At 43.9% G+C, this 144,179-nt stretch overlaps 1 protein-coding gene across 1 annotated transcript; it reads left to right on the top strand.

Moving 5' to 3' along the window:
- The first annotated feature begins 24,721 nt into the window (after window positions 1-24,721).
- Window positions 24,722-131,311, top strand: RHOF (ras homolog family member F, filopodia associated). Its single transcript, XM_073626732.1, has 5 exons — window positions 24,722-25,031; window positions 64,361-64,448; window positions 106,535-106,644; window positions 111,807-111,941; window positions 128,249-131,311. Exons 1-5 carry the CDS (start codon window positions 24,873-24,875, stop codon window positions 128,414-128,416), a joined length of 660 nt encoding a protein of 219 aa, XP_073482833.1. The 5' UTR covers window positions 24,722-24,872; the 3' UTR covers window positions 128,417-131,311.
- Window positions 131,312-144,179: the final 12,868 nt, after the last annotated feature.

Here is a 144,179-nt window from a genome sequence, read left to right as displayed (position 1 = left end):
AAAGATGTCTTTGCTCCTCTTCTCCAGAGCCAGCGCCCCAGCAGGAGTCCTGCAGGGCCTGTGGCGCAGTGCCTATGCCAAGGAGGCTGGTGAGTAAACACTGCCTGGAGGAGTATGCAGCTAACAGGTAATGCCAAATGTCTTTATTATTGGTAAGAGTGGCACAAGATTCTGCTTTGAACTCATCTTAATTACCCTGACCAAGAAGCCCCTCCTAGTTGCTAGTCTAACCACTGGAAGAGCACCCTGGCACCTTGGCGGCTAGGGGGGCCATATGGTTGAGACCCTGGGCTGCATATTGCTTCCTAGAAACAAAATTGGGGTAAGTCACTTTATGGCTCAGGATCTCTGGTGGGGAACTGGAGACAGCCATATAGGAAGTGACAGGAGGTAGGTCCAATCTGCTCCCATAACAAAAGCATGAAAGGGGCCACAAGCTTTAAAGATTGCCCAATAGTGCCTTTTTGCAAGGGCAGTTAAGGACGCAATTGCCTGGGGTAAAGTGGAGGAAACTCTCCACAAGGTTGGAAAGTACTCATTCCCTTCTCTGAACAACTGGAGGAGTTAATCCAGGAAGAATGGAAGGGGTTAGAGAAAAATTCCCGTATAAACAGGCTTTCAAAACTGTATACCCTAAAGAAGCTAAAGGTCAACCTGCTGCAGTCTCCTCCGATAGTAGATGCATTATTAAAGTAACTGGCAAGACATGTCACCTTGCTATCACATTCGAGGAGGCTCTAGTCTGAAAATTAGATCTAGATTTGAAGCTCCTACATACTGTAGCATCTGCAGGTGCCGGCAGACCAGCAATAACCAGCCCACGTACTGGGTGAGTCTAATGGGAGTGGTTTTATAATTATCAACCAGCTGCTGCATCTGCAGGACTCTGAGAAAAGTGGCAGGGTCTGCATCCCTTTGGACGTGAGTTCCTATTGGGACTATCTTACCAAAAATGAAATTTTTGTCGCAGTGGATGCCAAAAATCTGATTTGTATCTTAGTGCAGACTTCTGGGAAAATCAGTGAGCCTGTCACACAAGTGCATGTCCAGACTCTTAAAGTAAGAGCTAGAGGGCACGCTTCACGGGTTTCTGGACAGCATGTTGTACAGATCCTTGGATGAAAGTATCAGGCACTCATGGTCACTTCGGGAGATTCCTCACTGCTCCTCCTCCAGACCATTTCTCTCCCCCAGAGCTGCCAAGTCCACCACAACAGCGGGTGGGCTGCTACAATGCTTACAGACACTTCAGACTCAAGAGAGATTGCAGGTTTTCTACCCAATCCTGTTTGGAGTTCGCAGGGGATGGTGGCTAGTGTCCAGTTGCAGATCGGAAGAGGTCGAGCCCTTTTGGGCCCTCTTTGAGATCTTTAAGATGGAGTCCATTCAAACAGTAGAACTCCATGGCTGGGTGCTGTTGCTGGATTGTCGGGATGCCTATCCTCACATCTCAAAAAAAAAAAAAAAAGAGGGAAAGCGAAGCCAACTTTCTCCAACCCAACGGTTAGTGTACCCGAGGTGCTCTGCTAGTTCCTCTCTTTTGCTTCCATCAGAGAAAGCGGTGACAGTCAGTAACAGAATTCTGAGGATGGCTACTTCTGCTTGTTTGATGGCTTCTCAGTGCCTCAGTCATCTGGGCACAACATCGTCATGCATACAGATGATTCCTGGGGCGCATGGGCACCTGCGCAAATTTCAACTAGGATTCTTAGTGCAAGGGAGGAAACAGGATCGAGCACAGTTAATAACAGTGTTACTCAGTATGAGTAGCGGTCTGTGGTGATGGAAAGACCTTGAGGAAGTCATGGTCCGTTAGGACCCTCTGACTGGAAAATTGCTACGAATCATGTCTGCAAGACAGCCAGGAAACTTGAGCTATTTTGCAAAGAAGAATGGGCAAAATGTCACTCTCTAGATGTGCAAAGCTGATAGAGACATACCCAAAAAGACTTGCAGCTGTAATTGCAGCGAAAAGTGGTTCTACAAAGTATTGACTCAGGGGGGCTGAATACAAATGCACACCACACTTTTCAAAAATATATTTGCAAAAAATTTTGAAAAGCATTTATAATTTTTTTTCCAGTTTACAATTATGTGCCACTTTATGTTGGTCTATCACATAAAATCCCAATAAAAATACATTTATGTTTTTGGTTGTAACATGACAAAATGTGGAAAATTTCAAGGGGTGTGAATACTTTTTCAAGGCACTCTATGAAGGTATTGCAATCATAGAGATAGGATGCATTGCATTGCTGTTTATTTTCTCTTTCAGGTGTTCCTGCACCATTGCGTCTTCCTTGGACAAGGAGAGACATTGACCCGACATGGATAATAATGCTAACTATTCATACCCTTTACTACTGTATATATTAGATAGATAGTTAGGATATAAGGCTACTGTTTATATTTTTTTCCCTTAACCATGTGGGTGGTATGCCACAAGTAAATTGTATACAATGTCTAATATTTATCTGCCCTATGTGAACTGCCATTCGCTCATGTATATGTTATGCATGTTTACTCCATGTGGTACGCCACGTGTATTGTTTGCTATTATTATTCCTTTCCTGATTCCTCACCCATCACAGTTTTTGTCAGGACATTTGATCTCAGGCTTGGGAGCTCAAATTATTTTTCTGCAAACTCAGAGACTTAGTTTCGCAGGCAGGGGAAGGATGTAGCACCTTGATGTTTAGGCAGGGTGGCTAATAAATGTATCTGCCAACTGATAGTTGTCTTGGCCAATTAATAGGAGGTCAATTGAGGTCACCCCAATTCTGGAATTGCTACACTTCTCTCTCCTATCACTAGATGGCTGGGTATCTGGTGGCATTAGATAAGACAAGGGCATTGCAAGGACAGATTAGGAATGAATGGGGTGTCTTAGACAATGGTCATGGATTTTCTTGGATCCCTTGGCCTGCTGGGAGAGCCTATTTATTTGGGTGGAGTCAGGTGATCGGGGTTCTGTGCCAATTGGACGACTGTCTGGGTGGTCGTGTGTTGTAATGCCCCGGGTTGCTAGGCAATAAGCCTTGGGCCTGTCCCAGGGACATCTGGCTGCCAGGCTGATGGCCTATCTAGAAGCATGAGAGAGCAGTGTAGGGTTGGGACTGCGGCTTGTGAGTAGCTGAAGCAAGTACCTGAGCGGTATTCTTACCAGCAGTGATGGTGAACAATTGGGAAACTTCAGCAAGTGCAAAGTCAGGGACCCAGCGGGACAGCAGAGGTGACGCTTGTGGAGCGCCAAGCCAGGGACCTAATGTGTCAGCAAGGGTGAAGCTTGAAGAGTAGAAGAGTATCTGTGAGTGGCAAGCCAGGGACCCAGTGGTGAAGCGGGGGTGACGCTTGAGGAAGATACTGAGTGCTAGATTGGAAGAGCTCAGGGGAATCCAGTGGCAGTGGATCAGTAAGTCTAGTGAAAGACTGAGAGCTCAGTGGAAGTGAAGTTCTACAATGGGAGATTGTAGAAGAAGTAAAAGAGTTCATTGCAACCTTTGTTAGAAATTGTTACAAGACTGTTGCCATAGGACACAGCATTCCTACTCATGCAGGTGTGGTTTCTGGCTATATACCTTTCCCTGCATGGCTGCCTATAGAAGTCTCGGAGTCTGCCAATTAACATTGCATCTACTTAAGGGTGTCCTGGCCCCAGCCCTCTCTCCCACAGTTCTGTTTAAGAGACAATAAATCTCTTTGCATTCAAGAAGTGTTTGGCACCCATCAATCTACCTTACATTACAACCACCATGCCTTGTAACCCACTCTACACAGAAGGATGTCAGCTGTCCCTAACTCTGGAGGTCACCATTAGGCTTCAGGGGCCCCAGGACTTTGCTACACTTATGATGTTTGATGTGAATATTTTCTGAAGCATCCAACTTGTATCTGCAAGATTGTATGCATTGTGTTGCTGACACATGATTGGCCAATTAGATAATTGCATGATTAAACTGGTGTACAGATGTTCCTTGGTGAGTTTATACAAAAATATGGACAGTATGGAAGAAAACTATGCCTGTATGAGTATTTAATCTACTGTATATACATACATTTTATAACCAATAAAATGCTTAATAGGAATGCTTAATAGGTGGGATCACTTTGTGGGGGTCTCAATCAGCCTCAAAAAGGCTGCTTGATACTCAATTCCAAAGCCATCTATGTATTATGAGGTATGAAGAGATACAGTGGCCCTTTACACACGTCTGTATTTACGAAATAGTGCATTGTGCCCATTGATCCATCCACTTTGAAGCCTGGGTCTGTTTGGAGGAGCACTGACAGAAAACCAGCTTTTACAGACTGCTGAAGGTGAGTAAAACTGCCAATTATTCTCCTTAGTGTTATGGCTTCCTTCTGGAAAACATGCAAAGTTGCAATAAAATGCATTGCATTTTAAAATGAACATTTTAGGTCTGAAAACACACAAATGCAAAATAATTATTTTGTACAATCTAAAAGACGCAACTGTATTGACTAAATAGATACTATAGATTTGCCAAGTCATAAAATTGAATGTGTCTGTGAAATCATAAAAATTACAATACTAAAAATCGTCCATAGGAGACACTTCAAAAAAACCTTTAGAGCTCATCAGTTTAAAGTGAACCATAAATGACAGCCCTAGATATAGTCCTCTTACTCTGGTGTGCGCAATGACTATGTGTTACTTGATCTCTGTTTACCTATGACCGTCCTAGGAATGTGCATAGACACACGCATATGGGTGGGGTCCTTAAAAAAGAAAAAAGATTTTGTTTTTTTTCATTTTTTTCATTTTTTTATGTTTTTCTTTATTACTATTCGACAGCGCTGAACTTGAAGATGCAGGATTGACAAACAGATGTTCACTGATCCTCCCTCTGTTCTGCCATCCTGAAATCTGGCCTTCTTAGTGTTTACCCCGATCGTCATCGCAGTGAAAGGGTCTCTGCGTAGTCCCGAAAACCTTGCTTTTCTAGGTGAACATACAAGAATAAATACCTTTTTGCTATAAAACAAGCTTGTCAGTGTGCTGATGACATGTTTCATCCATGTTGTACACCACGACTAACTGGGAGCTGTTGCAGCACTTTTTTTAATCACATGGTCCGTTCCACTATGGTGTGTGAGAAGAATATACCACACAACTACCGATCATTACTCAGGGTACGGTGCAAAAAGGGTTAACTGTTACTTATAAAGAATTCCTAGCCCAAGTAAAAGTCATTGCTAACGAGGTTATTGAAACCTTTGCTTTTCTATACTATAATCCTGATTGCATATTTGTACTATGACAGTTAAATCAGAATCTGTTATAAATGCTGAGCTAAGGCCAAGGCAGGAGATAAACAGGCTCTGTAGGGGCTTCCAGTCAACACTGAGCTGACACTTACCGGCCATTCACAGATCATTTTCTCGCATTCTAACCAGCTTTTGGCAAAAAGAAGCAAGCTACTACCATCCCTACCAGCACATCCAGCTGAAAGCTACTGTATATCACACACCTCATCTAAGTATTGCCCTGTGCGCCAACTACAACCCTACTAGCATTAACAAACAAACAAACAAGTCTAAAATACTGTACTAAACTAGCAAAAAAAAAAAAAAAAATTAATTCACTTGGCTATGTTGCAAAGTTTCTAGGTACCGGAAGGGTCTGATGCTGGTCTGAAATGTATAGTGTAGTGTATTGTAATTTATTCTGCTGCAGACATTTATGCATTAAAGCAGGGGCGTCACTAGAGGGTGGCTTTTGGGGCTATAGCCCCGAATCTGGGGCCAATAGCCCCGAGTCTCTGCAGGGGTCCCCAAGGGGAGGGGAGGCTCTCTGGGGACCCTGATGCAAGGGAGAGGCTCTCTGAGGACTCTGATGTAAGGAGGAGGCTCTCTGGGGAACCTGATATAAGGGGGGCTCTCTGGGGACCCTGATGTAAGGGGGCTCTCTGGGGACCCTGATGTAAGTGAGGGGCTCTCTGGGGATATATATACACACACACACATATATTACTGTATATACATGTGTATGCTCGCCCAAGCGTATGACTTTCTTTACTATGCTGCTATGGGCTCTAGCCCAAGATCTTTTGTAGACCTAGCAATGCCCCTGCATTAAAGTGATTATAAACGATCACCTTGTAAAACAACCCATTCAGTTTAAAATAGAAATGAAAGGCAAAACATTTGTGTATAGCTATAAAAATATAAATACCTTTTTTTGCTTTTTAATAAGTGATCACATACCCTCTCGTCTCAGCTGCATAAGAGCTGGGGTGAGGAGAAGCAGCAGTACACTGGTCTTCCCAGTGAAAGGCTGTGTAGAGAGGGTGTGTCAGGACAAGTCTAATCATTGGAGGAGATCAGCTTGAGTTCCCAGCACAGCTAGAGAACTGACCACACTGTGCTCTCCTGCTTAGTGTGGTCAGTCTTTAGAAAAGCAGAGGGACTGGCAGGAACACTGGACATTTCACACAAATGAAGCAATACAAAATGAACAGGATACTTTCTCACACAAGTATATGTTACAGCAGGCACACATCAGGAATATAAAATGTTGGGTTTACATATTTTTTAAAACCACTATTTCATACTTTAAATTTGAAGTCTCATGGGGCAGGTTAATTGTGAAAATTGAAGACCCATCCTTACCATACAGATATAATTATATCACTGCATAAGCGGATAGGGCAATATTGCCTGTATGGCCAGTACTTTGCTCTGAGAAACAAATTAATAACAAGGCAAACGTATCTTTGAGATAAAAAGCTGTATTATGATAACATTTTAACAGTGGAGATTTAGATTTTTTTTTAAGAATATGTAAACCCAACATTTCATATTTATGGTATGTGCCTGCTGTACCATATACTTTTATTAAAAAGGTATTTGTTCTGTTTGTATTGCTGCCTTTGTGTGAAATCCCTGGTGTTCCTGCCAATCTCTCTGCTTTCCTGTTAAAAACTGACTACACTAGGTATGAGAGCACAGCATTGTCAGCTCTATAGTTTGTCGTGCACTCCACAAATCTGGCCTTTATGTAAGAGTGGCAGGAAGAAAGCCATTGTTGAAAAAAAGCCATATGAAGTCCTATTTGCAGTTTGCAAGAAGCCATGGAGGACACAGCAAACATGTGGAAGAAGGTGCTCTGGTCAGATGAGACCAAAATTGAACTTTTTGGCTTAAAAGCAATACGCTATGTGTGAAAACTAACACTGCACATCACCCTGAACACACCATCCCCACCGTGAATTATGGTGGTGGCAGCATCATGTTGTGGGGATGCTTTTCTCCAGCAGGTACAAGGAAGCTGGTCAGAGTTGATGGGAAGATGAATGGAGCCAAATACAGGGCAATCTTAGAAGAAAACCTGTTAAAGTCTGCAAAAGACTTGAGACGGGGCAGTTTCACCTTCCAACAGGACAATGTCCCTAAACATACAGCCAGAGCTACAATGGAATGGTTTTCATGTGTTAGAATGGCCCAGTCAAAGTCCAGACCTAAATCCAATAAAGAATCTGTGGCAAGACTTGAAAATTGCTGTTCTCATACGCTCTCCATCCAATCTGACAGAGCTTGAGCTATTTTGCAAAGAAGAATGGGCAAAAATTGTCACTCTCTAAATGTGCAAAGCTGGTAGAGACATCCCCAAAAAGACTTGCAGCTGTAATTGCAGTGAAAGGTGGTTCTACAAAGTATTGACTCAGGGGGGCTGAATACAAATGCATGCCATACTTTTCACATATTTGTAAAAAAAATGTTGAAAACCATTTATCATTTTCCTTCCACTTCACAGTTATGTGCCACTTTGTGTTGGCCTATCACATAAAATCCCAATAAAATACATTTACGTTTTTGGTTGTAACATGACAAAATGTGAAAAATTGCAAGGGGTATGAATACTTTTTCAAGGCACTTTATTTTTAGGATCATATGGTCATAAATAATTTCACATTCTATGTAAATGTAGAAAAGTGAGGTGGGTGATTATAAAGGTGGTGACCATTTTCAGCTTCAATTTTCTTCAATTATCATTTAAAAACAACATTTATTTTAGAAAGTACATTCTTACTTAAAGTGTTACTTAACCCAGGACCCTGCATTCACTATATCTGGTCTCCCACAGTAGACAGAACATGGAAATGCAACTACTTTAGTAAATATAAGCTGGTAAATACCTTTTCTCATCAGCAGTATATAGCAATCTTGTGACTTCTATCAGTTCCTGGTAAAGCTTGTAGGAGGAGTTTTTTATACTGCACTGAGCTGTCCTATCAGGATCCAGGACCCCTGACCCTCTGTCTGGACAGTGCTAATTGGCCCTGTGCTGATCACATGAACCCTCCCAAGAAAAAAAAACTCTCAAGCATTACACACCAAACTGAGCATCTGCAGTCTAACCAAAGACGCTGCAGCCTTTTCACACAATGCAGAAAATTAACTCCTTAGGTTCCACAGTGAGTATAACAAGCATGCATTACTGCATATACAGACTGATTTTACTTTTTTAGGTTTAGTAACACCCAAGTTTAATGAATCCCTGTATATGTCTGGGCTTACGCAGCTATGTAGCAAAAATCACTGTATCATGAAGTGTCACATAACTAACATAGTTTTCTTTGTATTATTCACTTGGCTAGAAAAACAATAGACCTACTGTATATATTCAGAAATTCCACATTTTTTTTTTTTTTTACAATAATCATTTTTTACAAAAAGGTAATTTATAGATTCTATCTGATGAGCATCAGTAACAAACTATACTTATTGCATGCAGCCCTCAAAAATTCCACTTGCCTGCTCGCATTTTGCGAGTGGAATTTGAGGGCTGGTGAGCTATGGCTGCCTGGGAGCAGGGGGGGGGGGGGGCTGGGGGGGCGAGCACCGCCAGCAGGCGGGGTCGTATGGGAGCCGTTCTCCCAGCAATCATGGGGGGGGCGAGGGGGTAGAGCAGGCAGCCGGATGATCAGAGCACTGAGGAACATCACAGCTTTCATTTCAATTGCCGTGTGTTCCCCACACTCGCTGTCACATACAGCTCCTCCTAGTCCCTGGACGTGTGACGTATATCAAAGTTCCCCGGCCAGGAGGAGGAACTGTATGTGACGGTGAGTGGCGGGAACACACACTGCAATTGAAATTAAAGCTGTAATGTTCCTCAGTGCTCTGATTATCCGGCCGGCAATTCTTCTCTTATCTTCCCCTGCACAGGTAGGCTGCATTGTTAGGCACAGGCTGCATTGGTGGACACAGGCTGCATTGGTGGACACAGGCTGCATTGGTGGGCCTGGGCTGCATTGGTGGGCACAGGCTGCATTGGTGGACACAGGCTGCATTGGTGGGCACAGTCTGCATTGGTGGGCACAGGCTGCATTGGTGGACACAGGCTGCATTGGTGGGCCCCGGCTGCATTGGTGGACATGGGCTGCATTGGTGGGCCCGGTCTGCATTGGTGGACACGGGCAGGCTGCATTGATGGACACGGGCAGGCTGCATTGATGGACACGGGTGAGGCTGCACTGATGGACACGGGTGAGGCTGCATTGATGGACATGGGTGAGGCTGCACTGATTGTCACGGATAAAGTTGTTGTTAATATTTATTTTTATAACTTAATTCTGCATAAAACATTTAAGTGTAATTTCATGAATAATTTTTGAGAGCGTGTTTAGGGGCAGGGCAGCGTAGGGGTTGCGTGGGGCAACTGGTGGCGAGTAACCCTTGAGGCTGGCTAGTAGCTCAGCACTTGAAATTTTGAGCCCTGCTTATTGGATGTAAATTTACGTTTAAATAACAAGCATAATTTCAATATCAAGCAAGTAATATGTCTACTATGCAACACATTGCAGTAGGAGATGATTATTAATTAGTAAAACATTATCACACAAAAAAGTATTATGCATAGACATATATCACTAGCAGTCTTCAAAAGGGTATGCAGAGACCAAGTCTTGTTAATAACAGGTTGTCGGCTGTCAGTAGTTGTGTGCAGGTATGCTGCCTTTTCAGAGTGTGTGGCAGCTTGTGTCTTCAGGGCTGGGCGGGTATGCAGCTACATTTGTCATAAGTCTGAAGTGTCAGAGGTTCTGCAAAATAGAAGAGCTTCATTATTAAAATCAGAAGGACTTCACAGGGGGAAGGCTGCTTTAGGACCTGCTCAGCGCCTACAGTAACTAGACTTTTTTTTAACCTGCTCAGTACATAGCAGTGACAGTGTTACTTCACCCTAGGTTCACACCTATGCGTTTTTCAGTGTGTTTTGCAGTTTTCAGAAACGCACTACAGTCCATTTAACATGGTTTCCTATAGTACATGTTCACATCTATGCGTTTTGTGGCCGGGGCGTTTTTGAAAAGAGATGGGGACTTTTTTTCCACGTTTTGCATGTAATAGACTTCAATGGAATCGCACCAGAAATGCAAGTGTTGTGTTTCTGATGCGATTTTTGTTTTGCGTTTTTTTATTTTTCTGTTTAAAACACTGTATATAGCTGGTTGCTAAGGAAGAGGCCGAGAAGCCAGCCGCCACATCCTTGACAACCGATGAATCATCAGCTGTCAGCGGGATTCCCCGCTGATAGTTGAATGTAAAAAAGAAATTGCGAAAAAAATGGCATAGGGTCCCCCCCAGGCCCTTCGGGTCTAGTATGGATTCGGAGGGGAGGCCAATTTTTTTTTTTTTTAACCTTAGTTTTTTATTGGTTTTCACAATGTACAGTATACGGTAGGGTACAGTGAATACATCATGGTAGGTATACAAAGTAGAAACATAAGATAGAAGCTCATGGGTTAAACAGTGCTACAAACATGCAGGCTACTCATGTGATGGTAATAAGTGGCCTCAATAGGAGACAGAACCCGTCACCCCATCTGGGTTCTCACTGTGAGCAGGTTCTTGGTGGAGCGTTAGCAAACGGCCTGCTCTGGACCCAGTATATGGTCTCTGGAGCTCTATCTCAAAAGTATATATGTATAAGAGTATTAACTAGGAAACAAAAAGAAAGTGAGAAATAAACTTTTGCTATTGGTGTAGCGTAACATATAAAATATAGCTATATGTTGTAGCAATTGATAAGAATATTAAACATCGTAGTTATTGAGAGGATCAAGACAGGTAAACAGGGTGGTTCATTCAGAAGTATATGGGATAGGGATGTCAGTTGTGGGGGAGTTCAGTCATGGGGGTTTGCATTTAGGATGTTTGAGCCAAAGGAGCCAGTTGGTTTGGAAGCTACGAAGTTGGAGGTGGGCTTTGGCGTGCATGAATTCCATCAGGCAGCCAATTTTTTTTTTTTTAAAAAGGGCGTGGGGTCCCCCAAAATTCATACCAGACCCTTATCCAAGCATGCCGCCTGCCAGGTGAGGAAAGGGAGGGGACGAGTGAGCACCCCCCCAAACCATACCAGGCCGCATGCCCTCAACATAGGGGGGTGATGGGTGCTTTAGGGGGGCATGTTGATGGGGACAAGGGCCTCTACTTGACAACCCTGGCCACTGGTTGTCCGGGTCGGCGGGCAGGGGGCCTATATAGGAATCTGGAAGCCCCCTTTAACAAGGGGTCCCTGAGATCCTGAAAGGGTGAAAGGGTATCGAGTACATCGTACCCCTACCCATTCACCCCAAAAAGCAGTGAAATAAAAAAAAACAAGAGCTGGTTTTTGACAAGTCCTTTATTAAAAAAATAGCTCTCCCGGTGCCCTCTTCTCCCGCTGCTGTCTTCTTTCTCGCCGCTGGTTACCTGCTTTAAAAAAAAAAAAAAAAAAAAAGATAAAAGGGGATTTTGCGAGCCACAATGGTATATTGCCTCAAGTGTGGAAATCACCTAGCTGCCCGCGCAGAACACGTTTCATATGCCGCTGAATCCCCCTGATGAAGACACGTGACCCTGTGTTGAACACGCGTAGGGGAAGGGCCAGGACGGAGCACGGAGCCATTCACTCCACTGAGATGCGATGCACAGCTTATCCCTCCTGACAGGCAAACTTTGAGGCAAACTTTGGAGACTGTTATCAGATTGGTGCACTCACACACCTTGCAAATGTGAGTACCCTAATGTGGGGAGCTTTTATCCTAATAAATATTTAAAAACGATATCACACTATCCAGTTTTTCTTTTCCTTTATTCCTAACTGTGGAGTTGCTGCTGAAAACTGTGTATCTGGATTCCATCACTGAGCTGTGGGATGGCTCATAAGCGTGTTTAGACTCAGTTTCACAGCTGAGTCGCACGCTCTGAGGTGAGCGGCTGTCCCCGGGGGGTCACAAGATGGCACTTGAGCATGGGATTCTGAGCACTAAGCACTAAGATAAATGCACGCACGTTGGATTTTTTATGGACTGTTTTTATGGACTTTATGTACATTTCTTTCATATATTGGACTTTAATAATCACGTACCACATCTTGGATTTGATATTCACACTCATTGTGTGGCACTTGGCACCTTGTTGTATTTTGCACTTATCACTGTGATATATTTATTTATAATTTTATTTTTTTTTCTTCACGGTAAATTTCAGACTATATAAATTATTTTTTCATCCATTATAGTTACAGGTAGTAGTTCAGTAGTCACTACTCTCACTCACTAAAATCACTTGTTTTATATATATATATATATATACCTCATATGCATTACTAATCTCCAGATTGATATTTTCACCTTAGCGCAGCGTATCTTTTGTATACATTAAAAAAAAAGCCATGCTTCCCAAAGCACCCACCCCACCATGTTTAGGGCATGCAGCCTGGTATGGATCAGGGAAGGGGGGGGGCGCTCGCTCATCCTCTCCCTTTCCTGACCTGCCGGGTTGCTTGTTCGGATAAGGTTCTGGTATGGATTTTTTTTTTGAAAATTATTTTTATTTTGTTTTATACCTGGTATGGATTTTAGCAGGGGACCCCACGCCATTTTGAAAAAAAAATTGGGCGTGGGGGGGGTCCCCTCCAAATCCATACTAGACCCGCGATCGCGATTTTTTTGCAATTTGTTTTTGCCAGCAATTTTTTTTTTACATTCAGCTTTCAGCGGGAAACCCCGCTGACAGCTGATGACTCATCGGTTGTTAAGGATGCGGCGGCTGGCTTCCTGGCCCCCTCCTTAGCAACCAAAATGCATGAAAACCGCATGCAAAAACACATAAAAAACAAGGGTTTAACCACTCGCTGACCAGCCGCCGTCATTCTACAGCGGCAGGTCGGCTCTCCTGTGCAAATTGCCGTAGCTGCACGTCGGCCCTTTTAACAGCTATAGCAGGCGGCGCACGCGTGGCCGGCGGGCGCGATCTCAGGCATGAGACCCAGAACGGGGATGTGTGTGTAAATACATACAGTCTCATTCTGTCAGGAGAGGAGAGACAGATCATCTGTTTCTAGTAGTTAGGAAGAGCGATCTAGCTCCTCCTCTAGTCAGTCACATCCCCCACAGTTAGAAACACACACGAGGGAACACATTTAACCCCTTGAACCCCCTTCCTACCAGTGACATTTACACAATAATCAGTTCCTTTTTTTTAACACTGATCGCTGTATAAATGTCAATGGTCCTAAAAATGTGTCAAAAGTGTCCGATCTGTCCGCCCCAATGTCGCAGTCCCACTAAAAATCGCAGATCGCCACCATTATTAGTAAAAAAAATAATAATAAAAATGCCATAAATATAGCCCCTATTTTGTAGACGCTATAACTTTTGCGCAAACCAATCAATATACGCTTATTACATTTTTTTTTTTACCAAAACTATGTAGGAGAATATATATTGGCCTGAACTGAGGAAGACATTTTTTTAATATATTTTTGGAGGGGATATTTATTATAGAAAATATTGCTTTTTTTTCAAAATTGACGCTCTGTTTTTGTTTACAGTGCAAAAAATTTTAACCGCAGAGGTGATCAAATACCACCAAAAGAAAGCTCTATTTGTGGGGAAAAAATTTGGTTTAGGTACAACGTCGCACCACCGCGCAATTGTCAGTTAAATTGACGCAGTGCCGTATCGTAAAAAATGGCCTGGTCATTAAGTGGGCAAATCCTTCTGGGGCTGAAGTGGTTAAAACTGCAAATTGCACTGCTAAACGTGCCTGAAAAATGCATGAAGCGCAGCCTAAAATCCTAAAAAAGGAAATTAATACAGTCACCACATATAATGAAATATAATCTGCAATGCATTACATTTTTGGTTCACTAAGACACCACAATTCTAATGCCCCGTACACACGGTCGGACATTGATCGGACATTCCGACAACAAAATCCTAGGATTTTTTCCGACGGATGTTGGCTCAAACTTGTCTTGCATACACACGGTCACACAAAGTTGTCGGAAAATCCGATCATTCTGAACGCGGTGACGTAAAACACGTATGTTGGGACTATAAACGGGGCAGTAGCCAATAGCTTTCATCTCTTTATTTATTCTGAGCATGCGTGGCACTTTGTGCGTCGGATTTGTGTACACACGATCGGAAATTCCGACAACGGATTTTTTTGTCGGAAAATTTTATAGCCTGCTCTCAAACTTTGTGTGTCGGAAAATCCGATGGAAAATGTGTGATGGAGCCCACACACGGTCAGAATTTCCGACAACAAGGTCCTATCACACATTTTCCGTCGGAAAATCCGACCGTGTGTACAGGGCATTAGATTGATTGTCTAATGTTCCAGAAACCTGATCTAGTATAATTTCAGTCCCACCCAGCAAGACGTGAAAAATTGCACAATTAAGGGCCCTTTCACACGGACGTGTCTGTGTACAGCACCGCTTTGCTCAGCGGGGGATCGCTCTGTCGATCCCCGCTGAGCAGGCAGATGATAGGTTCGTCTCTGCACACTGTGCAGGGACCGACCTGTCAGAGCGCCGCTCTCCTCTATGGGGGATCAGATGAAGATGGACCGTAGTGTCTGTTTTCATCAGATCCAAAGACGGATGGAAAAGTAGGGTTTTCCGCCGTCACACTTTAGCGGATCGGAGCGGGTCGGATGTCAGCGGACATGTCATCGCTGACATCTGTCGCTCCATAGACCTGTATGGAACGTCCGTTCAGGTCCGCTTAAAAAACTGACAGGCGGACCTATACGGTCCGCCCGTGTGAAAGGGGCCTGATGCTACAAAAAAGATGACAAAATCCAGGTTATGGAAACTTAGTAGACTGTTTCAGCATTGCTGCAATGCTTCATGAATTTTAATATGTTCACTGGCTGATTTCAATTCACGGCACCCACTGTATGGTCTCATGCACACAGAGCTTAAAAAACACAACAGGTCTATGTAAGCCTGTGTCCAAGAACACAAAGGCATTTGTAGGCAAAGTTGAAGAGTAGTGTTTACAATGTAAAAAAAAAAACACCAAAGGCGCATTCTTGAGAGGAAAAAACACGTGAACACTTAAAGTGGTTCTAAAGGCAAAAGGTTTAAATACCTTTCCATTGTATGCATTAAGGTAAAAAACCTTCCAGGTGCAGCTTCCCCCACCCCCAGCCTCCCTTTATACCACACACCAAAACATATCAGCAATGTGCATGAGAGCAGTGAGTCTCCTGGGTTTCTCTCTTCTCATTGGCTCACACAGCAGTGGGGTCCAATGGCTCCTGCTGTTGTCAATCACAGCCAGTGAGCCACTGAGGAGATGAGGAGAAAGCAGGGGGGGGCTTTGTGTGAATGAACAGTGTCCATTCACAGGTGCGCAGCTCAGGAGCAAGCCTGCTCGAGTGCCCCCCATAGCAAGAGGCTAAATATTGGGGGCACTTGGCAGAGGGGGAGGAGCCAGGACCACCGGCGGGGGATCCAAAAAGAAGAGGATCCAGGCTGCTCTGTGCAAAGAAAGTGCACAGAGCAGGTGAGTAGGACATGTTTGTTTATTTTTTTTTAAATTACAATTTAGCCTAGGTTCACATTGGATTAATTTGTCATGCGATTTGAGAGATCAAATCGCATGACAAGTCGCAGTCTATTGGAGGCAATGGCACTGTTCCAATTTGTGCGATACCGATTTTGCGGCTCCGCGCCAATTTGCAAAAGTAGTTCCTGCACTACTTTTGTAGATTTCTGGGGCGACTTCAATAGACATCTGTGCATGAAGTCACACAGATGTCTATCAAGTAGCACTTGAAATTGCACTGACCTTGCTACTTTGAAATTGCACTACTTCAAGTGAAGTAGCGCGATTTCAAAGTAGCATCAAAGTGAACCAGGGCTCTACACAATAATGAGCCACAAATGTATTGATTAAGTACCACAAGGCTGGCTTGATTTATGTTGGGAACCACATGCTGCAAAGCTGCCCCAGATATAGATCTACTCCTGGTCTAGGGAGTAGTCACTACCTCCAAAGGAGCCAACCCCTTGGCTCTGTGAGCCTGTTGGATGGACTACATAATCCATGCCACAATAGTCCTAGATGAGGCACGTTTTCTCTGTCCTTTCTGGCAGAAGAATGAACAGTCGTTCTGAAGCCTGAAGGAAGCTGTAGCTTGTAGATCTGACTTCACAATATCTGAGGGATTCCTAAAACTGAAGGAAGGTCCTGCTGGGAGTCAACTCAAGATTTGCTGTTTACTAGACATACGCTTTGACCAACTAAGCCACAGTCCACCCTCTCCCACGTCTAAAGGATGCAAGTTAAAACTCTAAAGGTTTGCAGAACAATTTCTTCGCTTCCATGAAAGACTGATACTCCCTTGGGAATTGGGTCAAGCATAGGTAACAGCACCGCTCGACTGGAAAGAATGTAAGAAAAGTTCTCCATGACCAGTGAATCAATCTCTGATGCTTTTTATGCTGACGTGATAGCCAGGAAAAAGGCGAGCTTGACAGAGAGGCCTTTAACGGAGACAGCCCTAGAACACTCCGCTCCAATTCCCAAGAGGTAGTTGAGAGCAAGAGGGAGACTCCTTTTGGGAAACCTCCGCTTACTCCGAGGTCTGAGCCTAACTGCTCCCTTGAAGAATTGTTAGACAGGAAAGGGTGCATAGACTGGAATACACCTGTGAAGGCCGATAAGCTGACACTTGAACTCCGAGGGAGCTGACCGATAGAGCCATATGTAAATCTGACCTGAGGAAACCTAGAGTATTTAGAATTTCTAGATCACTACATGATCTGTCAGCAGCAGACATGTATTGAACAAAATTTGACCAAATTCTCCCATAAACTTTGTTTACGTTCATTCATCTAGTATTCAAGAGAGCAGAGATGACTCTGGAGGAGCAGCCGAGGACCTCCAATCTCGAGAACCAGACCTTCAGGCGCAACCGTGCTGGACATGGATGTAGAATTGCACCCAGTGACAGAAGGTCTGGCCTGAGGAGTAGGGGCGCTGGGTTCCGGAAGCGGAACTGTGCTAGCAAGAGGAAACCATGGCCTAATTGTCCAATAAGGCATCACTGCCACTACATCCACAACCTCTGTTCGGAGTCTTTGTAGAAAACCCGAGGTTGACCAGGACTGGAAGAAATGCACAGGTCCTACTGCATTTCCAATGATCCATCAGGACATCTGCGCCTGAAACCCTCCACATGTAGAGACCATTCGTTGTTGTCCAATTGGACAGTGCTGCATGACTGCACAATTGTCTTTCAAAGTGCGACAGCGCTGAAAGCTGGCCTGGGCAGGAAGAGGGTGAAAGTGCCCAGCAGGCAACTGGTTAAGTCTAGGGGAACAATACCAGGAGGTTTACTAAAGCCGCCCATACATGGATCGAAATTCGTCTGGTTCAATAGAAACTGGCTCAATTTCGATCTATGTATGGACAGGTTGGTTGTACACAAGTTGATCTATGATTGACTTGTGTACAACCAGCCTGTTGGAAAATTTTCTCTTGATCAGTGCTGCCTCAGATGATCTGCGCATGTGCAGGACCTAACGTCACTCCAGCTGATATGTTGATCAGCTAGCGTGACGTAAACACTGAGCATGCGCAGATTGTCAGAGGCATTATCTGACAATCTGCAAAGCGTAGAGGGAGATATAATTGTCAGATTCTGCCTTGGTCTCTGTGCGCATGCGCGAAACTTGAGCGATGTCATAGGCGGAGTCACAGGCGGAAAACAATTGTTTTTGGGCAGATTTGTGTGTGTTGCAGGGTGAATCTGGCACAACGGATTTGGGGGCAGATTTTGGTGTGTTGCAGGACAGTGTTAAGTCTTGCGCATGCGCAGACAGTGAGGCAGAATCTGAGAATCTGACAATTAGATTCTCCCTCCGCGCTTTGCAGATCATCAGATAATGCCTCTGACGATCTGCGCATGCGCAATGTTGACATCACGCCAGCTGAGCAACATATCAGCTGGAGTGACGTTACGTCCTGCGCATGTGCAGATTGTCAGAGGCATTATCCGATGAGCTACACTATTTGATAGAACACAGGCGCTGCTGATCAGTGTATTCTGATTGAGGGGGGGGAAATCTTCCTGCTATCAGAATACAATGACACAGCGGGAGGGAGTCCCCCATCCACCTTGAGTGTGTGGATGGGGGAATCCACCTGCTGACTGAATGAAAAAAAAAATGACCCATGTATGGCCAGCCTTACTCTATCCTCCTCGCCCCTGTGCTGCTAGATCTGTGGCTGCAGTGTCTGCATAGAGTCCTGATGTCATCAAGACCAGAGCATCAGAGTCCATACCCCTGCAATAATTGAGAAGATACCTAGGAACAGTCGGAGCGGGGTGCGGGCAGTGAATGAATGAATGAATGAATGATTTATAAAGCGCTGCAAATGCGAACTGAATCGCCTCAAGGCGCTGGATGCATTTTCTGATGTCAGCTTCTCAGAAAAGGAAGGTCTTTAGTTTTTTTCTGAAGGCCTGGTGGTTTTCTTCCATGCGGATGTTGGTAGGAAGAGCGTTCCATAGTTGAGGTCCTTGGACTGCGAATCTTCGTTCTCCCTTTGCTTTGTAGCGGTATTTGGGAATGGTAAGGAGGTTTTGGTTAGCTGATCGAAGACTGCGATTCGGTGTGTAGTGTTTTATTTTCTCGCGGAGATATGGTGGGGCGTTTCCTTGTACGCATTTGTGGGTGATGCAGAGGGTCTTGAATGTGATCCGTTTCTTCACGGTTAGCCAGTGTAGGCTCTTTAGGGAGGGGGAGATGGATTCCCAGGGTTTTTTTCCTGTTAACAGTCTTGCCGCCGTGTTTTGGATGAGTTGTAAGCGCGCAAGCTGATATTGGGGTAGTCCTACGTAGAGCGAATTTGCATAGTCGAGTCGGGAATTGATGATTGTTCCCACAACTGCCGCTTTGTCCTCTTCTGGGATGAAGGGGATTAGTCTGCGTAGTTGGCGGAGGAGATGGTGGGATCCGCTCACCACTGATCCTATTTGTGCATCCATTGTCATTCCTGAGTCAAAAATGACTCCAAGACTCTTGACTTTGGTGCTTGGGGAGATGGTCTGTCCAAGGATGGTGGGAGGTGTCCATGTAGTCTTTATTTTGGAATTTTTGTTAGCTTGTAGGAGAAGTAGTTCTGTTTTTGATCCGTTGAGTTTGAGGGAGCTAGTGGTCATCCAGTCGTCTATTAAGGAGAGGCATTTCTGTAATTGCTGATGAAGGTCTTTTTGTCCGTTGATACGAAGGTAGAGTTGGGTGTCGTCAGCGTATGAATGGAAACAAAGATCGGTTTTCCTGATGATATTGAGAAGTGGGCGGATGTATATATTGAATAGTACTGGTGACAAGGGTGATCCTTGAGGGACTCCGCAGGAGACTGCCCGGGTTTCCGAGGTGAATGTACCTAGTTTCACTGTCTGGGAGCGATTCTCTAGGAAGGATGTAAACCATTTTAGAGCAGAACCTGTAGCTCCTACTACTTCAGCGAGGCGGACGAGTAAAGTATTGTGGTCTACTGTATCGAATGCTGCGCTGAGGTCTAACAGTACCAGGAGACTCTGTTCTCCGTCGTCTGCTGCTTCAAGGGCATCATCCCATATCTTCAGAAGTGCTGTTTCTGTGCCATGGCCTGGGCGGAAGCCTGATTGCAGAGGGTCCAGGAGTTGGTGTGTGTCCAGGTGGCGTTGTAGCTGTTGTACTACTGCTTTCTCCATAATCTTGGAGATGGTGTTGAGGCTTGTTATTGGTCTGCGGCAGTTAGGGTCCTTAGGGTCGAGATTGGCTTTCTTTAGGAGAGGTTTGACGATGCCTTGCTTGAGGGAGGTTGGCACAGTCCCTTCTTTGAATGATTGATTTATGAGCTGTGTTAGGATAGGAGCCAAGATGTCGGAACATTCTTTAAGCAGTTTAGTGGGGATGATGTCGTTCGGTGATGTGCTGTCTCGAAGGCTTCTGATGATGTTTTTGGTTGTGTCTATGGTGATTGGGGACAAAATGAAATTCGGTGGTTGAGTGATGTTCGTGTCGATATCCTCTTTTTGGTTTGGTTCAGTGAGGATGATCGTTGTTTTCTGATGGATTGATTTCCGAATGTTGTCGATTTTGTCGATGAAGAAATCTGATAGCTCATTGCAGAACTCTTGAGTATCGTTTCCTGGGGGCTCTAAGCAGGTCGGGTTCATAGACTGAGCCACTATTTTGAACAGTTCCCGCGGACGGTTTAAGGCGGATGAGATGGTGTCTGAGAAATGTTCTTTTTTGGCTTTGAAGATTGCCTTGTGGTATTTCCCCGTGAGTGCTTTGTAGTTAGCATGGTTTTCCTTGGTAGGATTTCTTCTCCATGCTCTTTCAGCTCTTCTACGTTCTTGCTTGAGTAGGGTGAGAGTACCATTGAACCAGCTTGAGTTTTTTTTGCGGATGAGTGTTCTGCGTTTTGGTGCCACGAAGTCTGCTGTTTGTAGTAATACATTGTTTAGGGAGTTGAGCGTTTGTTCTGTTGAGAGGTTTGAGTTTAGCAAAAGAATTTTGCTCGATAATGTAGTTTTGAAGAGATCAGAGTGAAGTTTCTTCTGAGATCTATTCCAGTGTGTTGCTGTTACGTGTTTCTGTTTTTGGAGGATGGTGTTAGTGGTGATTTTAAATTTGATAGCATGGTGGTCCGTCCATGGTAGTGGAGTGTTGTCAAAAACGTTGATGTCCATATTCTGTTTGAAGATGAGATCTAGGGTGTGTCCTGAACCATGCGTGGGAGAGTTTATCAGTTGTTGAAGGCCAAGTTCTTCCATTTGGTTGACGCAGGCGGTTGCGGTGGGGTCTTGGGCAGAGTTTGCCCACAGGTTAAAATCCCCAAGTACCAGCAGGTTTTTGGTTTTCAAGGTGTGCATCGAGAAGAATTCAGTGAGCGGCGTGAGGAGATTGGTCTTTGGTCCTGGTGGTCTGTAGCATAGTAGTATGTGAACGGTGTCTTGAGGTGTTGTTCGGAGGTGCAGTGAGAGTGTTTCCATGAAAGGCACTGAGTTCTGTACGTTTGGTTTGGTGAACCCAAGATGAGATTTGAAGATCACTGCTAGGCCTCCTCCTTTTTTTCCGATTCTATGCTCGGTTAGGATACTGTAGTTCTCGGGCACCAGGTCAGTTAGGATGGTGTTGCAGTCAGGTGTTAGCCAGCTTTCTGTAATGAAGAGGCAATCTAAGTTGTTTTCGATGACGAAATCGTGGATTTCAAGCCTATGCTTGACTGCAGATCTGGTGTTGATCAGGGCGCATGCTAGTTGTTGCAGTTGGATCGGTGTCTCCTTGCATTTCCTGGTTGATAGTGGGTTGGTTCTTAATAATTGTTCTTTTTTTAGTCTTTTTTGAGTGGCGATCGGTAAAGTTGCGGCGGTGTTTCTTAGCCTGTGGATGGTGTCTGCTGTGTATTTAAAGTTGCACATGATGAGGAGGATGGTGTTGCTAGTAGGGAAGGTATTCTGATGGTGGTAGTGATGTGGTGACGATCCACTTCCGGGGAGATGGAGGGGTCTGATGGCTACCCGCTGCTAATGGAGTGGAGTGGCGATGGGCTGGTGTGGGTGCGGAGGTACTTGAGGAGGTACGGCTGCCTACCCCCTAGTCGTTGATCCAGAGGAAGGCGAAAAACCCCTAGCTGCGAGGCCAATAATGCAGCAGAGGAAAAAATTCCTTCCTGACCCCCCGAGGGGCGATCGGACTGGCCCCTGGATCAACTGATGAAGTACCCCTGGTGGCTTACCTGTAGGATGGTCCGGCGGACGAGGGGGGATCAGAACTACTTACTGGTAGGTGGTGCGGTGGCTGCGTCTAGGATGATTGATTTGGAGTAGCCTCTGGTGAGATCCCGGAGCCCTTGCAATGATGTTCAGTGAAGGCGGGAGGGGTGATTCGGGTGTGGAGGGGTGCGGGCTCTGTTGGACAAAAAAAAGGGGGAGGGGGGATGAGTGGCTGGCTGCAGGAACCAAGCCGCAGCCGTGGTCTGTCCCACAGAATCTAGCGCTAGCCTATGGTGATTAGACTGCGGCTGCGGTGGTGACCCGGAGGGGTGCCAGAAGGGGGGGACAGGATGTGGGTCTAACTGGGGGGGTCCTGGTGGGCGCTGGTGGCCTCAGATGTTGCACCGGGGATCTTCAGTAGCTGCACTGACAGCCTGGGTGTGCCAATATGGCCGTCGGTTAGGCCTGAGCAGCGGCTGGGCGGCGGTGGGTGTACCAAGATGGCCGCCGGCCAGGCCCGAGCCGCGGACTTTCCTACGGTGGTCCCGGCCGTCCAGCGAAGGTGTGCGGGTAAGCCGGTGGTAGGTAAGCAAGGAGGTGGGGGAGCGCCCGCGGGCGGGCAGAACGGTCGATGAAGGGGGCAGTGGATTGCTGCCTGTTAGCAGCCGAGCTGGGCCGGAGCCGCGGAGTATCCTGTGCGGCCGGCCGGCTGGCTGAGGGCGGCGTCAGGGAGGGAGGAGTGGGAGGGGGGTCCGATGATAGTGCGGGGGGGGCGAGCCGGACCACGGAGCTGCCTGGCGGCCGGCCGGTAGGCTGGACGGGCGGGGGAACGAATGGAGGACCGACAAGAGCGGGGAGGGGGGTCCCGGATGCCGCTACAAGGGGGGCCGCTCGGGCCCGCAAAGAGCCCCGAGCGGCCGGCCTGCAGCTGTGGCGTGGGGGTGAAGGTGACAGATGGAGAGGAGAGGAGAGGAGCAGGTGAGCTACCGCGGGGGGGTCAGGAAGAGTCAGGACCCAAGGATGGGAGGATGGGAGGCCGAGTGGCCGGGCTGCTTACGAGCCGCTGCAGCAGAGGTCTGCTCTCCACAGTGTCAGCACTCAGACTGACAATGTTTGCGAGACTGTTCTACAGTCGGGCAGTGTCTCTGGTGTCTGCTCCTCCAGGTGCTTCCTCTGCCGTGTGTCTCCTTTCTCTTCTGCTTAAGCGCTAGGCATCCAAAAGGATCGCCTGACACTTTGGCGAATTGGGTAACGGGTCGCACGACCTGCCTCCTGATTGGCGGGGAGGAACTTTAGGGTGAAAATGCGAAAATTCATTTGCTATCGTCACACAACTGAGTGAGCTTGGAGCGCAGTGCTCTGCACCCCGAGCCCACCCTTTTTTGAAGCATATTAGAGCCTCTGCCTGTGTGCCCTCTATGGACTACACTTGCCCCACCCTATTAGGTTGTAAGCTCCTATGAGCAGGGTCTACCTTTTATATTGTAAAGTGCTGCGTAAACTGTTGGTGCTATATAAATCCTGTATAATAATAACAGTCCACCTCTGGATGGAGGAAGAAGTAGCACAAGGATCCAATCAGTACAGTGTTGACAAGAAGCATGCTGATAGGAGGAGAAAGCAGAGTGACAGAAAGAGGAGCTCACTCTTGTGCTGCTTCTCCTTTCACTGTCCATTCACAGGCTGGGGTGGGTCCAGGCAGTGCTGGGACACGCTCATCCAGTGCCAAATCGCCCCCCCCCCTTCATTATTATTTAAGGTACTTGTATAGCACTATCAATTTACGCAGCACTTTACATAGACATTGTACATTCACATCAGTCCCAACCTCAAGGAGCTTACAATCTATGGTCCCCAACTCACATTCATATACAGGAGCCAATTTAGACAGGATCCAATTAACCTACCAGCATGTCTTTGGAGTGTGAGAGGAAACCGGAGTACCCGGAGGAAACCCACACAGGCACAGGGAGAACATGCAAACTGCAGGCAGGTAGTGTCGTGGTTGGTATTTGAACCAGCGACCCTTTTTACTGAGAGTGCTACCCACTACACCACTGTGCTGCCCAATTATGTGTGAGGTTATGAGGAAGAGGAGGAGAGAGAGCAGAGCCTGCAGCTCCTCCCAGCTCTCTCCTAGCCTCTTCCAGTGATGGGCTGACAGAAGTAGTGATACCGCTGTAACTACTCCTGTCAGTCTTATATGGTAGTAGAAGGAACCCCATCCCCCATCCCTACAATACATGCTGAGCCCAGAGCAGCTGGCCCTTCTGCCCACCCCTTGTCCTGACCGTGTCCCGGGCTCAGAAGAAGTGGGTGATGAGGACATCTATAGGCAGTAAAAAGGTACTGCGATGTGGGGGAATCTCTGGAATGAAGGTGAATATTACATGAAAAGCGGGTTTGGTTATCTTGTATCCTGTTTTTCTTAGGAGTTTTGCTCTACCACACAAAAAAAGGTCTGTCTTCGAATAAATTGACCAAATAGCTGAGCAAGTAATTGTGGTGCTTCACCATTGTTCAGCTAGAAGAAGTGGGTGAGCGCTCCTTATCACCTGTGTGATTCATGACGTAGCAGTCGTCCCTCTTCTCTCTGATTGGCTGCTCTAATCTGTGACATGATCGGGACTCCGTCCGACTTCCACCAAAACTTTCGCGTTTCAAAAGGGGAGGGTGTGGGAGCCGCTCCTCACGTGACCCGCCTCAGCCAATCACTGGCAGCAGTAGCCGGGTTTCGCCTGCATCTCCCTTGCACTTGACAGAGCTGGCAGTGTGCGGGTAACCGGCGGAGCGTGTGCACTGTCTTGTCCGTTGTCACCCTCTCATGGACTGACTGCGACACCATGACCCAACAACCCAACGGGACTGTCAGCAATGGCACCGGGGAGGCGAGGCAGAGAGGAGACAAGGGCAGGAAAGAGGTGAAGATGGTCATAGTTGGAGATGGAGGCTGCGGGAAGACTTCGCTGCTCATGGTCTATGCCAAGGGCTCCTTCCCTGAGGTGGGTATGAAGGGTAGGTGGGCACACTACACATGGCAGCACCCAGTCTGCTCCAATTCTCCCATCATTCTCCCAGATTAGAATATATAATAAGATGAGGTCTGTCTCCTCCACTGGGCACAGAGAATTCCTCTTCTAGTGAACTGTCTGCAATGCCCCCATCAGCCAATCATATCCTATTTCTCAGGAGAAGCCTGTCTGTACTTGGTGGAAGGTAGGTCAGTCAGTTTTTATGGGAGGTAGATGATCCAGTTCCTAAGACTATGACTCAGATAGTTCTCTGCTTTGTACTGAAAATAGTGCACGTTAATGTTCTTCCCCACACCTCTCACTGTACATAGACATGGCTTGAGTCACACCACAGGAACACAGAGTCAATCTTTACACCAGGGGGCATTTTTCCTACTTGGTACTATTGTAAGAAGTATTCTTCCCCCCCCCCCCAGCTGCCACTGTATGGGGGGGGTTCCCCCCCCCGACCGCCAATGTAAGGAAGGTGTTCTCCCCTCCCCGTCCGCCAATGTAAGGAAGGTGTTCTTCTCCCCCGGCCGCCAATGTAAGGAAGGTGTTCTCCCTCCCCCGGCCGCCAATGTAAGGAAGGTGTTCTCCCCTCCCCGGCCGCCAATGTAAGGAAGGTGTTCTTCTCCCCCGGCCGCCAATGTAAGGAAGGTGTTCTCCCCCCCCCCCCCCCCCGGCCGCCAATGTAAGGAGGGCGTCCCCCCCTGACCGCCAGTGTAAGGAAGGTGTTCTTCCCTCTTCCCCCCCCCCCCCCCCGGCCGCCAATGTAAGGAGGGCGTTCCCCCCCCCCCCCGACCGCCAGTGTAAGGAAGGTGCTCCCCCCCCCCCCCCGGCCGCCAATGTAAGGAGGGTGTTCTCCCCTCTCCGGCCGCCAATGTGAGGAGGGCATTCCCCCCCCCCGGGCGCAAATGTAAGGAGGGCGTTCCCCGGCCGCCAATGTGAGGAGGGCGTCGCCCCCCCCGGCTGCAAATGTAAGGAGGGCGTTCTCCAACCCCCCGGGCGCCAATGTGAGGAGGGCGTTCTCCCCCAGCCACCAATATAAGGAGGGCGTTCTCCCCCCCCCGGCCACCAATTTCAGGAGGGCACTCTCCCCCTCCGCCCCCGGGTCGCCAATGTAAAGAGGGCATTCTTCTCCCCCGGCCACCAATGTAAGGAGGGCGTTCCCCCCCCCCCCGGCCACCAATGTAAGGAGAGTGCTCTCCCCCTCCGCCATCTGGCCGCCAATGTAAGGAGGGCGTTCTCGCCCGGCCACCAATGTAAGGAGGGCGTTCTTCCCCCCCCCCCAGCCACCAATGTAAGGAGGGCGCTCTCCCCCTCCACCCCCCGGCCGCCAATGTAAGGAGGGCGTTCTTCTCCCCCGGCCACCAATGCAAGGAGGGCGTTCTCTCCCCTGGATGCCAATGTAAGGAGGGCGTTCTCCCCCACGGCCGCAAATGTAAGGAGGGCGTTATCCCCCCCCCGGCCGCAAATGTAAGGAGGGCGTTATCCCCCCTCAGCCGCCAATGTAAGGAGGGCGTTCTCCCCCCCGGCCGCCAATGTAAGGAGGGCATTCTCCCCCCCCCGGCCGCCAATGTAAGGAGGGCGTTCTCCCCCCTCTCCTGGCCGCCACTGTAAGCAGGGCTTCCCCCCCCCCCCCGGCTGCCACTGTAAGGAGGGCGTTCTTCCCCCCCCCGGCTGCCACTGTAAGGAGGGTGTTCTCCTGCCCCCACTAACATTGCCAGACAATGCAACATTCTTCGCATTGACTGGCAATGTAAGTGGCATTTTTCTCTTGGATAAATGGCTGAGAAAGGAGACTTGTGATGATTGTGGTTTGGCTGTGCATGTTTGTTAGGAAGATTTTTTGATCTGTTGGATCAGTCAGCCTGAGAGTGACTACAGTGATCCAATCCTTTTCCAGACTGACTCTAATAAGCCAGGTCAGGCGACAGTCATTTCATTTCTGCTAGTATATTTACAGCCAATGCTCCCCTATAAGGGCCATCTTACAGTAGACAAGTGATGCTGTCACTGGCAGCAACTTGGCAGTGATAGTCTGTAAGAGTTCACTTCCCTTATAGAGTCGCTCCCTTGCTGTTTAGACCATGGAGATGTTGATTTCTTCATAGTGAGGGAGGTTCTGCAGTATTTTGGGCGAGTTTGAGTGCAAAACCTATTCGGGCATGTGGTTCTTCTTGGTGATCCCACCACTGGAGATGTGTTTTTACTGGTGTAATTGCTCATCTAACATTGAAATTGTTTAAGCCAGACTCCTGCTGCACTAAAAAACATTCTGGTTCCTGCTACTATAATGTCTGTGGTTGCCTCTGGTACAACCATCCATTTATTATCCCAGAAATCAATTGGATCCAACACCTTGTTGGTTCTCACAGATTTCCCAGAGCTCTACAATGCTACAGTGAAATAACCTTAACTTTACAAGTCTACATTTGGTATAATACCCGCTATGTCATTTTTGAATGGGTGTACATATTTGCTGCACAACATTAGGTGTTTTTCCCAAGGCATTTTCTTATTGTTACAAACAAATAACAAAACGGTAATATTGGTTTTAAATATTTTATCTCTAAAGTAAAAAAAAAATATTGCCCTTCGTAGACAATCCATTTTTTTCTGGGAAAAGGAACCATTGAAGTTGATTTACTAAAACTGGAGTGTGCAGAATCTGGTGCAGCTCCGCATAGAAACCAATCGGCTTCCAAATTATTTTGTCACAGTTTAACTGAAGAAGCTGATTGGTTTCTATGCACAGCTGCACCATACGTTGCACTCTGTAAGCCCCGTTCACATTGGTGCGATTTGTCATGCAATTTGACAGTTCCAAATCGCATGACAAGTTGCGCCCCATTGTTGGCAATGGGAACCGTTTAAATTGCTGCAACTGTAAAAAATGGTTCCTGCACTTATTTTTGCTGCTTTTGTTGCGACTTGCATAGACATCTGTTGTATGAAGTCGCAGGCTGCAATGAAGTTAGCAGTGCAAATCCCATTGAATCTGAGCTCTGTGAGTTCTATATCTGGAATATGAAATGTTAGTCGAACTGCAAAATCCATGTTCAATGTTCAGGATAATAATTTATATATGTAACAATTTCAAATGTATTGACATGTTTCTATGTTAAATATCTAATTTAGGTGAACTGTGTGCTACATTGTTATTGGGATTGATTAGGATCAAATGCTTTACACTTGTTGAAGCGGAGTTCCACCCCCCCTCCCCCCCGTTTTAGATGCGTTTAAATCACGTTGTCCTAAGTTTTTTCTCTTCTTTTCTTTTTTTTTTAGCCTGGGTTCACACTTGTGTTGTGTACCGCATGTGATTCGGATAGGAATCGCACTATGTTCCTATTCAAATCACATTTTTTGCAGTGTGATTTGAGACCATTTACTCTGTATGCTCAATTCTCACCGCACCGCACAAAAAGGTGCAGGCATCCTTCTTCTTTTTTTTTTTTTTTGCCGCACTGGAATTCTTGCAATTGCACTGCATTTTGCGACCGGCTTTGGGTGTCATTAAAGAGTAACTCCACTTTTGTTGAGAGAAAAAAACATTCCCCTCTGGGTGATCTATGTACATTACAAGGGTTTTAACAAACTTTGTTGCAGAGTCCTACCTTTTTGTTATTCTGAAGAAATCCACGTGTGTCCATGTGGTAAGGTAATCTAATAGGAGTGGTTTCTTAATTATCAGCCAGCTGCTTCACCTGCAGGGTACTAATGAGGAAAATTGCAGGGTCTGCATCCCTTTAGACATGATTTTCTATTGGAGTATCTGTCCAAAAATAACTTCTGGGAAAATCAGTGAGCCAATCACACAATCAGGAAATGATGCTCCTGGGGGCTTTCTATACACATTCTGTGAACAGGACACCTCCAGGTAGCCATATTGCATTTCACATAAAATTACAGAGCTGCAGATTCAAAAGGAAAGTTTTAATAACATTCAATTACAATATGACTTCAGTTGCAATTGTATGATATATATATATATATATATATATATAATTTTTTTTTTTCTCTATCAATATAGATAGAGATATTTTTTTTCTTCTCTCTATCAATCCCCCCCCCCCCCCCCCATTAAAGTGGAGTCACCCTTTAATTTACCATTGACATTGGTGGCAGTTCGCATGAACTTAGTGCGGTGCGGGTAATGCTCAGGATTCACTGTGTTTCCTGCACCGCATATACAGTATATTAACTGGGGCTAAATGCAGCTAAAATGACCATGGCTAAACACAAAAAAGTGCAAATAGTATCATTAAAAAAAATAATGGCATGTATGTGTGTTTAGAAACATCCTAAATTACATGAACGTTCTGAAAATGACATTTTGAATGAAATTCTTCTAGAGCATGGCCAGTTTACAGATCTAAGAGCTTGCTGGCAGTTATTCTAATTTGCAGTACAGTAAAATCGAAGTGCTGATGAGGAAACAAGTAGTTACATTTCTCTGTAGCAAAAATGTATTCCCTTATATTGCCCTGTGTTCATCACTTACAGGTCTTGCTTTAGGCAACTAAATTCAGGTTGCTATCAGTTACTGTACTTTTTGTTATTATTATTATTATTATTTTTTACATGCTTTCCACTTGTTGCTGTGCTGATCATACAAGCGTTTCACACAAATAGCAGTAACTCCAGAATTCATTGTAATGTGCTAATACGACCTTGTACTAAGGTACAAGGTGTTTCTCCTTCATGAGAAAGGACTACACCCTCAGTGACAATAGAGAAGTGCAGAGTACTGTATAGCAGCAGATGTTGGCTAAGGCTAGTTATCTGGCTGTGTGTATTTACCATGTAGATTGAACAGTTTTGTCCACACTAGGCACGTGCAGGGGTTAATGACCCATAGACTCACAGAAATGTTTGCACTCATGCTGTATAAAGAAAGTAGACTTGCCTTTCATGGGTTTGTTTTACATACATATTTTTTTCTCTGCACTGCATGAAAAGTGCTTAATCACATTAGAAAAATTTCCTTTAATAGAAGAGGATTCTGTTCGCTACAATTCATTTAACACAAGCCAGACGTGGCTGATCTGAATCACAAGATGCATGTTGTATGTATGAGAACAGCATAACCTGCACAGTATAGCTTTACTGCAATTCTAGCATAGCACAGTAAAGCCTTCTTGGAACAGAAGGTGTTCACATGTCTCGTTTTGTCACATGTCCCAAAAATAGGAGGATAATTCCTTGGTTCAGGACAGTAGGCGGAGCCATGGAAAGCATTCCTGTGTCTCCCATCAGCCAGATGCACATCCAGAAGCACTGGTGTATAGTGAAAATAGAGCCTAATATTGTAGAGTCATTTTTTTTTTTCTAAACTGAATACAGATCTTTCTGTATTTTTACCCATAGTGCAGCTTATGGAAATCATAGTGACCATAGAGGGGAAAATATGTTACCGCATTTTATGTTGGGTGTGTTAGGATTAAAAGGGAAGTAAGGGTGTTTTTTTCCCCCCTTTTATACTTGCCTGGATGAATGCAGAATGAGACAGATGCTACATCTGTCCCCCGGTGTTCGTACACTGACGCGGTGCCTGGACTGATTCCTGTGACGTCCGCAAACAAGCTCTGGCTGGACTTCTCCTTTAAGTGCTAGTATAGTGTAAAACGCGTTAACAGCTTTTACCCCCTATGCTCGCTGCGATCGACATGCTTTTAAAGGCTTTTGTACAATAAGCCTCTGTTCACACTACCCCACCAGTTTCAAACCTTCTTTCCCTTTCACGTTCTTTTCTCTCACTACCTTCACCCTCATTTTTAATTTTTTTTTTTTTGGGAAGGGTGTTCATGCTGTGGTTACTCTGTACTTTCTCCAACTCTATCGAAGACATGTTTGTTATGTTACCTGTCTTCAGTAAAATGATGTTGATTTATGATCATTCTTTCAACTTAACAATGACTTTGGAAATGTTGCATCTCTGTACCTGTGTGTGTTTTTTTTTTTTTGCTGCGATTATGTATACGCAGTGTTTTCCACTTAACTTTTTTTCAATAAAAAATTTATTATAGAAGAAAAAACAAACATGGGACCCGGTTGCAGTGCATTCCCAGAATTGCTGCACACGTGGCTTTGGTGTGATGAGGTACGATTTGAGCCCATCAAAATGATTGCGCTCAAATTGCACCGCATTGATCACATGTGAATTGTACAGAAATGCGGCGTGGCTCCTGTACGAATCACAGTGTGAACCTAGACTAGAGGTGTTCAACTGGAGTGCGGCTGCCCTGAGTTTCTATTGCTTTATGCTTATAGGTGCAAGCTGAACCGACTCCCAGGGAGTGCGAGTGACCAAGGTTTATGGACTGACCTGGAGCAGTAAATAGAAAGAAAAAAACTGCACTATTAGTGGACAATATACTGAGCTGCGACTAAAAGCGTTATACAACACTAAACAGGAATAAATACAAAAAGAATGGTTACAAGAAAATCTGATGAGTACTCACAAAAATGTGTATCAATAGACTACACTAATGCCCTGTACACACGATCGGACATTCGGACAACAAAATCCTAGGATTTTTTCCGACGGATGTTGGCTCAAACTTGTCTTGCATACACACGGTCACACAAAGTTGTCGGAAAATCCGATCGTTCTGAACGCAGTGACGTAAAACACGTATGTCTGGACTATAAACGGGGCAGTAGCCAATAGCTTTCATCTCTTAATTCATTCTGAGCATGCGTGGCACTTTGTGCGTCGGATTTGTGTACACACGATCGGAATTTCCGACAACAGATTTTGTTGTCGGAAAATTTTATAGCAAGCTCTCAAACTTTGTGTGTCAGAATTTCCTATGGAAAATGTGTGATGGAGCCTACACACGGTCGGAATTTCCGACAACAAGGTCCTATCACACATTTTCCATCGGAAAATCCTATTGTGTGTACAGGGCATAAGTAGTTCTAAAAATAAACAAATCCATTCAGTGCAAAAGACGAATTAAATGAATAGCCACACTCGGTAATGTTACTCAGTGGCCAGTTTGATACCTCAAATATGCTGCAATGTGGAGGTAAATATTTCTAGTGTGATAAACAGGTGAGTTTTATAAGTACAAACATCAAATGATATACTGTACTTAAATTTATGTAACAAAACCCGTGACTAAATAAAAAAGTCCATTTGTGCTAATATAATAACAATGGTGATTAGTCCATTGGAAAAATTGATGATTCTTGAAAGGTGATGTGCTGCAGATTTTTCCAGAAAAAGTGACAAGTGAAAAGATGCCTCCACCACAAAGAAAACACTGCCGCTTACCAGAAATCGGTGGTCCCTTATTATAGGGGACCACACAAAGCGGATGGCTGTAACCGCAGCCCGGGATCTCTCTGGCATATACTGGACACCTCAACCTCCATAGGAACGGTCCGTTGATGGATCGATTCAGGTAAATTGTAATGTCCCCATAAAACAACAAAGGCTTCACATTCTTTATATTTATTCCATATTAGAAAAGACAAGTGAACACTTACAGAGTGGTAGACAATATAAGCATTAAAATGAGCCGGCCTGCTTCTAAAACAGCCCGTAGCTTCCGGGACAGGACGTGTAGCGGTGACGTCAGTGCGTCGCTCCTCCTCCCAATGACCTGGAGCAGTGCTTGTTCTTATTGCTACTGGAAGCTGTCGCCCAGCTCAGTCAGTGTTCTGGGAACACGCAGTAAGCACAATCCTGTCATGGATTCATATGTGCAGTGGCTGGATGTTAAAACCCACCTTTTTGCCACCACATATACAGACAGGTGCATATGGCTTACAGCTAGTGATAATTCAGTATCTCAGAAAATTTGAATATTACATAAGACTAATAGAAAAAAATATTTTTAATACAGAAATGTTGGCTTGCTGAAAAGTATGTCTAGTATAGTATGCGCTCAATACTTGGTCCAGGTTCTTTTTGCAGAAATTGCTACATCAATGCAGCGTGGCATGGAGGCGATCAGCCTGTGGCACTGCTAAGGTGTTATGGAAGCCCAGATTGCTTTGATAGTGACCTTCAGCTCGTCTGCATTGTTGGGTCTGGTGTCTCATCTTGCTCTTCACAATACCCCACAGATAGGGTTTAGGTCAGGTGAGTTTGCTGGGCAATCGAGCACAGGGATACCATGGTCATTAAACCAGGTATTGGTACTTTTGGCAGTGTGGACAGGTGCTAAGTCCTGCTGGAAAATGAAATCAGTATCTCCATAAAGCTGGTCAGCAGAGGGAAGCATAAAGTGCTCTAGAATTTCCTGCTAGAGGGCTGCACTGACTTTGGACTTGATAAAACACAGTGGACCAACACCAGCAGATGTCATGGCTTCCCAAATTATCACTGACTGTGGAAACTTCACACTGGACCTCATGCAACTTGGATTATGTGCCTCCCCACTCTTCCTCCTGACGTCATATGAAAAGCAAAATTGACTTTCATCTGAAAAGAGGACTTTGGACTACTCAGCAGTAGTCCAGTCCTTTTTCTCCTTAGTCCTGGTAAGACGCCTCGGACGTGTCTCTGGTTCAGGAGTGGCTTGACACAAGGAATGGGAAAGTTGTAGCCCATGTCCTAGATATGTCTGTGTGTGGTGGATCTTGAAGCACTGACACCAGCTGTAGAGTCCACTCCTTGTGAGGCCCCCCCCCCCAAATTCTCGAATAGCCTTTGCGTCAAAATCCTCTCAAGGCTGCGGTAATCCTTGTTGCTTGTGCGCCTTTTTCTACCACACTTTTTTTTTTTTTTTTCTTCCACTCAACTTTCTGTTAATATGCTTGGATACAGCACTCTGTGAACAGCCACCTTCTTTAGCAATTACCTTTTGTAACTTGCCCTTCTTGTGGAGGGTGTCAATGACTGTCTTCTGGACAACTGTCAAGTTAGCAGTTTTCCCTATGATTGTGTAACCTACCGAACCAGACTGAGAGACCATTTAAAGGCTCAGGAAACCTTTACAGGTGTTTTGCATTAATTAGCTGATTAGAGTGTGATACCATGAGCCTACAATATTGAACTTTTTCACAATATTCTGATTTTCTGAGATACTGAATTTGGGGTTTTTACTAGCTGTAAGCCATAATCATCAAAATTAAAAGAAAGAAATGCTTGGAAAATATCACTCTGCGTGTAATGAATCTATATAATATGTGATTTTCACTTATTAAATTGAATTACTGAAATTTAACTTTTTGATGATACAATTTTTTGAGATGCAAATGTATACAATTTGTACTCGACAAAAGGTTAAAACAAAATGTATTCACGTACCCCATTCCATCACATATCCCAAAAATAAGAGGAAAATTCCTAATTTCAGGTCAGTGAGTAGAGCCAAGGAAATTAGTGGTGCACCGAATTGAAAATTATGGACCAAAATCGAAACCAAAAATTCAGGATGCACTTGACCGAAACGACCAGTGTTGTGTTTTTATTTATTTATTTATTTTAATGTGGGGCGCGATTTTTGCAATGTTTGTTGTGTGGGTGTTTTTTTATCTTTTTTCTAATTGGCAAATCGCTGATAACCTTGTTGGCGGCCAATATATTGGTGCATCCCTTATGGAAATGATTCTTTTCATTCCATCAGCCAGATACATGTTCACCAATTCCAACATTGTAAAGGAAATGCTTTCTTAAAAATTTAAGCAGTGATTAGGAAAATAGTGGCACTTAGGTGACTTCTCATTTTTGTTTTTACATATTTCATGACTTTATTGTTATGTACTCCTAATACCTTTCTATTATTCATCATTCTGTAGTTACATTGATTTTTATAGCTTTTTTTTGAGTAGTGCTAATTGTCGGATGAAAAGAAGTGTATTATATACAGTACGAGCCATCAGGTACACGGCAGTATTCAAGAGAACACACATACAGTGCACAGCTAGGATTCTCTTCATTCCCAAAGAGCATAGCATAGCTGCACCACATTTGCAGAGGAGGCTGAATAGCCTTGACAACAGAACATGCTTTATGTTTTAGACAGAAGCATGAAAGGTGATTGCTTTGCTTTCCATTTAATTCAAGCTGCATGCTTTCATAACACATGACCCTCTAAAAACCATAGTTATAGTGCTGACAAATGTTTATGTAAAACATGAATTTGCTGTATTTTTCCTTGGTTCATTCCAAACTTCATGTCTTTAACCCCTTCATGACAAAGATAAAACAAGTCTTAACTTCTAAACACAGTTTTGCAACTTTGGCGTGTTAAAGCGGTAGTAAAGTGCATCAAATAAAATAAATCGGGGCTCGAGCAGTTTAAGTCATAATGTGCTAAATAGCCATTGCATACAAGCACATTATGACAGACTTGCCCCCCCCCCCCCCCTCCCCCAGCAGCACGCTGTCACTATGGAAGGCGCTGCTATCTTTACCCGGTTCTCCTCCTGGGTTCATGGGCTTCGGCAATATGAATGGCCAAGCCGGCGATGACGTCGCTCCCGCTGCTTATGGCACAGCTCAGAAGGAAAAGGTATGCCTTTCCTTCAGAGCGCATGTGACGATGACGTCACCAGCTGCATCTAGTGCACGTTTTAGGAGATATTTACTGTACCTATAGGTAAGCTTATAAGAAGGATTACCTATACAACCCCTGGCAAAAATTATGGAATCACCAGTCCCTGAGGATGTTCCTTGAGTTGTTTATTGTTGTAGAAAAAAAGCAGATCACAGACATGGCCAAAAACTAAAGGCATTTCAAATGGCAACTTTCTGGCTTTAAGAAACACTAAAAGAAATCAAGAAAAATAATTGTGGTGGCCAGTAACAGTTAGATTTATAGAACAAGCACAGGGAATAAACTATGGAATCACTCAATTCTGAGGAAAAGATTATGGAATCACCCTGTAAATTTTCATTACAAACACTAACACCTGCACAAGTATGTAGGTAAAGAGGGTAAATCATCATGCAGTGTTGCACAAGATGTTGGTTGTTCACAGTCGGCTGTGTCTAAAACATAGACCAAATACAAACAACATGGGAAGGTGGTTAAAGGCAAGCATACTGGTAGACCAAGGAAGACATCAAAGCGTCAAGACAGAAAACTTAAAGCAATATGCCTTGAAAAACAGAAAATGTACAACAAAACAAATGGGAGGAAACTGGAGTCAACATCTGTGACTGAACTGTAAGAAACCGCCTAAAGGAAATGGGATTTACATACAGAAAAGCTAAAAGAAAGCCATCTCTAACACCTAAACACAAAAAAACAAGGTTACAATGGGCTAAGGAAAGGCAGTCGTGGACTGTGGATGATTGGATGAAAGTCATATTCAGTGATGAATCTCGAATCTGCATTGGGCAAGGTGATGATGCTGGAACTTTTGTTTGGTGCCGTTCCAATGAGATTTATGCAGACGACTGTCTGAAGAAAACATGCCCAGTGCCTTTACCTGACAGGCTGCATGGTAAAAGGCACTGGGGAGATGGCTGTCATTAAATCTTCCATAAATGCACAGGTTTACATTGAAATTTTGGACACTTTTCTTATCCCATCTATTGAAAGGATGTTTGGGGATGATGAAATCATTTATCAAGATGATAATGCATCTTGCCATAGAGCAAAAACTGTGAAAAAATTATTTGAAGAAAGACACATAATGTCAATGTCATGGCCTGCAAACAGTCCGGATCTCAATCCAATTGAAAATCTGTGGTGGAAGTTAAAGAGAATGGTCCATGACAAGGCTCCAACCTGCAAAGATGATTTGGCAACAGCAATCAGAGAAGGCTGGAGCCAGATTTTTTTTCTTAAAGGGACAGTGTTAAAAAAATGTTTAAAGCGCCCCCCGTCCCCGCGAGTTTGCACACCAAAGAAAATGCATACATAAGTTGCGCTCACAAATGTAAATAGTGTTCAAATCACACATGCGAGGTATCGCTGCGATTGTTGGAGCAAGAGCAATAATTCTAGCAAAAGACCTCCTCTAACTCTAAACAGGTACCGTTAACATTTTTTAAACGTTGGCTATGGAGATTTTTAAATACCGTCGCTTGTTGCCATTCCACGAGTGCGTGCAATTTTAAAGTGTAAGTGTAAAGGGTATCTCTTTACTCAGTGTAACATCATCTTTCACAATATGCAAAAATATTGGGCTAACGTTACCCTTTTTTTAATTAAAAAATAAGAAAACAGTATTTTTTCCAAAAAATAGCATTTGAAAGACCGCTGCGCAAATACCGTGAGACATAAAATATTGCAATGACAGCTACGTTATTCTCTAGGGTCTTTGTTAAAATTATATATATATATATATATATATATATATATATATATATATATATATATATATATATATATATATATATATGTATGTTTGTGGGTTCTAAGTAATTTTCTAGCAAAAAATACTGATTTTAAATTGTATGCAACAAGTGTCAGAAATAGGCTTGGTCCAGAAGGGGTTAAAGTGTTTGTTTAAGTCAAATTTATAAAATACTGCCAGCCCCTCTATTAGAGCCTGGCATACCACACTATGTAAGTCATTTCTAAAAATGAGCATTGTAAATATCAATTTGGAGCTATCTTCATTCCAGTCGCATCACTCGCGGCCGCTTTACAGCTCTGAGATAGGGCTTCTACGGGAGGCCACGTGATCTCCCCAACGGACGTCAGAGGGCGAACTTGGCCCCTCCCGCAGAAGCCATGTATCGGAGCTGTATAGTGGCAGCAAGTCACGTGGCCGGTCTGAAGATAGCTCTAAAAAGGTATTTACAATGCTCGTTTTTAGAAATTACTTACATAGTGTGGTATGCCCGGCTCTAATAGAGGGGCTGGCAATGACCATTGTAGGTTTCTCATTTTTAATAGTAGCGGTGGTGCGGAGACCAAAACAGAGAGGGAGCTGACAGTCAAGGAGGAGGGGGAGAGATGAGAGGACAGCCGCGTATGATGGAGGGACGCACTCTGACCACAGTGGTCAGAGCTCAGCAGCCTGATTTTCGTGGTAAGTACAGAGAAGGGATACAGGAAGTGTCAGGTTCAGGGAGGTTTTTTTTACAGTTTAGAGGGGGGCAGATCGCACAACACAAGCACTGTGCTGTTAAATCTTCTTTTAAGGGACCAGGATCTGAATTATTATTATTTTTTTTTTTGGGGGGGGGGGTTAAACTTTTTAAGCACTGTTGATATCTTGAAATGTGCTTGGGCAACGCCAGACTTAAAGGAGCCTTCATAAATCTCATGGAGATATACAGGGTCAGGCACCGATATTTGTTTGGTAATAGAGTGAATAAAAACCATCCTTATGCAGTATTTCTCTGTAATAGTTACACTTTTCTTCATCCGTATTTAAAAAAAAAAAAAATTTCTGAAAATTCCTGAGGATACGAGGGCTAATTGAATATTTCAAATGAGTAAAGTAGCATTTGGATTTTGCTTATAGCAATATGAACATTTTTATCCAATAACCATGCTGACTGCAGTCAGCATTACATTTGTGTGGACACCTGCTGGGGGGGGTGACTGGCTGAGATTAGAAGGGAGCAAAGGTCAGTGTTCTCGGTGATAAGATCCCTATCACAGCTACATGCTGGTTGTAGGTTTGGCTTCAGGGTTACGGAGCTTTCAGCATCAGGTATTCAAGAAAGAATTTTAAGAATGTAAATATTGGCAGTATCATTGTAACTCTTTTATTGTTTGGTTTATAATAATGTGTTTTAAATTGCTGTTAAGTTGACAAGTTACAGATTTTCTGTAGCTGCTCATGGTTCAGGAATCAGTTTAGTAATAGTTACTCCAGCACTGTATACTCATGCAAAACATTTTGTAGTAAAGTTGCATAGCAGGTTTGATTAACACATCTGCTTTTATGACCTGAAGGTATAAGGTGCTTGTAGATTTTAGGATGTGCCAACTCCTTTATGTTCCCAGATACACTATATTACCAAAAGTATTGGGACGCTTGCCTTTGCATGCACATGAACTTTAATGGCACCCCAGTCTTAGTCCGTAGGGTTCAATATTGATTTGGCCCACCCTTTGCATCTATAACCGCTTCAACTCTTCTGAGAATGCTGTCCTCAAGGTTTAGGATTGTATCTATGGAAATGTTTGACCATTCTTCCAGAAGCGCATTTGTGAGGTCAGGCACTGATGTTGGATGAGAAAGCCTGGCTCACAGTCTCAGCTCTAATTCATCCCAAAGGTGTTCTATCGGGTGGAGGTCAGGACTCAGTGCAGGCCAGTCAAGTTCCTCCACCCCAAACTCGCCCATCTATGTCTTTTAAGTCCACTGCAGCTGCCAGGGCGGCTTGTTCTGCCTCCTTGTCCACAGCTACTCCTGCCGTAGGCCCATCATCATGCATGGAGGACTCAGTTGAATTATTTGAACACAGCATCAGCCACTTGCTTCTTGAGATACACCAACATTACTTGATTCTGGTGTTAGTTCTGAGGTAAAGGAAGGGAGTAACATGAGCCTACAGAGAGGGGAGATCACTGATAAACAACAAATTGGCAGTCATGTTCCCCCAGCCACAACATATTGCCAAGTTGGCTCCAGTGATGATGATGAAGCGACTTGGGTGCAGGATAGAGCAGAGGAGGAAACTGAGGGGGAGGCACAACCTCAACGAGGCAGGATGTCCTCCAGAGGCAGCCATTATGGAGGAGGATTCTTGCAGTTTTGGAGGCATTGAAGCAGTGAAAGACTCCCAGAAACCTTGGGAGTAGTTCATGGTTGGTAGGAGGCAGTTCCAGATACTGTAATCCTCAGTGACACTGAGGACTCTGCTTCTCATGCCTCTGCAAACTTGTGGTGCATGGGCTCCCTTATTCTTCAAGGCCTGTGAAAGGATCCGACAATTTGTGGCATCAAGGAGAAGTCATTATTTGTTGGCAACCCTCCTTGACCACCGTTACAAGGGGAAAGTCTCAGAACTCACCCTGCCCTCGCAGAGGGAGCACAGGATAAAATATCTTGAACATCTTAAAGAGGAGTTTATGTAACGTCTTTCCAGACTCTAGTAGGTTACAGGGTTGTGGAAAAGCTAGTTTTGAGGCTTCTGTTGGTCAAAGGAGGAGTAGTGGAAAAAGTGGCCGCCTCAGTGATGCATTTCAAATTTGTTTAGTCCTCGGTGCCCAATGGCTGTCAGCTTCATAATCCCATCTGCAGCATTTGCATCATATGGTGGAAGATTATCTAGGGGCAAAAACAGGCGTGGAGAGCTTTCCCATAGACGTTCCACTGGGTGTCTGGGTCATGAGAATAGACCACTGGCCAGAACTTGCCAAGTATGCAATTGGGCTGCCCTGCATCCAGCATGCTTTCCGAACAGGCATTCTGTGCTGCCAGAGGTTTTGTGACAGATAAAAGAGCACATCTGTCCATAGACTCCGTTGACCGACTGACATTTTGTCAAAATGAATCCGTCCTTGATTAGCACAGCTATCAAGCCTCTGATGCCGATGTTGCTGATTAAGTTTTATTGGGATCTCAGATCTCTTCAAGACTGTCTAGGCTTCCTAGCTTTGTGGGTGTTGACTTTATCTTGAAGTATTTTTTGGTATAGGTTTCATGGGCACAATTCACACCCAAGGACCAATTTTTATCAAGAGTACCTCTAGAAGGTTACGGGGTGAAGGCACCACCAACACCCAAAGACCAATTTTTCCACAACTCTTTTGACTCTTGCTTTCATCAAGAGTACCTCTAGGAAGGTTTCGGTGTAAAGGCACCACCAACACACACAGCTTATTTTTTCCCCCCACTGTTACTTCTATCCAAAGTTTGCGAAAGAGACACCAGACTTTATCTAAAAACAAATTGTTAATCTTAGCCTGAGTGTACTATAATTTTGGCTTCTTCATATAAAATTTTGCACCACAGTGAGCAAGCCTTATATCCATACAAAGTTTGCCAAAGAGACACCAGAGTTTATCCCAAAAATCTCTAAGTTGTGGCCCTATCATACAGACTGGCTCCCCAAGCCGTTGTTTACTAAATATAGAAAATCAGGGAAAATCAATTTAAACTTTTTTTTTTTTTCCTACATGTATTTTTCTATACAAATTGCATAAGTACCTGGATCTGCTCATCGATTGCACAGCAGCATTGAGACTTAGAGGAAGGGGCAGCATTAGTAGTCATTCAGTCTTTGCTGCATGCAAATGTGCTGTGGGGACATGGTAGTAAGAATTACTAAATTAGCTGAACAGAATTGCAAAATGCATTGGCAGGCAAGACAGTTCACATGTGTGCGTCTGGTTTGTATTTACCTGTTTGCCTGGAGTCACTTATAACCACTACGCGGTCTGACTGTCTCAAACACTTCAACTGGTCGCCTTGAAAGCAAAAAACAGCCTGTTTTGGCTATCTTGCATACACCAGCTAAAGTGTTTGCTGAACCTTAAGCTGGCCATACACCTATAGATTTTCTGCAGATTTTCTATGGTTAGATGGAAAAAGTGCAACAGATTTCTCCATGTACGCTAAACACTGTGGATGGAGGAATCTTCCACTTTTTCCATCTGACCATAGAAAATCTGCAGATAATCTATAGGTGTATGGCAAGTCTTACTCAGTTGTGTGCCATTAGTACAGTGTGCTCCCTGCAAGGTCCCACTTTCAGGGTAGGCAAGCAAGGCATTTATGCTCCTGTAGCACCCTGATAAATCAAGATGCCATCTACAAACATTTTGAAAGAATTTGGAGTTTTTGAAGACCTTGGGAGTGTTTAGCAGTTGTCTGTTCTAAATTGATAATTTCAAGCATCACAAAACCAGAAGTACTTCCTGTGATTGTAGGCTGTCATGCCATAACCACACAGCTGAGCGCTTTGCATGCTTAACCAGCACAGGCGTGTACAGAGATACTGTTCAGAACTTCTGCTTCCCACACTTGTAGCAATATTTGTGAAGCAACTTGAAATGTCACAAAGGAAGTTAAATGCACTCACGTCATTCATTAATGCTGGCACATCTGTCTTGTCTAAAGTACATCTAAGGTATCAAGCATTGGGAGGTATGGAATTATGAACAGGTGGAAGATTCATCTTCTCTTATTTGTGGTGGTGACAGTTGTCACTATGGGGTTTATTTGCTAAAGCTGGAGAGTGGAAAATCAGTCTCACTTCTGCAGAGAAACCAATCAACTTATAATCTCAGCTTGTTCAATTAAGCTTTGCCACTAAAACCTGGAAGCTGACTGCTTTGTATGCAGAACTGAGACTGATTTTGCACTCTCCAGCTTTAGGAAATAAACCCCTAGGAGATAATATTTTACCATTGTTGCTGGCACAGGAATGGAAATCCTCCAGTGGAGACTGTTACCTCTTTGGATAGCTGTCACATTATTTCCCCTTACTTTGGAAAGATTCTATCTTTTCCCCTTGTGTCTGAGACAGAAAGTAAAGGGAAAAGCTCAGCAGTGTGTAACAGACAGCATGAAAACCCCTACCAGGGTACAAACCTTTAAGCCTAGTACACACGGGCCGAGTGTTAGGTGGCATTGGCTGGTTTAATAGAAACCGGTAGATATTCGGCACATGTGTATTGCTTCCGGTCTGACAGAAGCCAATGGCTGAGAGCACTGACCAGAGTGTTCTGAGGTGGGGGTGCAGTACACAATAGAACAGCGGGGGAGATTAGTGCACTAACATCGGATAGTTAGTACACCTCCCAAGCTGTCAGGTTTTTTTTTTTTTTGTTCAGCCCTGCAAGGTCGAATGGAAAAAAAAATATTGTGTGTGTGTGTGTACTAGGCTTTAAAGTGATACTAAAGTCTTGTTTTTTGTATTTTTTATTTTAAAATAACAAACCTGTTATACTTACCTGCTCTGTATAATGGTTTTGCACAGAGCAGCCCAGATCTTCCTCTTCTCAGGTCCCTCAGTGCTCCAAATGAACTGGGAAAAGTCTGGGACTTTAAATTGGATGCATAACATACGTCTCCATCCTTATTGTGTAAACAAGGGAGGGGTTTTGGGACTTTGAATGAGACATGTAAACATGGCCAATGAGCAGACAATATGAAAGAGTATTGTTTATTGTCCTAGAGACAAAAAGGCATAAAAAAAGACATAAAATATGTGCAGGATTGCAAACGGTTATCACGTCATGAGAAAACAGTAAACATTGGCAAGGTAAGGTGTTAGAAATGACCTCCATAGCAACAAATCACTGAGAAACTGGATGATACAATAAAATCATGAGTAAAACACTATAGAAGAGCATGTAGAGCCACCTGTATGGCCATACTGCATCTGTTCAAGACCGACGCGTTTCGTTGGCTAATGCCGACTCTTCAGGGACAGATGCATTTGACGTCTTCAAAAAAGCATAATAGCCAAATGGTCTAGTAATGTACCAAAACAATGAGGGTATTATGAATGGGACAGAAAAAACATTCCTTAAAAACTCACATCAACTGTATATGTGTAGCCAGAGGATAAGGACTGTCAGTGGTGTCTGCCATGGGAGCTGAGGTAACAAGGCATGTGAAGAGGCCGGGAGCACATGAGGATTCCCCAATGAAAAAATTGTTCAGTTGATAGTGACAAGAAGCTACCACTCCTGTGGATTTAATGAATGACAGAATGGTGATGTAAACAAGGGGAAGTATGAAAAGTACATTGTGGGGAGAACCCCCAATGATAACTGTTCAGTGCTCCTGGCCCCTCCCTCCTGTCGAGTGCACCCACAGCAAGCGGCTTACTATGGGGGCACCTGAGCCGCAGCTCTGTGTGTCCATTCAGACATGGATCTGCTCGTTCGACCTCGTCCCCTCTCTCTACTAATTGACTGACTGATAGCAGCGGTAGCCCATGGCGCTGCCGTGTCTCAGCCAATCAAGAGGGAGAGTTCTGGACAGCTGAAGCACCCGTGCACATCGCTGGATAGAGATGGGGCTCAGGTAAGTATTATGGGGGGCTGAGGGAGGTTGCTACACACAGAAGGTTTTTTATTTGAATGCTTATTGATTCAGATAAAAAAAAAAACACCTGCCTATACAACCACTTTAAGCTGGCCATACACGAGGGCTGATTAGTGTATAGCTGTCCCCAAAGGATATGTTGGAAATTTTTACTTGATCATCGTCTGCAGCCACTGATCAGTGTTTGCTTCTAGAATACCATGTCCTGGCAGTGAAGGGGGGATTCCTCCATCCATCTTGTTTGTAAAACCCACTGGCTGAACAAACAAAAATCTAACAATGTATGGGCAGCTTTACCAAAGGTTTTGCATTAGATTTACTTTTGAAATTGCTGTTGCCAAAATCTTTCTGTTCATATACTGGTGTTGCATAGGACTCAAAACTGTGGGTTTGACCTACTTCTAGAACAGGAAGTGCGTTAATGGCAGGATTACCGTTGTACATTGTCAGATTTTCTGGGAGGGGCAAGTCAGACTTAATAGCTACACTTAGGAAGCCTCTAGCATCATAGGAAAAAATACTACATGTACTTTGTCCCGCTGGGAGCAGCCCTATGTAAAATATTGTAATCTTTTTTTAAATGCAGTTTTACAGAATTTGTTTGCTTTTTATTATTTTTTTTCCTGTACTTTTACACAGATTTGTTTATACTTTTCAAACCAGTTGTATGCACTAGAGTGGCCTGTTTAGCAGCTTGAGATATTATTGAAATACTATTCTTAGAATTAATCTACAAATTGTAAATGGGTGGGACGTTGTACAGATGAATCTGTACAACGTCCCTGGCTACCCAGACGGCTCCGATCCCGGCACGGCGACACCAGGATAACTGTGGATGCTAAACAGCCGTCTCGGTTTGGAATCTATTGAGGGTATCTAAAGGGGATGTACCTTTCTGACCAGTTGGTCTCCATGCCTTTTTGACTTGGATGACGTAAGTCTTCCCAAGTCAACAACCTCTGGTAAGCCTTTAATATCTTCGGTGACGACCTCATCATCATTACCTTCCTGTTTATTTTGGTTGCTTTCAAGCTTCTACACAGCTTCCTCACCTATCTTCCACTCCAATCTGCGATTTAACATGGTCGTTCAAGGAGCTACATTCTCGTAAGCTGTTGGTCTCACAGCCTTTTGCGACTTGGCCGGCATAAGTCGTTCCAAGTCATTTACCTTTGGTAAGCCCCCTAAGACCTTGGGTGGTGGCTTTCTCACTCCTTTTATAATTTTCAACAATGTTGGTGGACTTTGTTATTTTGGTTCTCAGTGGCGTTAATTCCATTTAGGACTTTCTGGACTTTATTCGTTTTCATTTGTTTTTTACCTTTTTATATTCGCATCACTGTTCACATGTTTTGATGTTCTTATGGTTGTATATACTATATACACATTGTACACAGTGTACTATATTTAATTTATATCAATATTTGCAGGGGTTCTTTGGATATTAGTTCAGTCCTTTGTATATTATATATGTTTTGTATTTAACACATTATAGCTTCTTCATACTAATATTTAATCATATGGTATGTCATTATATACACACTTTATTTGGCTTTGAGATGCCACTTATAATCTTTGGAGTTTTATAGCGCTACACTTTTTTAATATTTTTATCTAATACCTGGGTCTATAGGTGTGTTGGCAGCTGTTCACTCACATTTTACGCAGCGCTGTATTACTTATTCTTTGTAGTGGGGGGGCCTGGGTCAACTTTTGCATCGGGGCCCACAAGCTTCAAGCTACGCCTCTGAAAACCGTATTTGCATTTAAAAATCAATTTATTTGTTAAATTATGTAACTGCAATAAATGGTATTTTGTTAAAGTGGTTGTAAATCTCATACATGAAGTATGAACAAAGGCATACCAAAGGCATGGTGTTTACTTGTCTTAATTAGGAACACTAAGTGTAATTTGTCTACTGACTGTACCTCTGCTATCAGCATATGAGTCATTTCTGACAAGTTTCCCTGACACCAAAAGAAAAAAGGTGATGAGAGGGAGCTCCTGCACACAGCCTGTGATTTACCACCCCAGTTCTATTCCTGTGTGCTGTGTAAAGAGGGGTATTTACTTTTCTCTCCAATCAGTTCTCTGAGCACTCTTTACCAAGTGAGTGTGTGTAATAATTTCACCCCCCCCCAGTTTTCTGACAGCTCAGACAAGCTTTATAAATTCTGGATTTTTTTTTTTTTTTTTGTCACTTCAGTCGACCATTTTGAGAGGTATGAATCAGCTTTGCAGCTCATTTGTCTTCCCTCTCCTCTCCTTTGTCTCATCATTGTGACGCTTTGCCATAATAAAAAGTGATTAAAACCAGGTATTAATACCTCTAACATCTTGGCTTATCCCCCCCAGGGGTCTAACGTGACCGAATAGACAATATCCGCTTCTTCTCAATAATCCCCATCCCACCTCCCTCCCCCCTCCCATCCCACCATCCCTCCCGGGCCCCATCTCTCCAAGGTCTAATTCTCCCATCTCTCCTTCACTATTCTAGACTTTCAGTTCTGTGTTCTACACCACGTTTTTTTAAATTTTACCCAGCGTTCCCACTCCGCTGAGCCCGTAGTTCCTGTTTCCTCTATTGCGCGAGCCTTGCTCTCCATATTGTATGTTTCCTCCACAGCATCTATCCATTCCCATATCTCGGGACTCTCCTTCCTCTGCCAGTTCTTCGGGATTATTCGCTTCGCAGCATTCAGGAGGTGAGGTACCAATGATTGCTTGTACTTTTTAATGTCTCCGCCTCCCCCATGAAACAAAACCTCCCAGGGATCTTCTGCTACTTCTTTTCCCGTTATTTCCTTAATTAACACAAGTATCTTCCCCCAGAAATTTTTTATTTTAGGGCATGTCCACAATGCGCCATTGTTCCTATCTCTTGGCATCCTCGCCAGCAGTATGTCGATCGATTTTGATATTTACTTGTTATCTCTGGGGTAAGATAACTCCTGCTTATGCATTTATAGTTCATTTCTGCCGTCCGTACGTCTAAAGCTGAATTGCAAATCATTTCCAAAATTCTCTTAATTGTATTATCATCTTTCTTTGTGCTTAGTTCCCTCTCCCATTTATTTATAAATGGGGGTATCTCCAGCTGATCCATCTTCATCAGGACCTTGTACATTTTTGAGACTGTATTTCTTGGATCTTCTGTATCACATAACCTCTCAAAGTCCGTAAGTTTATCCCCCGCCCTAATCGGACCTGGCAGTTTACTCACAAAATGACACAGCTGGAGGTACCGCCATTCGTCTAACCCTCGTGTCACCCTCCCAGCTCTAATTTCCTGCAATGTCATAATTTTACCCCCCCTAATAATGTGTCTTAATTGTGTCTTTCCCCAAAGTGCATCCTTTCCTCCTATAGTTTCTAATCCTGGTGGAAATAAATTGTTATCTGTTAGTGAAATTAAAGGTGAGTTGTGGTTTCCGTTCACTTTCTTATATACCCCGTCCCAAATTTTGAATACATTACGTGTTGTTACATGTGTGTCTTTATCTAAAATTCTAGCATGTGGAGGATTCCAAATAACACTTCCCAGTGTTGCTTTACTTAAAAATTCCTCTATTCTTACCCAACGTTTTTCATTATCTCGCTTTGCCCATTCGGCCATTCTAGACAGTACTACGGCCTTGTAATAATTCTGGATATCTGGAACTGCTAGACCTCCGTGTGTTTTCTTTTGTTTTAAGATCCTGAAGGGAACCCTCGGTTTTTTATTTTTCCATATAAAACTCATTATAATTTTTTTTTTAACTTTCTCAAATAGTATAGGGGGAGTGGAAGCGGTACCATCTGGAACAGATATGTGATCTTGGGGAGTAGGAACATCTTAATGACATTTATACGGCCTATCCATGAGAGGGCTTTACGGGCATAGTTTTTGCAATCAGTTCTGACTGTATCTAACAGAGGTAAATAGTTTATTGTGAATATTTTCTTGGTTGAGCTAGCCAGCTTTATTCCTAAGTACTTTAGTTCTTTAGTCCATCTAAAGCTGTGTTCTTTTTTCAATGTGTCTATTTCTATTTTATTTAAATTTATGTTTAATATTTCTGATTTTGCCAAATTTATTTGAAAGTTGGACACCACTCCAAATTCCTTTAAGGCTTTAACTAGCTTGGGCATAGTAATCACAGGGTCCGAAATATAGAATAACACGTCGTCAGCATAAGCTGCGACCTTGTGTTCGTCTTTACCGATCTTAAAACCTTTTATTTCTGGGTCTGCCCATATTGTTGCTAAGAAAGGTTCCATAGTAAGAACAAAGAGCAGCGTGGACAGGGGACACCCGTGTCTCGTTCCATTTTCCATCTCAAATGGCTGAGACATTACTCCGTTCACTCCCACCTCTGCCGTAGGGATGTTGGTACAGGGTTTTGATCCACTGGATTATTTTGGGTCCGAGTCCCATGGTCTCCAAGGTCAGAAACATGAACCCCCGGTCTACCCTGTCGAAAGCCTTCTCGGCATCGATCGACAGTAGTAGTCCTGGGGGTCCACTCTCGTTAGTTTTTTGCAACAAGAGCAATGTCCTAACCCCATTATCCTTCCCCTCTCTTTTAGGAACGAAACCCACCTGGTCTGGGCTGACCAAAGCATTCATTGATCCCTTTAACCTCTCAGCTAGAATCTTTGCGTAGAGTTTTGTGTCAGTATTAAGAAGAGAGATGGGACGATAACTTGAACATAAAGTTTTTTCTTTTCCTTCTTTGAGTATGACCGTGATGGAAGCCTTTAAGGCCTCCTTGCTCATCTCGTATCCTTCATCTAACCCTTTCAAATACTGACACAACCTAGGGATCAAAACTTCTTTAAATGTTCTATAATAGGTTAATGTAAATCCATCCGGACCAGGACTTTTCCCCAGAGCCATTCCTGCTATTGCTTTTCTCACTTCTTCTTCAGAGATTGGTGTTTCCATACATTCTCTTTCCACTTCTGTAATTTTGGGCAACATTGCCTTCCTTAAATACTTATTGTTTCTCTCTCTTCTATTGTTAAGCTGAGTACCCTGTTTTGGAATTGAATATAACTCCTGTTAATAGTTTTTAAATACCTCAGCTACTTTCCTAGAGGAGTACTCTATATGGCCCTCTTTGGTCTGGATTTTTTCTATGAAGTTTCTAGTTTTCCGTTTTTGCACTATTTTTGCTAGATGTTTACTCGGGTTATTAGCCCAACGATACCTATCTCCTGTGAACTTCCTATGTGTCGCTCTAACTTCTTGTTCCATTAAATTTTTCAGCTCTGTCCTTTTGATTATTATATGTTTATACGTTGCTTGGAACAATTGCCCTGATTGTGTCTTATGTTTCTGTTCTAAGCTAGCTAGCTCCTCTGTTAATTTTTGAATTTTCTTACCTCTCTCTTTTTTCTGCCTTGACCCTAACTCAATTAGAACTCCTCTGATGTAAGCTTTATGAGCCTGCCATAAGGTGGACCCAGATACTTCTCCTGTGTCATTTAATACAAAATAATTCTTCAGTTCCTTATTAATTCTATTGAACCCTTCCTCCCCCCTTATCAGTTCTTCATTTAGGCGCCATTGCCCTGAGTGTCTTTTTTCTTCGCCTATTTTTATTTCCATGGTCATTGGTGCATGGACTGAGTAAGTTGTATTTCCTATCCAGGAATCTACCACCTTCTCAATTTCCCTATGGTCAATCAGACCATAATCAATCCGGGAGTATGACCCGTGCACAGGGGAATAAAACGTGTAATCTCTTTTCTTTGGATGTTGCACTCTCCATATGTCCACTAATTGAAGGCTGGCAAGTTTTTGCCTGATCTTTCTTAATTGCCCACTGTTCTTCCCCTGTGCTCGGGCCGTACTATCTAGGGCCGGATCCAAACAAAAATTAAGGTCCCCCATTATTATCAAGTGCCCTTTCCTAAACTCTATCAACTTCTCCAGAGTTTTTGCCACATATTCTAACGGGTTTTTATTTGGTGCGTAAATATTAGCTAGTGTATACTCTTTTTCGTTTAGTCTACCTCTTAGGAATAAGTATCTACCTTCTGTATCCACTAATCTTTCTTCCAGCATGAACCTAATTCTTTTTGAAAAACCAATTGCAACTCCCCGTATTCTACTTGAAATAGTATCTCCTTGGTACCAGGTCGGGTATTCCCCCCGAGTGTAGTCTTAATCTTGATTGATGTGATATATGTGTTTCTTGAAGGAATACCACCTCTGGTCCAAGCAGTCTAAGCTCATTAAATAAACTTCATCTTTTGTGGACCGTATTTAGGCCTTTGACATTATATGTTATGCATTTTATTGTGGCTAGTGTCATTTTTCTACCTCCCTTCCATCGCACTCTGTCATTAGGCCCTGGAGAAATTCAACACAGCTATCTATCTTAGACCCTGGAGAGAGATCCCTTTTTTTAATTATTATAATTAAAGTGTAACCCCTTCCCTTCACCCCCGCCCCTGCTCCCCCCTCCCTCCTCTTCTCCCATTCCCCCCTTCCTCTCCCTCCCCGTCCTCCTCCCTCACCCCACCCACCCTCTCCCTGGTCTTCACTAGACCCTTAAGCCAGTGTGGGTCAGATATATCATAACCCTCCATTGGTTTCCACCTCAAAAGGTGGGGCTATTGGTATGCCAGGTCACCGGTCATCATTACCCTGGCGACCGAGTGTACCAATCTTCTCCTAGCAGCTCCCCATTTTCTCTAATATCTTTTGCTAATTTCCCTCTCGTCCGTCCCCCCCCCCCCCCCCTTTCCTTTTACACTAATCCTATTCCTAATTCCATCCAGCGTTCATTGGACCATTCCATCATCGCAGGCACCTGTATGCCCGATTTCCTACAGAATTCCTCTAACTCCCTGGAGAATCTTAGCCTAGCTGTTCTGCCATCTTTGCTTCCCAACAGGCATGCGGGAAATCCCCATGTGTATTTTATATTTTGGATTGTCATTTGTTCCAGGAGGGGCTTCAGATGGCGTCTTCTCGCTAGTGTGTCTTTAGCTAGGTCTGCAAACACTTGAATCCTTGCCTCTTTGAATTGGAGTGGCGTATTCCCTCTTAGTTTTACCCATATGTTTTCCTTATCTGCGTAAAATCTAAACCGCACAATTATATCACGGCTTCTTTCTGTTCGTCTAGTGTCCAGCCTTCCTATCCGGTGCACCCGCTCGATTTTTGGGAAATCCTCTCCTCCCAATTCCAGTAGGGGGGAGAAGATGTCCGCTACGGTCTTCCTTAGATCTTCACCCCTCTTGTCTGGGATTCCACGGATTCTCAAATTTTGTCTGCGACTTCTGTTCTCCTGATCCTCTATCCTGTAACATATTTTTATCTGATTTTGTTGGGTTATTTTCATTTGTTCTTTTAAGTCAGAGATTTCTCGCTCCTGTTGCTCCATTATGTCTTCTGCTCTCTCGACTCTGGCCAATAGGTTGCCTAGGTCTGTCCTCAGCATACCTATCTCTGATTTGATTGAAGTTTCAAGTGCTTTGAACATCTCTGCGATTTCGTTTTTTGAGGGGAGTTCAAGGTCTTGTCTGTGTTCCACTGTTCTGGATATTTCAGGTGCGCTTTCGATTAGTGATGACTCTCTTGATTGATCGGGGGTCTGATCTCCCTTCCCATTTTGTCCCTTTTTCCTTTTGTCCACCATAGTTGACGTTTGAGCTTCTTGATGGGTACTCCCCGGGCTCCCCCCTCTGGCTAAGTATTGCTTGATTGAGCTCCCAGTGGAGCTTCCAGTGAGGTTGTCCTTAGGTGTCTTCGGTGGTCCCCCTTTCCCTGCTTTGGTTGTATTTCTACTCATTATTTATTCCAGTGAGCTGGAATAAGTATGTAGGGTTTCAGTCAGTTTATCTTTATATATACGGACGATTATTCGTTGTTCGTATATTTGTATGGTTTCTTGCGGCTATCTTTTCTGTGCAAGTTTTGTCTCCTATTGCCTTCTATTTTCTCTTACCTCAAGATCCTTGTACCTCTTAAGTTCTCGTTCTACCCATTAGGGTTTATATCTTTTCCTCCGTATATTAAGTATAATGAGCCCACAAGTTAAATTTTTAGTGGGGGGCAGGGTAGGTAACCTGTTTTCTACACTGAAGTACTAAGAGGGAACTATTAACTTTCACTCCGTCTTTACCTCACTGCACTCTCCCAGGGGTTATTTGCGTTTTATTTTCCCTTTACCATTGGGTATTAATGGGTAGTGCTTTTTTTGGGCAGTACCAATTTTTCTGATGACCAGAATATAGTATCAACAATACCGAAGAAAATGTGCTTTTATGGGCATGTCTAGGTCCCCTAACATCAAATGTAGCATGCACAGCTCTTTTTATGAAGGATTGTGGTGGTAGTGCCCAAGTTAACAATCACCTACACCATTAGACTTAGCCCTATGCTCATTAACTTGTGTCCCCTGTCCCTTCCAACCCCAGGAGAACGGTGAGATAGTAATGTTGATGTTAATGGTCCTTGGCGGTAACTTCAGTATGAGGATATTATGATGCTATCAATATTTTGTTTATAGTATCTATTAGTATATTTTAGTCTGTGCCTCCAAAGCCAGCGTCTTCTTTTCTAGTTGTTACCAATTGTGTCCGTAAGATGGTGATTAGGTGTCGCAGGCAGTAGTGAAGATACTGCGAATACTGGCGTTCCTTTGCAGTGCTTTATTTGACCACCCTTTACGTCCTGCCCCCCCGGCGCCTCCAATACAGTAAAGTTACCGCTGGTAATACTAATATTTCTATGCCGGATATTTATGATATGGGTGCATTAAGATACTGCCAGAAAATTTACACTGATTTATTTGTCCATATACCTCCTTGCCCTGCGTGTCTTGCCTCGAGGGTTTTATACCCGGGGAATGGGCATGTGTCAGAAATGCTCTACTCAGACGCGTACTGCCACCTCTGTATAAGCCTGTGTTATATCCTCCAAGGTATTTATCGGTATGCAGTGGTACAAGGCGGTTGTAGCAATATCAGCGCGAATATACAATGATATGTTAATTCAAAACCATAGGGTCTCGCCACTTATCCCACTTATATTTGCCCCAGACGTGATACCACAACAGCTGCTGCAATGACATCAATTATCACTAAGGTATGACTCCAAACATGTTGATGCTATTATAATGTATTATGTATAGTCATATAACTTAGTTCCCAGCCTTCCCGTATCCGCAGTAGGGTGAGTAGTAGCACTAAGACAGGAACAATTTTCAAAGTAAACTCCTACGATTGTATATATCCTTGTACAATGTCTCCTATCTTCTCATGCTGCAGCTGATGTATCTTAACTTTTCTCTCTTCTGGGGTTTCTTATCTATTGCTCTCTTACCTTCGGAGCCAAGCAGGACAGTGTGTCTCTTACCCTCACCCATCCAGCCATGCACCTTGCTTCTTAGGTAGCATCCAATATCGCCTGCATGCCGTCCCCGTTGAGGAGTCTGTCTGTGAAGCGCTGCGGTTTAAAGGATCGCGGTCTGTAGGCGTCTCCTATCGAAGTCCTTTCCGACCTGACACCGGGTTCCAGTGGGGGGGAGGGGGGGGGGAGCACGGAGAAGCCCTGCGGGGAGAGCGAGATCGTCACCCAGTCATTTGAGACCGCGATGCCTAAGCCCGGTACACGCCAGGCTCTGGGCTCCAGGCACTTTGGCTACAGCGTTTAAACCTCGCGCTCTGTTTTCCTCGCTTCTCCTCGCTGCCTCATCCATATGTTCGCCGCTGGAGAGAGGCCGCCAGGACGCCAGTTTACTGACACACCTCCAGCTCCTCCCTTCCCATCTGACGTCTCACGTCATCTCCCTGCCTGATAAATTCTGAATTTTGAAGAAGAGAACACTGTAGATCAACAGGTACAACTTATGTTGGAGTTGTTTTCATCTCTGTGTATCACCGGAGGCCAGTCACTTCACCGGATATATGTAAATGTTTACAACCACTTTAAAGTGGCGCTAAACTGCTTCAGAGCACCAGAAACTGAAAACCCTATTTAATTCAACTTTATTATTCAGAGCAGACCCACCCATTCATCCATCAATGTCTCCAAACTTTCATTCTGTTGAGAAATCATTTTAAACTCCCCCAGCAATTCTAGTTGTGGCTATCTTGAGTAAGGGCCAGGTCACACCAAAGAAATGCAGTTCTAATGCGTTCCGGGTGCATTTCTGCATGCGTGTTTGTGTTGCGTTTGTGGTGCATTTTTGATGCTACCCAGTGTATATTTTCGCCACCTTCAATGGGCACATGTGCAAATTTGGTACGTTTTACCGCCTTCCAGTACAATTCAGTGCAGAAAAAATGCAGCATGTTTTTTTACTTTTTTTTTTTTTTTTTTTTTTTTTTTTTTTTCTGGAACTGACCGCACTGGTGTGAACTATGCCATTGACAAGCATATAACCTACTATCCATGCGTTTTTGATACAGAAAAAAAAATGCACTGGACTGCATGTGGTGTGAACTGGCCCTAAGGGCAGATGATTAATGTAGCGTTTACTTCCTGGAATCCATCTGTCCTTCGCTCAGGCATGCAGGCAGGAGGGTGCATAGCTGAGAAAACCCCACCTCTTCTCCTCCAGAGGGAAGAAAGGAAAATGCCTCCTGAAGAGTTCTGAGATGTATGATGACATTTTGGCCTAGGCCAGAAATAATGCCAGCTGCTTCTGTCTCTGTATTTTTGTTAAATGCCTCGTTTCCTGGTTTTCAAAGTGGCTCCCCGTGTTCACGTGATCGGCTGCCTGTCTCTCTCGCTCCTCTCCTCCTCATGTGCTGGCTGACGTCAGCCCCGTCCACTGCATCTGTCAGCAGAGCGGAGGAGACAGTCACAGCTGGCCGGTGACGTGGTTGCAAGGAGCCGCTCTGAAACCTGGTAAATTAGGTATTTTTTTAATAAACCACACAGACAGGAGCAGCTGTCATTGGGGAACTTTCATTTTGATTAAGTGATTGAGATTAGTACCACTTTAAATGTTCCTGGAGTTTAGATTCAAGGAAAGGAGTTCAGCTTTGAGGCGCCATTCACACTAGCGCGTTTTTTGATGCATTTTGCAGAAATGCATGGGAATTTTTTAACATGGGTTCCTATGGAATATGTTCACATCAATGCCTTTTTGTACCTCTGCATTTTTGGAAAGGGTCAGGGACTTTTTTTCATACAAAATGCAGTGTTTTGCATGTAATAGAATTCAATGGACAAGCATCAAAAACGCAAGTGCACCATTTTTGAATAGTTTTTACAGCGTTTTTGATGCGTTTTTGGCGTTTTTTTTTTTTTTTTAAACTGTAAAAAAAAAACGCAAAACGCCGCAAAAACGCTGTAAAAACACTACAAAAACGCTGCTCAAAAACGTGGCAAGCATGACAAAAAAAACTCCAAAAACGCTCAAAAGCAACATGCATAGGTGTGAATCGAGCCTGAAACAGACTTTCTATTAAAATGGATGATCTGCAATTTTAACCCCCCCCCCCCCCCAAAAAAAAATTAAATAGTGTGTGGGGGGGAAAAAAGAAAAGAAATAACTTGCCCTGGCTTTTAACACTTCCAGAATGTGCGGATGATATCACTGTGTCTCGTTTTTAAGAAAGGTCCTCTTTAAAGGTCTGTGTGTATTTTTTTACAGAAAGGGGGAAAAAAGGGGGGGGGGGATAAAAAAGGTATACATGTAAAATAAACTTGAAAACATTCTTGAAATCGGATACTCAAATATTTATATAGCGTTTAGACTATTTTGTATCTAAATACTGTATATCCAACAACTACTTCAACCAATAATATCCTGATTTTCCTGGGTGGGTGGGGGTAGTAGTTTTAGATAATCTTTTCAATGGGGCTAGAAGCTATTGAAGTAATACTAGCATTTGTATATTATTGGTTGAGGCTTGTGTATATCAACTCACGTTGGGTCTCTTTTGTCCAACATGGGAGAAGGTAGTTCGTGGTCATCAGGAAGCCAAACTACCCACCTCCCTATGACACCTGTGTGTACATTAGATTGTAAGCTCCTCCAGTAAAAAGGAAGTCCTACTTATGGCTCTGCTCTAAGTGTTCTGTAAAATTTGACCTAATACAATATATTATACAGCAAATTCTTTATAGTAGGGCCGAAACAACTAATCGATTATGAAAATAGTTGTCAACTATTTTCATAATCGATTAATCGGCCAGCCGATTAGTTGGCCCGCATACAGAATGCATTATTTGTTTACATATCAGGAAGTACAGTGCAGCACACATACAGCTCAGTACACCATCCATACATGTCAATAAGTGCCTGAGAACTTGTGAATGTGTGAGGAGTATTGCCTCATGGGACATGTAGTCCTGGGCAGGAAGTGAGTGGCTCTAAAGGCAGAAGTTTTTTTACCCTGCTATAGGGGCACTCTATACTATACTTTGCAGCTTGCTATAGGGGTACTCTGAAGGCAGGAGGAGCCGTTTAAAGGGGTTGTAAAAGTTTTTTCACCTTAATACATTCTATGCATTAAGGTAAAAAAACATCTGACAATACCGCCCCCCCCGTTTCACTTACCTGACCCCTCGAAAGTCCCGCGCTCGCTCCCGACATCCTCTTCTCCGCTCAGCCTGGCCGTTGATTGGCTAGAGTGGATGGATTGAAAGCAGCGCAGCCAGTGGCTCACGCTGCTGTCAATCGCATCCCATGACGCGGCGGGGTCGGGGCCGAGTGATACAATGAGAGGCATTACAATTACATTTAAAGCGGAGTTCCGCCGAAAAAAAAAAAAATTAAAAGTCAGCAGCTACAAATACTGCAGCTGCTGACTTTTAATATTAGGACACTTACCTGTCCAGGGTGCCCGCGATGTCCTCATCCGAAGTCGATCTGTCCCTCGCATCCCGGGTTGAGGCGCCGGCATCTTTGGTACGGGAATCAGGAAATTAAGCCTTACGGCTTCACAGCCTGGTTCCCTACTGCGAATGAGGGAGTTGCGCTGCGCGTCCTCACTGGTCCCTGCTGTCTACTGGGACCTGTGTGTCTCCCAGAAGATGGGGGGGGGGGGCGCGCTGGAGGTGCCGGACATGGTGTAGATAGCCTCGGAATCTGCGGCAATCTTTCGCTGGAAGTGGGAGCAAATATCTGTATTATACAGGTATCTGCTCCCCCCTGAAAGGTACCAAATGTGAGACCGGAAGGAGGGAGGAACCGGAAGTTCCATTTTTGGGTGAAACTCCACTTTAAGGTAAACTTTTACCAGTATTGTGCATTATATTTAAAATGATTAAATCCATGAAAAAAAAAAGTCTCAGCTTTTAGTACTACTTTTAATATAAAAGACTTATATCTCCCTTCCACCCTTCATATAGCTTCATGTCTGACTTCTAGTTAAAAATGCCCATATATTTTACTTCTGGGTGTATTTATTTTTATTATTATTATTATTATTATTATTATATATGATATAAGTAATATATAATATTAATTTCACTGTTTCACAGTCTGAGAATATTTACCAGAGTCAATCTCTTATTATTTATTATTATTTCAGGTACTTATATAGCGCCATTAATCTTACACAGTGCTTTACATATATATTATACATTCACATCAGTCCCTACCCTTGAGGAGCTTACAATCTAAGGTCCCTAACTCACATTCATACATACACATACTAGGGTGATTTTAAACAGGAGCCAATTAACCTACCAGCATGTCTTTGGAGTGTGGGAGGAAACCGGTGTACTCGGAGGAAACCAACGCAGGCACAGGGAGAACATGCACACTCCAGGCAGGTAGTGTCGTGGTTGGGATTCGAACAAGTGAACCTTTTTACTGCTAGGCGAAAGTGCTACCCACTAATAGTATACAGTATATCTTCTGTCTGTTGTTCAGAGTGGATTAGAGATTCTGCTCCCTAACCATATAGTTGGTTATTTACATTTACCACTGCTTATAGATATTTAAGAATAAATTGTGTTGTTTTTGTTTTTGTTTTTTTTTTTAAACTTTACATATTAACTAAATTGTACACCACACTTGTTTTTTTGTTTTTGTTTTTTAGGTTATTATTTGATTAATCGGCCAACTAATCGATTATGAAAATAATCGTTAGTTGCAGCGCTACTTTATAGCATTGGCTCAGGTGCCCTAAAGGCCAGTTCACACCATGAATTTATGTGCGATCCAGGTGCTTTGTGATTTCAGCCCATTCATTTGAACTACTGTACTATGTGATCCAGTTGCTGTGCATTTTTTTAAAGTAGTGCATGCAGTGCTTTTGGTGCGGTCCAGCACGATTTTAGCCTATTCAAGTAGGCTGAAATTGCACTGCACCCGGCTCACGTGTACCTTGCTGTCCGATGCAGGCAAACCTAGTGACTTGCACTGCAAATCGCAAAAGCAGTGCATTTTGTACACAGTGCGGTAAATGCGTGCAGAATGCGAGTTTCCCGCACTGCGTTCTGGTGTGAAGTGGCCCTGCGACACCTGGAACAAAATGTCTGCTTAAACTTTTTTGTTTTTTATGCCTACTATGAGAACTTTTGCAACAATACTAAGAAAAAATATTTTTTTGGCTTGCTACCAAATATTACAGCTATGAGGAAGAAGAACAGAAGTGATGCAGGTGATCATACAGTTGTGTATACATACTGTAAGTTCTATCTCTATCTGGACAGAAGTAAAGTTAACCATTCATATATATATATATATATATATATATATATATATATATATATATATATATATATATATATATATATATAATTTTTTTTTTTTTTTTTAAGTAGACCTGAAAGACCTCCTGACCTGGCCAGCGATTATAATGTCTGGTTATTTACAGGCTCTGCCAGACCTCCACAGCTAGCAGATCCCTTCCAGAAGCATAAATGTTCACACTCCAGAAACCTGAGCATGCATGCACCACTCGGAGGGGGGAGGCAGTTCCAGGCAGTCGGATTGTGCCTTCAGCCCCTGTTATCTTGTTTTTCTTAATGTTTAAAAAATTTTGTTTCAGTGTATTTTTTTTAAATATATATATGAGGCAGCAATATTTGCTCATATGCACACACATATAGCCTCTGCTTTGAACTTCCACTAAACTGCAGTACTTTAAAGCTAAAAGGTCTGCTCACTCCCTTCCTTGGAATCTGTTGTGATATCTAAGGTTACGCCGATACCGAGCATTTGCACAAGTACTTGTACTCGTGCAAATGGTCCGATGCCTAATCTGATACCTGGGCAGCCTCAGAGATGATTGGTGTGGTGGTGGGGAAGTTACAATCACCAATCTCCCTGTATGGCTTTCAATAAAGCAGCTGTAACTCCCCCCACCACCGCATCAATCCCCCCCAACTGTCCGGTTTGTCCTCTGGCTCCTGGGGCCCCATCCATGTCTTCCTCTGGCTCCCGGGGCCCCGTCCGTGTCCTCCTCTGGCTCCCGGGGCCCCGTCCGTGTCCTCCTCTGGCTCCCGGGGCCCCGTCCGTGTCCTCCTCTGGCTCCCGGGGCCCCGTCCGTGTCCTCCTCTGGCTCCCGGGGCCCCGTCCGTGTCCTCCTCTGGCTCCCGGGGCCCCGTCCGTGTCCTCCTCTGGCTCCCGGGGCCCCGTCCGTGTCCTCCTCTGGCTCCCGGGGCCCCGTCCGTGTCCTCCTCTGGCTCCCGGGGCCCCGTCCGTGTCCTCCTCTGGCTCCCGGGGCCCCGTCCGTGTCCTCCTCTGGCTCCCGGGGCCCCGTCCGTGTCCTCCTCTGGCTCCCGGGGCCCCGTCCGTGTCCTCCTCTGGCTCCCGGGGCTCCGTCCGTGTCCTCCTCTGGCTCCCGGGGCCCCGTCCGTGTCCTCCTCTGGCTCCCCGTCTGTGTCCTCCTCTGGCTCATATGTCAGTTACCGCCTTTTTCCTTTTCTGAATGCACAGAGTCAGTGATCACCTCTGTCTCCTGTCCATTCATCTTCAGTGCAGCTGAGGCTGCGGAGAAAGGGACTGGGGAATCTGTGTCCTTAGTCCCTGACATCTCCCCTTTGAGACAGGAAAAGGGGTCTTTTGAAACCTCTGATATCTCGCCAAGGCCCCCCCCCTCAAACAGGGGTGACTAAAAAAAAAGAATTGTAATAAATATTTAAAAGTTTAAATTGTAAATAAAATGTAAAAAACCACTGACAACCCCCCCCCCCCCCAAAAAGAAAGCAATGTTAATATATATATATATATATATATATATATATATATATATATATATATATATATATATATAATATATGCTACTGTCACATGACATTAAAAAAGTATTGGTAATCGGGTGTCAGCGAGTACTTGGGGGGGGGGGGGAGCATCAGTACTTGTACTCAGTCTTAAAGTGGTATCGGTGCAACCCTAGTGATATAATTTACAGTGCAAGTTTGGTGTACCTTATTTTTTTTTTTCTGCAATAAATGTCCAGCAAAAACAACACTTTGACAGAAATATATAAAAGATCAGTTATTTTTAAATCCTTAAAATCATCTAGCCAGTACAGTTACAGAGAGCAATGCATTGACCTAGCAAGGTCAAGTAAACAAAACTTTCTGAGATGTTTTTTTAAGGATTAGGGGTTCTGCAGAAGGGCCAGCATAATTCCTGGCATATTTCCTCCACCTGGGCAGCCCAGGTACATGGCACAGCCTGTGATGGACATGAATGGCCTGTACTCTGCACTTGTGCGATAATACTACTGTATACTGAGTACAGCAGTGCACAGCCTGTGATTGACATGGATGACCCATATACTGTACTTGTATGATAACATGACTGTATACCGAGTACAATGGTGCACAGCCATTTGTTAGTGACAGGCTGTACACTGCACCTGGAAATACTCCAGGAGTTGCACTGAACGGGCTGACCAGACCCGTGTGCAAAAGCCCTTAAAATGTTTTTCGTGGTTCTACGTTACTGTTCTCTTTTCAGAATGCATGTTCATGAAACCCTCTGCATGTGGCTGATATTTCCATTGTGTGTCAGGGAAAAATTAAAAAAAGAAATTCTGTTCATTTTTGCCAAATATGCGCATTCCTCTGTTTTTAGCCCTACGATATAGAAAAATACCCATTGATTCTAGTAGAAACACACTCCACTCCTAGTTTCCTGTTTGGGCTGACAACGCTGTGCCTTTTCTCGACTGAAATGGCAAACAAAATTGCCCTGCCCAGTTCTTTTGTGTTAAACTACATTATCCTTACTCTTCACAACATAGGTACACAGTGCTTTGTAATTCTAGATAAAAACTGGGAGGGCTGATTAGACTCATTGAGATAAAACAGGCAGAGTGAACAAGACAAAGGACAGTTCTGGGTTTCTGACAGTATAAATATGTATTTTGAACATATATACAAAAATGGTTTTAATAGTACATATAACCAGCAAACAAGAGCAGTTTATCGCTAGGCATTTACATACACGTTAAGCAGTGAGGCTGAGTGAATATAGCATTTATACTTCCCTCTAGAGTCTAGAGAGAAGTACAAGTCCCATGAGGCATTTCAAGACTTTTACAGCCACAAACATGACTCACAGAGGCATAATGGGACTTGTAGTTCTACAACAGCTGGAAGGCTGAAGTTTGGCTATCCCTGCTCTAGGGGCTAAGGCCGGCCATAAACGGTGCAAATTTGGTTGCAAGAAAGACGGTGTTGACAGGGGAATCCCTTCCGTGGAGCCATTGTGTTCTCATGTGGGGAGCACACCATGATTATTGCTAGTGCCTATACCAGCCGCTTGCAATAATTGCATGTAAAATCCAGCAGGCTGGTTGTACCCTACTTGATCAATTGATCAACTTGGGTATTTTCAGCCTGCCCATACAGGCAGTCTCTGGGTTCAAAACGAAATAGGTTCTGTAGGTTTGTTCTTAGGTTGAATTTGTATGTAAGTTGAAACAGGTGTATATGTTTTTTTAAGTGCAACTTTAGCCAAAAAATAATTTTTAAGATAGGGAAGGGTTAACACCCCATAAGGATTGTTTTGTTCTCTGTGACCCTGTTCAGATTTCACCTCCACTTTCTGCCCCTGTGACAGTTGGATTTTGAAAATTGTGGGTTGTCATGGAAATAAGGATTGGTGATAAAGCTTCAGTGGAGAAACCTTATTCCCATGATTACTCTTACAGGGGTGAATTTCCCTTCCTAGAGGTAGATTTCCTCCCACTTCCTGTTGTCTTCCACCGTTTGTAAGTATGAGTCGTATGTAAGTCGGATGTTTGCAACTTGGGGAGGACTGCCTATACATTGTTCACATCTCGGCCAAGATTTGAACTGTCTATGGTAAGCTTAAAGGGGTTGTAAAGTCAGAAGTTTTTTTTTTTAATCTTCATGCATTCTATGCATGAAGATAAAAAAACCTTCTGTGTGCAGCAGCCCCCTTTGGCCTTCCTAATACTTATTTGAGCCCCATCTCTGTCCAGCGATGTCCAAGACTCTCCCTCCTGATTGGTTGAGACACAGCAGCGACGCCATTGGCTCCCGCTGCTGTCAAAGTCAGTTAGCCAATCTGGAGAGAGAGGGGGGTGGGGCCGGGCCGCGGCTCCGTGTCTGAATGGACACAGGGAGCTGTGACTCAGCTCGGGTGCCCCCATAGCAAGCTGCTTGCTGTGGGGGCACTCAACAGGAAGGAGGGGCCAGGAGCACAGAAGAGGCATTCGAAAAGAAGAGGATCGAGGCTGCTCTGTGCAAATCCACTGCACAGAGCAGGTAAGTATAACATTATTGTGATTTTTATAGAGAAAAAACAAGACTTTAAAATCACTTTAAGCTATAAATCTCTATATCTAATTCCATTTAATGTAAAAATTAAAGAAGATAAATTATGCAAACAGGTGAAATTTACAGAACTATTAATGTAAACCGTGCAATGATGGCTAACAATATGAAGTTAATTTATAAACCTTTTGTCACAAGATTCATACATTTTTTCTATCTGAAAACAGGTGAAAAAAAATGTGTGAATCCTGGGTGAAAGTTGTGTGACTCTTGTTTGAAAGCCTTCAAACCAGATTGCAAACATTTTTTACTTTCAACATGTTCCTAACTTCTGCCCAAATATAAGTAATAAATTGAAGATCTAGATAAATATAGGGTATGTATAGGGTAGGTTTTGTTTTATTCATAATAATAATGTGCCAAAAATCAGGGATATATGAAACGAATACTAAATAATGAGAGGTATTTTAGTAGATAAAAAAAAACAAAAATACTGTAGAAAAGAATTGGAAAAAAAGAGAGCAGGATAGAAAGAGTGTAGTAAGTAAAGCAGGATGAATTGGGGGGGGGGGGGGGGCAAGAACAGGGGGTTTGGGGAAGATAAGGGCACAATTGCTATAGAGTTAAGCCTGGTACACACGGGCCAAATGTTGGGAGACCAGCTTCTGTCAAATGAGCATGTTGGAAAACAAGCATTCGACCGACTCCTGATCAGCGATCTCAGCCAATGGCAGAGAGCACTGATCGGAGTGTTCTTGCCAGGAAGGGGTGGGGCGGGGGAGATCCCTGGACTAACCTCGCATGGTTAGTACAGTAGCTCCGGCCGGAGATGACGGTGTGTGTTGTGGTTTTTTTTTTTTTTTGTTTTTTTTTTTTTTTGTTTGTTTGTTTTTTCATTCAACCTGTGGGGTTGAATCAAAATAAACTAATAGTGTGTACCCGGCTTTTGTGGACCATTCGTAGGGGGGAGGTTATCCCATCGTTTAGGTGCCCAAGAAAGATTTTCTATACTGCCTGGAATGTACAAAGTATAATCAGCAAAACCATGTATGCCTGAATTTGTCGTCTCTGTGGTTAATGTAGGTGGTGCTTCTTGTTTCCATTGCATGGGGATGCAGGCCCTAGTGGCATTGATTAAATGGGATTAGTAAAAGATTTTTTTTTTTTTTTAATCATTTTCTGGAGAGGTGGAGAAGATATGCAGCCATGTTATTCCCAACGTCAATGTAAGTTAGCTTGTATGTGATAGTCTTGCTTCCAGAAGGCTCCAAACTTTGGACAAGACCAGATAATGTTTAAAAAAAAGTCTACCCCCGTTTACCTGAAATGTTTGTATGTTCCAGCACCTTGTTGCATTCCCCATGATTAAAAAAAATACAGAGTGGGAGTGGGAAGCTCTTGTAATGGCCATAGTAGGTGCGCAGACCTCAAAAATCACACCAACAAAGTCTCAGTTTTGAAAGGCTGAACATGATGAACATCAGTCCTTTTTTTTTTTCTGTCCACCTTATTGGCTTTTCAGGGTTTTATGTTGATCAATTCATTAGATATTTCCTTTTACTCATATGGGAAGGATCAGCCCTCAGACAGTCAGAAGTGTTCATAATTGCCCCAAGAGAAGACCTACATGGCCTAAGTTGTACTAATCAGGGAGAAATGAAAGTAATGTATATACCGGATGTAAAAAAAGGACTAAGTTCATAAACTAAAATATTTGTTGGTATTTGTAAAAACATGTATGCAAGTGTATATAAATATTTTGCTTTCTCTCAACAGCAATATGCCCCATCTGTTTTTGAGAAATATACAACCACTGTCACTATTGGGAACAAAGAGATTTTTCTTCATTTGTATGATACAGCAGGTATGTTCAGTATAATTCTATAATTCTATATAAAATGTAAATTTTCATGTCATTAGCTCTTTTAATACACCCAGGGATACCAACAGCTTTGCAGAAATCGCCTGTTATCTCTGCCGTTTCCTCCCTCTGCTTTTAGGGCTGTCCTTACAGGTCAAGCCCAGCATACATGTTGCTTCGTTTACATTTACCTTCAGCCTGGTTGTGTCTGTACTGAACTAACTGTAGAGAACAAGGGGTGCATGTACTCTACAAACCAGCTTTCTTAAAGCGGGGGGTCCACCCACACCGCCAACAAAAAAAAAAAAATATTAAAAGCCAGCAGCTACAAATACTGCAGCTGCTGACTTTTAATACATGGCCACTGACCTGTTCCAGGGTCCAGCGATGTCGGCAGGGGACGCCGAGAACCCGCTTGGTTCTTGGCAACTGCCGCCGCCATCCTAGATGAGGGAATCAGGAAGTGAAGCGTTGTGGCTTCACTTCCCGATTCCCTACTGCGCATGCGCGAGTCGCACTGCTCGTCCCAAGTGGTCCCCACTCTCTCCTGGGAGCTGTGTGTTCCCAGGAGACAGCGCGGTGGGGACGGGAAGTGGCGTAGACTCCCATGGGAGTCTATGCCGGAAGTGGGTGCAAATACCTGTCTTAGACAGGTATCTGCACCCCCCTCCCCCCTGAAAGGTGCCAAATGTGACACCGGAGGGGGGGAGGGTTCCGAAAAGCGGAAGTTCCATTTTTGTGTGGAACTCCGCTTTAAGCAGCCCATAGATCACTCGATTTTCTTTACTTCACTCTATTCCCCCATCAACACTGATCTTGTTGAAGGGGGGAGGGGGATGCCTGCCGCCGCGCTTTTGTCTTCTGCTGGCAGGGGGTTGGCTACAGGGAGCGTTCCCGGCCAGCAGAACACAATGATTACTGCTAGTGGCTATTTCAGCTGACAGTAATCCAATGTAAAAAAAAAATCCAACAGGCTGGTTGTACCCAAGTCAGTCGATGGATTAACTAGCCTACCCATACATGGATCGAATCTTGGATGGTCCCTGCTAAACTGGCTGAATTTAATCCATGTATGGCTGACTTTAGGCCTCATTTAACTGGGCGCTGAGGCCCATTCACCATGAATGGGCCATTAGCTTATGCGGCTGGAGCCCCCAGGTGCTGCCATCTAAGTCTGAGTTGGCAGCAACTGCACAGATACAGCTCATCCTAATTTGACAAGTGTGCAGGTTAGCAACCTGAACACACATTGTCTCTGTTCAGGGGCTCTCAACTGCACCACATACCTGTCAAATTAGGATGAGCGGCTGTGTCTGTGCAGCCGTTGCATACCTTTAGGCCTACAGTATATGGGCTGTTTGTATACAGCAGCTGTAGCTGCATAAACAAATGACCCATTCATGGTGTATGGGCCCCGGCGCCCGTGTGAACAAGGCCTTCAATGAAAATTGATTTGACCATGTAGGGCAAAGCAATATTTTTTGATTTAATGCCTACCTTCCAGCAGCACATACTCTCCTTCTATTACTTCCCCTGTCTATCTTTTCAGCTGAGGAATGCAGTAAGGCCCCTTTCACACTGGGGCGGGAGGTGCGTTGGCGGTAAAGCACCACTATTTTTATCGGCGGTATTCGGGCGCTTTGCCGGCGATATAGCTGCAGTGCCCCATTGATTTCAATAGGCAGGAGCGGTGAAGGAGTGGTATACACACTGCTCCTTCACCGCTCCAAAGATGCTGCCAGCAGGACTTTTTTCCCTGTCCTGCTAGCGCACTGATCCAGTGTGAAAGCCCTCGGGGCTTTCACATGGGAGACAAAGCTTTCAGGGCGCTTTGCAGGTGCTATTTTTTAGCGCTGTAGCGGCTGCAAAGAGCCCCAGTGTGAAAGGGGTCTAAGCTCTAAGTTACTTTATTCAGAGCTTACACAGAAATGGGTACTCCTGCCCCCATGTGATGGCACTGGACCAGTCACTAAGTCACAGCATTGTCAGGGGAGTAAAGGAAGTGAGTCATATGCCCCTACCCCCCCCCCCCCCCCATATTAGAAGACCAATAACTAGTCATCAGAATTGTCTGCAGGCCCCCTGCAGTGGATCTTCTTTCCAGTACTAACTTACCATTCCTTGGTCTGCACTGTCTCCATGTGGAATGACCACATTGGTAGACGCAGAGCTTTTCTTCCTCATGCAGCATAGTAGCTGCATCACTGTATCTCACTCCAAATCTTGAGAGACTAGCTATCGGAGGCATATATCGCTATGAGGTTGGTTGAGCAGGAGTGCCTAGGCACCCTCACATACTGGGAAATGTCATTGCCATTTTTCAGTAGGAGTTAAAGACAAAAGGTAGGTTATCAGGTTACTGTTTAGGAAGGATCAACATTTCTAAGATAGAAAGTCTTTACTTTCGGGTTCAGGTCCATCTTAAGTGTCAGGAGCCATAAAGCCCATGCACTAGAGCAGGAGTGAGGACAAGGAATATATCTGGGATATCTCTTGATGTGGCTTTTTTTTACAGCTGGCTGTCTAGAGTCATGAAATAGGGAGAAGGAAAGGGCTTAGCTTATCCTAAGCGGGGGCAGATCTCTTGAAATAGTATGTATATGACTGCTCATGTAACTTCTGGATAAAGGCTTTGAATAAGAAGGTGTGTGGACCAGATTACTTTTCATATTCTCAGTTACAGCGCAGACTGACTGTAAACAAGCAATGTGTACATTGGCCTCAGTCTGTGTTGACAGCTCCATAAGCACAGAGCGAACAAAGCAGCAGCAATGGGTTATCCTTGCCATATCCTATATAATATTAAATCTGATATCGAATAGAACTTCTGCTTTTGAGAAGAAGGGGACTCTGTCACTGCTTTTGGTTTAACACATTTACTGCCTCCGTGGCAAAATATTGTTCCACCTAAAGGGAAAGTTGTATCATGCAGGGTAACACAGGTACATATAAATGCCATAGCCCACAGCTGCTTATACTCCTTTTCCCTTCTTTTGCTTGTTGGTCTGTTCACCTGCCTCTTTAAAGTTGGGTGTATGTCCAGCCAAAACTTCTTCTTAATCCTTCCTCCCTCTATGTTGTTTTTTTTCTGCTATCTGGGTGAAATCAGTTTATTTTATTCATCCTCCAATTTGACAGCTATGGGACTGCCTGCATGGGGATGCATGGGAATACCTGTGCAGGTATACACGGCCTTAGCACGCAGCATGGATGCATACGGACACGGATGCACGAGGCCCTACTGTCGCAGGTACAGGGATTTTTACCAAACAGGAAGAGAGGGACAATCGTTAAAAAGGACACAGATGGCAGTGAAAAGCTGTGTTCTGTCGCCAGCACATTAAGTGGGAGGAAATCTCTGGGTAACAGTAGAAATCCAACAGGTGTTCTATCCCTTGCAAACCCTATCCAAAACTTTTAGTAAATTCCTTTCCTCCCCTATGTTTATTCATTTCTTTGTATGATGTGTTGTTAAAACTTTGAATTGAAAGGCTAGCAGTGGAGTACTTATCTCTCTAAGGTGTACATTATTACATTATTATTATATTACTGTTCTGTAAATTGAAACAAAGCCAGGCTTGCTGGGGTTGGGGAAATGATCTTGAGGCAGGGTGCTGGGTATATATTTTAGTTCCTACAAGCTGAACTAAGAACTTTCAGTGGGTGCTAACCAGAGCGTGATGGAAAAGGGAAGCAATGACCTGGCAGTTGTAGGAATAAAAGATAAACTGCGATTGATGTTCTTCCTGTATATTGCTGTGACTGTAATTTATGTTTTCAGGGTGGCTACAACTATCAAATAAAGGAAATGTTTGTAAAAGCAGAACTTCTTCAGCTTCCACCCCCTGCCCGCAACCTTCTGGGACATGTCACCGATCCCAGAAGGCTGCGGGACCATTCACCAAGCGCAATGCAGCGTGTACATGTGCAGTGGGCAGCTGATTGTGAAGTTGCAACGAGTCACATCTGGGTGCCCACAGTTAACATGCCGGCACAGAGGACCCAAAGACCAGTTAAGAACGGGCCTGGGGAGGACAGCGCTGGATCCTTGGACAGGTGACTGTTTACTAAAAGTCCAAAGCTACAATGCATTCAGAAAGTGTTGCCAGTGCTTTACATTTTCCACGTTTTGCTATGTTACTGCCTTATTCCAAAATGGATTAAATTCATTATTTTCCTCAAAATTCTTCAAACAATACCCCATATTGACAACGTGAAAGCAGTTTGTTTGAAATCTTTGCAAATTTAATAAAAATAAAAATGAAAAAAATCACTTGTATTTGGCTTGTATTCACAGCCTTTGATCAATATTTTTTGAAATACCTTTGACACCAATTACAACCTTAAGTCTTTTTGAGTATGATGCTACAAGCTTGGCACACCTATTTTTTGGGCAGTTTCTCCCATTCTTCTTTGCAGGACCTCTCAAGCTCCATCGGGTTGGATGGGAAGTGTTGGTGCACAGCCATTTTCAGATCTCTGAAGAGATGTTCAATCGAGTTCAAGTCTGGGCTCTTGCTGGGACACTCAAGGACTTTCACAGAGTTCTCCCGTAGCCACTCCTTTGTTATCTTGGCTGTGTGCTTAGGGTCGTTGTCCTGTTGAAAGATGAACCTTCGCCTCAGTCTGAGGTCCAGAGCACTCTGGAGCAGGTTTTCATCAAGGATGTCTCTATACATTGCTGCATTCATCTTTCCCTTAATCCTGACTAGTCTCCCAATTCCTGCTGCTGAAAAACATACCCACAGCATGATGCTGCCACCACTATGCTTCACTGTAGGGATAGCATTGGCCAGTTGATGAGTGGTGCCTGTTTTCCTCCAGACATGACGTTTGCCATTCAGGCCAAAGAGGTCAATCTTTTGTTTTATTACACCAGAGAATTTTATTTCTCTATCCACTCTACCATACAGGCATAATTGGTGGACTGCTGCAGAGATGGTGTTTATTCTGGAAGGTTCTCCTCTCTCCACAGAGAAATGCTGGAGCTCTGACAACAGAGTGACCATAGGGTTCTTGGTCACCTCCCTGACTAAGGCCCTTCTCCCTCGATCACTGTTTGGCCAGACGACCAGCTCTTGGATGAGTCCTGGTGGTTCCAAACTTCTTCCATTTACGGATGATGGTGGCCACTGTGCTCATTGGGACCTTCAATGCTGCAGAATTTTTTTCTGTACCCTTACCCAGATCTGTGCCTCGATACAATCCTGTCTCGGAGGTCTACAGACAATTCCTTGGACTTCATTGCTTGGTTTGTGCTCTGACATGCACTGTTAACTGTGAGACTTTATATAGATAGGTGTGTGCCTTTCCAAATCATGTCCAATCAACTAAATTTACCACTGGTGGACTCCAGCCAAATTGTAGAAACATCTCAAGGATGATCAGTGGAAACAGGATGCAACTGAGCTCAATTTTGAGTGTCCTGGCAAAGGCTGTGAATACTTACTGTATCTCACAAAAGTAAGTACACCCCTCACATTTTAGTAAATATTTTATTATATCTTTTCATGTGACAACACTCGAAAAATTACACTTTGCTACTATGTAAAGTAGTGAGTGTACAGCTTGTAAAACCGTGTAAATTTGCTGTCCCCTCAAAATAACTCAACACACAGCCATTAATGTCGAAACCGCTGGCAACAGAAGTGAGTACACCCCTAAGTGAAAATGTCCAAATTGGGCCCAATTAGCCATTTTCCCTCCCCGGTGTCATGCGACTCGTTAGTGTTACAAGGTCTCAGGTGTGAATAGGGAGCAGGTGTGTTAAATTTGATCTCACTCTCACGCTCTGGAAGTAACTGGAAGTTCAACATGGCACCTCATGGCAAAGAACTCTGAGGATCTGAAAAAAAACTGCATCAAATTGTATCAAAGCCCACAAACAGTTTGCTGAAGACAAGCAGACTAAGGACTGTGAATACTTTCCGGATGCACTGTACAGATTTTGTAGCTGCTGACTTTTAATTTTTGAAGGACTGACCCAAGAACTGCTTTAAGCTGCAGTGCTCCTTCATTCCCCCAACGAGTCACATTCTTTTGTATGAATTGGAATGTAAGTAGCCAAGTATAAAACGGATTAAAGTGTATCTATAGCCAGAATATTTTCTAGTTTTGGATACAGCTGAGAAGAATGTCCCTGCTGGGAGAAGACAGTGATGAATGCTAGCGGCTATAGCGGCAGCTAATCGCAAGCAAATCCGGCAGACTGGTTGTACCCAAGTTGATCTATCCATTACGGTTTGAATCTCGACCGGTTCAACGGGAATCGGATTCGAACTGTCTATGGCTGGCCTAAACGCAACACTGGAAAAGTAAAAACGCTTGTTTAACCACTTCCCGCCTGGCCTATAGCAGAATGACAGCCGGGAAGTGGTTCAGTTATCCTGACTGGGCGTCATGACATCCAGCAGGATAAGCCGAAATCGTGCGCCAACGGGGGCTCATGACGATCAGTGGTGTGGTGTGTCAGACTGACACACTGCCTCTCCAATCTAGGTAAAGAGCCTCTGACAGAGGCTCTTTACCACGTGATCAGCTGTGTCCAATTACAGCTGATCACAGTGTAAGCAGGAAAAGCCGTGTATCGGTTTTTCCTCTACTCGCGCTGACAGATGCAAGATGATCGGCTGCTCTCCTGACGGGGGGGGGGGGGCTGCACTGATTATCATTGCAGCACCCTGAGGATGCCCACCCATGGCCACCGAGGATGCCCACTCATGGCCACCAGGGATGCCCAACCATGACCACCAGGTAAGCCCACTGAAGCCCACCAGGGATGGCAATCATTGCCTATTAGGGGTGGCACTCTGTCCATCAGTGATGCCTGCCAGTGCCTCTGATCAGTGCTGCCTATCAGTGTCCATCAATGCCGCCCATACGTGCCCTCCATTGCCACCTATCAGTACTGCCTCATCAGTGCCCATCAGTGAAGGAAAAAATTACTTATTTACAAAGTTTTGTAACAGAAACGAAGAAAAACTTTATTTTTTTCCAAATGTTCGTTCTTTTTATTTGTAGCGCAAAAAATAAAAACCGCAGAGGTGATCAAATGCCACCAAATAAAGCTCTATTTGTGGGGAAAAAAATAATACAACTTTTGTTTGGTACAGCATTGCACGACCACACAATTGTCGTCATTCAATATGTGAGAGCGCTGAAAATTGGTCTGGGCAGGAAGGTGTATAAGTGCCCTGTATTGAAGTGGTTAAGTAAAGTAGAGGTATTCTAAAACCCCTGTCAGCTTTTTTTGTTTGCTTTCCGAGCGCAGATTTTCCCTTACCTCCTGTTTTGTTAAAAGGCTGTCCCCAAAACTGAAGGTGAGAAGAAATCTCTCTAACAAAGTCGTGGATAGCAGTAAAACCTGACAGGGGTGCTAACCTTTACCCATCCTTTCAAAAAAAATTTTTTTTGGCTATAGAGACATTTTAGTATAAGCCCTTTATTCAACACTAATTTGATTTAAAGTGGAACAGTATAGTCTAAAGTTGTTCTGGGACATCTGATATCTGTACCAATTGTGTCATTCACTATTGAGCAAGTTCGGAATTGATCATATCATCATTTTTGTTGCAATACCGAAAAGCCTAGGTGTTTGCTATGAACATTACTTTATCTGTATTCATCAAGAATTAGCATTTCAGCTTGGGCATTGTTGTTAGAGTGTGCCAAGAATTTCTTATCTAGGGCAACTTAGCTTGTGTGTTTTTCACTTCAAAGTAATTACTTTTTCTCTGTTCTGATAGGCATGTGTGTATTTCACTTCAAAGTAAATGTATTTTCTCTGAATTTAAAAGTGTTGCAGCCTGTGTGAAAAGTAGGTAGTTGGTATTCTGTTATACCCTTGAGAGGTCGTTTAAAATGGCGCGTCGTCCTTTCCTAAAAGTTAAGTTGCAAAATTTTGTTTTACCTGAGGCAGCAAAACTGGGTATAGAATGGGCTACAATGTTCCGTTCTGTGATTATCACAGTAATGTTTAGTAAAAGAAAAGGTTTAACCAAACCCCATTTCCATTCAGATGTCCTGCAGTTCTGCAGAATTGTACTGGTTTTGCTTCCTATCACTTTCAACAATAGGGCCCTTGTCAGACGCTGATTGTAACTGTAACTAAAGTGCTTATCTGGCAGAGAGCCACTCTGTGATCTAGAGCTTGGCTGTGTGAAACTACCAAGGTCTACCAAGTAAAGGTTGGTCTTTTTTAGTTTGCAGTTACGGCCAACAAGTTTAAATCCTTAAAGGAAAACCATGCTGAGAAACATGGAGGTTACTGTTGCAGACTTCTCATTCTGCATATACCAGCCACCTGGCTGCCATTTGTCATACAGACCTTTGTTTGAATACTTTGGGTTACTAACCCAGCACAAGTATGCAGATAAAGAATTTTTGTATTATGTTGAGTATTAAAGCAAGGAAGTCAGCCAAGTGGCATGCATGTACAGAAGGTGAAATAGAGTCCTCAAAAAAAGCAATCCTACTGTAACACTAGCTTGTGCACTGATAGGGTATTAAAAAATAAATACATAGTCCAAGAGTAATGGGAATCTTGTCTCAGGGAAGAGGACACGTGAAGAGGGGCAGTGATGGTCCTGGAAATCAGGATCAACTGTCCATTGTACGCAGCATCTACACAGCCATCTTGGGAAACCAGGCTCAGAACAGGAAAGGCAAAAGCGCAGAGTATAAAAGTCCACTTTATTGAAGATGAAAGAGAACATTCAGCCTGGTAATGAAATATCACCCGAGACTTGACAAAGGGGAGTACTAGCCCAGAAATGCATTGTGCGTTCACCCATGTGCCGGCTGTTTCTGCTGCAGCCCTGTCGGCTTAAGCCTAGTACACATGATCAGAAAATGGTACGAAAAGTACAGCTTTCGCATCAATCGTACGATAATCTGATCATTCATGCACAGCTTTCGTCCGAAATTATCTGAAGGGACAAACACAAAGTTTTCTCGTACGATTCCAGATCATACAATTTTTGTTTAATCATTACAGTTTTAGTTCCACAAATACAATACAAATGCAATACATTACATCACTTCCAAACGTTTATTCTGTCGTATGAGAATTTTTGTAACTTTAATAACCGCTTCATTTTCGATCTGGAGACTAGCGTGCAAAAAAATTAAAAAAAAATTGATGATCTCTTCGTGTGTACTAGGCTCTATACCTCTCCAGTGCACTTTTTTCCGGTTCGTGTTTTCTAATTCTGCAGGCTGTCAGGCTTCCTCCAATACCTGCTGTTTTACATTAAATTGAGCAGTGTGTGAATCCTGGCTCTTTTCTCCTTCACCTCACTGGTGTGCTGTGACCATGTATCATCTGATGTGATAATTTACCAGCCTGCATGTTCTCTATGATGCATGTAAGTGGATGCTGTTTTTATCTTCAATAAAGTGGATTTTTATACGGACATCACTCTGCATTTTTGTCTTTCCAATAGAGATTTGTCTGAGGTTTGTTGCAAATCAGCAGGTCAGATAGAATATCCAATAGTATGCGACAAGCTGAGTACACTAACATTTATTTCACATGTCTACCCTGCAGATCTTGCTAATCTTGGATAACGAGGAAAGTAAAATCTGTTATTTGCACTTGCTCTTTGGTCTCCAGAAACATCTGATGGTCTCCTTCTTGGGTCAAACCTCAAATGCCATCTGTTGTCCGTGGCCTTTCTGTTTAGTCGTCTTTATTGTGTCGAGTTTCCAAAACATTTTTCATCCATAGCCTTGGATGTTTTCATCATTAATCCACACATCCTTATATCTAACTACGCAATCAGATGCTATAGGTCCCTAAAGATGCATGAGTTTTTGTTTTTTGTTTGTTTTTCTTTAATTCATCTGTTGTTGTTTATATGTAGTATTTAGTTCTTTATTCATTGAACAGAACCAAAGCAAGCTCCAAAGATGTGACCTATGACACAGTTGCTGAACACATTTTTCCCCATATGAATGTATGAAAACACATTGCGGTTCCTCTAATTCTGGCCAATTTACATAGTGGGTTTAAAAAATTGGCTTGTCTGGTCAGTAATCTCTGCCCACCATGGGGGTTTGTAGAATTGATGGTTTTAACAAAGTGCTTTTTGTATGCATCACATTTTTGCCCTTTCTTCTTTGAAAACTAGCTCAGGCTCTGTCAGATTGAACAGCAATTTTCAAGTCTTGCCACAAATTCTCAATTGGATTTAGATCTGGACTTTGACTGGCCCATTCTAACACATGAACATGCTTTTGACCGAAACCATTTCATTGTAGCTCTGGCTGTATGTTTAGGGTTGTTGTCCTGCTGGAAAGTGAACCTCTGCCCCGGTCTCGGGTCTTTTGCAGACTGTAACAGGTTTTCTTCTAAGATTGCCCTGTATTTGGCTCCATCCATCTTTCCATCAACTCTGACAATCTTCCTTGTCCCTGCTGAAGAAAAACATCCCCACAACATAATGCTGCCACAACCATGTTTCACGGTGGGGATGGTGTGTTCAGGGTGATGTGCAGTGTTTAGTTTTCCGGCACACATAGAGGTTTTTGCTTTTGGGCCAAAAAGTTCAATTTTGGTCTCATCTCACCAGAGCACCCTCTTCCACATGTTTACTGTGTCCCCGACATGGCTTCTCGCAAACTGCAAATGGGATTTTGTTATGGCTTTCTTTCAACAATGGATTTCTTCATGCCACTCTTCCATAAAGGCCAGATTTGTGGCGTGCAGGACTAATAATTGTCCTGTGGACAGATTCTCCCACCTGAGCTATGGATCTCTGCAGCTCCTCCAGAGTTACCATAGGCCTTTTGGATGCTTCTCTGATTAATGCTCTCCTTGCCCGGCCTGTCAGTTTAGGTGGACGACCATGTCTTGGTAGGTTTGCAGTTGTGCCATACTCATCATTTTCAGATGATGGATTGAACAGTGCTCCGTGAGATGTTCAAAGCTTGGGATATTTTTTTAAAACCTAACCCTACTTCAATCTTCTCCACAACTGTATCCCTGACCTGTTTGGTGTGTTGCTTGGCCTTAATGATGCTGTTTGTTCACTAAGGTTCTTTAACAAATCTCTGAGGGCTTCATAGAACAGCTGTATTTATACTTGAGAGTAAATTACACACAGGTTCACCAAATGTACTAATTGGGTGACTTCTGAAGGCATTGGGTTCCACTAGATTTTAGTTGGAGGTGTCCGAGTAAAGGGGGCTGAATATAAATGCATACCACACTTTTCAGATATTTCTTTGTAAAACATTTTTGAAAGTCATTTTATAATTTTCCTTCCTCATCACAATTATATGCTACATTGTTTTGGTCTATCACATACAATCCCAATAAAATACATTTACATTTTTGGTTGTAACATGACACAATGTGAAAAATTTCAAGGTGTATGAATACTTTTTCAAGGCACTGTACCAGAGGATCCTCTGCTGAGCTCTGATCATTTGTGGGTTTTTGCTAACTTTTTGGCAGCAGTTGAGCTGTATTGACTGGTTGCATCTTCAATCCCAGCTGTTTGGTAATTTAGGGGATATTTCTCAACCTATACACCTTTTAGGGCTATGCAGTCTCCTGCTGAACTTGCTATCAGTAAAGTACTTTTCACCATAGTCGGCATAATTGCTTAAAAATTGACTGCTGATGGTTTCCCAGGAACAGTATGCAAATATTGCCTTGTCCAAAAAATTATGCTGAGGAATGTCCCAGCACATCCCACGAGGCAATTTAGGGCATAAACAAGATGCACTTTGTATTATGGGATGTGCTGTGGTCATTCCTCACCATCTTTACTAACCCAAGATATGGTATACTGCAAGCAGCTCTAGGTTTTGGGGCTCCAGGGTTGCTTTGAGTTGTTGGGGTTTCAAGCAAGTTTTACTACCCGCAATTCCCTGGTTGTAAAACTATAGGCGCATTATAGCCTGTCTCTACTAATGTCCGTTTCTATGACAATTCCATGATCTAAAAGAATTAACATTTAATTACTATTATTATTTTTATTACACACCTCACTCCAGAGTTTACATTGAATTCTGAATTGTGCACTGTCCAAAACGAGTTAGTATTGGAAGCTTCCATATGTTTTCACTAGGTAGTCTCCTTTCCATTACCTTTTTAAATTGTCAAGAAGGGAGTATCTTGATTTAATCCATGTACCAAAAGTGGCCATTTTGAAGAGTGCAGTAGATGGGTTTTCTCACATTGAAAGTGGCAGCCAACCATGTAGGTAGTTTGAAGTGTATTTGTATACATAGGTGGGTGACAAAGTATTTGAAGAGTTTTGAAAGTATAGCAGTGTGTGAGGATTTGAGATACACAGAGGTGAGAATGCATGCTGATCCATGTATACATTGTTAGAACCAAGAATTGTCTGCACAGAAAACGTTTTTGTTGATTTTTGGCATCAAAGAATGTTGAGGATTTTACACCTAAACAACAAACATCTGAAATAAATCAAAAAAAGCCAGTTCCTGCTTACAGCTGATTACAGGTTCGTCTGTTCCACATTGTTCATATACATAGTCCTCACACTGCCAGCTAATGCTTTGAGGTTGGATGAAGACAGACCCACATTGCAGAGCAATAAGCGTTTTGTTGCTGTTACAGGAAATCTATGGTCAGAGTGACAAGTGTTTGCAAAATGCAGTTTGCAGTTCCAAGAAGGCTATAAAGAAACACACTTGCATGTTTATAGCATTACAGTTCTATGGTATGTTATAAACAACACCTAGCGTTCTCTGAGAACATCAGGCGTGTTCTTTAATACTGATTAATGCTGTGTGCCACATAATTCACATACTGGGTGAAGATAACTTTCACAATGTTTGGTATTGTTTGGCAATACTTTGACCACATATACCCACACGTCCTCATTACTTCATCCATTTGATCATTTTTTGAACGATTAATATGCTATTTCCTTCCTATCCATATATATATATATATATATATATATATATATATATATATATATATATATATATATATATATATATATATATATATATATATATATGATGTGTTTTATTTATATATATATATATATATATATATATAATGTTTTATTCACTTTAGTGTTTTTTATGTAACATCACCGCCATAATGGCATTTGCTATTGGGGAGTAATATGTGGCCTGGCCGCTGCTCCACTCTATATTTATGTGGTGGTTCCAGCGGCAGTCTGAGTTTTGTGTTCTTCCCTTCTATCGTTCTACTTTGTGATGTCCGTTTTTTTTGTCCTTTTGTCTTTCTCTTCCTGTGCAAAGGATATATTTTATTATTTTATGTTTGCCTCTGTGCTTTATTGTGCATTTATTTATGTTCATATAGCATAATTCATGTAATCCTGGGAGAACCCTGCACTATTTTTCCCCTCTTCACTCCCGCCCATAGATTATAAGAAGTCATGCTCGTGTTAACCTGTAGTCATTGGCTTGAAGAAGGAACCAATCAGCAGTTCTGAAACGCGTTCCATTTTGATGACTATTTCCGGTTTGCGGTCCGCGCTGGTTGTTGTCCCCTTCTGCTGACGTCATTTCCGAGATTTCCTTTCCTCCTTGACTCGGACAGCGTGATCGCTTTATTAGTGTCTCCAGAGTCCTTGGCGTCCATCTGCTGGCCACCCTGGGTTCTTCCGCTGCTGCATATTGACATCATTGGAAATTTATAACATACTGGGGACCTCCCTGACGCCGGATCACCTGCCTTATGAACATATGAAATGCTCCCTTCCACTGCAGATTTTGTAAGTGTTTTTAACCCCTTTTGGGGATATTAAAAGTTTTTAATTCCGCCTTTTTTCTTCTTTTGTCTTTTATCAGAGATTGCTCCTCTTCTTGAGTGCAGCCCTAAGTGTTGAAGATTACATCATTGGAATACCTTGCCTAATATAGACATTATCTGCCTGGTCTTGATATTCAGAGCACTCTTATATACACGTTTTATCTGGATTTTTGGCAATACTTCACCTTTCATTTTTTGTGTGAGAAGTACTGACTTGCTTTTGCCGATTATTTTATAGAACTGTGCTTTGCAGGTGTCTGGATATGCTACTTGTATGACATATGTATAAAGCAGAGGATTTTGTATTTATTTATATACTTGCAACTACATTATGTGTGCTCAACGCGAATAACTGTAATATATACCAGTGTTGGCACTAAATGACTGTGTGTATGTGTGTGTGTGTGTAATATATTATTATTATTTTCAGGGAACAGCAAATTTACATTGTTATACAAGCTGTACACTCACTACTTTACATTGTAGCAAAGTGTCATTTCTTTACTGTTTTCACATGAAAAGATATAATACAATATTTACAAAAATGTCAGGGGTGTATTCACTTTTGTGAGATACTTGTAAAAGTGTTCACCCCCCCTTGGCATTTTTCGTGTTTTGTTGCGTCACAACCTAGAATAAACATGGATTGTTTGTGGATTTGCACCATTTAATTTACAAAACATGTCCACAACTTTGAAGATGTGTTTTTTTTTTGTGAGGCAAACAACAAATAGGACAAAATAACAGAAAAAGTCATTGTGCATAACTATTCACCCCCCTAAAGTCAATACTTTGTAGAGCCACCTTTTGCGGCTATCACAGCTCCAAGTCGCTTTGGATAAGTCTCTGAGCTTGCCACTGGGATTTTTGGTCATTCCTCCTTGCAAAACTGCTCCAGCGTCTTCAAGTTGGATGGTTTGCGCTTGTGAACAGCAATCTTTAAGTCTGACCACAGATTTTCTATTGGATTGAGTTTGGGCTTTGACTAGGCCATTCCAACACATTTACATGTTTCCCCTTAAAGTGGAGGGCCACCCTAAAATAGAAAATAGCATGAAACATCTTTAAAAAAATAAAAAAAAAAACATTTGCCTTCTGGGATCTGTGTGTGTTCCCAGAAAACCACGGGGCCATTCACAGATCACCGATCGCGCGTGCGCAGTAGGAAATTTGCAGTGAAGCCGCAAGGCTCCACTGCCTGTTTCCCTTGCTTAGGATGGCGGTGCCGGGACCCGAGAGCCGAGGGACGGGTTGGCCTTGGGCGGCCGACATCGCGGGCACCCAGGACAGGTAAGTCTACTTATTTAAAGTCAGCAGCTACAGTGTTTGTAGCTGCTGACTTTTAAAAAAAAAATAAAAATATATAGTGGCCGGAATCCCGCTTTAAACCACTCAAGTGTTGTTTTAGCAGTGTGTTTGAGGTCATTGTCCTGCTGGAAGGTGAACCTCCGTCCTAGCCTCAAATCACACACAGAGTGGTACATGTTTTGCTCAAGAATATCCCTGTATTTAGCACCATCCATCTTTCCCTCAACTCTGACCAGTTTCCCAGTCCCGACTGCTGAAAAACATCCCCATAGCATGATGCTGCCACCACCATGTTTCACAGTGGGGATGCTGTTCTTTGGGTGATGTTATGTGTTGGGTTTGCGCCAGACATAGCGTTTTCTTTGATGGCCAAAAAGTTAAATTTTAGTCTCATCAGACCAGAGTACCTTCCTCCATACATTTTGGGAGTCTCCCACATGCCTTTTCGCAAACTGAAAACGTGCCATTTTGTTTTTTGATGAAAGTAATGGCTTTCTTCTGGCCACTCTGCCATAAAGCCCAACTCTATGGAGCGTATAGCTTATTGTTGTCCTATGTACAGATATTCCAGTCTCTGCTGTGGAACTCTGCAGCTCCTCCAGGGTTACCTTAGGTCTCTAATTAATGCCCTCCTTGCCCAGTCCGTGAGTTTTGGTGTGCAGCCGTCTCTTAGCAGGTTGGCTGTTGTGCCATGTTCTTTCCATTTGGTTATGATATATTTGGTGCTCCTAGGGATCATCAAAGATTTGAATATTTTTTTATAACCTAACCCTGACTTGTACTTCTCAACAACATTGTCCCTTACTTGTTTGGAGAGTTCCTTGGTCTTCATGGCAATGTTTGGTTAGTGGTGCCTCTTGCTTAGGTGTTGCAGCCTCTGGGGCTTTTCAAAAAGGTGTGTATATGTAATGACAGATCATGTGACACTTAGATTGCACACAGGTGGACATTATTTCACTAATTATGTGACTTCTGAAGGTAATTGGTTGCACCAGAGCTTTTTATTGGCTTCATAACAAAGGGGGTGTATACATACGCACATGCCAATTATCAGTTTTTAATTTCTGAAAAATAGTTTTATGTATATATTTTTCTAATTTTACTTCACCAACTTAGACTATTGTGTTCTGATCCATCAAATATAATTCAGATTAAAAAAACATTGAACTAAAGGCTGTAATGTAAAAAAATAAGTAAAAAGCCAAGGGAGGTGAACACTTTTGCAAGGCACTGTTTGTGAGCTGACTGATGCTCAGGGGGTCTCTCTACTGCTGGATGAAAAGGCTGAGAGTGTTTACAGAACTCTAATGCTCCGTACGCATGATCAGATTTTCCCCCAACAAATGTTGGATGTAAGCTTGTTGGCTGAAAGTCCGATCGTGTGTATGCTCCATCGAACATTTGTTGTCGGACTTTCCGCCAACAAATGTTGGCTAGCAGGTTCTCATATTTTCCGCCAACAAAATTTGTCGGAATTTCCGATCGTGTGTACACAAGTCTGACACACAAAAGTTCACGCATCCTCGGAATCAAGCAGAAGGAGCCACACTGGCTATTGAACTTCCTTTTTCTCGGCTCGTCGTACGTCTTGTACATCACCGCGTTCCCACGATCCTAATTGTTTACCAACATTTGTGTGATCGTGTGTATGCAAGACAGGTTGGAGCCAACAACCTTTGAACAAAATTCCATGGTTTTGTTGTCGGGAAGTCCGATCCTGCGTACAGGGCATTAAGGTTCTGCTTTTATGTATTTCATTTTTTTTTGGGGGGGGGGGGGGGGGCACACACACCTACCTTGTTGATCAGAAACTGACCTTGGTTATACCCTTTTGCTGCCGCTGATTTAAGGTTTATGCAGGCAGTAGCATTGCCTGCATAACAACTAACTACAATTAACACTGGCGGGTGCACTAATTCTCACCTTCAGTCCAGCGATGTGGTGTCCCAGAGCTCCATGCATTGCTGAATTTGTACAATGAGCTGTGTGTGCACAGCTCACTGTACAGGGAGGGACAGGCAGGCGAGTAACTTTAATGCAGAAGAGTCAAAGTATGTCTCTTCTGCATTAAAAATCCTGCCTTTTTTCATAAAGTCCTACTTTAAGTAGAAACTGCTGCTGTAAACTGGTTTAAAAAGTTGTTGCTGTAAATCGGTTTAAAAAGTATTAGCTGGAGCTTCAATTTGTTAGTGTATTTAAATCTGCTAATGCATCTAACACTGAAAATATGAAACCATAAACATTGAACAATCTACCACTTCCTCTGGCAGTGTTATGCCGCGTACACACGGTCGGACTTTCCGGCATACTTGGTCCGGCGGACCAGAGTGTGCCGGACAATCCGCCCGTGTGTGGGCGGCGGCGGACTTTTCCGGCGGACTTCTTCCCAAAAGCCCGCCGGACCTAGATTTTAAACATGTTTGAAATCTTTCCGTCGGACTCAGTTTCGGGCGGAAAGTCCGCTCGTGTGTGTGCTGGTCCGACGGAAAGCCCGCTCGTGTGTAGGCTGGTCCGACAGACCAAATACGACACGAGGGGATGGTATTGCATCTCGCGCTCGCTGCAATAGGAAAAACAATTCTTCCTATTGCGGCGAGCGCGGGGCATACCAGGCCCTTAGGTCTGGTATGGATTATAAAGGGGAACCCCGCTACGCCGAAAAAACGGCGTGGGGTCCCCCCTAAAATCCATACCAGACCCCGATCCGAGCACGCAGCCTGGCCGGTCAGGAAAGGGGGTGGGGACGAGCGAGCGCCCCCCCCCCTCCTGAACCGTACCAGGCCGCATGCCCTCAACATGGGGGGTGGGTGCTTTGGGGGAGGGGGGCGCCCTGCGCCCCCCCCCCCAAAGCACCTTGTCCCCATGTTGATGAGGACAAGGGCCTCTTCCCGACAACCCTGGCCGTTGGTTGTCGGGGTCTGCGGGCGGGGGCTTATCGGAATCTGGGAGCCCCCTTTAATAAGGGGGCCCCCAGATCCCGGCCCCCCACCCTATGTAAATGAGTATGGGGTACATGGTACCCCTACCCATTTACCTAGGAAAAAAGTGTAAGTAATAAAACACACCACACAGGTTTTTAAAATATTTTATTAAACAGCTCCGGGGGGGGGTCTTCTTCCGGCTTCGGGGGTCCCTCCGCTTCAATCTTCTCCCGGCGTCCGGTTGGTTCTTCTCCGCTCTCCGGCCTCTTCTCCCGGTGTCGCAGGTCTTCGGCCGGCCCCTCCGCTCTCTTCATGTAGCTCTATTGCGAGCGGAGGTCCGGACTTCTGGGCTTCTTGGCTTCTTGGCTTCTCTTCTCTTCTCTTCCCCCAGATGTTGACACGACGCTCTCTCCGGCTGGACTGGTCTCTGAGGGCTGCGTTGTGACTTATATAGGCGGAGACCCCGCCCCCATATGATGTCACAGTCCCTGGGCATGCTGGGACTGTGACGTTTTAGGGGGCGTGGTCGACCACGCCCCCTAAAACGTCACAGTCCCAGCATGCCCAGGGACTGTGACATCATATGGGGGCGGGGTCTCCGCCTATATAAGTCACAACGCAGCCCTCAGAGACCAGTCCAGCCGGAGAGAGCGTCGTGTCAACATCTGGGGGAAGAGAAGAGAAGAGAAGCCAAGAAGCCCAGAAGTCCGGACCTCCGCTCGCAATAGAGCTACATGAAGAGAGCGGAGGGGCCGGCCGAAGACCTGCGACACCGGGAGAAGAGGCCGGAGAGCGGAGAAGAACCAACCGGACGCCGGGAGAAGATTGAAGCGGAGGGACCCCCGAAGCCGGAAGAAGACCCCCCCCCGGAGCTGTTTAATAAAATATTTTAAAAACCTGTGTGGTGTGTTTTATTACTTACACTTTTTTCCTAGGTAAATGGGTAGGGGTACCATGTACCCCATACTCATTTACATAGGGTGGGGGGCCGGGATCTGGGGGCCCCCTTATTAAAGGGGGCTCCCAGATTCCGATAAGCCCCCGCCCGCAGACCCCGACAACCAACGGCCAGGGTTGTCGGGAAGAGGCCCTTGTCCTCATCAACATGGGGACAAGGTGCTTTGGGGGGGGGGGCGCAGGGCGCCCCCCTCCCCCAAAGCACCCACCCCCCATGTTGAGGGCATGCGGCCTGGTACGGTTCAGGAGGGGGGGGGGCGCTCGCTCGTCCCCACCCCCTTTCCTGACCGGCCAGGCTGCGTGCTCGGATCGGGGTCTGGTATGGATTTTAGGGGGGACCCCACGCCGTTTTTTCGGCGTAGCGGGGTTCCCCTTTATAATCCATACCAGACCTAAGGGCCTGGTATGCCCCGCGACGGGGCTCGCAAGGTGTCAATCTAGCCGATAAAAGCGGCAAGATTGACATCCTTTTCTAGTCCCGTCGCACCTGAGTCACGTTCAAAATGAACGGACTTGTCCGTGTGTGGGCAAGTCCGTTCATTCTGAAAGTCCGCCGGAACTCCGGCGAAAGTCCGTCGGAAAGACGGGCGGACTTAGCCCGCCGGAAAATCCCGGCGTGTGTGGGCAAGTCCGTTCGTTTTAAAGTCCGGCGCACCTGGCGGACAAAGTCCGTCGGAAAGTGTGCCGGACCAAGTAGGATAGAAAGTCCGCTCGTGTGTACGCGGCATTAGGCTCGATTCATACCTATGCATGTTGCTTTTGAGCGTTTTTGGAGGTTTTTTTTTCATGCTTGCCGCGTTTTTGAGCCGCGTTTTTGCCGCGTTTTTGCGGCGTTTTTGCCGCGATTTGCGTTTTGCGTTTTTTTTTTTTTTTTTACAGTCTTACAAAAAAATTACAAAAAAAAAATAAAAAAAACGGCAAAAACGCACCAAAAACGCATCAAAAACGCTGCAAAAACGCTGCACTTGCGTTTTTGATGCTTGTCCATTGAAAACCATTACATGCAAAACGCTGCTTTTTGCATGAAAAAAAGTCCCCGACCCTTTCCAAAAACGCTGAGATACAAAAAAGCATTGATGTGAACATGTTCCATAGGAACCCATGTTAAAAAATTCCCGTGCATTTCTGCAAAATGCAAAATGCATCAAAAAACGCGCTAGTGTGAATGGGGCCTTAATGCTGCTGTCCAAAGGTATATCTGCGCTTCTTTATCAAGCGTGTAGGCACTCTAATACAGGAGGTGTGTTGCTGATCAGATCCCCAGCTGGAAGCAGAGGGTAAGAAGGCTGAAAAAAGAAAACTAATGCAGCTGCCACATCTAATTGTTGGTAAGCTGCAGTATAATACATTTTTGGTTTTGGGTTTAATAGCACTTTCATTTTTAATAATGCAAGCCAAACTTTAGAGTACTTATTTCTCCTTCAGGTGAATGAACATGGGCAAATAGCAAAACTTGAGCCCTGAATAGCCCCACTACCTCTCGGCATTGCCTTAGTTTTTTTCTAGCGTCCATAGTTCTCTGCTGAGAATTTTTTTTTCACTGATTATACACTTGAACTTCTAACACCTGTGTCTGGCTACTGAGCCGCAGTGCAGTGATCTGTGATGGTCCCTAAGAATTACCATTTCAAGAGGGGCCGTATTTAGTCTCCGGTGGAAGAACGGGCAAGGCCTGTAAGGTGCTACTTGAGCTGGATCCTTCTCGTGGTGCTCACTTTGGCAGCCGGTTGCATACAGATTCAGGGTCATGATCTGTTGCGGCAGAGCCCAGTCCTTGAAGCCCCTGCATGGTAGCCTGACTATGGAGAAGGTGAGGATTGGACAGGTATAAATAACCTCAAAAGATGGGCTTTTAAGGGCAATAAAAAATATACATAAATTATGCAAAAGTATATATTTATTGTGAAAAAGTTATTTAAAAAATTCTCTCATGTTGAGAAACAACACGTCATTGAAACATTGTAAACGTGACAGAGTAGAGGAATAAAAATTGCAGACATTGCACAAAGCTGTTTAAAACAAAGTGGTCTTTCAACATGGGAGAATTTTTTAAATAACTTTTTCACAATAAATGTAAACTTTTGCATAATTTATGTATATTTTTTATTGCCCTTTAAAATTCCATCTCTTGAGGTTATTTATACATTATCAAGGGATGGTGGCAATTCACATATGGCTTCACGGATCATTACTATTAGGATTGGACAGGTATAACTCTGCCACTTTCATGTAAGTGGCCCTCATTTGTGGGGACCTTGCCTCGGGTGAAAGGGAATGTAGAATGTCCGAAAGTTGCAGCGCAGTGTTTGGCTTGCAGCACTAGAGGGCTTCATAGTTAAACTAGGGTGTCTGAGCCTCTTTCTGAGCCAGTCTGTGCAGTGTTCAGGCTAGTAGAGTTAAGAGAAGTTGTTGGTAATTATGCAGCCGCCAATCAACACCATTTGCGCACTCGTGGCCTGGCAGTTGTACTGCGTAGGCATGGCCTGCCCACCTTCGCTACTGTGCAGGTGCAGACTAGCCTTTTTCAAATAGGCCTCCTGTGACAACAGTGGTGCTTGTTCCCAGTGACCAGTATGTCACAAACAGTTAGGTCAAATCTCATTTTGCTGCCACCAGTATGTGACAAATGCGGGGTGAACTCACATTGCACTGTCACAAATGTGTGACGCCATTTTCACCCTCAACCTGCACAAAGATTTTCCAGCTTGCAGGACCACAGTCAAGGTGCCAGCAGGCTGAGAGTGATAGTTAGTGGGCTTGGTTAACTACACAGTTATTCTGTTACACATCATACAGCTGCTTCATGTGTTTTTTCGGAATTGCAAACTATTCACAATATCTGCAATAACATCACAGAAGACAGGAATATTTCAGTTTTACAATATGCTAGTGCTCTTAAAAGAGGAAGGGACTCTTTTTACATTTTGGCTTGGTGTATTAGATCGTTTTAATGATTTAAAAATGATGGCACCGACCAATTAGAATGCCTCCTATACGACCTTTTACAATGTACGTTTAGGAGATTAAGCCGCTGGGATTTCAAATCCTCTAACCGGTGAAGCAGTGACCCAAAGTGTCATAGCGAGTGATCGTGGGACTCAAGGTCAGCAGGACCAGGGGGAATGGGTCCAGACAGTGTAAGTTCACCTTACAAATTTTCTGTAAGGGTGAACTTACACTTTAACAATGTCCTGGGCTCTGGCAAAGTTCAGTCTATGAGCATAAAATAGATTGGAGTGTCTACCATCAAGTGAAGATCATCAGCCAAGAATCTTTTCTATGAGTGCCAAGGAGAGCTCCAGACTGCTGATGCAGCCACACTTTTTCTGGTGTTTGAGGAGGTTATTGACAGAAATTAACTGACCAATCAAAGTTTTTGAGAAGTGGCTGATGGGATATCAAAAAATTTATGATCGTGTAGATGCCACTCGATCAGACACAGTTTTCTAAAAGCGTTAATATCAGATGCCTACAGTTTACATTCTGGCTTCTATAAGGTACATCTGGTGGCCTTTGCATCAGTATATACCCAAGATATCTTTGATGTCTGGGTTTACAACTGTGTCCAGAGGCTACAAACTGAAGTTTTGCATCTTAACTCTTAGACCCCTTTCACCCTGAGGCGTTTTTCAGGCGCTTTTGGGCTAAAAATAGCACCTGTAAAGCACCTGAAAAATGGTTCAAGGTGGGGGGTTGCGTTTCCTGGAGTGTTCCTCTATTTGCCTTTGCATGAGGGTGCTGGGTTAAAAGGTAGCCTCCTTTTTGAGGCAGTCCCACCCTTAACCCCATTCAAGGATGTTGGAATTCAACATCTTGACAGTATTAGAAAATAAAACTTTGTCTTTGGATTATCCCGTGCGTTTGAGCACCAACACCAAGTTTGCCTTGGATTGATGGCTATCTTTAGGGGTCTTTTAGACTCTGATCCCCACCTTGGTGGAAGTCCAGAAAGCCCAAATGCCATAGTGTTGAGCGCTACGCATGGAAAGCATACTTTGTTTGGTAAGAGAAAGGGAGACTTCATCCCAGAATATACTTCCCAACACTGATTTTATGCATGATTGGGTAAGTCCTTGTCTGTGAGCACTATCAAGGGCCAAGTTTCTGCCTTGGTGGTACTCTGCCAGAGGCTGCTAGCTACAAGCAAGTTTATAAATCCAGTTTTTCCTGCAAATGTATATTTGCAATTTATGATATTAACAATTGAATATCTATTTTGCACTGTGACTTTTGATAGCATTGCTATGTGTGCTAGATTGTGGTACTTTGATGAATTTCATGCATTTTAATGCTTTTCGTTTTGGAATAGGTTGCAAGGGGTGAGGCTCAAGGGTCATCTCTTCATGACGTATGAGGAAAAGGTTTGGAACAGGCCTTCAACTATACAGTATGTTGTTTGGATAATGTAGTTGTAGATGGACAACTGCATTAAAACCCAGCAAATGAGACACCACAGTAAAATTGTTTGCCTTTTTGTTTTTATAACAAAGGGTTACAATATGTGTTGGGTTTAAATTCGTGGCTGTGTCTTTACTGGGAAGATTTTTGCTGTCTTACCACCTAGATTTTTGTCACCTTGTGCCAGCAAGTCATTAAATCAATGGCTGCTGGTATGACCTACTACCGGAGGAAAGTTACATAACCATGCCTCAGGCAGAAAGCATTTTTGTATTTTTTGAAATTGTATCATGTGAGCAACACACATCAATATGTTACTCATTTGAGTCCTGTTTGTTTTTCTAGTTTTAAATATTGTCATTTAAAAAATCTTGCAAGAAATAGCAATGCTAGTAGTGTAAACTTTTCTATTGATGACCCTTTTGGGCTTCATTATCAAAGTACTGCAAGAGCTATGAGCTATGGTGCTCTGCAATAACCTATAAGAAATAATTAAGAAATGTATCTTGAATGGTTGCTATACTTTCTACTTTAATGATAATCTTTGCATTGCCTGAATAAGTCCATGTAATTTGATTGGCTCCTTTGGGCATATGTGAACCTGTGCTTTGCTTATTTGGTTAAAAGCAACAGGTTACCTTTTTTAAAGTGAAACTTCACACTCTCAATCAGCATTGACTACTACTTATGCTGCTAGCATTAGTAAATAGATACTGTAGGTAAGTATATCATATTTACTTGTGTTAAACTTTTTTTTTGTTTTACAATTTTCCAGTTACTTTCTGGTTTCCAGGCCTAGGCAAATGTCATACGTCCTACGAGTCTTCAGAAGGGGAGGAGGGGTTTTCTCAGCTAAGCACATCCTGCTGCTTGCATGCCTGATCTAAGGGTAAATGGATTCCAGGAAGTACATGCTACATGAAACATTTGCACTTACTCAATCTGGCCACAGCCAGAAGTTAGAGGTGTTTTTCTTAGTGATTTCTCAATTTTGTTGAGAAATCACTAAGAAAAACACCTCTAACTTCTGGCTGTGGCCAGATTGAGTGAGAAAGCATGGAGATGTGGATGGATGAGTTTGCCTTGAATTTTAAAAATAATTAAATAGCATTTTCAGTTTTTGTGGTGCTTGGATGCAGTGTAGCTCCGCTTTAATGATGGCTATCCAGCAGCTCTTGCATTCCTTTTATTTCCCCCACTGCTCCATTTAACCACCAAATTTAGTTTTTAAGAACTTGTTCACACTAGCTGCGTTTTTACCGCTCCTCCTATAGTGGCAAAGGCAGTGACTGGCACACATGCTTTGCTTTGCTGCAGAAATTATACCCCCTGTCACTTTTGGCGGGTGTAGCTCCCACTGAGCGCAACCTAATCAAGTGAATTGGGCTGCAGTGCAGGCGCCCCGCAACCACATGCAAAGCATGCGGTTGCAGTGTGCTAGAGGGTACAACACCTCCCCGCTGCCTGTCAAACGCTGTCTGACACAGACCAAAGCAAGTATGAACAAGCCTTTAAGCCTAATATGCACGGGCTAAATGTCGGGCCCCTGTGTACTGAAGCTGGTCTAACAGAAGGTGACTTCTGTTGAAGGGACATGACCGAAAACGGTCTGCCGGCTGGCTCCCGGTCAGCGGTCTCAGCCAATAGCTGAGAGCACTGAAAATGTTCTGGGGGGGGGGGGTCCCCTGTCAGAACGCAATAGAACGGCAGAGTAGATTGTTGTACTAACATCGCATAGTTAGTACAGCGGCTCCGAACTGAGCGGTCAGGTTTTTTTCGTAGTGTAGTACCTTTAGAGCTTACTAGAAGGTGATGGACACTCCCCTCCCCCATAACGGCACTGAGTACCTCAGAAGCCGATTGCCCAGCCCCAGTTCTGTCACATGAGGGAGGGGGAGATAAGTTGCATTCTTTCCACACCTGGAAGTACTGTGTATTTTCCCTGCTGGAGGCAAAATGGATGTCAGGATAGGGAAGGGAGGATGAGTACAAGTTGCTGCTGTGATTGTTCTGTTGCTTTCCCCTGCACAGGCAAAGCACAGTTTTGGCTTACAAAGCACCTACTGTCTGGGCTTGGGGCCAGAAGACATTTTGTGACTAGAAAGACAGTTCTCTGCAATTTGCTTGACTTTCCCTGATTTCACTGATCTATAAAAACTACGTTCTTTATAATATGACAAGGAATTACTGATTTTTACCTACAAAATGGCTGTTCTCATGTGGTGTATATGATTTGTATGCGGTCTTGTAAAGCAAACTTATCAAGAACTATTTTATACTGGAGACAAGTATTCATGTAGTGACGGGGTTGATCATACCTGCCCTGAATAACAGGAGTACTCTTCTTACGGCTAAATGTACTTCTCTATGGGAGGAGTCATCCTACATATTTACACCCTGACGCCACATGTCATGTGGATTCCTCACCGCCTGCTGGAAAATATTGTTTTCTCTTCATTAAGCATGACAGATCAAATTGTATTTTGCTTTACGGTGTTTGTGTGACTTTGATTATTTAATTAAATGTACTTTTTTCTCTAGCAGATCTCATAAATATATTATCTGACTTTCCTTAACCACTTAAGGACCGAGCCTCTTTTTGAGATGTGTTGTTTACAAGTTAAAAAAAAAATTTTTAGCTAGAAAATTACTTAGAACCCCCAAACATTATACATTTTTTTTCGAACACCCTAGAGCAGGCATGTCCAAAGTCTGGTCCGCGGGCCAATCGCGGCCCGCGGTCTGGTTTTGAACGGCCCGCCTGGTTATATAAACATATATATCTTTTGTGGCCCCCGACAATCTCCCAGCGCCAGGGCCACAAAAGATATATAGTCTGGCTGCCTCGAAGGGAGGAGGCGGGACAAGTGCCGTGCACACAGGAGGAGAATATCCTGTTTACACGGCAGCCTCTGTAATAGGAAGTCCCGTCTCCGGCGCTGCCATTGGGCGACTGTTCTGTCCATCAAAGGAGGCGGAACTTTCACTTAAAGAGGCCGCTGTATAAACAGGAGATTCTCCTGTAGGATATCTTTGGCACTCATCCTGCCCCCTCTGCAGATGGGCATTGACCCTTATTTTGCTTCACAGTTCTTTATTTAAAATTAAACTTCCCTCTTAAAGTGAAGGTGCGTGTTATACGCCAATAAATACAGTATATCCAAATAATACGCCTGAGCTCATCTCTTTACTCACACACAGCCACAAAGGCAAGAGAATTCTTGTTGGGCAGTATATTAGTGCTCGAACGAACACACTTAGACCGAATTTTAACGGTTCAAAAAATGTCAGCAAAATGGTCGGCCCTCGCGCATGTTCACTTTATTAAATCTGGCCCTCTCTGAAAAAAGTTTGGACACCCCTGCCCTAGAGAATAAAATGGCGGTCCTTGCAATACTTTCTGTCACACCGTATTTGCGCAGCGGTCTTACAAGCACACCTTTTTTGGAAAAATTACACTGTAAGACAACAGTAAAGTTGGCCCAATTTTTTTTTTTTAATATATTGTAAACAATAATGTTACGCCGAGTAAATTGATAGTCAACATGTCGCGCTTCAAAATTGCGCCCGCTTGTTGCGGTTTTGAGTTACAGAGGAGGTCTAGGGCTAAAATTATTGCTCTTGCTCTACCGATTGCAGTGATACCTCACATTAGAGCTGCACGATTCTGGCTAAAATGAGAATCACGATTCTCAATGCTAACTTTACTCTTTCGTTTTTTTTGTTTTTTTTTTATTCATTGAAGTGTATTTTTCCCAAAAAATTGCATTTGAAAGACCACTGTGCAAATACAGTGTGACATAAAATATTGCAACAATCGCCATTTTATTCCCTAGGGTCTCTGCTTAAAATATATATATAATGTTTGGGGGTTCCAAGTAATTTTCTAGCAAAATAATCTGATTTTAACTCTAAGAAAAAAGTGTCAGAAAAAGGTTTAGACTTTAAGTGGTTAAACTTCCAGCATATTCACACAGAAGTTTTATCCCTTTGATCTAAGACGCAAGAGTTACAATGTTGTTAAAAACTTGGTAGACTGCCCGGTTTGGCAGACTGCCAGAGTGAGCAGAGAACTCTCTATACTTGTTACATGAAAGAATCGGGAAACTCTGCAATACAGATTGTCAGGGGGGTTGAATCGAGATTGCGATCTTTTAACGATATACTACCTCACATGTGCATTTTGAACACTGTTTTCATATGCGGGCGCTACTCATGTATGCGTTCACTTCTGCATGCGAGCTCGGTGGGACAGGGCACATTTAAAAAACATTCTTTTTTATTTTCCTATTTATTTTACCTTTTATTTTTACACTGTTTTTAAAAAGAAATAAAAAAATTGTCACTTTTATTCCTATTAAAAGGAATGTAAACATCCCTTGTAATAGAAAAAAAGCATGACAGGACCTCTTAAATATGAGATCTGGGGTCAAAAAGACCTCAGATCTCATATTTACATTAAAATGCAAATTTTAAAAAATGGCCCTTTTAAGAGCTGTGGGCGGAAGTATCGTTTTGACATCGCTTCCGCCCTGCAATGTTATGGAGACGAGTGGGGGCCATCTTCCCCTCACTCGTCTCCATACCCAGCAAGGGTGAAGATCCGATCGCCTCCGCTGCTGCCGATGGCTCCGATAAAAGTGATCACTTTTATCGGACCGCTGGTCGAAGAAGAGGATACCGAGGTTATGGCAGCTAGCTGCTGCCAAAACAACAATATTCCTCTTCAAACTTAGGATGTATATTGGCGTGCGGCGGTCCGTAAGTGGTTAAAAAAAAGACAAAAAAAAAAACAGATTTACCCAAAACATGATAAAGCCCTCTTTTGAAATGAAAAATTGCAAAAGTTGCAAGCAAGATACAGTGGGTAAAATAAGCATTGAACACGTCATAATTTTTCTAGGTAAAAATTAGAACTGCACGATTCTGGCTAAAATGAGAATCACAATTTCTTTTGCTTAGAATAAAGATCACGATTCTCGTGGCGTAACAACATCATCTTTCACATTATACAAAAAAATTGGGCTAACTTTTTAAAGGTTTTTTTTATATGTTTATTTTTTTAATTCATTAGAGTTCTTCCAAAAATATTGCTTTTGATAGACCTTTGCACAAATACAGTGTGACATAAAATATTGCAACAACTGCCATTTTATTCTCTAGGGTCTCTGCTAAAATATAGATATCTATATAAAATCTCTATGTATCTCTATCTATTGCTTGAGGTTCTAAGTAACTTTCTAGCAAAAAATACAGATTGTAACGTGTAAGCAACAAGTGTCAGAAAAAGCTTTAGTCTTTAAGTGGTTAAACTGCCCTCATCTACAGACAGAAGTTAATTTCTTTGATCTAAAAGAACCAAATGTTTCTCTTTCGAGCAATGTTGTGGTAAACTTGGCAGGCTGCCTTTTTATTGATTTTTTTGACAGCTGTTGGCTTGAGCAGAGAACTTGTGCACTGAATCGAGGAAATACTGTGTTAATATTTCGTGGGGGGTTAAATTATGATCTCGATTCTTTAACGATTAGTCATGCAGCTCTAGTAAATATATTTCTAAAGGTTACATGTCGGTATCAACCCATGCAATTCATACATACAAAGAAACCAAAACAAATAAGTTCAGAAATTAAGTTATTTGTAATAAAATGGAATGACACGCTAACTGAAATGTTTTTAATACTTCATACAAAATCTTTGTTGGTAATGACAACTTCAAGGGGCCTCCTGTATGAAGAAACTAGTCACATGCATTGCTCAGGTGGGATTTTGGCCCAATCTTTCACACAGTCTTCAAATTTTGAAGGTTCCGTGGGCCTCTTCTATGAACTCTGATCTTTTTGTTCTTTCCATAGATTTTCTATTGGATTCAAGTCAGGTGATTGGCTGGGCGATTATAGCAGCTTTATTTTCTTTCTTTAAAACCAATTGAGAGTTTCCTTGGCTTTGGGATCATTGTCTTGCTGAAATGTCCCCCCTCTTTTTATCTTCATCATCCTGGTAGATGGCAGCAGATTTTTATCAAGAATGTCTTTAGAACATTTTTCCATGTATCCTTTCTTCAATAATCTGAAGTTTGCCAGTACCGTATGCTGAAAAACAGCCCCACACCATGATGTTCGCACCTCCAAACTTCACTGTTGGTATTGGGGTGTTTTTGGGGTGATGTGCAGTGCCATTTGACCTCCAAACATGGTGTGTATTATGGCATCCAAAGAGTTAAATTTTGGTCTCATCTGAGCAGACTATATTCTCTCAGCATTTTACAGCCTTTTCTAAATGTTGTGCAGAAAACTTTAAACAAGCTTCAACCTGCTTTTTTTTATTTTTTTTATCAGCAATGGAGTCTTGCTTGGTGAGTGTGCATACAGGCCATGGCGGTTGAGTGCATTACTTATTGTTTTCTTTAAAATAATTGTACCTGCTAATTTCAGGTGTCTTGGCTCTTGGACAACTCTTCTTCTAATAAAAATTATTTTCACTCCTTTGTCAGAAATCTTGCAAGGAACACCTGGTTCAGGCCGGTTTATGGTGAAATGATATTCTTTCCATTTCCAGATTATGGCCCCAACAGTGCTCACTTGAGCATTCAGACGTTTAGAAATCCTTCTGTAACCAATGCCATCAGTATGTTTTGCAACAATAAGGTTACAAAGGTCTCGAGAGAGCTCTTTGCTTTTACCCATCATGAGATGTTTCTTGTATGACACCTTGGTAATGAGACACTTTTTTTATAGGCCATCAGTAGAGACTGAGCCAGCTGATATTAATTTGCACGTTCAAGGGGCAGGATTGCTTTTTAATTACTGATAGATTTCAGCTGGTGTTTTGCCTTCCCATGCCTTTTTGCTCCCCCCTTTCTTCATGTGTTTAGTATTTTTTCCCTGTGTTATTATTATTATTATTATTATTATACAGGATTTATATAGCGCCAGCGCATCGCTTTACAACATCCGGGCGGCCAGTACAGTTACAGTACAATTCAATACAGGAGGAATCTCAGGGCCCTGCTTGTTGGAGCTTACAATCTAAGAGGGAGGGTGAGGTGAAACAAATGGTAATAACTATGGGGGATGATCTGATGGAGAAAATTAAAATACAGTTGTTAGGTGGGGGTAGGATAGGCTTCTCTGAAGAGGAAGGTTTTCAGGAATCGTCTAAAAGCTAATAGAGTAGGAGATAATAAGAAACATTGGGGTAAGGAGTTTCATAGGATTGGAGAGGCTCTGGAAAAGTCCTGGAGGCGAGCATGGGAGGAGGTGACGAGGGAACTAGAGAGCAGGAGGTCTTGAGAGGAGCGAAGAGAATGATTACGTTGCCATTTTGAGACTAGTCTAGTGATGTAGCTGAGGGGTAAGTTGTGGATGGCTTTGTAAGACATTGTTAGTATTTTGAATTTAATTTGTTGGGTGAGCGGAAGCCAGTGGAGGGAGTGACAGAAAGGAGTAGCAGACACAGAGCGATTGGTAAGGTGGATGTGTCTGGCAGCAGCATTTATGATGGATTGAAGGGGGGGATAGACTATGTAGAGGTAAGCCAATGAGAAGGGAGTTGCAGTAGTCGAGGTGAGAGATGACCAGGGAGTGAATTAATAGGTTTGCTGTGTCATTGGTTAGAAAGGGGCGTATTTTGGAAATGTTGCGAGGGTTGAGGCGGCAAGATTTGGACAGTGATTGGACGTGGGGCTTAAAAGAGAGTTCAGAGTCCAGGACTACAGCTAGGACCTTGGCATGCGGGGATGGGTTTATAGTTGTGCCCATCGATTTTTAACAGAGAGATCAAGAGAAGCTGCACATGGGGGGAGGAAAAATTATAAGTTCTGTTTTAGATAGATTGAGTTTGAAGAAGTGGCGTGACATCCAGACTGATATATCTGTTAGTAAATTAGTGATACATGAGGAGACGGAGGGAGTGGGCTGAGGGGTAGAGAGATAAATATGGGTGTCTTCAGCTTAGAGATGGTATTGGAAGCAATGGGAGGCTATCAGCTGACCCAGGGAGGAGGTGTAGATTGAAAATAGGAGAGGTCCAAGAACAGAACCTCGGGGGGACCCCAACAGAGAAAGGAAGAGCAGAGGAGGAAGTAGAATTCTAAGTAACGCTAAAGGTGTGGTTGGATAAGTAGGAAAAGTACCAGTGAAGGGTACAGTCACAGAGAACAAAGGCGTGGAGTTTTTTTTGTGTGGAAGGGGGTGGTCAACTGTATCAAAGGCAGCAGAAGAAAGGTCCAGGAGTAGGAGTACAGAATAGTGTCCATTGGTCATTCAATTTTATTACACATAACCTAATTTCTGAACTTACAGTATTTGTTTTGGTTTCTTTGTATGTATGAATTGCATGAGTTGTTACCGACAAGTGGTGAAAATTTTATGTCAATATCGCCTTTAGAAATATATTTACCTAGAAAAATGATGACGTGTTCAATACTTATTTTACCCGCTGTATGTGTGATCCAATAGCAGGATGCAATTTTGTGTTCAGTCTGTTTTATTAAGGGATTTACAAGAGTACAAAGGTTGATTATTCAGGATTGACATTGGTAGCAGGATGCAATTTTAAACTTTCAAATCCTTTGTTGTATAACATTTACTTCATTTCCATACCCTGGAAGAACCGAAATAGCTGAACCCAACCGCCTAGAAAAGTTTGTACCAGTGCCTACTGTGATGATCGATAGCACAGCTAGGGAACGCCTTATTTTATTATAGTGTTTCAGGCTTTTTCCTGGTCTAAATCTTCTTAGCTTTATTCAATTTCAATGTCAAATTTTATAAAATGAAATGGAGTTTTTTTTTTTTTTTTTTTTTTTTTTTTTTTTTTAGTGTGCCAGCTATTGGTAGCACTTCAACATAAGTGTCCTCTTTCCTCTTACAGAAAGTGTTATTCATTAAAAATCATTCTTTACATACCATCTTGAAATTGCAATGGTTATATATAAAATTTTTATATATATATAATTTATATATAAAATCTCTATCCACCTGACTGCCATTCAGACGAATGTGTTTAGGAAGAAGTAGTGCTTAAAATTCCTCTCCATCTGTGAAGCAAGAACATTGAAGGACATCATGAACCACAGTGGTAATTATGTGAGGCCAGTCAGGGTGGGGAGATCTGCAGCCTGCCATTAGCAATAAACTAAGCTGTAGACCTTAGTGGGTGATAGAAGGTTAAACAAAAGCCATCTGGAAACATTTTTTTTGTTTGCATTTTGTAAATTCAAGTACAGGTTAGTATTCTATAATGTATGTGACCTACATGCATGCATACATGCATACCTAATGCTAAATTAATGCCAACCACTGACATTCTAAATTAGGTTTGTATGTGTTAGATTGCACTTGGTGTTTTGTATAAAGACTTTTCCCACAGCTATGTTTTACATTAATAACTGTCTCCTTGATCTTGTCATCTACACCTATCAGAACATTCCAACCTTTTTGTGAATCGGCAACAAGAATAAGACTGTAAATTTGGTTAGATTTGAATGATCTTTTTAGAAATTTGTGTTGGCTGCTTATGTATCTGCATTTAAGAATTATGTGCTTAACCACTTCAATACCAGCACTTTTACCTCCTTCTTGCCCAGGCCAATTTTCAGCGCTTAGCCTTGTTCCACTTTGACAATTGTATGGACATGTAACACTGTACACAAACTGAATTTGTATAGTTTTGTTCACACAAATAGAGCTTTCTTTTGGTGGTATTTAATCACCACTGGGTTTTTTATTTTTTGCTAAATAAACAAAAAAAGACTGAAAATGTTGAAAAAAACAAAAACAAATTTTCTCTGTTATAACATTTTCCAAATAAATAATTCTTCATAAATTTAGGCCAAACTTTATTCTGCTACATTTCTTTGGAGAAAATAACCCAAATCATTGTTTAGTCTGGAGGTTATAGAGTCCGCAAACTATGGTGTATATATGTGAAAATGTATCAATCCTGATGTACTGAAGGCCTATTATTTCTTGAGGCCCAAAGATGGCAGGACAGTACAGATATCCCTCAAATGAGATATATATAATTCTCATTTGAGGGATATCTGTACTGTGTGTATATTTTTTTTTACAGTGTTTGCTTATATTAATTAATGTTATTGCTATATGCAAGCATGTTGCTGAATTAAATCAACTCATTCAGTTTGTTTTGTTGTGATTGGCCCAGTCTGAGCCGTGTGATCACTGTGACCAATCACAGCTAGCGACACAATTGTACACAATTGAAAGATAGCGACCCATTGTGTACAACTGTCATTTGACCTGCTGTGATTGGTTACAGTGATCACATGGTCCTGGCAGTGGGCTGGTACTGTGATCAATCTGCCACTGCCCTACCCCATTCAAGAGGTTGTCATATGACATCCACCCAGATTGACGAGAGGCTGGCTCCGGTGTCATACGCCCATAGGCTAAGGGGGAAACTGTTAAAAAGTAGAGTGTGCTCTGGGACACGCACAAAATTATGACATAGTAAAAAAATAGGATAATGCATACCCAATTCACAACATCAGTACATGAAGAGTAAATACAGGTGCAAGAACCATAGATTTCCCCAATAGAGGCTCAGGTATATTACACTAATAAATTGTAGTACATGAAAAGATCCTCTATCTCTCAGCTGCAAGCACCATTCACATTTTTATTCAAACCGGGAGGAGATCCTTGCTAAAAGTGCAGCATTTGGCAAATATGGATCCCAGAAAAAGCCTTCAGCTTGCATGTGGATCAGGTAGATATGGGATTCCAACGTTGTCGGAGTATAGATCCCTATCTTAAGTGAGATCCAGCTGCAGCCATTATAAACTGTGTTCTGTTGGTTGCAGGATAGTCTGGTAAGGCTTCATGTACACAACCTTTTTACAACCTCTCCTGAACAATTTAACTTGACAGACAGTAACCCACGTTTTCAAAGTTCGTTTTGCCGCGTTTGCGTTTAGAAGTGTTTTTATTTTTTTTTTTAAAAATAGCCAAAAATGAAAAACGCCTGTTAACGAAACGTGGCTAAACACGAGTGGCGCTTGAAATACCTCTAAACTCAGCTTCTGAACCCATTTTTTTGCGTTCCAAAAAAGTCTCTAAACTCAACTGCCTAGAAACGACTGTAAACGTGTACATGTACTGATAACAGAGGAGAGTTCAGGAGCAGTTGAAAAAAATGCCCAACATCTCCTAAACGTCCGTTTAGCAGCAGCAGTGTACATGAGGCCTTAAATGAATATTAAACAATGCAGACCGGGGGGTAGAGAATTACCATCCCCTAACAATATTGGACGTTTTTAATTGCTTTCCAATAATACCATTGACTTGATAGTCAATGGTATTATAGTTGTAAACTAGTAGTTGTAAACCCTCACATATTATCCGGTAAACTCACTGGCTCAGGTGATGCACAGAGAATAAAAAAATCCTATCTCAATTGTACATGTCTGTCTGCAGCCTTCTGTCCACTACATTCATTCAGAATTCAGAATTTACACAGGATCTCTCAGCTCTGAAAAGCAGGGGGTAGAGCTGAAGTTACATCAATGAAGAGAGCTCTGAAAGCTGATTGGAGGGAAGGGACACACCCTACTTTACACAGCACACAGGAACAAAGCTGAGGCTGTCAATCATAGGCTGTGCCCTCCCCTGTCACCATTTTTCTCTTGTCAGAAAAACTGTCAGAAGTGACTCATGCTTATAGCAGAGGAAGGAGGCAGCAGAGATAAATGACACTTGGTACACTGGATTGAGACAAGCACACACTATAGAGGGATATGCTTTGTTCATGTTTCATGTCTAAGGTTTAGAACCGGTATCTTTATCATACATCATGGGACACAGAGTCAGGCTAATATTCCTTACCTGCTGGGTTATACTCCATCTCCAGGTGAATGGACACTGGTAGACCAAAGGTCTTTAGACAGGAAGTGATCCCCTAAATAACCCCTCCCGCACAGGAAGCACTTCAGTTTTTTACCAGTTTCTGCAAGGTGGATGGCATGGTTTGTTTGAGCTCTCTGATCTCCAGATCTCTATTCCCACAAATGGTTCTTAAATGAATCAAGGTAGTGACCGATCAGATACATTTGACACAGGCTTTTATGCTTAGATAAATGGTACCTGACCCTCGCAAAGAAGACTCAAGATCCTGCGAGGTTGCCTGCAATGTGGCCTCCGGGCGCTGGACACTACAGCGCTAAGGCATTCCTGCAGGGTGCTGTACAGTTCCAAGGGAGTGGACCCAAAACATGAAAAGGGTACTCAGTCCTTGAAGGTTCTCAAATGACAGGAACCCGCCGTGAAGGGTGAAGATTGGGCTCTTGGTTTCTAAGTAGCCCTGCGCCTGGATGGGTAAGTGGAACCCCTTTTTTATTATTGTGGGGTGTCCCAGTGATTGTAACAATCAGTCAAGCTAGCTAAAGGCTGGCTGTGTGCGGTGACCATATGAGGGAGTTTTGGGCTAGTTGTGGGTGTTTGCAAAGTGTACCTTTTTTGCTTGTGTGTTACTGTTTTTTACCTCTATGATGGCGCACAACGGTGCGCCATTTTGCCTTGGTTCACCATGGCGCACGTGCGTTCGCAAGAGTGCCGCTGTGCTCAGCAGTTTGGTGGCCATGGCGCACTTGCATTCGCAAAAGCGCCACTGTGCTCAGCAAATGTTTGGTGGTCATAGCGCACGTGCACTTTGCTAAAGCATCGCTGGACTTAGCAGTTGTTTGGCAGCCATGGCGCACGCGGTTTCGCCACACATGCGCAGTAGCCTTTATCTGGGCGCACCAAGATTTGCGTCGTATGCGAATACAGTCACGCCCGTTTGCCGGGACTGTGTGCGCACGCACCAAATGTTCCGGCGCATGCCTAGCTTATTTAAGCTGTGTAGGTCAAGCATCCGGTGCTTCCAGAAAGTAGCTGTGGGACACAGAGCAGGCTCTGAACAGACGCTTGCTGCAGTTCACTTTTCCTTACCCGGGTCACGTGAGTCACCAAGTGTCGCTTGGCAGTCTAAAGGTGCTTAGCAGGATTGTTACATATTGACTTTGTGAGCCTTATTAAAAAGTCTCCTTTCTGAGGTGTTTTTATACTACACCCAAGTACTCTTTTTGTGGCTAGTTATTGCCTTAAAAAAAAAAAACGGCACTAACACTACATGGAAGGGCACACCTATGTCGTCAGTAGTTCCTGATGAACCTAGTCATATCCCTAGTGTTGTATCCTCTGAAGGACCAGAGGCTTCTGGGCAATCTGAGCCGTTGCGCCTATCTAGTATTGCACCTACAGTCAACGCTGCTGTTTCACCCTTTATCACTAAGGGTGAATTGTTCTCAGCCCTAGCCAGGTTAGAGCACAGGATTGCTGGCATGATTGCCTCCATCCCGCAGGGTGGCAAGAAGCATGACAGATCCCCCTCCCCGGAGCCTCCTAGTCTGGAGCAGGAATGGGTTGAGGATGGGGAAGAGTGAAAAGCTTAGGATTCAGTGGAGTGTCCAGCAGATGAGTCTGCTTCCGAGCAATCTGGACAAGAAGAGATCCAGTTGATGTCTGCCTCTCAGTCACAGAGGCTTTTGATCCTGACTCTGACCGAAATTGTTCGGTCTGACTTTAAGTTGCCTCTTACAGAAGTGACTGAGCCCCCCCGGTCCTCTTTGGGATCCCTGAGACCTCTTTAGGCTGCACAGGCTTTCCCCCTACACCCCCCTGTTGGAACAGGGGGTGGTGCTAATTGGGAACATCCTGACAGGATTTTTGTTACTCCAAAAAGGTTTTCCCTTTTTATATCCCATGGATGAAAAGTTTGTTAAAAAATGGAGCATGCCAGCTGTAGATGCAGCAGTCTCTTCCTTAAACCAGATAACGCACAGGGCTTGAAAGACCCTGTTGATAAGAAATTGGAGTTATTATTAAAGGCTTCCTTTTCTTTGGCCAGTTCAGCGATTGGTATTTGCCAGTCCGTAAAGGATCAGGTCAAACGGCCTGCTAGGCCTAACCAGGAGGATGATCTGCCTGACAGTAAGACAGATATTCCTCAAGCGTTGTGTTTTGCTGTTGACGCCTTAAAGGATTCAATACAGCAGGTTTCTCATTTTGGCTCTTTTGTCTGTACATATGTGCAGACTTTTATGGCTTAAGAACTGGTCAGCCCAGCTTCCTTGTAATAATGTATTGGCATGTTTCCCTTTTCATGGGGAACGTTTATTTGGTGATCATTTGGACAAATATATCCAAAAGATTTCCAGAGGGAAGAGTTCTCTACTTCCTGTGAAGAAAAGCACCAGACGTCCCTCGTTTAAAACCTCAGGGACTGCTTCCTCAAATGTCTCAGCGTCAAGGCGGTTCCGCCGCCAACAGGGCGCTAGGGCCAGGAGCAAGCCGCACGGCCAGGGCCAGAAAAAGGCCTGGGTCCAAAATTCTTCTAAACCCAGCACCAGGCCGTCCTTTGTGAGGGGATGCCCCAACTCCATCGGGTGGGGGCAAGGCTGCTGCACTTTGCAGACATTTTGGAGAACAACAATTCAGGATGAGTGGGTCATCTCAATTGTATCTCGCGGTTACAAGCTGGAGTTGCAGAGGATTCCCCCTCAGGTTTCTAAGATCCAGCGTTCCCTCGGATCCTCCAAAAAGAAAAAAACGTATTGCTTCAGGCACTAAATCATCTAGTGTATCAAGGAGTGATTGTAGAGGTTCCTGTATTCGAAAGGGGCACAGGGTTTTACTTAAACCTGTTTACGGTTCAGAAACCAAACGGTCACAGGGCCCATTTTGGACCTAAGATCCTTGAACAAGTTTCTATTGATGCAATCCTTTCGGATGGAGTCTGTCTGCTCAGTAGTAACCTCACTCCAGAGGGGAGACTTTCTAGCCTCCATCGATATAAAAGACGTGTATTTTATATGTACCTATCATATAGCCTCATCAGAGGTTCCTACGTTTTGCAGTAGAGGAATGTCATTTTCAGTTTGTGGCTCTACCCTTCTGGCTTGCTACAGCTCCCCGGCTGTTCACAAAGGTCCTAGCACCAGTACTGGGTCTTTTAAGGGCCCAAGGGATCCTGGCGCTCAGGTATCTGGACGACCTCCTGCTCAGAGATCACTCATTACAGGCTCTAGAACAGAGCATAATATACACAGTGCAAAATTTGAAAAGCTTAGGCTGGATCATAAATACCGAAAAGTCAGCCTTGAAACCAGCTCAAAGTCTAAAGTATTTAGGTCTGATCCTAGGCACGGTCCAAGCAAGAGTATTCTTGCCACCTGTAAAGATCTGTGCCCTGAAGGTTCAGGTGTGTCAGATAAGGGGCACCAGACAACCCTCCATTTGACTCTGTATGAGTCTTCTAGGGAGGATGGTATCCTCCTTCGAGGCAGTGCCCTATGCCCATTTCAGTTCCAGGCCTTTACAACAAGACGTCTTGTTGGCTTGGAACAGAAGAGGAAAAGCCCTGGATTATCCAATGTCCTTATCTCCTCAGGCACGCTTAAGCCTGAACTGGTGGTTGCAGGATCAGAACCTGCGAAATGGAAAATCCTTTCTCCTGGTAACTTGGAGGGTACTGACTACAGATGCCAGTCTCAGGCTGGAGAGCAACCCTAGAAGGGCTCACAGCTCAGGGGAAATGGTCAGGGACAGAGAAGATCCTGCCCATCAACGTCCTGGAATTACGCGCAGTATGTCTGGCCTATATAAACCACCAAGGCGGTACCAGGAGTCGTTCAGCTCTGAAGGAGGTGAACCACATACTAGCCTGGGTAGAGGGGCATGAGCCAATAATATCGGCTGTCCATATCCCGGGAGTAGTGAACTGGAAGGCAGATGGTCTCAGCCGCCAGCAGATCTGCCCGGGGGATTGGTCCCTACACCCAGAGGTGTTCCAGGAAATTTACCAATGTTGGGAATGGCCAGAGGTTGGCCTACTGGCATCCAGGTTCAACAACAAACTACAGGAATTTGTGCCCTGAACAAGAGAGCCTCTGGCAATTGGAGCAGATGCTCTGATGGTTCCATGGAGCCAGTACTCCCTTGTTTATTATGCTTTCCCCCCGATCCCTCTCCTTCCACATTTGTTGCGCAGGATTTGGAGAGAGGGGGTTTCAGTCATTCTGGTGGCACCAGCCTGGCCCAGAAGGCCCTGGTTCCCAGAGATTGTGAGACTGAGACGCTTCCACATCGTCCCGATCTACTGTCTCAAGGTCCTATATTCCACCCCAATTTACAATCTCTAAATTTGATGGCATGGCTATTGAAGCCAGGGTGCTGAAGGACCGCGGCATCTCGGGACCAGTAGTGTCTACCCTGGTGAATGCTAGAAAAGCAGTCACTAGGCAGATTTATCTGGAAGACTTATGTTGCTTGTTGTGAAGCCAGAAAATGGCATCCTCGGAAATACGTGATTGGGAGAATTCTCTTTTCTACAGTCAGCTGTGGAAATCAAATTGGCTTTGAGTACAATCAGAAGTCAAGTTTTGGCCCTATCAGTATTCTACCAAAGGCCTTTTAGCCTCCCATTCACTGATCCGAACCTTTATGCAGGGGGCAACCTATGTGTCCTTGGAACTTGAATTTGGTGCTGTCTGTGTTACAGAAGCAACCATTTGAATCTATTAAGGAAATTCCATTAGACTTGCTGTCACGCAAGCTTCCTGATGGCCATCACCTCGGCTAGAAGGGTGTCGGAGTTGGCAGCCATTTCATGCAGGGAACCATACTTGATCCTTAACCACGAGAGGGTCATGTTACAACCTGTTCCATCCCTTTTGCCAAAAGTGGTGTCGGCCTTTCATTTAAATCGGGACATTATTTTGCCTTCTTTTTTTCTCTCTGCCTTGTTCGGCGGAAGAGAGACGACTGCATTCTTTGGACGTTGTCCAGGCAGTCAAGGTTTATTTGTCTAGATCTGCAGAGATCCGAGGATCAGACTTTTTGTTTTTTTGTTTTACCAAAAGGACCCAAGAAGGGGCACGCAGCTTCCAAGGCTTCCATTGCCAATTGGGTCTTTCAATTGATCATTCAGGCCTACGGTCTGAAACATAAAGCTCCTCCCTTTAGGGTGAGAGCTCATTCTACCAGGGGTGTAGGAACCTCCTGGGCTTTTCGCCATCAGGTATCTGTAGCTCAGATTTGTAAGGCTGCTATCTGGTCTTCAGTGCATACGTTCACAAAATTTTATCAAGTGTATGTTCGAGCAGCCGAGGATTCGGCTTTCGGCCGCAGTATACTACGGGCTGCCGTATAAGTTCTGATAAACTATTGTTTGGCAGGGTGTCTCCCTCCCCTCAAGGCTATTGCTCTGGGACGTCCCAGCAGGTAATAAATATTTGCCTGCTCTGTGTTCCATGATGTATGAAAAAAGAAAATAGGATTTTTTCGTCATACTTACCTGTAAAATACTTTTCTTTGAGTACATCATGGGACACGGAGCTCCCTCCCCTCTTTTTTTTTTTTAGGATTCAGTGCTTGCTATAAAACTGAAATGCTTCCTGTGTGGGAGGGGTTAAATAGAGGAACCTTTCCTGTCTAAAGACCTTTGGTGTACCAGTGTCCATTCACCTGGAGATGGAGTATAACCCAGCAGGTAAGGAATATTAGCCTGACTCTGTGTCCCATGATGTATGAAAAAGAAAGTGGTTGTAAACCTCAGACATGAAATATTTTTAAATGGATACTATAGCTTATTTTTTATAATAAAATAAAAAGGGGGTTTATACTTACCTGATTTCTGCAACAATAGTGCACATAGTGGTCCCTTACCTCTTCTTTAGCAGACACCCACTGATGCCGTTCACATATTCTTCCTGTGAATGTCCACATAGCAAGCTGCCAAGTAATAGCACAGCATAGCTTGCATAATTGCATGATTGGCATGTCTTGTCTTGGGCATTATGCTTCCATTGACATACACACGCCCTTCACACCCCCCTCCTCACAGCATTTGACTGAAAGCAGCAAGAGCCAATGGCTCCGCTGTCTGAGTCTCCTGTAAAGAGAAAGGGAAAGGAAAAGAGCTGCAGCTGGGCACAGAAGTAGGTTCATGAGAGAAGGCGGGTAAGTGTTTAGGGGCGGAAGTAGAAAAGATAACTGAATATTATTTTTACCTTTTTTAAAGTGGTATTAACCCAAAAACAAAAATATAATATATTGCAGATTACTAATCATTGGATGTGGTGACTGCATTGGTCTTATTTTTTTTTAAGATTTTTTCCCCCTCTGTTTTCACCTGGTGATCTAGCCAGTAACACACTTCCTGTATTAGAGTGCCCTGGTGGGTTGGAGGGTGCATTGTTCTCAGCTAAAGTGTGTAGACACTTTTTCCATAGGTTAGACTGAAATAGCAGAATTGTGGGCAGAGAGTACGTCTTGATAAAATACTCTATTCTCCATTTTGAATGTATAATGGGCTTCCTGCTATCACTAGTTAAAAAACTTACAGGCCCTGAATGATGAGCTGCTGTTTGCTTTAAAACTACTGTTGCTGAATAATGTTTGGCAAATCTTGGTCACATGCACAGGCGTGGGCTGTTTTTACTTTTAAGGGCTTCTTCAGACGGGCGATCAGACCCGTACCCCCAATCTGAACCACGGTCTGCTGCTTGTGAATCCACCTAGAAATTTTGTGCAGGCAGCATCTGCGAGGTATATTCACACACAGTAAACAGTGACTCAATTGGGGGACGGATCTTATTGCCCTTCTGAATGAGCCCTTAAGTATAATTTTCAGAACTGTGTGCACAATTGACTGTTAACACATCTTAACTTTCATTTTAGGACAGGAAGATTATGACCGGCTGCGTCCCCTCTCTTATCAAGAGGTTAATTTGGTTTTAATCTGTTATGATGTTACAAGCCCTACCAGCTTTGACAATGTTTTAATTAAGGTAAGTCTGGTCTAGTAAACCTAAAAGTTTATCTTGCTTCTCGGCACAGTTCAGGGTCTCTGCTTCCTCTTCCCCTCTGCATGTCAGACTAGCGGGGTACAACTAGTTGATTATTAGTTGTGGGATGAGCTTCAGTTACCAGGAATGATCCCCTCACAATTTAAGGCAGTGATGGTCATCTTTATTGATATGAGGGGCCTGAAGTGCAGCCCTTGACAACACCAGAGGGCCGCACATAAAATGCTGTGAAAATTCAGTGTCAGAGACAGCAGACACACAAAAGGATATAAGTCAGACTATAGGGATGATACAAGAGCTGGTCAGACTGCAGTCATGATCCAAAAGATGGTCAGAGATTGCGTTTATGCTGCAGTAGTATAGGAGTCTGAGGACATGCTCCATGAGAATTTCATTGACTGAAGGCATTAGATGAGACTGCTAGAAATCATTGCCATAACAGTACAATAGAGAAACACAGATTAGTGTCTGCAAGGGATCTGAGGGCCACACAATCTGCCAAAGGGCCGCAGGTTGGGTACCAGGAATCTAAGAATAATTAAGTATATGAGAGAAGTAATACAAAGGGTTGGTTACGCAAATAGAAAAATTTGAGAAAGAGTAAAACCTCTTTCACACCAAGGCGCTTCAAAAACACCCTAAAACGCCTTAGCGTTATTACCGCGTTTTTACAGCATTTTAGGGGTGCTAGCGGTAAAATTAACGCAACGCTGCAGGCGTTTTAACAGCGTTTTTCAAGCGTTATTGAAGCATGTGTTATTGATGCTATCTTTCTGCTTGCATGTTTATCCTTTGTGAGATCATGTAAAACAAGCAGTGTCTTGTAAAGTAACAAGCATTGTCTTGTTTTACTTCAAATCTTCATTTTTCTGGGATGAATTCTTTTTTTGGCACTTTCATTTTTGTTTTTTTTGGCACTTTGATGGTCTGTTTAATCATTCTGACCTTCCCACAACTTCAGTCCTGTTGTTGTAGATGCTCTCTTTTCTGCTTGCATGTTTACCTTTTGTGAGATCATGTGACTTTTCTACAGCTCAGGGCGGATTATAGGCGCTATTCAGGCGGTTTTACAGTGTTTTCAATTCATTTCAATGGAGAGGGGCATTTTTTAAGTGCTTTTTTCAATGCCCAAAAGCTGCTCCAAAGATGCTGCTTGCAGGACTTTTCTCAACGCCCCACCAGCGCAACGCCTCAGTGTGAAAGGGTCCATTGAGATGCATGGGGAGCGTTATTTTTAGCGCTAAAACGCTGCAAAAACGCCTTGGTGTGAAAGGTCTAAAGGGGTTTAGAAAGGAAGTAAGATCATCATCATCAGAAATTCAGAGGACCTTTAACAAAAGGAAAGCGTTACCAGTTGCCTGCGACATTGTCAGTTGCTGGTCAGCCAATGCGAAGATCTGTACATTTATGCAGTCTAATACATTTATGCTGTTTGGGTTGCATTGCAATATTGTTCGTATTCTGTAACCTAGAAAGCATTTTGTGCTGAGGCTTCAAATAGTGTATTGTTCAGTAAATAGCTTTGTGTAGAAGTAAGTGTGGCTGTCTATATTCCACTTGATCTAGCCTCTGTTCATTGCAGAATGAATGGAGAACCGGTAAGTAACCCTTTTTGTGTGGGATTCCCTGAACCTTGTGCAGAATATGTAGAAGTAGTCTGTTTGAACAAGGTATAGGTGTGGTATTTCTCCACAAGAGCAGACTTAAAGTTAAACTCCAGGAAAGCCGCAAAACATGCTTTTCAATTATGCATGCAGACCGGTTTACCTGCCAAATTAAGTATAAATTCTGTTCAACCAGTCTTTGTTTTTCACACATAAGCAAGACATATATTATACAATTTTGTTTCCTTCAACCTGTAGTTGAAGGAAAGAAAATTGCTTGATTCCCCCATCAACACTATCAGTGTTGATAGGGGAATCCTTCCCACTGCACTATTTTATTCAGACAGCTAGAGGTTTCCCAGGCCTCAGAATACAGTGATCACTGCAGGCAGCTATAGCCACCAGCAGTGATCGCACAAGAAAAATCCGACAGGCTGGTTGTACTGAAGTAGATTAAACCACTTAAGGACCGAGCCTCTTTTTAAGGTTTGTTGTTTACAAGTTAAAAACAGTTTTTTTTGCTAGAAAATTACTTAGAACCCCCAAACATTATATTTTTTTTTTCTAACACCCTAGAGAATAAAATGGCAGTCGTTGCAATACTTTCTGTCACACAGTATTTGCACAGCGGTCTTGCAAGCGCACTTTTTTGAATTAAAAAAAATAAGACAACAGTAAAGTTAGCCCAATAGTTTGTTATATTGTGAAAGATAATGTTACGCCGAGTAAATTGATACCCAACATGTCACGCTTCAAAATTGTGCCCGCTCATGAAACGGCGACAAACATTTACCCTTAAATCTCCAAAAAATTCTACAGGTTGCATGTTTTGAGTTACAGAGGAGGTCTAGGGCTAGAATTATTGCTCTCGCTCTACCGATCTCGGCGATACCTCACGTGTGTGGTTTGAACACTGTCACCTTTTATTTTTAATTTTTACACTGTTCTTTTTTTTTTTTTTAAAAAGTTTCACTTTTCTTCCTGTTACAAGGAATGTAAACATCCCTTGTAATAGAAAAAAAGCATGACAGACCTCTTGAATATGAAATCTGGGGTTAAAAAGACCTCACATCTCATATTTTCACTAAAATGCAATATAAAAAAAATGTAATTTAAAAAAAAAAAAATGGCCCTTTAAGAGCTATGGGCGGAAGTGACGCTTTGACTTCCTGAAGGATCCGATCGCCTCAGCGACTGCCGACAGCTTAAGTAAGCGGCGGAGGGCACCGGAGCGTGGCGGGAGGAGGGCCCCTCTCCCACCACCGATAAAAGTGATCTTGTGGCGAATCCGCCACAGAGTCCACTATTATTGGAAACTGGACTGCCAGCCGAGGAAGAGGATACCGGGGTTATGGCAGCTAGCTGCTGCCATAACAACGATATTCCTCTTAAAATTTAGGATGTATATCGGCATGCGGCGGTCCAGAAGTGGTTAATGAATCAACTTCAGTACAACCAGCTTGCCCATAAACGTATCAAAATTCATCTGGTTCCTGTTAAACTGGCCGAATTTCGATCCATCTATGGCCGGCCTTAATAGCCAGGAAGATAACTATTCTATTTCCTGTGTAAGCTTTACAGCTTCCTGTGTCACCTTCATGCTCATTGGACAAGGGATCTGTAGCAAGATTATGCTAATTAATTATATGGAGGCAGAGGGGAGACAAGGAAAACTAAAAAGCTGGACCAGGGCATAGTAGTGTCACCTGCCTGGCTATGCTGGAAGAACTCAATTGGAAATCTTTGAACAGGTAATATAGTTCACATGTATTTATTTCTAATATACATTTGTTTTCCTGTAGTTCTGCTGTAAAGAGAATCTGTTTAGAAAAGAATTAGTGGAATGGATGTTTGTACATTTGAAGGTGTGTGCTCCAGGGCTGTTGTCATTCCTTTACTTCTTGGTGAATCACTGACATAGAACAAGCTTATCGCATTAGGTTTCAGGACAGCTGATATGCACATACTCATTTCAGGTCATTGACTTGCTCTCTTAGTAGTGTGGGAGGAATACGGATGACAACCACCAAGCATTAGCAGTGTTCCTTCCCACATTACTATCCAATCAGCTTAATTCTGAATAGAGAATATGGTAAAGATGGTAGTTACTATAGTCCTATCTGTACAGGGTTCTTCTGAATAGTGGAGATGGTAGTTACCATTGTCCTGCCTGTACAGGATTCTTCTAAACAGGGAAGAGGATGGAGATGGTAGTTACCATAGTCCTGTTTGTACAGGGTTCTTCTGAATAGGGAAGATTATAGAGATGTAGTAACTATTGTCCTATCTATGAAGGTTTTTCTGAATGGGGACGATGGTAGTTACCATTGTCCTATCTGTACAGGGTTCTTCTGAATAGGGAAGATAATAGATATGGTAGTTACCATAATCCTATCTGTACAGGTTCTTCTGAATAGGGGAGATGGTAGTGATGGCAGTTACCATAGTTCTCTCCATACAAGGCTCATCTGCATAGGGAATATTTGAGATGGTAGTTACCATAGTCCTATCTGTACAGGTTCATTCTGAAGAGGGAAGATGGCAGTTACTACTCCTAGCTGTCCAGGGTTCATCTGAATAGGGAGGATATTTGGTGATGGTAGCTCCCATATTTCTAGCCTGACAGGTTCCTTATGAATAGAGAAGATTGTAGATAGAGCGGTGAGAGACACAACCTGGGTGTTTACTTATAAACAGATTGGATAATGGAGGATGTGTATGCTATTTTTAGCTATACATTGGAGTTTACAAAAATATATTTCGCTATATTCTGTTTATTACAATCGACAAGCAAGGAATCTAACTATATGAAATATCCTTGTTGAACTACGGCAAAAACTGATTGCACAGGTTGGACTGTCACCACTGTATAGACTTCTGTTAGTATAAAGGTTCTTTGCTATAATTAGCATTTTTTATCTTTTGCATATAGCAGTCTGGAATGAGACTTCTTAGCAGTTATCAATCTAAATCCGATAATGTCAGGAAGAAAACTGGGTGTGACTGCTGATACAGTTGTTGGGTATGCAATGTACCATATGTTACAATGAAAGTAAAACTTTAACCGGGTCTGCCCAGACATACCACAGCACAATGCATTCAGGAAGGTTAATGCCACATACCTATGGATTGAGGTTGTAACATGAATCCAACACGCCTTTCGGACACCATTCAACTGGATACTAATGGTTCTTTAAAACTATATTCTCCTTTTCCGCTTAAAACAGATAACATATCTGGGTTAGAAGCTGTCTGTTTCTTCTCCTCTGCCAGTTGCCCACTATTTTTGTCTGCATCCCTCCCTCCACAGTGAACCTCCATTTGAAATAAACTTGATTATTAGGGCACTTTTGAGTCCAGCAAATGTGTCTATTTTACAGATAGAGAAATTGCTAGCAACTGGTTCTGTTACTTGTATTTATGTGAGGTGGAAATTTTTTGGCCAGTGTGCCATCATTTTTCATCATTTGTGTGTGCGCCCACGAGAAGCTGGTGCCAGGGCTTACTGAATAACTGCTTTTATATTGTGCTCTTTTTCAGTGGTATCCTGAAGTGCATCACTTTTGCAGAGGAGTGCCTATAGTGTTGATTGGTTGTAAAACAGATCTGCGTATGGATAAAGAACGACTGCGCAAACTGAAATCCTCTCAGCAAGAGCCAATCACATATTACCAGGTAACCCAGCATTCCTTATTCTCTGCAAGTATGCTTGTTCCCTAGTTCTGAACTCCCATCTTGATAATGGAAAAGGTTTGTACTGATTGGAGGATACTAAGCTAAAATCTTTTACTTTGCAGTCGGTTGCATAAAGGGGTTGAGCAAGGTTTTTAATTGGCCTTTCAAAAAAATCTCCTACTTTTCTTGAGGTGGTCTTCTTTTTGTCCATTTAAAGAAATGCTGACTTAAAGTGTTATTAAACCCACAACAGTCAAATCAGTTAGTATACGCAGTAAAGCATGCTTATTATACTCACTGTGGAACCTAATGGGTTAATCCTCCATTGTGTAAAAAAAGCTGTTTTATACTGGCTTCTCTGATCCTCCCCTTCTTCTGCTGACTCCTAATAATTTCCTGATAACAGAGTCTAGGGAGTCAGGCTGCACATGCTCAGTTTCGGGTGTGTTGCTAGAGAGGTTTTTTTTTCTTGGGAGGATGCATGTGATCAGCAATATTCTATCACTAGTATATATTTCAGTATATAGTACAGCAGTATATATTTCAATTATTGTACCAAATAACTGTCAAAGATTTGAGTCTCTTTACTTGGCAATTGGGCTGCCTAGAACTGATAGACCTGAAGGCTTGTACACGTCAGGCTAACATTGCAAGGAAGTGGCTTATTGCTGTCAGCCTGAAAAACCAAAGTGCTGTTTAGGCTGGGTTCACTCTGGTACGACACATGCTCCGACATTGGGTGCACATGCACATGTCGCATGATGTGTATAAATCAATGGTTCTCAAAACAAGTTGGCCCGACTTAGAAAAAGGTGCCTACACTACTTTGGTCTGACTTTGATCCTACTTCAGCCCATTGAATATTATTGAAGTCGGATCATCATCTTAGCTGTTCCAGCATTGGCATGCGACTTGTGCTGTGATGATCTTGAAGGGGAACCCCACGCCAAAAAAAAAGGCATAGAGTTCCCCCTCCAAAACCATAGAAGGGTCTGGTATGGATTTTAAGGGGACCCCCCCCACGCCAAAAAACTGCATGGGGTCCCCCCCCAAAATCCATATCGGCTCTCATCTAAGCACGCAGCCCGGCAGGTCAGGAAAGGGGGTGGGGACGAGTAAGCACCCCCTCGCCCGGTGATGTAATCTGGAGGCTCTGATGGACCTAGCATTACAGTGGGAGTGAACATCGGGAGAAGATTGGAGGAAAAACAGAGGGAGAAGACAGTGGAGAGAGGAGAACCATCAGCGGAAGAAGACCTCAGCATCGAAATCGGAAGGAAAAGAGATGCCGGTGCTGCTTTAATTACTTTTGTCAAAAACCTGTGTACCGTTTTTATTTCTCACAATTTTCTTGGGTGAATGGGTAGGGGTACAATGTACCCCATACTTGGTCACATAGAGTGGGGGTCCAGGATCTGGGGGCCCCCTTGTTAAAGGGGGCTCTCAGATTCCGATAAGCCCCCCTGCCCTCAGACTCTTGACAATCACTGGCCAGGCAACATGGGGACAAAGTGCTTTGGGGTGGGGGCACGCTGGGCCCCCCCGCCACAAAGCACCCACCCCCCCCATATTGAGGGCATGGGGCCTGGTATGGTCCAGGAGGGGGGTCCCCACCCCCTTCCCTGATCTGCCGGGCTGCATGCTCGGATAAGGGTCTAGTATGGATTTTGTGGGGACCCCACACCGTTCCCCTTAAAATCCCTACCAGACCTAAGAGTCTGGTATGGTCTTGGAGGAGAAATTTTATGCCTTTTTTGCCTTTTTTTTTTTTTGGTGTGGAGTTTCCCCTCAAGATTGATACCAGATATAAAGGGCCTGGTATTGTTGGGATAAAAGTCGGATCCCGTTCATTGAAGTTAGATGGAAGTCGGACCTCAAGTCACAGGGCAAAGTTGGATTCACAGTTGTATGACTGTTGGGTCGTACCAGTATGAACCCAACCTTATGGGAGGATCTCTTGGTAAGAAACCTTGCAAAAGAGTCACATAAAAATTATTTGCTTAAGAAAAATGAACAAAATGAGGCATGAGGCCAAGCACACTCAAAAGTAAATTTTGGGTTTTCATACCCTTTTGAATGTTGTGCTTAACCAGAGGCAGGTTCACAGCATAATTTAGCCCTTTTTCGCTTTTTTTTTTTTTTTATAAGAGTACACACAATAAAATGCACATATAATACATGAAGATGCACTAAAAACCCCAAAACATGCTTCAACAGAGTGCAGAGGTTACATTATGGGTCATCATCAAACCCTTTGTTTCTCAGAGATCCGGTCTCCTGAATTATGTTGTCACGTTTCCAAAATAGCTATGGTGGCAGCAGCAGAGGTGTTAAAGCAAACCTGTGCATTGACCATACAGGAAAAAGCAACAGATTTTCTCTATGGTCTCTCTCGCTCTGTGTGCAGTACATGCTCACCTCTCTGTTTCCTTGCTGCTCCATTCAGTTCCTGGGACAAAGAAAATGCCTGGTACTTTGGGTATCGAGCAGCATGTGACCTATACTTATTGCTCAGAGCTGTCACAGGTGGGGTGGGGAGATGGCCCTCAGCCCCGGTGTAAACTTCAACTGAAAAGACTCCTAGCTTGTGCACCAGTTCCAGTTGCTGAACAAAGTGCCAGGGTGCAAAGAAAAAGTAAATGTATGCTGCTGGGAAGAGGGGCATTAAAGTGTACCTGTTTTGCCCTACATGTGCAATGTGCATGTTTGCTCAAAATGATGCTGTGTAATATATATATGGCCAAAAATGATTTTCCTGTATTTGCACAGTAAAAATAAGTTACCGTATTCTAATGACGTGTACTCCATCACTGGCTGCAGCGTTTGTTAATTCTCCTACAATATCTTTCTGCTGCTGAGACTTATAGTTTCCACTACAGTATGTTGGTCACAGTGGGTCGCTTGTTCAGAAAGTCCTCCATTGAGAAAAGCCTGGCATCCTTTTCAGAGAATGGAAGGCATTCTGTGATTGGAGGAGAGGAGATTGTGAAGTTTATCTGCACCCCCTTCATTCACAGAAGGTCTTGCATTTTGAGAAAATAATGACCCTCTGTAATATTTGTACTTTGGAACTGCAGCTGGGCATTTGGTGCAAATGGGAGACTGAGCTGAATAAAAAAAAAAAAAAGAGATGTTAACAAGCACCAGCAGCCAGAGATGGGGCACACATCCTTCGAGTCACCTTTTTTTTTTTTTTTTTGCTGTGCAAATGTACAAAAATACTTTTTCCCCGAAGTTCAGCTTGAACACTTGTCTTTTTAAATTCAGAGAGTAAGAGATAAATTCTGAATTCCCGTGAAATATAAAAACACCAGTCGATATGGTTATATGTTCAAAATGTTTGCTGTGTTTTTAGCATCTATACCTGAGTCTGACTTTAATGTCCGCCCCTGCACAGCAGCACCCATAGGGCAGGAAGTGTCCACACTCTGAAGAAGCTGGGGTTTTTTTTGGTTTGTTTTTTTGCCCTGCACAGTGCAGTATGCTTTAGGGGAGAGGAAAGATCCTTTGGAGGCATATCACAAATGTATATTTTAACTGTGCATTTTGCTTTTACTCAAGTTCAAATTTAAGGTCTCCGTATTACTTAAAATAATTGTAGTAAGTGGACTTGGATGCCGACCTTTCCCAGAAAACCAAGACTTACAGCCATATTTCATAATATCCCTAGGTGTGCCATGCTCATTTTCTTTAAAGGGATAGCTGAAGGTGACCACACATTACAGTCTGATTTGTCTCTGGTCATTTTCCACTGTATTTTATTTTAGCCAGCATGTAGTCCAAGGGCCTACCTAAATAACCCATTCCATTCATACGTAACCCATAGACATTAGTTAGTGGGGACTGTCATAGTTACATACTTAGTTGAAAAAAGACACAAGTCCATCTAGTTTAACCAATAACCTAATTAATTTAGTATCTGTAGGCAGGGCTGCTAATAAGGCAGTACAGCTAGCCCTCCTTTACTGTGCCCAGGCCCCATCAGTTCAAGTGGGGGCCCCGTGCACCTGTGGAGCAGGAGGTCTGGCTGTACTGTCTTATTGCAAACATTGATTCTCTTCTGTCTCCCCCTGCAGCGCTGCCAGCTCCTTCTCTTCTTTCCCACCTCCGGCTGCACCGCAGGGTGACTGGTTCTAGCACATGCGCTCCTTCTATCTGCTCTCTGGGCCCCCCTTTGTGCCCCTTTTCCCCACATCACTGCCAGCGTCCCTCCTCTCCCATCGGCAGCTTCTGCGGGCACAGGGTGATGTTTCAAGATAGAGAGCGAGGGAAGGGATATGCTATTTACTGGCCCTGTTCTTTCCTGAATTAACACAGTGAGCGATCATTACCAATAACTCTTGTGTCCCTTCATCAGTGAAGCATTGTAAATAGTGTTTAATATGCTTCAGTTTGTGAATGAGCAGAAAGCCTTGGAGCGCTTCCTATTCATTCATCTGTGCAGCTGAAAGGGACTGATACATCTGTGTCGTCAGTCACTTTCGGGCAGGGGAAGGGGGCCCTGTCAGGCTGTATGGGGCCCCTTGATTTCTAACAGCAGCCCTGTCTGTAAGCAGTGCATAACAAGCTTATAGTAAATCTAAACCCAAGGACAACCATGTATTATATTGCATTTCACCATTTCTTAGGTTTGGTGGCTGCATTATTTATTTATTTATTTTACAGCCTTGTTTTTCATTTACTTTCATCTGGTGATCTGCCAGTAAAACTTCTTGTCCTAGGATGACATTGCTTACTCGCTGTGCTGTATCAATGAAAAAGCGATCAAGTCACCCACCCCTCTCTTCATCTTCATAACTTAGGGGAGAGCTGTCCTGTAGTCCAAGGAACAGGGCTGCTTTGACATTCAGTGATGTATTGCTGTTTTACTACAGGAAGTTAGGAGATAACTGGATTTCTGGCAGAATCGCAGGCATGGTTTTTAGTATCTGTAACAGACTGAAAGAGGGGATAGAAGTTCATTGTTTGGGTATACATGTCTTTTTAACGTTTTTGTTTTAGGCATTGTGCGGACCCTTTTGGTACTTTGCACTTGCATCTATTTTAATACCTTTAATCCTGACTCTTATAAAGCACTCATAGATTATGGGAGTTGTAAGCAAATAAAAGCATTCTTCTAAACAAAGGGAGATATGTTTTATTGTGTTTTTTGCTTTACCGGATTGCTAGATACATGATTCACTGCCGGTTTATTTACAAGTTAAACTGAATTTAAAGACTTGTCTCCTGCTTGTGCTTTTTAATTTGTATGCATGCTTGTGGCTTTTAAAAAGATAATATCTGCATGGTCTAAAACATAGTACCTTACAGACTGCAGATTGGCCATTTTATATAGGTCTCTTGTAGATGTTTTGAGTGCTTGTCTCACAGGTAACACTTATAGATGGATCGTTCAAGAGAACTTTTCATTGCAAAGTTGCTTCTACTTTGTATAATTGTCTTGTAAAACGTAAAGAATATAATTGAAAAGTTACATGGAAAGGAAGTATACATTAAGAGAAGCAGAAGTGCTAGAAAAGTGTGAGGCAATTTGAAGTCTCGGAAGATAGATGATAGTTGAGTAAGCAATGACATAGCTGACAGTCACAGCATGGCTTTGTTTTACCTTTGACAGTAACCTTCTTAACCACTTCAGGGACCAAGCCTCTTTCTGAGATTTGGTGTTTACAAGTTAAAATGTTTTTTTTGATAGACAATTACTTAGAACCCCCAAACATTATATATTTTTTTTCTAACACCCTAGAGAATAAAATGGCAGTTGTTGCAATACTTTGTCACACCATATTTGCGCAGCAGTCTTACAAGCGCACATTTTTTGGAAAAAAGAGACTTTTTTGCATTGCAGTAAAGTTAGCCCAATTTTTTTTTAAATTGTAAAAGATAATGTTACATCGAGTAAATTGATACCCAACATGTTGTGCTTCAAAATTGCGCCCACTCGTGGAGTGGCAACAAACTTTTACCCTTAAAAAATCTCCATAGGCGAAGTTTAAAAATTCTACAGGTTGCATGTTTTGAGTTACAGAGGAGGTCTGGGGCTATAATTAGTGCTCTCGCTCTAACGATCGCAGTGATACCTCACATGTGTGGTTTGAACACCGTTTTCATATGCTTGCGCTACTCAGATACGCGTTCGCTTCTGCACACAAGCTCGGTGGGACGGGCGCGTTAAAAAAAGACCTCAGTTCTCATATTTACACTAAAATGCAATAAAGAAAAAAAAAATGTTGTCATTTTGAAAAAAAAGTCCCTTTTTAAGAGTTATGGGCAGAAGTGAAGTTTTGACGTCGTTTCCACCCTGCAATGGTATGGAGACGGTGGGGGCTATCTTCCCCTCACATGTCTCCTCCATACCTAACAGGGAGAAGGATCCGATCGCGTCAGCCACTACTGATGGCTCCGGTAAGCGGCGAGTGCACCAGAGAGCGGCGGGAGGGGGGCCCCTCTCCCGCCGCCGATAAGTGATCTCGCAGCAAATCCACCGCTGAGACCACTTTTGTCTGAAACCAGACCGCTCACTGAAGAAGAGGATACCGGGATTATGGCAGCTAGCTGCTGCCATAACAACGATATCCCTCTTCAAAGTGCCGACGTATATCGTTGTGAGCCAGTCCGGAAGTGGTTAATACTTAACAATCCTAATCGTTTTGGCAAGAGCCTCTAAGGGCTGTTCTTTGGGAACAAAACTGTTTTTAATATACAGCCAGCAAAAACCCAGAGGCTGCAGCAACTTCCTCTCAACTAGAGAACACAGAAACCCCCTGCTACAGCAAGGTCAAATGCCTATTACTATATACACTGCTCAAAATAATTAAAGTAACACTTTTTAATCAGAGTATAGCATCAAGTTAGTTAAACTCCTAGGATATTGATCTGGTCAGTTAGGTAGCAGAGGGGGTTGTCAATCAGTTTCAGTTTCTTTCCATTCGATTCGATTACGATTATCATGTCTTCGATTTGATTCCGCGATGCATCACGATGCATCACGATTACAGCGCAAGTGCGCATGGTTTTCATCAAAAAAATTCAAGCTGTCAGGAGAACTCCATTTTTTTTTTTATTCGATCTGTTCTTTAAAAAAAAGACAACACTCCCTGCATGTAGCAAAGTCTAAACACAGCAGACAACAACTTAAAGGAGCTCCAGGCTCTCCCCAAAATACTAGGGGAGATGGTCAGAGACTGCAGACATGGTACAAGAGATGGTCAGAGACTGCAGACCTACTGCAAGAGATGGTCAGAGACTGCAGACATTGTCTGCAGTCTCTGATCATCTCCTGTACCATGTCTGCAGTCTCTGACCATCTCCTGTATCATGTCTGCAGTCTCTGACCATCTCCTGTATCATGTCTGCAGTCTCTGACCATCTCCTGTATCATGTCTGCAGTCTCTGACCATCTCCTGTATCATGTCTGCAGTCTCTGACCATCTCCTGTATCATGTCTGCAGTCTCTGACCATCTCCTGTATCATGTCTGCAGTCTCTGACCATCTCCTGTATCATGTCTGCAGTCTCTGACCAGCTGGAGATAGTCAGAGACTGCGGACATGCTACAGGAGATGGTCAGAGAGACTACGGACATACTACAGGAGATGGTCAGACTGCGGATTGCGTACATACTACAGGAGATGGTCAGAGACTACAGACATACTACAGGAGATGGTCAGAGACTGTGGACATGATACAGGAGATGGTCAGAGACTGCAGACATGATAACAGGAGATGGTCAGAGACTGCAGACATGGTACAGGAGATGATCAGAGACTGCAGACATAGTACAGGAGATGGTCAGAGAATGCAGACATAGTACAGGAGATGGTCAGAGAATGCAGTCATAGTACAGGGGATGGTCAGAGACTGCAGACATAGTACAGGGGATGGTCAGAGACTGCAGACATAGTACAGGAGATGATCAGAGACTGCAGACATGATACAAGAGATGGTCAGAGACTGCAGACATAGTACAGGAGATGTTCAGAGACTGCAGACATGATACAGGAGATGGTCAGAGACTGCAGACATGATACAGAAGATGGTCAGAGACTGCAGACATAGTACAGGAGATGATCAGAGACTGCAGACATGATACAAGAGATGGTCAGAGACTGCAGACATAGTACAGGAGATGTTCAGAGACTGCAGACATGATACAGGAGATGGTCAGAGACTGCAGACATTATACAGGAGATGGTCAGAGACTGCAGACATAGTACAGGGGATGGTCAGAGACTGCAGACATGATACAGGAGATGATCAGAGACTGCAGACATGATACAGGAGATGATCAGAGACTGCAGACATGATACAGGAGATGATCAGAGACTGCAGACATGATACAGGAGATGATCAGAGACTGCAGACATGATACAGGAGATGATCAGAGACTGCAGACATAATATAGGAGAAGGTCAGAGACTGCAGATATAGTACAGGAGATGATCAGAGACTGCAGACATAATACAGGAGATCAGCAGGTAAGTATGATATCTTTTATTTTAAAGAAAAAATAATACCCTTTTAGTATCACTTTAACAAATCCATTGAGTCTTTTGGCAGCAACTTGGATAGTAAACAGGTCAACATTACTGCAAAAATAAAAATGGAAGACATTCCAATTAGCAAGAAATATACTGCTTGCAGATCAGTAGATGGTTCCAGAGGGGAGAGATGATAGGGAAATCACAGTAAGAAATTCGACAATAAAAGTTTGTGCAGCCCCCAATGTGTTAGGTATACAGTACACACACACTGGATAGTTGCAGCAGGTAGGGGGGGACGTGCCACTTCTATGCACTCGCCCCTCACATATATCAAGCATGACAGGCTCTCACCTCCGGAGCACTCCTACCAACCCCCCTCCTCTCCTCACAGCTCGTTTCCTGAAGCCTACCCTATGCCTGCCTCATCCGACGACTGTTAACACAGCTGCAGTGATCCCTGTGTGTCCCAGCTCCGTGCAGTCTCAGCGCCCGCCCATCAGGGAGATGATCGGTGTCACTGTCCAGAGATGCAGATCCCAAAGTAGGGGGAGAGCATGGGTGGGGGCAGCACTCTGAGATTACATTGTCCGTTCAGGAGGGAGCAGCACCAGGCACAGCCAGCCGATCGGCGGGTTTTCATTCCAGCAAAGACACTGCTGTGCGAGGGGGGGGGGGAGGAGCCGGAATGACGTCAGGCATAATCGATTATGCCGGGTTACCGCATCGATGCCGATTCGGGAAGGGTATAATCCCGATGCATCGATGCGCCGATCATTTTCAACACCCCTACTAGATAGGCACCAATGAGAGGACCTCCAAAGCAGGAATGGCTTTACAGGTGGAGGCCACTGACCTTTTTTTTTTTTTCTTTTTTCCTTACTCTTTTTTCTGACTGTTTTTCACTAGTTTTGCATTTGACTAGGGTCAGTGTCCTTGACCCTATAGAGGTTGCACAGGCAATCCAACTTTTCCATCAATACGTGCCATTGACAGAAGGTTTGTTGTCTCCCAGCACAGTCTCAAGAGCATGGAGGAGATTCCAGGAGACAGGCAGTTACTCTAGGAGAGCTGGACAGGGCCATAGAAGGTCCTTAACCCATCAGCAGGACTGGTATCTGCTCCTTTATGCAAGGAGGAACAGGATGGGCACTGCCAGATCCCTACAAAATCACCTCCAGCAGGCCACTGGTATGAATGTCTGTGACCAAACTTCATAAGGGTGGCCTGAGGGCCAGATGTCCTCTAGTGGGCCCTGTGCTCACTGCCTAGCACTGTGGAGCTTAATTGGCATTTGCCATTAAACCTCAAAATTGACAGGTCCACCACTGGTGAGAGCAGGTTCACCCTGTGACAAATGTGTAAGGGTCTTGAGAAGACGTGGAGAACGTTATGCTGCCTGTAACATCGTTTAGCATGACCAGTTTGGTGGTGGGTCAGTGATGGTCTGGGGAGGCATATCCATGCCTCCCCAGACCATCACTGACCCACCACAGGCTAGACCTCTACAGGCTAGACAATGGCACCCTGACTGCCATTAGGTATCGGGATGAAATCCTTAGACCCATTGTCAGACTCTACGCTGGTGCAGTGGGTCCTGGGTTCCTCCTGGTGCACGACAATGCCCGGCCTCACATGACGAGAGTATGCAGCCAGTTCCCGGAGGACGAAGGAATTGATACCATGAATGGCCCCCAAGCTCCCCTGACCTAAATGCAATAGAACACCTCTGGGACATTTATGTTTCGTTCCATCCGACACCGCCAGGTTGCCCCTCAGGCTTTTCAGGAGCTCAGTGATGCCCTGGTCCAGATCTTGGAGGAAATACCCCAGGACACCATCCAATGTCTCATTAGGAGCATGCCCCGATGTCATCAGGCATACATACAAGCACGGGGGGGCCATACAAACTACTGAGTACCATTTTAGGTTGCTGCAACGAAATTTCAGCAAAAATGGCCAAGCCTGCTGCATCATTTTTTCACTTTGATTTTCGGGGGGTCTTTAAGTTCAGCCCTCTCTAGGTTGATGCTTTTCATTTCCATCAAACAATGTAGCATCCTTTTGTTGCTAACACATTACCCAGTCCATATCTGTATAGATATCCTGCATGATATTTTTCCCCATGGAGATCTGATGTGTTTTCAAAGTGTTCCTTTAATTTTTTTGAGCAGTGTCAAAAAACTATCTATTACACTATCTGTAATCTAATTAGGCCTGATCTGTATACTCAATCCAAATTTTAGATAGTTCAATTAAAGCGGAGTTCCACCCATTTTCAGAACTTTCTTTTTTTTTTCTAATTAGAAGTACCTTTTTTTTCTGTGGTATTTCTCCTTTATTTCCGCCCGTCCCCGGGTGATTAGGTGATTTGCAAGGATTTCTGGGATAGCAGTGTCATGTATCCCAGGAGTCCTTGCGAATCGCCTACTGGAGAATCTGACGTTATTTGCAGAGAGGAAATGATGCAAACGGGAGATCCGACTTCTATTACCTTCCTCTCCTCTGATTGACAGGTTGCTATAGCAATAGGGCGGAACTTCTGCCGACTCCGACATTGCTATGGCAATCTGTCAGGAAGGACGGCCTCGATTGTGAGGTGCATGCTGGGTATCCAGCTGCACAGAAATACAGGAAATTAATAAATTTATGGAATACAAAAAAAATATGGAAAGTTGAGGCTGTACTGCACATCAGTTCGATGTGCTTTCAAAAAGTGATTTATAGTAAGTGCAAAAGAGATTTCTAGTAATTACAATTAAAGGTATTGTAAACCCTTGCTGTTTTTCACCTCATTCTATGCATTGAGGTGAAAAACCTCTTGTAGTGCACCAGCCCTCCAGAGCCTCCCTTTTACTTACCTGAGCCCGATTGTTCCTGCGCCGGAGAAAAGCACACCCGCTCCAGCCGGTGTCTCGGGTCCTGATTGGATAGATTGATAGCAGCGTAGCCATTGACTCCCGCTGCTGTCAATCAAATCCAGTGACGCAGGAGTCGGGGGACAGAACCGAGCAGTAGGACACAGGAGCGTGCCCGCACGGGTGCCCCGAGGGAGAGTTCTTCTCCGGGGCACTCGAGAAGAGGAGGAGCCAGGAGTGCCGCTGAAGGACCACAGAAAAGTAGGCTTGAGGCCATTCAAGATGGTCGCATGATGGGACTTGTAGTTCTGCAACAGCTGGACGGCCCCAGGTTGCCTACCCCTGGGGGGGGCATGGCTTTCAGCTGATGGAGTAGGATGCACAGAGCTCTAGCTCCGCCGAACATCCGACTATATCTCCTGACAGAGCGATCCTCAGACCGATCCAAGGGCTCATTTGTGGCTGGGTGAACTCCCTGTATCTTACGCCACTCTCTGGTGCACATATACCAGCTAAAATCATGGCAAAACGGGGTAAAGACTCACTGACAGCGGCGGACCATGTGGGACAAGATGGCGCCTGCTCCATGCACTCTGCTAAAGAAGCTGCCATGAAGTTGTTTGCAAAGCCATCACGTAAGGACACTCTCCCTATGGCTGCTTCCCTGATCCAGGAACAGACTGAGCTAGATGGTGTGGAGTATCCGGAGTCTGTCTGGACTAAAGATCCTGCAGTTGTAACAGCTTGGGACACAGTGAATATGCAGGCTCCTATCCCTGCAGACATAATGTCTGCCTCTCATGCAGAGACTGCCCCTGAACCTACACTTAGGGATATCATGGCTGCTATCACTTCCTGCAATACTGCAATCACAGCATTGACGTCCGAGAAACTTCCTGCAATACTGCAATCACAGCATTGACGTCCAAGATTAAGGGGGTTAAGCTGGAGGTTAAATTGGTTAGGCATGACTTGCAGAAGCTGCGTGATTGTACAGCAGCCCTGGAGGGGAGAATGAGCAATGTGGAGGATGAAGTGGCGCCATTGCAAAGAGAACTACACCATGTGCAATCTCACACTGCAGGCAATACCGCTCGCATAGAAGATATGGAAAACAGACTCAGACTTAATGTGAGAGCAGTGGGCCTTCTGGAGAAAGCAGAAGGGAAAAATCTGGTTGCCTTCATAGAGGTTGCCTACCCCTGCTTTAAGGAACACAAAACTCCCATTCAAGTAATATTTAGTAGCTGAATAGCTTCAGGTCTTTTTCATATTTGCATATCTGGAGAGAAATCTTTCCCTGCTACTCTTTGCAGAAGTGCTGCAGTTCTTTCAAGTTTTATCGGGATGGCAAGTGAACTGCTGCAGAAACCCTTTATTGAATGGAGATCTAGACTTTGACTGTGCCGTTCCAGGACATGAACACTGTTGTTTTTATGCTTTCCTGTGTCATTTTGGTTTTATGCTTCAGGCCATTGCCTTGCTAAAAGACAACTCTTCTCTCTAGTCTCGGGTTTCTTGCAAACTGCATCAGGTTTTTAACCAGGTTTTCCTGTTTTTCGACCTTAACAAACCATCTAAGGCTTACTGCATAGAAGCATCCCCATAAAGTAATGCAGACACCACCATGCTTCACATTTAGGTTTTGTGTATTTATGATTATGCGTATTGCTTTGGCTTATGTTTTGTGGTCTGGTGAGACCAAAACTGAGCTTTGTATTCATCAGACCAAATTCCATGTTTTGACATTTTTCCAGTTGATTTCAGAGCCCCCTGTATTCAGACCATAGAACATCATTATTTTAGTTGACTATAGAGCCTCCTGTACTCTGACCATTGAACATTATTCCAGTAGACTTCAGACCCTCCTGTACTTTTTTTTTTTTTTTCCTGTTCAGCCAATTGAGTTCATGTACAAACTGATTCCTACAGGTTGATGGAGGAATTCCCCCTGCTAGTCTTCACTGTCAAAATACATTGATCAGCAGCTGTAGCCAATTGGATCAGCCACTGAGCAAAAGTTTTCAAGCTTGTCCGTTCCACAGAAGTTGATCTAAGGATCAGACTTGGCCTGCCACCCATGGATCGGAATTTGGCCTTTCCCTGCAGAGTCACAGCTGTGCCATACTCTCTGTGCTCCAAGGAATATTGAGTGACCTGGAATATTTATTGTATGTTTCACAAAGCTGCTTGAAGTGTTTATTTTTCTTTTTTGGTGGGCAATACCACAACACTGATTCACCAGAAGCTGGATTTTCCAGATACAGCACGTGTGTATTTATGCTGTACTATAATCACTTGAGCACACACAGGCCATCTCCATTTAACTAGTTATGTGACTTTTGGAAAAGAACCGGCTGCACCAGGGATTTATGTTTTTCATATTAAAGTGATATTAAACCCTCGGTTTTATTTTAGACACATTCGGGAGGTGATTTGATCATTTAAAGTGGTATTAAACCCAAAAACAAACATTTGTTATATTGCAGCCTAACATTTCTTAGATGTGGTGGCTGCATCAGTTTTTGTTTTTAAGGCTTTCTTTCTTCTGTTTTCATCTGGTGATCCAGCCAGTAAGTCTGTTTTCAAAAGAACAAGCTCTCCAGCAAAATGCAGTGGTTAGAGATGAGACACACCATTTACCACTAGCAGAGATGCTTACAGTGATCAGTTTTTCTTTATGTAAAGCCTTTATCCCAAAAGAAAAAAAACGGTTTGCCGTAACTGCGTATAAAGTATTAGCTGGAGTTTGACTTCAATTGTTAGTGTATTTAAATCTGCTAATACATCAACCACTCCCCTCCTCCCAGACTCGCAATACTGATGCCCATAGGCGCCCCTGTGCTCCTTTATCCAGAGTGGGTGCACTCTAATACAGAAGGTGTGTTACTGGTCAGATCACCAGGTGAAAATAGAGGGGGAAAAAAGCCTAAAAGAAAACTAATGGAGCCATCACAGCTAATTAGGGTTGCACCGTTTTTACTTTTTTAAGACCGAGTACAAGTACCGATACCTTTTTCAAGTACTCATTGATACCAATACTTTTTTTTATTGTTGTATGACAGTGGCATGCAGCACTGATAGGTGGCACTGATGAGGTGTGGACTGTGGCAGTGTTTTTTTTGTTTTTTTTTTTATTTATTATATTTACAATGTCACCTTTTAAATATTTATTACAATTAGTTCTTTGGGGGGGGGGGGGGGGGGGGCTTTGGTGAGATATCAGGGGTCTAAACAGACCACTGACATCTCCCCTTTGAAACAGGGAAAGGGACTAAGGTCACACATTCCCCAGTCCCTTTCTCTTCAGCCTCAGCTGCACTGAAAATGAATGGAGAGGACACAGAGGCTCCTCTCCATTCATAAACGGAGACATCGTAAACACAGATTACGATGCTCAGTTATGAATGAACAGAGTCAGTGATCACTGACTCTGTTCATTCAGAAAAAGAAGGAGCCGGTAAATGACGGTAAAGCTCCTTCCTCCGCTCTCCATCCTGACAGATCCAGTACAGGGGGGGACCGGAGGAGGACCCGGGGAGCAGAGAGGGAGGAGGAAATGGGGGGCCAGGGAGCAAAGGAGAAGGACCCGGGGAGCCGGAGAGAGGGACAAAGACCTGGAGGACGACACAGTCGGGGGTTATCGGTGCGGCGGTGAGGGATTTAAAAGCATTGATCTCCCTGTATAACTTTTAATAAAGCACCTGACAGCTGCCAGAGGGAGAGGAGGAGAAGCGGCTGTCAGAAAAGCTATACTGGGAGATTTTTAACTGCCCCCACCGAGGCACCGATCAGGATGAGGATGCCCAACCCCCTGCTGAGCTTGAGAATGCCTGGTCCGATAAAACAGGTATCAGATTAGGCATCGGAGCATTTTCACGAGTACTGATACTCGTGCGAATTCTTGGTATCGGCACCGATACTAGTATCGGTATCGGTGCATCCCTACATCTAATGATTGATAAGCTGCAATATATTACAATTTATGCTTTTGAGTTTAATGCCTCTATAGGTTTACAGCTTCAATCTTCTTTAATCTTTGGCTATGTTCCAGTTTAAGCTGGTGCCATGATCGCTGCCCGAGGTCTCCTGTTTCAGGGTGGCTCCTTTCTCTTGCAGCATTCTATGGAGTCACCCTTGCATGCAGAGATGAGCTGTTTGTGGAACTACATTTCCCATGAGCCATTGCAAGGCTGGCAGTTACAATTACTCCCAAAGGCATGATGCAACAGCTGGAGGGCCCCAGGTTGCCTACCCCTGCCCTACACTATGCATCAATTAAAACACACAGCCCCAAATGAATGGGTGTGTGACTGCTTTTGTATAGTTAGGTGTACCTTCTACTGCTTTCTAACTCCCTAATGCCCACCCCGGCCGGGGGGGGGATGTTTTCCCAGGGCTCTGGGATAGTATATGAGCCTACTAAGCCACATCGCTGATTTTATTGGGTCGCTAAGGCCCCCAGATATATTTGTTAGAGGCATGTGTAATTGGTCCCCTGTTAAACACCCCCCCCCCCCCTTCCTTTTTTTCTTTTCTTTTCATGTATTTACTTTACTACCCTGCGATTGTTATGTTTAATTGCAAAACTGATAAATAAACACCTTTCATAAAAAAAAAAAAAAAAACACACAGCCCCATATTGTAAAATGGCAAGGTGCTCCCCCTGCTCTACACTTTTCTGTAAAGGACTGGAAGTTCAGGGAAGCTGCACTGAGAGCGCAGGAACCAGCATCACTGAAAGCTGTAAACTGCAAGTGCTGGGTAATCTTTTTTTTTTTTTTTTTCACTTAAAGCAAGAATGCATGAACAACAGAGGGGGCCACAACATTTGGCCAATACAATGATACTGATAGTCACATAACATTGGGGTAATTTCAGTAGGGAACAGTGTTGCTTTTGATCCAGTTTATCCACAGTTTATTGTTGTTCAGTCATCAGTTTGTCTATAATAACATGCTTCTTCTTTAAAGGGTGAAGCTACTTGCAAAAACATTCAAGCTGAGGAATACCTGGAATGTTCGGCCAAATTTCAGGAGAATGTAGATAATGTGTTCAGAGAAGCCACGCTCATTGCACTAAATGGCATGAAAAAAGAACAGAAGATGAAAAAGAAGAAAAGGATTTGCCTGCTTCTCTGAGACTAGCACTGCACTGTCCTTCTCCCTACCATCTCCTGACTTCCCCGGGACTGTCATTATAAAAGTACATGGACTCCTTTTATTGTAAATACATTTTGTTTTAATTATATGGGTATTTTATAATACAAACCCAGTCTGCTGGTGACTCATCCTGAAACATTTTAACTTGAGGACTATAAGTAAAGTTTTTCTGAGTATGTTCAGGCAGTGGTTTCCTATGAAGGGAGGTGGATGTTGTCTCCGCCGCATCTGTTCTTCTTGCATACTGAATCGTCTAGAAACCACATTGCTACCGAGGCTGAGGATCTCTGGCTGGCTGGAGTTACCCTAATGCCTTTCATGTCCATGACTGCAGGACGGGCAGAGTAAAGTGCTAGCAGCTATGGCATTTTTTTTTTTTTTTTGTAAATATAAGATGAAAAATTACCATACCAGAAATAAAGATCATGCCTGAACCCCACTTTATTTTTGGTAGATATTAATCAATAGTTGGAACACTCAAGACACTCGGGTTGTCTTGTTATATGTGCACATATTTTTTTCTAGAAACAAAATTAGCTCATCTTTGTATTTGTATTTTCAAACATAACAGGTGAGTGTTGGGATCTTTTTTCAGATACTAGAAGGTTTTACAAAACATAACACATTTATTGTCAATATTTCGGTGCTGATTAGTCTCCAGGGACTTCAAGGTCTCCAGCATCTGTGGTGGTGAGTTCTCTGCTGACAAGGGGCAGCACTCTTCCCTTGACGTATTTTTTTAGGTTTAATGTTACATTCAACTGGAGGAGTTGGCATATCTCATGAGAATATGCAAAACTCCTAGGAGGTGGAAGGATATCTCACTGGAAATCTCATCGGAGCTCACGAGATCTAAGAAGCCTAGGGTAGCCCGGCCCACCCGACAAGACGTATGATGGCCATACATGGATTAGCAGGAACCAACTGAATTTTGATCCATGTATGGCTGTTCCCATTTAAGAGGAGTTGATCTAGTGAACGGGACTGTTGGTATATTTTTGCTTGATCAGCACTTGCAGCCAATTGGCTGTAGTGTCATCTACTGTATTCTGGCAGCAGAGGAGTTCCACTGCCATAATACAGTAGCATGATTCCCCCATCAAACTAGAATGTGTGGATGGGGAAATCAGTTTGTTTTGGTTTCATAAATGCTGTAGTAATTTATTAGTAAGGGTAGGGAGGAACTGCATAGGCTGGCTTTTAGCATTAAGGCTGGTACACACTGGCCAAATATCAGCCAGTTCAACAGAAACCGGTCGACATTTGGCCAGTGTGTATAGCAGCCTGTCCGAAAGAGCTGACCTAATGTCTGTCTTCAGTCTAACTGGCATGCTGGAAAACCAGCATCAGCTCAATGCTGATTGTTGTGTTCTGGCGGGGGGGGGGTCCTTCCTCCTGTCAGAACACAATAGCTTAGCTGGGAGATCGCTGTCCTAACATCACAAGTTAGTACAGTGATTTTCTTGTGAGCGCCTCAGTGTTTTTTTTTTTTCCGTTTTTTTTTATCCAGCCTGCTGAGTTGAGCGATAAAACCTGCCTGTGTATATCAGGTGTAACCGATTTATTCAGCAAAGGTTAGTAGCAAGCAGTCTTTATATCACTTTATAACAAACTGAAGCTTGCCCCCTCACTACACACAGAATCAGGCCCCGACCACTACAACCCTGGCAAACAGACGACACCAGAAGTCTCAGAAAATGTAGCCGCGCTCTTGAGCATCTGTGGCATAAGACTAAGTTCCAGGAAGACTTTAACCAATATAAATCTGCCCTCCTAAAATTATATTCCTGCCTCCACACTGCCAAACAGACCTATATTATCACACTCATTAACACCACCTCATCCAGTTCCCGTCAACTCTTCTCAACCTTTAACACGCTACTCTGTCCTCCACTGCCTCCACCCTCTAATTCACTCACTGCCCAGGAGATCTCCAATCACTTCAAAAAATAAGATTGATACAATTCTTGAGGAGATCTCCAATGCGCAGAAACCTCCCCCACTCAACACCCCATGTCCACAGATCCAATCATTACTTCCCTAATTCAACCGTGCTAGTATTAACAAGGTTGCTAAACTTTTATCTAACACCTATATAACCACCTGCCCCCTGGATCCTGCTCCCTCGCAAATGCTATGCTCACTCTCTGACTCTTCTACACTCTCTAAAAGCCCATACACACAATCAGACTTTTTGACAACAAACATGCAAATTACCTGTTTTAAGGCAACATCCGACCGTGTGTACGCTCCATCGGACAAATTTTTTCCGTTTTCATCAGACAAATGTTGGCTGTGCAAACAAACTTTCCGACAACAAAAGTCCTATGGCGCAAAATCCTATCATGTGTACACAAGTCCATAGGACTTTAGTCCAAAGTACAAACAACTATGCTCAGAACCAATGCAAAAGATCAGACAACAATACAGAAGTTGACCAAAGGGTGGTGGTAAAGAGCTGAAAAACTATGTGATTTGGTGAAAATTGGCTGAAAAAGTGTGTATGCATACCTGCCGTGTGTATGCATACCAAGTTCACGGCCAACGCCCTTTGGACAGAAATCCACGGAAAAGTTTGTTTGAAGTCTGATCATGTGTATGAGGCTTAACTCACATTTTTCAACCTCTCCCTCCCTTCAGAGAAGCTTATCTGGCCCCCACCTAACAACTGTACATTTATTTTCTCCATCAGCACACCCCCCACTGTTATTACCTCTGTATATCTTGACCTCACCTCTTAGATTGTAAGCTAAGGAGCAGGGCCCTCTAATTCCTACTGTATTTAAAGTGTATTGTATTTGTATTGTCTTCCCTCAAATTGTAAAGCGCTGCGTAAACTGTTGGCGCTATATAAATCCTGTATAATAATAATAATATCTGGAGCTTTCTTAATTCGTTTCACGTATTTGATACCCGAGCAAGGTTATTGTCCAGGTGTGGCTGCTATACCTATGTCTCGTGGAAAACAATGGTGATCCAGCCCAGAAAACTGTCTATTCTCCAAAAAAACAATTGCCTAGGGCAGTGGTGGCGAGCCTTGGCACCCCAGATGTTTTGGAACTACATTTCCCATGATGCTTAACTACACTGCAGAGTGCATGAGCATAATGGGAAATGTAGTTCCAAAACATCTGGGGGTGCCAAGGATCGCCATCACTGGCCTAGGGGATAGCTGCAGGCACCCAAATAAGTAATGATTATAACCCATTCTTGCCACGATTGACCAAATTAGGCTAATATAATCTGATATTTTTAGGTACTGTTGGTTTCATTTCTGAAGGAATGTCTTGCCTTCCAGCTTAAAATGTGCACGTCTGGCATAGTTACTTATTTTTTTTAACCTCCGCTCCCACTTATACCCACCTTTCCCCCAATCCAGCACTCTCAATACACTTAATGGAGGAGTGTGGTGCACACATGTGCAGGCCAAGACAGGAAGATTTTAATAAATGGTTATTGTGTTGCCACAATGTGGTAAAACGCTGCGTTTACAAGGCACATTCTATGTGAATGAGCTGCCTAAATTCAATGCACCGTAACATGTGATCCAATTGGGGCCATAAGTATAAGGTTCCCACCTCATTCCTTTAACCACTTGCTTACTGGGCACTTAAACCCCCCTCCTGCCCAGACCAATTTTCAGCTTTCAGCACTGATGCACTTTGAATGACAATTGCGCGGTCATACAACACTGTACCCAAATGAAATTTTTTTCATTTTGTTCCCACAAATAGAGCTTTCTTTTGGTGGTATTTGATCACCTCTGCGGTTTTTATTTTTTGTTAAAAAAATTTAAAAAGACCGTTTTTTTTTTTTTTTTTGTTTTTTTTTTTTAATTATATTTTTTTATATTTTGTTGTAAAATTTTGCAAACAGGTAATTTTTCTTCTTCATTGATGTACGCTGATGAGGCTGAACTGATGGGCACCGATAGGCTGCACTGATGGGCTGCAATGATGGGCTGCATTGATGGGCACTGATAAGGCGGCACTGATAGGCGGCACTGGGGTGCACTGAGAGGTGACACTGAGAGGTGGCACTGAAGGGCATTGATAGGTGGCACTGGTGGGCACTGAGAAGTGGCACTAATAGGTGGCACTGATAGCTGGCAGTGATGGGCATGGCACTGATGGGTGGCAATAATGTGCACTGATGGGTGTCAATAATGGGTACTGATCGGCACTGGTAGGTTACACTGATAGGCAGCACTGCTAGGTGGCACTGATGAGGTACTGATTGGCACCACTGGTGGGCATTGATAGGTGGCACTCATGGGCATTGATAGGGGGCACTGGTGGGCGGTAATTGTGGGCACAGATGAGGCAGATGTGCCTCCTTCCTCTTAGGGACTGATGTCCCTTGCACATAAGCCGGTGATCAGCTTTTTTTTCTCAAAAAAGATTACTGAGCTTTTTGTTTACATCACGTGATCAGCTGTCATTGGCTGACAGCTGATTACGTGGTAAGGGGCCGGGATTGGCCCCTTACTCGGATCTGTGATCACCCGAGTCTCAGTGACTCGGTGATCACCGTGCGTGCCCTGCAGGGGGTGCAAAGGGGAGGACGTCATATGACGGTCTCCCGGAAATTCAGGTCCACGCTGTGGCCGTCATTTGGCTATAGCGCGGACGTCAAGTGGTTAAAACCAGAAGCCTGAATTACACCGGCTCTGTGGCAGATAACAAATTTACCACATTAGCCACAATTCAGTAGCTACTAAACATGTCTGTGGTCAATCTACTTTATAGCAAAACTAATCTTTGCAGAAATAGCTGGACTGCTGACTTTTGTATGAAAATACTAATTGCTTAGGTGTAAGGCTAATCCTCTGGCATAAATATTTTTTTCCAGGTCTACAGAAATAGCTGAAGAGCAGCATGACAACCAGGCAATTTGATCATTGTATGTCCTCACAAATAAAAAAAAAAAACAAAATCCTCATTTTAGGACTATAGGCTGAGGCACTCAAATTATATTTTTAAGCCTCTGTGGACAATTGTGTTTAATAACCCAGCAATTCTGGATGAACTGATTTTAATAATTAAAAGAAAGAAAATGCAACAAACAAATGAATTTCCAGTTTTTCTTGCGTTTCATCTCCCTGGAAGTCCTGACTTTCTAGACCAGGGGTAGGCATCCTTTTGAGCACTGTGTGCCGAAAAATGTTTTCAAAGAAATTGAGCGTGCTGATTTTATAACAAAAAAATGTAAACTTTACACTCTCAATCACGAAAAGCATTTTTTATAAAGTAAATGCTGTAAACTACTTTAGTAGTGAGAAATTAACATCCTGCACTCTCACACCTCAGATCAACCCCAATTCCTGCACCTTCACCACTGTACTCCCCTGCTTATCTGCCCCACCACTGTAACCCACTGCACATCTGCCCCACCAATACACCTCCTTTCACACCTGCCCCACTGCTCCTACCCCCATCTTTTCTGGCCCAACACTGAACCCTCCTGCTCATCTGGCCCAACACTGAACCCTCCTGCTCTTCTGGCCCAACACAGAACCCCCCTGATCATCTACCCCAACACAGAACCCCCCTGCTCATCTGGCCCATCACTGTACCTCCCTGTTCTTCTGTCCCACTGCTGAACCCCCTTCTTATCTCTTCTACCACTGTACCTCCCTGCACATCTACCACATCGCTATACCCTCCTGCTCTTCTGTCCCACCTCTGAACCCCCCTGCTCATTTTCCCCACTGATGTACCCTCCTGCTCATTTTACCCACCGCTGTACCCTCCTGCTCATCTGCTCCACTGCTGTACCCTCTTCTCATCTATGATATGTGTGATATGCAGAGTGGTTAAAGGAAGCAGAGATGAGACACATCTACCTGTCCTGGCACACTCATCCTGCTGATCCACCTCTTGCATCCAGCCCACGTGCTTCTATGTGATGTCACATACAAGCATATGGAATGGATGAGCAATGATGAGCTCAGGTCAGGTGCATTTTCTGAAAGCAGTGGGCCTGTGTGCAGAATCATAAGTTGGGCCCCCGCAGCTGAGAAAAAGTGTGGCGCTCTGTGCCACAGGAAAAGTTGGGCGTGATTATCATTGCGCTGAATACTGGCTGTGGCTTAAAGGGACACAGAGTGCAGGGGTTCAGTAGTAACTGACGCAAAGGTTCAGGAATAATTTCAACAAAGTTCCCAGAATGCATTGGTGTCTCACTGACACTTCCCTGCACTGCGCTGCTGATGGGGAGGGAGTTGAGTGCCGGCAAAAGAGGCTTTGCGTGCCGCTTGCAGCACCCGTGCCGGGGGTTGCCTACCCCTGTTCTAGACCTTCATATCTGCCATCAGCGTTGAGGAGGGTTGTGAAGTAAGGGAACACCAGTATATGTGGTATATGGAAACCCATGACTGTTGGATAACAGATGTGCTTAACCATACCCTTTAACCCCTTTATTATTAAACCATTACCCCAATAACTAAGACCACACCAAGATTGGAGTAATAAAAGGCCTTAGCGGCCTAATTTATTTAACAAATAAAACTTTTAATTAGAAAAATAAACATATCAACATTAACTGCAAAAAAAACAACATCTGTTATACCACCATTAAATATCTCAAGCGTTGGTCTGCGCAATCTCTTAATAATCGAACATGTCCATAACCCACTTGCACTGCGGCCCCACCAAATTTATACCATAGGCCTCAAGCCGACAAGCTGGCACAGAGACTAACCAATGACCGCAGTGCCCCATTATCACTTCCCGGCTAACCTCCGTTAACCGGGAACCAGCATAAGGACCCATATCAACTTTATCTCCCAAACCAACTCTTACTTTTGTCATTTTCCTTCTTTTGCACAGACCAACGCCCGCCACAGCACCCAGGAATAACACCTTACTCATGGGTGCCCCTCCACACCCGAAGTGCCCTCTGTATGCCGTCTTGTAGTCCTAATGCCCACAAATCTATACCAACCTCATTTAAATGAACCCCATCAGCTCTCAAATACCTCCATGTCTCAAACTCCAACTCACAGTGCCTCACCGCCAAACCCCCATTATTTACTACGAACTTACTCACTGCCCTGTTTATTTTTTTACGGGCCCTATTCACCCCCTCCACCGACCTGGCCATTCTCCATGACTTCCTAGCTACCATGTCAGACCAGACTATGATCATGTTAGGGAAGGCTTCCTTTAACCGCCAGACATCAAGCTTGATGTCACGCGTGACATCCACCATGGCTCTTACGCCCAAATCGTTGCCTCCTACATGGATGACTAATACGTCCGGAGGCCTATCTCTTTGTGCATAGCGATGCACTTCCGACACCAGTCTACCCCACAGCATACCTGGGATCCCCAACCACTTGATACAGGCTTCCCGCTTACTAAAACCCAATTGCCTACCCTCCTTGCGGGCGTCACCTCTCCGTGCCCCCCAGGACACATAGGAATGGCCCATAATCCATACCATCCCCGTCACTGCGTCTGAAAATAGAAGAACACAAAGGAAAAAACACCATACTTTAAGCCCTGGTTTAATAAACATTCACTTACCACCCCCCAGTTCTAACACCGTAAGCCCGTATACCCTCCTACAAGTTTACCACCATATGGGGACGCACGTAAGATCGGAACCTATTAGATTCTCACCTCCCAATTCGCTTAACTGCTTCCACATCCATACCATTTCTGGCTGCCTCCGTAGCGGCCCCAATCCTGAAGGAGTGGGACGAGAAATCCTTCTCTTCCAGCCCCAACCCCCTAAGACATTTATTAAAAACCGTGACAAACTGAAATCTAGACAGGAAATCACCCTCCTTATGCAGCAACAAGGGACCCAGTACCGCTGGACGAACCCTCAAAAATTCCCCAACCGCTTTTACCGGGCATAATTGTGATCCCACAATTGGATATACTTCAACCCTTCTCCCTCTACCCATTTGATCAGTCTTTGATTTCCGTAACCACAACTTCAAACCCTCTTCACCCCACGACATCTCCTGAAACATCAATCTCCCTTGTATTTTCTTCGAAGGGCTGACCAGTTCCCCTATCCGAAACGCCCCAAAAAACGCCAATAAAAAAGCCGCCGTAAACAACACCACTTCATAACTGGACGTACACACATACAACAACTGAGTTACAACACCCTGCAGGATTTCAAACGTCACAGGCCTCCTAGAATCCCGTCGAACCATCGACTTCCTATAACCCTTCATTGCCTGCCGTACCTAAAAATCCTTTGTAAAATCTGGCCTATCTTGTAATTTAAAAAGAAATGCTAAGCCAGCTACCTTCTTATTAACCATTGATACGGACAAACCTTCCTCCATTTTCCTAGCAATATAGTACAGTAACAGCAATCGCACGTCCTGACCGGCTGGGTCCTCCCCCAATCCTTCTGCGAACTCAATCCACTCATTCCATACCTTTGTGTACGCTGCCCATGTAACCCTACTCACCGACTTCCTAATCCATCCTGCTATGATGCCAACGCTATCTCCCACAGCCATTCGGGACAAGGTACCCCTTGTTGTTCCGCATCCGGCGCCAACTCTCGGAACCTGTCCCACTGGAAGCGAGACAACGCATCAGCGATAACATTTTCAACTCCCGGTAAATGGACAGCATGAACGAATATATTTAGTTGCAGACAGCGTAAGACTAGATGCCGCAACATCCTAATCACTGGCGGTGATGACGCCGTACTCCTATTAATTACCTGCACCACCCCCATGTTGTCACCATGGAATCGCACCTTCAGATCCCTGAATGATGCACCCCACAGTTCTACCGCCAGCACTACCGGAAATAACTCCAGCAGCACTAGGTTCTTCGTGAATCCTGCCTCCACCCATGCCTGAGGCCAAGGCCCTGCGCTCCACTGACCCTGAAAAAATGCCCCAAAACCTGTGGAACCCGCTGCGTCTGTGAATAGCTCCAAGTCAAAATTGCTGACTGGACCTGACATCCAAAACGCCCTACCATTAAAAGACTCCAAAAATGAACGCCACACCCTCAAATCTGCCCTGTGCGTAGCACTTAAACGCACAAAATGTCTAGGCGATTTGATTCCACTAGTGCTGGCCGCCAGCCAGCGACTGAACACCCTCCCCATTGGTAAAATGCGGCATGCAAAATTAAGCTTGCCCAGTACCGATTGCAGCGTCCGCAGCTGCACTTTACGCAATCCCAAAAGCACCACTATTTCCCTCTTAAGGTCCTCCAATTTATCGTCCGGCAGCCTGCATTCCATCGCGTCCGAATCCAGGACAATGCCCAAAAACGTGATGACCGTGCAAGGTCCCTCCGTTTTATCGGCAGCCAATGGAATGCCAAATTTATCCGCAATGTGTTCCAGTGTGGCTAGGAGCACAGCGCAGATTAGCGAGGAAGCCGGACCCATACAGAAAAAAATCATCGAGGTAATGAATTATAGAATTCACCCCCGACACCTCCCGTACCACCCATTCCACAAATGAGCTGAATTGCTCAAATATCACGCACGATATCGAGCAACACATGGGTAGGCATTGGTCCACATAAAATTAATTATCCCAATGACACCCCAGTAGCCGAAAACTCTCGGGGTGTACTGGCAACAGCCTAAAAGCGGATTCCACATCCGCTTTTGCCATCAAGGCTCCCTTCCCATAGCGCCGAACCCATCCCACTGCCGCATCGAATGAAGTGTAAGTCACTGAACACACAACTTGATCTATGGCATCATTAACCGACCCCCCTTTTGGGAAAGATAGGTGATGAATGAGCCTAAATTTTCCCGGTTCCTTTTTTGGTACCACCCCCAGAGGCGAAACCACCAAATCCTTAAATGGCGCCTCTGGGAATGGACCGCCCATGCGTCCCAATGCAACTTCCTTCCTCAGTTTGTCCGTAACTACTTCTGGATGTTGCATTGCAGACCGTAAATTGGGCGACACCAGGGGGATAGATATCAATGTGCATGGGATCCTAAAGCCCACCGAAAAACCCTCGTCCAACAATTGGGCGGCTTTCTTGTCTGGATACCTACCTAGAAACGGTCACATCTTTTCCACTCTCACCGAGGTCCTCCCTTTTGCTAGCAGCCTCTCCTGGACGGCCCTTGCCCTGCTTAAAACATCTAGATCCTGGATGAGATCCCCCGCATCCGGAACACTCATGTTTATACTTACAAGTGGCGCCAAACTTGCAGCTCCCTGTGTTGTATTGCCAGCACAACCCTTTCCTGTTTCCGACCGGCTGGCCCTGGGCCGAAGGGCCGCCGGTCCCCCCTTGAAAAAACTGATTAGAGGCCCTCGCCGTTGTCATCAATCTCATCCATAAGCTGATGTCCTTATGGTCCCACCTCAGTGCCGGTCTCACTGCCCTCCGCTGATGGAACTGCTCGTCGTACCTCAGCCACGCTGTACCCCCATACACCCTATAAGCTTCTCCAATCGCATCCTGATAACAGAAAAGAGCCGAGCAATGCTCGGGTTGCTTTTCCCCGATGACACTTGCCATAATCGCAAACGCCTGCAACCAATTGGCAAATGTTCTCGGGATTAAACGGTACCTCCTCTTCTCCTCATCCTCCTTCTTGGAGTCATCCGGCTTCACCCTATCCAGGTTGAATTTTTCCAGCGGTAGCAGTGAAAAAATTTCCACGTACTCACCTTTCCACAACTTCTCACGCACCTACTGCTTCAAATGCGACCCTAACGGTCCCTCATAGCAAACATATACCTCACATTTTGCGGCGTCAGCCAACCTGGTTATGTCCTGCCTACCCGCAGCCTCAACCGCCGCTGCCGTTTTTTCCATCCCTTGCGTGCTCTCACTCCCCGTCACCACCGCCGCGGGTGAGGCCACCACACCTGTGACCACCGTCCCTGCTGCCGCCATTCCTGATGCCCCAGCCCCACCGGCCGGCGGTATCCAAGACGCCACCGGCCCTGTAGGAGCTTCAAATCTTTTTACCAGTTCCTTTATGCCTGCCAAGAAACCCATGAATCTAGAGGTCTCCCTGCCTCCCGCAGTTCCCACTACGCTAGGAACCGCGCTCGTACCCACCCTCCTGGGCCCCACGCCACTAGGCATACCTAAATTAAACAAGGTAACATGTGACTCACCAGGCTGCACAGGCGTAACCTCATCAGCCGACCCGCTGGTGTCCACCGCTCCTGTTCTCCTGGACGGGGGGGACGGCTCCTCCTCTGACCCGGACCATTCTGGGGCTGCATGGCGCTCCTCTACCTCTTCCCCTGATGATGAGGGCCCACCCGGCCTGGACACCGTGGCTGCCGTCGGTGTTGTAAATTGCCGTCCCCGCCTCCGCGTATCGCTCGAGCCATCTGACTTCTGCTTTGCCTTTCCTGGGCCGGTGTTCTGCACCACAGCCCTGCTGTTGTCCTCGGGTTAGCTGCCCTAACAGGCCGACCCCGATCGCTCCTCCTGCGATCCCCTGCCGTGGAAACTGAAAGCCCGGGAATCCCGCCATGCGCTCCTCTCTGTGCCTTCACGTAGCTGCTTCGGGGGGCGGGGCTTACGCTCACCTCCGCTCTCGTTATAGGCCGCGCTGCCGCTCCAGCGGCCTCCCTTCTCCCGGACCGTTGGCCTGAGGATCCCCTCTTGTCTCCGCTCGCTGCACCCGCCATTCTCTTCGCCGGCGGGCCCGCCGGGAGTCCGACCTGACTCCTAGGCTGCCGCTGATCCGACCTCCGCTGCTCGGGGAAGAACCGCACGGGTGGCCGTGACCGCCGCACCCTACTAGCGCTGATCTCACTCCCGCTCGTAGCAGGCCCCGCTCTCTGGATGGCCTCCACAATAGTCTCCTGTAGCCAGGCTGCCCCTCTCACTGCCGCTTCAGCCTTAAGCTGCTCCATCAGTTGCTCCATCTCTGCCATCCTGTTCTAAACTTTCCTCCACTCATCTGTTACTCCCCCAGGGCGGGATTACCTATTTAAGGCGACCCTTAATACCTCCCCCTCGGCTAACTCCAACCCCACCTACCAGCTTCGTTAACCCTACTGCTCCCAAAGTCATGCACGCCCTGCACCTAGGCATTACATGCTGCTGTTACGGGCTCTCCTTGAATGCCAGGTACTGACGTGGAGGTTCTTCAGTTGTATTTGCACGGGGGACAGGGACACGTTATTTTATTTAAATTAATTTTTTAAGCTGTTCTTTTTATTTTGAATTGGATCAACTTTATTGCTATCACAAAGGATGAACAACATTCCTTGTGATAGCATGGGCAGTGACAGGTACTCTTTACTGAGATCTGAGATCTCTCCTCTGCCCCTCAAAAGCATCTGATCAAACAGAGGTCAGTTTGATAAGATACTTTACAAGCCCAGTAGGTCCCACCCACTTCAGGCTGGCTGCAGGGGGTGGAGACCAGACCGGCGACCTTGCCCAGAGAGAGAGAGCAGCAGTGACCAGTCCGGCAACAGCCACAGAGGTAATGTTTTACAATAGATTGCTGCACAGATCTGGAAGAAATGCACAAAGCACACCAATATTCAAGTAAAGATACACATGGCTCATGTATTTAGATGTTATTAGTTTATCCTAGATTTCAGCTTTAAACCAAAGTCCTCATATTGATAGCAGGTGAGCCGTTTTACTAATAATTTTAGATGGAGATTAGTCATTCTTTTTCATTATATACAACATGAGCACTTTATGTGTATACTTCTCTGCTAAAATGAAAGTGATTGTAAGTGCTCAATTTTATCAACAAACCTGGTATACTTACCTGCTCTGTGAAATGTTTTTTGATCCTCCTCTTCTCAGGTTCCCTGCTGGCGCTCCTGGCTCCTCCCCATTGCCAAGTGCCTCCATACCAAGCTGTTTGCTCTGGGGGCACTTGTGTGTGCGCTTGCTCCCGAGCCCTGCTCTTTTGTCTTGCTCCTTCCTCACTGGTTGTGGTTGACAGCAGCTGAAGCCAACAGCTCCCGCTGCTGTCCCTGAGCCAGTAAGGAGGGAGAGAGCCACTGCTCTTCTGCAGATTACTGAATCGAGTTCAGGCCCAGGAAAGTATGGGGGGGGGGGGTGCATGCAGAAGCTTTTTACCTTCATGCATTTTCTGCATTAAAGTAAAAAAAAAACTGCTTTTAGAACCATTTCCGGATCTCCCTCCGCACATATACTGCGGCAGGGCTGCACGAACCGATGTACCTGTACGTCGGTCTGTGCATTAGATAAAATGGGCGTGTGCACCTGCAGACTGGATATCAGCCAACCACCCACGATAACGGTAAAGAGAGGCAGAACTGGGTTCTGCCTATGTAAACAAGGCGGGTCCCCATTCTGACAGGGGAGGAGAGAGAGAGAGATCAGCTGTTCCTAGTGACCCTGACAGTTAGCACCTCCCTAGGAAACACTTAACCCTTTGATCACCCACTAGTGTTAACCCCTTCCCTGCCAGTGCCATTTATGCAGTGATCAGTGCATTTTTATAGCACTGATCACTGTATTGGTGTCACTGGTCACCAAAAAGTGTCATATTTGTCCGCCGCAATCCCGCTAAAAATCGCTGATCCCTGCCGTTACTAGTAAAAACAATAAACAATAAAAAGTCCCTAAATCTTTCCCCCTTTTTGTAGATGCTATGCTTTTGTAGATGCTTTTTTGCACATATATAGCGATTTATTTATTTATTTGTATTATTCATTTTTTTTACCAAAAATACAGTAGAATACATATTGGCCTAAACTGATGAATACATGTTTTGTTTTTTTTTGGATATGTATTATAACAGAAAGTAAAAAATATTCTTTTTTTTTTCAAAATTGTCAGTCATTTTTTGTTTATAGCGCAAAAATTAAAAATCGCAGAGGTGATCAAATACCATCAAAAGAAAGCTCTATTTGTTGGAAAAAAAAGGACATCAATTTTGTTTGGGTACAACGTCACACAACCACGCAATTGTCAGTTAAAGCGATGCAGTGCAAGGCAAAACTTTTTTTCAGTTTTGGACAGAATGGAGATGGATCAGAACAGCTGTCTGTGCCTCTGTTAGGGAGATTCACCCTCTCTATTTGTCCTGTTTACCATTATCATTAAAAGTAAAAGAAAATCCCAAATTTTGTCCCCAGAAAAGTAATAGAGGGTAAATATTCCAATGGGGGCACTAGTTCTGGTTCTGGCACTTCATGTTTGGGCATCGACAGGAAGTGAAGGGAAATCACTGCAATGGGACACAGATGGCGAAAAAAAAATCTGGATAGATTATAACCCTCCCTTGCTCTATCCAAAATGGGGGAAAGAAAAAAGTTTTGCCTATTGTTTTGTCATGTTTTTTGGGGTTGTGTTTGTTATGTGCAAAGAGAGATCACACAAATACTTAAAAGTATAACATTTATTAAAAGTTAATTACACATAATATTATAAAATATAACAAGAATATGTAAAGATGCTGTTTCCGCCACAGGTCCCTCCTGCACATGCAGCATGGCACAGCTAATCAGATGAGATGCTTGCAAGCTCTAGTGTGAGACTAAAATCTTACCAGTTTTGGCTGTGGTAATAAAGAACTTGAATGTAAGAAAAAGATCATCCTGGCCAACTCCCTTTGCAATATAACCCCTTAAGGTTTTGGTCAGTTAAGGGCTCCCACTGCTCTCAGTAAAGCCCGTGAATGCAGGAAGACAATCCAGAGTGGAGCTGCCGGCGGGGACAGCGTTAGATCGAGAGTTGTGTCAGGTAAGTTCTGTCTTTTGCCTTTAGAACCACTTTAATAATGACTGAGAGAGGTTAGCTCTGCTTTAAGACCAACATTCTTTTAAATGTAATTAGTATCTTCCTAGTGACTCACTGTGGATACAGTATTCATACTTACCAACTGCTAAAATTCCCAGATGTTTCAGGCCCACTTCCTTGGAAATATATGATACAAGGGTAGATGAAAAAGCTGTTGCTGTCAATGCATATCATTTACATAAAGTGACTAGACATGTGGGGCAATGTGTCAACAATTAGGATAAATGGGATTCCTTATTTTTTTTTGCCTTTACTGACATTCAAGACCTACAGATATCTGCTCAGATAATGAACAACTGGAGGAAAAATAGAGACTTCCAATGGCAGTGCTGATCACAGACTGTGGGATGGAACACAGAGCTCGAGCACATGGCTGGATAAGAAGGTGAGATCCAATGATAAGTCTGTGTAAGGCAGCAGTGTGATGCAGAGTACGGAGGGTGGCAGAGACAGAGAATTGTGGGTATAAGGCAGCAGTGTGATCCAAGGAGAGGTGGGCAGAGAGCCAGAACATTGTGTTTGTATAAGGCATGTAAAATTCATGTTCGTGGCCCATGGGATTAAAAATGATGTGAGCTTAGTGGTCTGTGAGGTCCAAAAGTTTGGTGGCCACTGAATTAGGCCACCTGCAGCAGAGAAGTCACTAGAGAAAATTTGGTTGCATTAATAAGGGAAAATGAGCTGTCAACTTGCAAGGGAATTTTAGTGCACAAGATGAAGCTCTGCTGACTTCCATCATCCAATCTTGCAAGGCATAGGTTTTAGATAGCACTTGGGGTAGAGTCCCTTCATCACTACAGTAATCCTCAAAGGTCGTCAGGGTCCGAATAAATCGATCTGGATTGGCAATCGAATGCAGGAAGTGGTGTAGTCATATTGCTTTCCAAAATGGAAAGCGAAAGTGGCCGGTGTCACTCATCAGCGATTGAATGGAAAGCCACTGATTACCATCTAAGAAATGCAAGGCACGATCCCGACCCGCCGATAGGAGTGCCTCATATTCTGATTGTGCAAGTCCA

Source organism: Aquarana catesbeiana, linkage group LG01, assembly GCF_042186555.1.
Source record: "Aquarana catesbeiana isolate 2022-GZ linkage group LG01, ASM4218655v1, whole genome shotgun sequence".
NCBI classification, from domain to species: Eukaryota; Metazoa; Chordata; class Amphibia; order Anura; family Ranidae; genus Aquarana; species Aquarana catesbeiana.
The sequence above is the reverse complement of the archived record's forward strand: the minus strand, read 5'-3'. Positions and strand labels throughout refer to the sequence as shown.

Excerpts from the sequence above, each read along its gene's own strand:
- RHOF (XM_073626732.1), top strand. The coding sequence starts at position 24,873 with ATGACCCAACAACCCAACGGGACTGTCAGCAATGGCACCGGGGAGGCG. Across the intron at positions 25,032-64,360 it reads CCAAGGGCTCCTTCCCTGAG|CAATATGCCCCATCTGTTTT; the intron begins GTGGGTATGAAG and ends TTCTCTCAACAG. Across the intron at positions 64,449-106,534 it reads TCATTTGTATGATACAGCAG|GACAGGAAGATTATGACCGG; the intron begins GTATGTTCAGTA and ends CTTTCATTTTAG.